General features: G+C 49.7%; 6 protein-coding genes across 7 annotated transcripts; 3 read left to right on the forward strand and 3 right to left on the reverse strand.

Moving 5' to 3' along the window:
• Positions 1–2,798: 2,798 nt before the first annotated feature.
• LOC100545164 (keratin, type II cytoskeletal 6A-like) lies at positions 2,799–6,722 on the forward strand. Its single transcript, XM_003205996.4, has 9 exons — positions 2,799–3,340; positions 3,619–3,833; positions 4,133–4,193; positions 4,302–4,397; positions 4,664–4,828; positions 5,530–5,655; positions 5,828–6,048; positions 6,189–6,223; positions 6,328–6,722. Exons 1-9 carry the CDS (start codon positions 2,858–2,860, stop codon positions 6,534–6,536), a joined length of 1,611 nt encoding a protein of 536 aa, XP_003206044.3. The 5' UTR covers positions 2,799–2,857; the 3' UTR covers positions 6,537–6,722.
• An 8,397-nt stretch (positions 6,723–15,119) lies between these two features.
• Positions 15,120–18,654, forward strand: LOC100545478 (keratin, type II cytoskeletal cochleal-like). Its single transcript, XM_019615019.3, has 9 exons — positions 15,120–15,548; positions 15,880–16,088; positions 16,495–16,555; positions 16,836–16,931; positions 17,143–17,307; positions 17,433–17,558; positions 17,675–17,895; positions 18,136–18,170; positions 18,251–18,654. Exons 1-9 carry the CDS (start codon positions 15,120–15,122, stop codon positions 18,397–18,399), a joined length of 1,491 nt encoding a protein of 496 aa, XP_019470564.1. The 3' UTR covers positions 18,400–18,654.
• A 3,973-nt stretch (positions 18,655–22,627) lies between these two features.
• On the reverse strand, positions 22,628–32,418 carry LOC100545322 (keratin, type II cytoskeletal cochleal). The gene is made up of 9 exons (XM_003205997.5): positions 31,915–32,418; positions 30,996–31,204; positions 28,563–28,623; positions 27,870–27,965; positions 26,982–27,146; positions 26,728–26,853; positions 25,308–25,528; positions 24,744–24,778; positions 22,628–23,908 (listed from the first exon to the last, which is right to left on the reverse strand). The coding sequence occupies exons 1-9, from the start codon at positions 32,305–32,307 to the stop codon at positions 23,736–23,738; spliced, it is 1,479 nt and encodes a 492-aa protein (XP_003206045.1). The 5' UTR covers positions 32,308–32,418; the 3' UTR covers positions 22,628–23,735.
• A 12,678-nt stretch (positions 32,419–45,096) lies between these two features.
• On the forward strand, positions 45,097–60,789 carry LOC100545632 (keratin, type II cytoskeletal 80). Of its 2 annotated transcripts, none has more exons than XM_085212460.1 (9): positions 45,097–45,821; positions 49,217–49,431; positions 54,597–54,657; positions 55,659–55,754; positions 57,783–57,947; positions 58,444–58,569; positions 58,666–58,886; positions 59,256–59,311; positions 59,399–60,789. In XM_085212460.1, exons 1-9 carry the CDS (start codon positions 45,507–45,509, stop codon positions 59,602–59,604), a joined length of 1,461 nt encoding a protein of 486 aa, XP_085068586.1. In that variant the 5' UTR covers positions 45,097–45,506; the 3' UTR covers positions 59,605–60,789. The 2 variants fall into 2 exon arrangements, with proteins under 2 accessions (XP_085068586.1, XP_010708839.1); XM_010710537.4 differs by having other exon boundaries at positions 59,402–60,789.
• Positions 60,790–80,050: 19,261 nt separating this feature from the next.
• BCDIN3D (BCDIN3 domain containing RNA methyltransferase) lies at positions 80,051–84,177 on the reverse strand. The gene is made up of 2 exons (XM_010710535.4): positions 83,966–84,177; positions 80,051–80,903 (listed from the first exon to the last, which is right to left on the reverse strand). The coding sequence occupies exons 1-2, from the start codon at positions 84,155–84,157 to the stop codon at positions 80,289–80,291; spliced, it is 807 nt and encodes a 268-aa protein (XP_010708837.1). The 5' UTR covers positions 84,158–84,177; the 3' UTR covers positions 80,051–80,288.
• A 2,951-nt stretch (positions 84,178–87,128) lies between these two features.
• On the reverse strand, positions 87,129–103,553 carry FAIM2 (Fas apoptotic inhibitory molecule 2). The gene is made up of 12 exons (XM_010710545.4): positions 103,354–103,553; positions 101,690–101,870; positions 99,023–99,126; positions 98,820–98,884; positions 98,100–98,153; positions 95,822–95,872; positions 95,345–95,384; positions 94,856–94,893; positions 93,513–93,600; positions 92,923–93,018; positions 91,122–91,175; positions 87,129–89,744 (listed from the first exon to the last, which is right to left on the reverse strand). The coding sequence occupies exons 1-12, from the start codon at positions 103,366–103,368 to the stop codon at positions 89,595–89,597; spliced, it is 936 nt and encodes a 311-aa protein (XP_010708847.3). The 5' UTR covers positions 103,369–103,553; the 3' UTR covers positions 87,129–89,594.
• Between the last annotated feature and the right edge of the window lie 7,279 nt (positions 103,554–110,832).

A 110,832-nucleotide genomic window follows, 5' to 3' on the forward strand; every position in this document is an offset into this window, starting at 1 on the left:
ATCCAAAAACCTGTCAGAAATAGCAAGTCTCCAACATCCACTGTTTCTTCTCGTTCCTAGAATGCATTGGAGACAAGATCTTGTTTTGAGGAGGTGGAGGAGAACCAGGGGAGGTGCAGCAGTTTTAGATGTGGTTCTGACACTAATCAGGAGAAATTAATTGAGAAATGAAAGCAGAGCATTATCAGGCTGAAAACTCCAAAGTAGTGACAGTTGCTGGAAAACAAGTGGGAAAGATACAGGATTTTCAAAAAAGTCCTCATTGCCTTTGTACATAAGGTCAGGAAATGGGTAGAGCCACGCTCTTGGGAAAATACTCAGAGTTGAACTGTTAGAGGAGAAAAGGCCCCTGAGTGGCAGAATATATTTAGGTTTTTCTTCAAAATCAGCTGTTTCCCATGCTTTTCTGGGATGCTCTGAACTCTTTCTGCTCCTCTCCACATCCCACAGGGAATCTCCCCTGCAGTGAGTTGCCAACAGAGTTACAGCTCTGTTGTATCTCCGTGCTCCTCCTCCTCCATCTCTCCCTGCTGAGGGCTCCTGGGATCCCCCATCCAGCATCCCAGCCAGTGCTGTGGGTTGCAACTCCCAGCCACCAGGACGCAGCAGTGCACATAGCCACGGGCACAGCAGCAGTTGCATCACACCTGGGTCATAGCACTGAGATTACGAAGCTCTTCAACGAGCATGGGAAAGGCTGAGGTCAGAATTCCTTTTCCCCGGGCACTGCTTTTTAGCAAGATAGCAAGAATGAAGCAAAGTTTCTCATCACACAACATGCAGCTGTCGTGCTGCAGAGCACGGTCTGCTCTCCGTGCACAAACACGGATATAGAGATGAACTGGGGATGCTGTCCTGCAGGACAGCCCTCATTAACACTGGCACAGCCCAGAGACTCAAATTTGCAATGTGTGGAGGAAACTGTGACTCCAAACACCCATCACTGAGTGCTGCCTGTGATGGAGTTCTGCCGAGAGTCGAGACCAGTGCCTTAGGATTGGGTACTGAAGCTCTTCTTTGAGTGATGAGCTGCCTTGAAATCTGCTGCATGCTGTAGCTCACAGGTGACAAAACACTGCCAGGACAGTTATTTTACCTTCCTTGCAGGGTGTGTGATGGAAATACTAGGAGAGCAAGGAGAGAACAGAGGTGGACAAAGGGGAGGAGAGGAAGGGGGAAAAGAGAAGGGAAAAAGCAAAGGAAAGGAGGGAAGTGGGGGGGAAAGAAGGAGAATAGAAGAGAAAGGAGATGAAAAGGAGGAAAAAGAAGGGGAAAAGAAGGGAGAAAAGGGGAAAAGAAGGGAGAAAAAGGGGAAAAAGGGGGAAGAAGGGAGAAAGAAGGGAAAGGGAGGGAAAGAAGGGGGAAAAGGGTGAAAAGAAGGAAAAGGAGAGAGAGAGGAAAAAGAGGAAAAAAGGGGAAAGGAAGGGAGAAAGAAGGAGAGAAGAGGGAAAAAGAAAGGGAAAAGGGAGAAAAAAGAAGGGGAAGTGGTAGAAAAAGAGAAAATGGGGAAAAATAAGAGGAAAAGGGAAAAAAAGAAGAGGAAAAGGGAGAAAAAGGGGAAATGGGGGAAGAAGAAGAGGAGAAGGGAAGAGTATGGCTGAAAAACAGAGATGATGGGCATCTGCAAATCATCCCTGGGGACATTCTGGCCAAAAGCACTTGGACTTATTTCTGGCTCTGGAAATTGCTGGGCAAAAAGAGCAGCCACCAGAAGTGGCCTTGGAACACCTCCAGGACAGGTTTCTGTGCACACAGTGCTACAGTGCAGGGCACAGAGGGCTAGACAGGACAGCGTGGACCGTTGAAAAAGTGCATTATTGGCATTTCCTGGGAACTCTGACGAATTGGAGTAGAGGGAGTTGGCTGAGAACAATGCTACAAAAGCAGATCCCCGGCACTGAATTTCCTGGTGACTAAGAGTTATCGAAAGGGGAAGAGAAGAGATGTGGGGAGGAGAGCCTGGGAACAGGCTGGGTAAGGGCACGGTCACCCATCAGTTAGGGAACAGCTCAACATCTGTGAGGTGAAGCCGTGCAGAATCGCCAGCTCAGGCTGTGCCGTCACTGCCAGCAGGAGCTCCCTCCCAGCTCACGCCGTAATATTTCATCATTCGATGTCAGTCTGAATCAGCATGATTTGCAAACTCATTTAACAGAAAGAAAAGGTCTGAAGGTATTGTTCACTAAGCAACTTCCATGTCCTGCCATTCTCCACGTGGTTTTCCAAAGCTGATGGTCCAAGACTTCCATCAGTGCCTATTGACACATTGGCTTTGTCCGCCACCTCTTTCTTCCTTTTTCCTACCATCCATCTCAAGTTAAATGCCACATTCAGGCATGAGAAGAAAAGCCCAGAACACCCAACAAGTTGAGACCCGAGGTGCTGATGCTGATGGCTTTACTCAGAATATCAGCAGCAGGAAAACACAGATCCACAATCAGAGATTTCCCACCCTTTGCAGAGAGCTGCAAAGTGAAAAAATGCGCTTTGACGCAAGGGAGGGACTGATTCACCCGTGAAATAGAGATGAGCGAGCGCTTGCCCAACACGGACAATGCACTGCAGAAAGGAGTGGGGAAGGGGTGGCTGTGAGCAGCCTTTGGTGTTTTTACAGATATTTCAACAGCCAGACCATGACTGTCCCAAAAAATGCAACAGCTGCAACTTTGCGGTTGATTGGCATCGCGGCGAGGCGTGCCGAGCCTGGTTAATCAGTCTGGTGAGCAGCACACCAAACCCACCCCCAGCTCGTAAGGGGATAAAAGGGCCAACCCCAGCCCAGGGAGCACAACCTCAACTCGCTGTACTCCTCCTCATCCTCACTGCTTTGCTCCTCCAATCACTCCCGTTGGCTGCAATGTCTCGTCAGTGCACCGTGAGGAACCAGGGCCGGACTGGCTTCAGTGCCACATCTGCCTTCATCCCAAGTGCCTGCAGCACCGGATTCGTCTCGCGCTCCATGGCTCAAGGCGGAAGCTGTGGCACTGCTGTGGGGTATGGAGGATTTGGAGGAGGTTTTGGGAGCAGAAGCCTCTACAGCGTCGGTGGATGCAACAGGATCTCTATGGCTGGAAGGGGCAGCGGATTCTATGGACCCGCAGGGTTTGGTGCTGGCACTGGGATCTCCTGTGGGTTTGGTGGTGCTTTTGGGTTTGGTGGGGGCATGGGTGGCCCTGGATTCCCCGCTGTCCCCACTGGAGGCATCCAGGAGGTCTCCGTCAACCAGAGCCTTCTGAAGCCCCTCAACCTGGCGATCGACCCCAGCATCCAGAGCATCCGTAAGGAGGAGAAGGAGCAGATCCAAACCCTCAACAACAAATTTGCCTCCTTCATAGACAAGGTGAGCCATGAGATTTCTTGGCTGTGCCATGCTGATTCTTCAGTGGAGAAGCACAAAGCAGGGCAAGCTGTATCAGCCGTGCTGCTTTTGATGCAAAGCCATTTCTATCAGCAGCAGCCAGGGAATAAAACCTGAGGGTTGTTTGGTTTGAGACCATTCATTCATCCCATACAGTGAGAGCAGCAGAGGGGAAATGTTGCTTTGGGATGTAGGGAAGCAGAGATAGGGAAAACCATCCAAAAGTCACTACTTCTAAAGTAGCTGCTTTCTCCTTCCAGGTCCGGTTCCTTGAGCAAGAAAACAAAGTCCTGGAGACCAAGTGGGCCCTTCTGCAAGAACAGGGGCACAAAACAGTCAGAAACAACGTTGAGCCCCTCTTTGAGGCTTACATCAACAACCTCAGGAGGCAGCTGAGCAACTTGCTGGCTGACAAGGAGAACCTGGGTGGGGAGCTGAGCAAAGTGCAGAGTCTGGCTGAGGACTTCAAGAGCAAGTAAGTCTTTGTTTGGGGTCTGCTTGGTGAGTAGGCTGGGCAGTGCTCCATTGCACCTGTGCAGTCCAACAAGGAAGAAAGGCCTTTTAAAATTATTCTTACTTTTCTGATATAAATGACCAGGGTTAAGTTTGCATATGTGACACACAACCCCATGGCTGAAACTCAGAGGCAGAAAGCTATAGGGCTAAGAGACCAAAGTACCAAGCTGTTCCTCTAAAGAAAGTTGAGCTAGGTCCTACAAACACTTACAAAACTTCTGCATAAGCCCATAGCAACCCTACATTTCCATCCCACAGATATGAAGAGGAGATCAACAAGCGCACAGCTGCTGAGAATGAGTTTGTGATTCTGAAGAAGGTGGGTGCATGCATGCTGCAACACCCGCTGCTGCACAGCTGCTGCAAGAAACACTGCAGCTTCTTCTCTGGAAACAGCTCCATTCCTGTGCTGTGCTTCTTCCCCTAGGAGGTGGATGCTACCCATATGACCAAGACAGAGCTGCAAGCCAGGCGGGATGCCCTCCTGGAGGAGATAGACTTCCTCAGAGCCCTCTACGAAACTGTAAGTACCTTCCCAGGACCTTCATGTCCTGCCCATTTTCTAACACCTTTGCTTCCTTTTCCCACCTCAGTAGCTCGGGATGGATTATTTTCCACCCTGTTGCACTACGTACCTCCACACTTATTCCATTTCACCTGCTGTATTAACTCTTCCCAGAAGATTCATGGAAAAAAAATCACTTTGCAAACACAGCTCTGTCCTCCATTGGGGCCTGGAACAAGAGATGTGCCCTATAGTGACTCACCCAACCCCCACTGCTTTGGCAGGAGCTGTCTCAGCTGCAGAGCCAGATCTCTGACACCTCCGTCATCCTGACCATGGACAACAACCGCAGGCTGGACATGGACAGCATCATTGCTGAGGTGAAGGCACAGTATGAGGACATTGCCAAGCGCAGCCGGGAGGAGGCTGAGTCCTGGTATCAGTCCAGGGTGAGTGTCCAAGATGGGTTCTGCAAAGGGTAAACCATGCTCCCTTCCCCAGCTCCTCAAGGGTAGGTTCTACTGGGACTTTTACAGCAGAGGATGCCTTTAGATTTAGTAAACCCAGAAAGCTCTAAGTGCTGGTTTGGGATTGAAAAGAGACACACACCTCTGAGCTGAAATACTACTTTATCTGTTAGTGACAAGACAAGGGGAATTGTGTTTAAGAAAAAAGGGGTAAAGTGAGGTGAGACGTGGAGAGGAAATTCTTTACTCAAAAGATGGTGAGACCTTAGCACTGCTGCCCTGAGATGTGTGGGTGCCCCATGACTGGAGTGCTCAAGTCCATGGATGGAGCCCTGGTCTGATGGAGGGGAGGGAGCAGCCCAGGGCAAGGGTGGAATTTGGGGGGCTCTAAGGATCCTTCCAACTCAAGCCATGCTATGATTACATGGTTCTATATGATCTTCAAGGAGCCTTCCAACCCAACCATTCAATGGTTCTATGATCTTTTAGGACCCCTTCAACTCAACCATCCTATGGTCTGATGACCTTGATAGACTCTTCCAACCCAAATGTCCCATGGTTCCATGATCTTGAAGGTCCCTTCCAACCCAAACATCCCATGGTTCCATGATATGATACCCACATGCTGCTTCACTCTACAATGCTAGATTCTGCCCTGACCTCTCTGTCCCTCTCCCTGGCAGTATGAAGAGCTGCAGGCTACCGCAGGAAGGCACGGTGATGACCTCCGCAGCACCAAGCAGGAGATCTCTGAGCTCAACCGCCACGTCCAGCGGCTGCGGGCTGAGATTGACAGCGTGAAGAAACAGGTACGGTCTAATGCAAAGACTCAATCCAGTCCAGCAAATAACTATAAATGCACCTCAATGTTCTGCTGGATCGTGAATGAATTAATTCAAAGCTTTCTGCACGTGACTGTAGAGTGAAACAAACTGCTCTATGTTCTAAATGGGGAATTCAGCCACTGTTTTTCCTTCCCAGTGTTCCAGCTTGCAGACAGCCATTGCAGACGCTGAGCAGCGCGGGGAACTGGCCCTGAAAGATGCCAGGGACAAACTGGCTGAGCTGGAGGCAGCCCTGCAGCAAGCAAAGGCAGACCTGGCCCGGCAGCTGCGTGAGTACCAGGAGCTGATGAACGTCAAGCTGGCCCTGGACATTGAGATTGCAACCTACAGGAAGCTGCTGGAGGGCGAGGAGTGCAGGTGGGTGAAATCAAGCTGTGCAGTTGCAAGATGTGCATCTTCCCCCAGCAATATTTTACAGATGTTCTGTTGGCTTTTCAAGCACATCTTGTTTGTGGTCTCCTCTTAAATGCGTACTGTCTTCTTTTGCTCAATTCCAGGCTCTCTGGAGAAGGTGCTGGTGCAGTGAATATCTGTAAGTACTTTCCAAAGACAGTTTTGTGACTTTTCCATCTGTCTGCCAGCTGCTCTGTCCAACTGTTTGTGGGTGCCCCTGATGAGTGTGTTCTTTTCTTGCAGCTGTGACCAGAACCGCTGTAGGATCGGGATATGGAAGTGGGAGCTGCCAGAGCTTCAGAGGCAGCAGTGGGGCCGGATCTGGGCTCTGTGCTGGAGGAATGGGCTTCAGCTCTGGGAGCGGACAAGGCATGGCTGGGTCATGTGTGGTCGGTGGAAGCAGCTCCAGCATGCAGTACATCAGCAGCTCTTCGACCAAGAGGTGCTACTGAAGTCCAACAGCTACCTGCCACTCTGTCCCTCATGTTGTGTGCAGTTCTCATCCCGTTACTTGCAAAAGGTTTGGAATTCCAAGTTGTCTGCCCTTATTTATGCAAATGCCTTGCTCCTGTTTGTTCTTAGATGCTCCGAAAGCCTCACGTCCCAGTGTTTGTCTAATAAAAGGCATATGAAATTCATTCCTTTGCATTCTCCTTTTAATTTCAATGACTTTACACAGCCATGGTGGCACTATCATCTCTTTAGCAGAAGGCGAACACAAGTCACACACATAACAGTTGTGACCTCTCCTTCTGTGGCCGTCACTTACATTCAACAGGAACAAGGACTGGGGATGCTCCATTCCCATTTGTGCAGCAAGATTTTTTGGCATCAGCCTCCAAGGGAAAGGGAAATTTCTAACTCTTGCCTCCATACATCAGAGAAAATGTTCCTCTATCCTAATTTATGTCATCCCTCTATCCTAATTTCTTTCGTGGCATCTCAGCAGTGTCATGCCAGCTTGATCACCCCCAAACCCCTGTAATTTTTCAGGTTTTTATGTGATGACTCATGCAGGGACATAATTCAGTTTTCCCAAGAAGTTCAGCCCAGGTGTTCTGTACAAGCAATAGCTGCAGGGATTAATAAAATGCTGTCATTGGTACCACCATAGTCAGAAACTGCAAAAACTCAAAAGCCCCAGACATCCTTTTAGGGAAAAGCCACGTCCAGCGTGATCCAGCTATGCTGGGTAAGCAAAGTGCTGGAGGCAAATGTGACTCACTGATCAACTCCTAGCCTAGAGAAAGTGATAAAAAACCCAGTTTCTCATTAATCCTCCACATCTGAGCACAACAGTGCTCTACCACAAGGAAATGGCCCATTCTCTAACACCCGCCATTCCATCTTGGCATCTCTGGACATGATTTTCACTGACACTTGCAGAACAGAATTTGGCTTGTTGGAGGCCATGCAAACGCTATCCAGCAGCAAAAAGGCACCTGACAGCTGCATTTCTACAGCCAGCATGCTTTTTAAACGTAGATACCTCAGCATCCAGCATTATGGCCACGCAAAGCACCGAGGCTTCTCCTGTAGCAAGCAGAAGGGCAGAAGTGCCTCCCAAAATATCCCCTTCATCACAAGAAGTCATGCTTGCAAAGAAGAGGAGCACACCATGACCTCCAGCTGCCCCTTGCCTCGACCACATGTTACTCCTGGGAGCAAAGCCAGGCTTCCCTTAGCAAAGGGAAGATGTTTTCAACATCTTCACCACTCCCCTTGTGACAGCTTCAGTTCCATCTGCTTTGAACTAAACAGGCACTGACACCAAGCTAAAAGCAAGCCTAAAGGGAACAATCAGAGGTACAGACATATATTTTCCCAGCAGACATCAGCACCCTGAAAAATACAGGCTGGGAAATCTGGGTAGTTTTATGAGCCTGGAGGTTGCCAACATGGTACACCAGAGAGTTGGGTGATTAATGGTCTGGAAATGTGCCAGCACTGAGAGCTGACACATTTCATGTGGCACTGAGCTACATGGGTTAGTGGGCATAGAGGTGATGGCTTGATGGTTGGACTTGATGATCTTAGTGGCCCTTTCCAGCCTTAATGATTCCATGATTTCACAACCCAGCCCTTTGCCCAAGCCCAGAACACAGAAGGATTTAAGGCAGGGATCACTCCAGAGCCAAAACCTGGAGATCTTTGTCCCTCTGCCATCTCATCCCTCTGCAGCCGCACTGAAGTCAGCCAGCCACAGGTCAGGACCACTGAGGGGTTTGGTGTCGTTTCCGCCCCTGTGCCCATTGCTCAAAGCATCTTCAGCTCCATCTCCATGTCCCACAGCAATGGGGGAAGTGTGGGATGGATCTGCAGTGGATTTGGCAGCAGGAGCCTTCCCAGCCCAAGGGGAAGCAATCAAGAGGATTTCCAAGAGCAGAGGAGAGGGCACTGCTCTGCCAGGTCAGGGTGCAGCCATAGTGTGAGTGATGGAGGGTTTGGAAAAGATGTGGCCCCAGAGGTATTCAAGGGATTGTGGTCAACGCAAACCTCCTGGTTCAGTATTTACTTGCAGATCAGCCCCAGTGCAGTGAGTGCATTGGGAGAAGAAGGATCAGATCAAAGCCCTCACCAGCAGATTTGCCTCCTTCATTAGCAAGGTGAGGCTCATCTCATTCATCCATCCTGGCATAGTTGTCATCATCTGTAGAGTGGGATCAGGACTGCTCTCCATGTCAGACATTCACTTCTGAATCCCTGATAAAGAATTCAGGATCTTAGTAAGTAGGGCTGGATAAGGAACATGCACTTTCTCCAGATTTCTTTGCAACCGAGCACTGCTCCTCCTATCCAAACTTCCCTACCAATGAGCCATCACTGATGCTGAAGGCCACGTGGGATGGTGCAGACAGTGCACAAGGCAAACACGTCAAGATCACGTAAGCAACAACACACAACAGAAGGAAAGAACCCCATCCAGTATTTTCTCCATTCTGTCTTCTTTCTGGAAGAGTTTAAGATGCAAGGCAACCCAGAACTGTGAGACCTCAGCAAGGACTAACCTGGCCTGGCATTCTTCAGCTGCTGCATAAATAGCAGCACTCTGCATGACATCTGCCTTTTTTTATTATTATTATTATTTCTACTGCTTTTTTTTAAACCAGGAGCACACTGACCACTTCTTACTGATGTGGGTTCCTTTCCAGGAGAGAAAATTTGCCAAAAAAACAAGAATTAATTTTAAGTGCGATCTTAAGTGCTCCTTTCTCTCTCTAAAATAATAGCAACCTTTGCTCCTGATGGTTGGGTTCCAGCACTGCTGGAAGCCAGGAGGTAATTTCCACCCCATGGAAAGTCTCTGAAGATTTCAGCTCAGCTCATTAACTCTTTAGGAGGAGCTGCTCCTTCTCATCCACTCTATGCACTTTGGAAAAACTTCTGACAAGCCTCAGAGTCTGCTACCATACCTCCAGGGGATGCAATGCGTAATGGATTTTAGTAAGTAAGGAGCTTAAATAGTTGGTGTGGAACCAGAAAAACAAGAGAGGAGAGTGAGGAGCGACTGAAAAGAAGGGCACAGCACTCTCTGCTCTGCCCTTCTGGGGAGGGAGATCATGGTCTGACACCTCTGCCACCTTCAGCAGCAGGATGGATGAAGGCATTTTAGGACAGGATACATCTCTTTCTCCATTAGCTTCAGCAGGAAGAACCAAATCCTCTGTTTCCAGGGAGCTGGATGGGGGTGAATCCTGGCTGTAAGCCCAACCCCACCAGTCAAACTGGAGGTAGTAACATCAGCAGGGTTAAAAACACAAGAAAATCATCCCTGATTCAGTGCCATTGTTCTTAGCTCCTCCCAGCCTTTGTATGGAAGAGAGAGAGAGGCAAAAAAGAGCTCAATTTGGATTCTTCTATTTGCACACATTAAACGATGCTTCTTTCTACAGCCCGGTGCCCTGCAAACATCAAATGATTGGTTCTGCTTCTCTCTTTCATGGTCACTATAAAAAAAGGAGGTTTCCAAATGCAGTTGTTATGGGGCCAAGGATTCCCTCCCATTCAAATTAGAAACATGGCCCAGAACCCAATGACAGATACGTGCTTAAAGGCAGCTCAAGTTGCTCTTCAGCAAAAGAGATGAGTGGGATATTACCAAATACCCCAAGCTCATGAATGTGGTTTAGAATGATCATTTGGGGATGGTTGTGCAGCAAAAGCCCATTTTTGGGGGAGAAAAGAGGGTGAAAGCTCTGATTCTCATTCCAGAGTTTCCAGCGCGGCCATCTTACGTGCACTGCCTACTTCTCCCTCCACCTTCCTTCCCCTTCAAGGCAGCCACGATGGCTTTGCCAACTCCACCTAAAGCAGGAGGAGTTTCAGCTCCTGCTCTGCTGGGATCCTCAGGAGCAGGAGGAGATCCACCACTGATTCTTGTGCCATGGAGCTGGTGGCAAAGGGTGCCCAGGGCTGTGTGTCAGCAGCATGAGCCTGGGTGGCAATGCAGAGATATGGCCATGGCTCCTCTGGCACGGGGTTGGGCTGTGGAGGCAGTGGCTTTGGCTATGGGGTCAGTGGACACCAGGGGGTCTGCACATCCATTGCCCAGATCCCCATCAAGCTCAAGCTCCCCATCAAGCCCCAAGAAGCTCAGGATGGAGATGGAACCAGTTTTGCTACCTGCAGAGAAGTTGGTTCTTTAAGCCTCATTTTTTACATCCCTCGAATCCTAAACTGAAGCAGAATTACCCCTGCTTTATCCCATCTCAGTAATGAGTGACTTAGGGCTTTTCACATGACAGCAGAGGCATTTTTCAGAACAGCCTTCTCACAAGGAGATGTCACTTGACAGATTTTGGCTGTCTGCTTTCTCCATTCACCCACTACTATCCTAAACAATACCGATTTCATCTCTGTTTGCCACTTCTGGGGCTGTAACTGTCCCCTTCTGTATCACTTGTAACAAATCTTTACGCTTTGAATTTCAGGCCCAACTGCTGGAGCAGCGTAACGAGGGGCTGGAGACCACATGGGGATTTCTGTGGGAGCAGAAGTGTTAAAACAGCAACACTGAGCTAACACTGGGAACTTCTATTGCCAACTGGAAGAGGCAGCAGGATGTTCTGGGAACGGAAAGAGCCAAGCTGGCAACAGAACTGAGCAATATGTAAGGTATCATGAAAGACTGATAAATACAAGAGAAAGGAAGTTTTTTGAAAATAAAAGCTCCAAAACTAGAACTGGAGTGGATCTGGTTCATTTTAAATTGGCAGAGCTGCACAAGATGCAATGCCACTAGCAATGTCCATCTGTATGATTTGTGTTGGCAGCTGTGTCCATGCTGGGCATTTGGAGATGAGGCAAGAGGAAGAGACCAAATTTGTGCCTAAGTTGAACAAAGAGGAGCAAAATTATGTTTTCTCTTCCCCTCACAGGCAAGGAGAGGAAAGGTGTGCAGGGAAGGAGTGTGTTCTGCTCCAAGAGCTGAGGGCATTTCAGACCTATTCAAACACTTCCTTGGTGTTTGGTAGGAACAGCAGTGAACATTGCTGGAGAGACAGTGGTGAGAATGCATCTCGCTCTCCAGAGACTCTAGAGGGACCTACAGGCCAAGTTGAGGGAAGATTTAATTAAAGGAGTTGAATCCCACCTTCAGTCAGTCGGTTGCAGCTCAACGTGACCCTTTGGGACATTCGTGTACCCCAGCTGGTCAAAGCCTTCTCTGCTCTGCCCAGCAATGTTCTTCTTGTGCCTAAGAGGATGAGAGAGGAAATCCATTTAATAACACAGTAAAACTCATGTCCTTGAAAGGTGCAGTGCTGGGAGCTGTAATCTCATTGCATGTGGCATTAAGCAGAATGCTCCTTCATTGCATAAACCCTTCTGATGTGCTTGGGGACATGGATAGTGTCTCCACGAGCAAAGCTGAGCTGGAAGCCAAGGTGGAATCCCTCACCCATAGTCAGCCTTCAGAGGAGCCCATAAGCAGAATGACGACTTCTTTTACTTTTCCTCCAACTATGCCTCCTGGGGAGGCCCACAGAGTTCAGCCCTTACAGCCCATCACTTAAGGTCAGAAAGATTTTTGTGTTCCGTGCATACATCAGACCAGTCCTCCACATTTCAAAGGCACTACTGTTGCATTGCATGGGCAAGATCCTAAGGAATCTGTTTCTACTTGATTGTAGAGTGCCATAGAAATGGACAATCGCTCACCTTGCTGCTGCCCCAAGGGAATCGCTCAGATCCAGGCTCCCACTGCAGGCAAATCGATATGATTTTTCAAATAACGTATGAAACCAAAGCCTGGAGGTGGGTGGCTGCACTGCTGTCATCCAAAGCTTCTGGACACTGCTAAAAGAAGCTGGGCTGACAGAGTCCTACAACAACAAGGGACATTCACAAAAGGATTTATGCCCCACTTTTGCTTCTTCAGATTTCCCAAGTTGGGCAGAAGATGTTCTTTAAAGGTCTGCTTGGTACATTCTCTGCTAACACCTTCACCAGCTGCTATGGTGTAAATGAGTCAGCTGTGACACCAGTGTTAAAGATCTCAGCCTTATAGCTTGAGACTGGGGGCTGCAACCCCAGCACCCCATAGCAGTTCTCATCACTGACATCTGGTATTTATTTTCATTGCGTTTTCTCTCTCCAGACTATGAGGAACTGAGAGAAGCTGCTGGCAAACACAGCTTGCGTAACATAAAAAACCAAAATTAGGGAGCTGAATTGGGTGATTCAGAGACAACTGGAGAGCACGAAAACACCAAAACCTAGGGAAGGATGACTCAAGGACCATAATGTGCCAATGGTAATTCCCAGGCCGTGGATTTCCAACTCCTCCACGAGAGAAAGGGAGCAATTAAGGTCGTTTTGATCATAGAATCATAGAACCATTTGAGCTGGAAGGGACCTTTAAAGGCCATCCAGCCCAACTCCCCTGCAATGAACAGGGACATCCACAGACTGATGAAATACACATCAGCTGCTTGACTCTTGCACTTGCTGATAATCCAAAGTAGAGAGCAAAACGCTCTGTGGGTGCTGGTCCAACCTGCAGGAGGTTTACATGGGGGAATCAGCAATGCATCCAAGCCCATCAGCTCCTTTTTCAGACACCACCTCTGTAAGTGTAACCACAGGAGGCACCGAGGGACAAGAGCACCATCAATCCAGATGCTGCTTGTACCACTGCTGTGAGTAGGAAAGAGCTCCAATATCAAAGGTGCATCCTCTATAACCTCCTGCAGATCAAAATACTCAAAAAAAAAAGAAAAAAAAGAAAAAAAAAAGGGCCACTACATGTCTCACCCCCCACACACTTCTTCCATTTTCACCACTCACCCAAGCATACTACTCCAATCCTGCTCAAGCCAATTGGCACTATTTGGTTTAACTGAGCTAGCTCAAAAGATCTTGGTGGGTTTTCTGGAGTCCAAGATCATGCTCTGCTGCTTTGCCCCATTGAACCAGAGGACCTGGAGGTTCATTCAGGGACCCCTCTCCTTTTGGGATAAGCACACTGCATGGCCACCCACCCCTTACAATCCTTCCCCTCAAATTTCTGTCCAAAAGTGCTGTACAGTTGCGCTCAGTGTTACTTGCCTCAATAACATGAGAAAGTGTTTCCCAAAATGAAGGAAAAAATGGCTTTTAGAGAATGTGGAAGGAAGAGATGCACTCACAGAGCCATGAAATGCAGCCAGAGCCCAGACTGGAGCAAGGTGACCTGGCACAGGAGGATGAAGGACACCGTGGAATCACCAAATTTGCTCCATCCTCTCATGCACCATCCCTGGAAAGTCTTTGAGGGCCCTGGAGCCGAGGAGTCCAGCGAGGCTACTAATTTGGGCTTGCAATCAACCACTGAACAAGGAAGGGGAAAAACGCAGTAAACAAAACCCAGCCATTAGCTTGGAACTTCCACCCTGCCCCTAGAAAGCATGCTGCCCTCCCACACGGCGACGCGGGCTCCAACGCTGTTCCCATCTCTCCAAGCCATGGACACACACAAGTGAATAGCAAAGTTGGGAGGAATGGAGCCCCAGTGCCTCACTCAATGTTGGAGGCAAAGGAGTGAGTCCCAGGCAATGAAGGAGACTTAGAGCTGAGGGACAAGGAGACAGCATTTTTTTTTCCTGAGGATTTGGCCAATTTGGAACAACCACAACAGTGACCATGTTCCAAATGCAGGTCTCTGTTTCAACTAATACCCCACAAAATAAGTTACGATGGAAAACACTCTCACCAGTAATATACAGAAAAAAAACCTTGACAAATAGACCTGGTCCCAATGACATTTGCCAGGCATTCAAAGATGTTGCCTTTCCATAGGCAAAGCCAACGCAAAGTTGTCATCTATCACTAACCTGCACACAGGGCTTTATTTGCTAGTTGTCAACGAACTCACTTTTATTACTGATGCTATTTATTGAACATCTGGTTGTGTTGTAGACTCATTCAGGTTGGAAAAGACCTCCAAGACCTCCCAGCCCAACCCCAACCCATACCACCATTCCCACTGACCATGTCCCCAAGTGCTACATCTCCATGGTTCTTGAACCACCCCAGGGATGGTGACCCCACCACCTCCGTGGGCAGTATTCACCAATGCATCACCACTCTTCCGGAGAAAAAATAATTCCTAATATCCAGCCACATTCTCCCTCAGAGCACTTACTCACAAGCTGAGGTAGCAGCAAAATGCAAAGCTAGGGAAGCTCACTTTGATGAGTGAGAACTTGACATCTTCATCCAACCTATAACAAGGCAAAACCTTTCACATTCCTGAAAACACGGAGCACCAGCACAAGCCATGATTTTCACTGTGATTACACAAGACTTCAATATGACCCCACTGACTTAACAGCAGTCCTCAATTGCGTTATGGGGCAAATCTGCTTTCTCCATTGGTGAGCACAATGCATGCTAAGCAGCTCCTGCTCTGCATCGTAAACATCTTGTGGAAGTTTCATCCAGCCTCGCCCCGTTTTCCACACAAATAAAAGGAAGAAGGTGCTGCACTGGAGGCAGAGGGAACTGCACTGGGGCCCCAGCACACCACCTGCACCCAGCCCTCCTCACCAGCAGCCATGTCCTGCTCCCATGGCACCAACGTTGTTCGCATTGGCAATTTCAGCTCATCCTCTCTCGCTCTTCCCAGGAATGGGCAAAGCTTTAGTAGAGTCTTGTCTCGCCAACGTGGGTTGGATTCCTTCAGCACCAGGAGCCTCAGCGGTGTAGCACCCTCCAGGCCCAGAATAGCTGTAGGAAGGTGTCCTCCTACAAGATGTGGGTATGTTTTTGGTGCTGCTGGAGCTGGATTTGGCTGCAGAGGTGCTGGCTTTGGTTATAGGGTTGGTGGATCCTCCGGGCTGCGCACCATCGTACCCATCACCGTCAATGAGAAACTGCTACAACCACTCCAACTGGAGCTCGACCCCAACGTGCAGACCGTGAAGTACCAAGAGAAGGAGCAGATTAAGACCCTCAACAACGAATTTGCTTCTTTCATTGAGAAGGTGAGCAAAGAAACCCTCCCCAGCTCCAGTCCCAAGGAGGTCTAGCACGGAAAGGGCGAGGAATCTGGGTAATACAGCTCTGTTTTAGACACTGAGGACAACTTTAGAATGTCAGTTGAGCACCAAGGTGTTCTTTTCTAGAAGTGTTATGAGTTTGATGCATTTCCACAGGGCTTACCCACAAAAAACCATGTGCACAAAAGAACAGTGGAGTAGGAAAACATTGCATTCAGGTGTACCAAGAGCTGCATTTTATGGCTGTTGCATGGACATCACCTCTCACAACCACTTAACCCTCATCTCATTTCCTATTTTGCTCTCTGGGATTCAGGTGCGATTACTGGAGCAGCAGAACGAGGTGCTGGAGACCAAGTGGAGCTTTCTGCAGGGTCAGAAACATTGCAGGAACACCATCGTGCCCATGTTGGAGGCTTGTATCAGGAACTTGAAGAAGCAGCTGGAAGCGCTGGGGTGCAACAGAACCCAGTTAGAAACACACCTGAAAGCAGCCCAAGAGGCTTTGGAAACCAACAAGAAAATGTAAGTGAGAACATTTTGATATTATAAATTGTCCTCAGAGAACAGGATCATAAAACCATGTCACAGTTTACAGAAGTGGACCAAACAGAGGACACATCTCTTCTAGATTCTCTCATTCTTTCCTAACTCAAGGAATTAACACTTACAGCAATTCCAAGTGTTCCTCTGTTCTCTGGTGCAGCAGTCAAATCGGAACAGTTCTGCTGCAAATTTGTAAGAACATCAAAACCTCTCTGAAAGCAAGCGTGTTTTCTCATGGGCTATGAAACAGAACAAAACATCCCTAAATATCATCTGGGGAAAAGGGGGAAAAAAATAGGAGGGATTCTTTCTTGAAGTAAGTCTGCAGAATCCCAAACAAAGATGTAATTGTGCTGAGCTTGAAGACTCCCATTTTCCCACGCAGGTATGAGGATGAACGCAGCCAACGGAGCTGCACTGAGAAGGAGTTGATTGCCCTGAAGAAGGTGAGCAAAGGCCATTTGAACCCTCCTGTTGTGTCCAGGTCTTTGGGGTGCATGCAGGCAGTGATTTCTTTCCCCCAAAGCATTGCACAGAACAAGTACCAGCAGGAGCTGGTGCTCAGGTGTGCTTGAACTCAGACCAGCAGTAGTTGTGCAAGTAGGAGCTGGCGTGCAGCCACGCTACCTGCACCCAGTCCCCCACCCCAAGGGCAGCCCTGAGTCGTCTCTCGCTAATCAGCTTCCACTAATCAGCTTCCTCCTTCTCTCTCCACTGCCATTTCAGGACGTGGACTGCTTTTTCATAAACAAAGCAGAGCTGGGGGCCAAGGTGGGAAGGATGGAAGGAGAGTTCGACTTCCTCAGGGTGCTCTATGAGGAGGTAAGCAGCTCCCTGTTGCTTCAGCCTCTGCATTTCTCAGGCAGATCTGGAAGGTCTATCCTGAAGGACAGGGGAAGAATGGTCCCCCCCTTATGGTGAACGGGGGGGACCAACAATCCATCCCTGCGTGGTCACTGCAAAGTGGGGAGCAAGTGTACGAATGGGGTTGGATGGGACAACAGCAGTGCCAGCATCTCATTGTCACCTCCAGGAGAGCCACCAGCTGCAGGCCCACATCTCAGACACGGCAGTGGTTGTGCAGATGGACAACAGCCGGGATCCTGATCTGGATGGCATTGTTGCCAATGTCAAGGCTCACTATGAGGACACCGCCTGCAGGAGCAGGGCAGAAACTGAAGCCTGGTGTAAAGGCAAGGTGAGAAAAGCAGCCAGAAGGAGGGTGTGGGTGCATCTTTCCTCTGAAAACCCAGAGTTGCTGTGATTTAACTCAAAGCACGTGCTTTTGGGGACGCACAACCCACGTCTTTGGGGCTTTTGCAGTTTGAGGAGCTGCGAGTTACTGCAGGCAGAAATGCTGATAGTCTGCAAGAGAAGAAAAGAGAGGCGGCTGACCTGACACGGGTGGTCAAGAAACTGAGTGGAGAAGTCAGGAGTGCCAAGGAGCAGGTGAGTACCACCAGGTCTGCTGGAACCATCAGGGCAGAGTGATGCTGAATTGTTGTTCCAAACATGTCACGTTTACAAATACCAAGAGACATTTAAGGCTGACCACATCTTTGTAGTGCTGCAAACTGGAAATGGCCGTGGCTGATGCTGAGCAGCACAAGGAAACATCCATCAAGGATGCAAAGAGCAAACTCACCAAGCTGGAGGCGGCTCTGCAGAAGGCGAAGCAGGACCTGGCCCGGCAGCTGTGGGAGTTCCAGGAGCTGATGAACGTCAAGCTGGCTCTGGACATCGAGATCACAACCTACAGAAAGCTGCTGGAGGGTGAGGAGAGCAGGTGGGTGGCAGATACCAACACAAGATCCTTCAGACCCATGTGCCAGAACAGGAAAACCAACGGGGCGGTGCTTTTCAGAGCTGCCCTGTGCTAAATCCACCTCACAGATCAGCTCTCCCCATCAGTCCCACCACACATCCACTGGCGCAAACAGAGGCTGTCCTGCTGCCTGCAAACATTTGAGGCTCACATGGCTCTGCATGTGAACACACGTAACCAAGTGCAACCTTCCCTCTACAGGCTCTGTGCAGAAGGAGACATCCCTGTCAACATCTGTAAGTTGGAGCATAAAACTTCTTCCAAGCTTGGGCATCTCCTGTCTTTTCTCCCAGCAATTCCCTACACTGAAACTCAGCTTTGTCTTCCACAGCTGTCTGCCATTCCCAAGGAGGTCTCGCCTACAGCCCAGAACCAAGCTTTGCTGGGTTGGCCAATGGAAGCTCATGCATTAGGAGAGGGAGCAACCACATGAAGGTTGTGTCCATGGGCAAGCCAACTGTGTAAAGAGCTGCAGATGAATGGCAAGGCTGGAAACGAAGCACAATGCACACCCTGCTGCCTACACACAGCAAGAGCCTGGCTGGTGCAGGAGCACATGTGCCCAGCTCCCCTACATTGCACACCTGTTTTCCATGCAGAGGGATACAAAAGGCAAAGAGGGGTATTTCTGTCAAAGAGATTTGCTGTTTCTGCTAGGGAATTCTAGGAGCAAACCCCAAATTCCCTTCACAATCCCCTTCTCATACGCAATTCACATAAGAGGCCCTTGGTGTAATTCCTTGCTCTTTCTGCTCATACAGACTGAAGGATGAGGATGAGGTGTAGGACAGAGCTGCTGCAACCCATGACCTTCTAATTAGGGCTTCATTCAGCCCTCTTGTGCTAGCAGCTCCCATATATAACCTATTGCTATAACCTAGTTATATCAGCTGTCCTGATTTACAGATACACCTCTGACATCAGCAGAACTCACCCAAAGTTGCCTAGTTTCCCTACACATACCAATTTCACATCCCAACGGGTGGATTTCAACGGCTGTTGCTGTTTGGAGGCAGTTTGCTTTTTATTTGCATTACCTGTTTGGAAACCAATCCTCGACTTTCCCTTTTACTTCAGGGTTTATAATGGTCCAGCTCATCTGATGCCATAAATACCATCTTAAATTAAGGATCTTGGGGCCTAAGCCCACTGTCAAAAGTGACAGGGGCTGATCCATCAATAAGCCTGGCCACAGGTCACAAAAGCCTCTGCTGTCGTGTTCAAGGGATCCAGACCCAGCCTTAAACACCTGGCATCAGCATCAATCACCTTTTCAATCTGCCAGTACCTATTAAACTGAGCTGCTAGTGTAAATGCATTTATACTATTTGAGGTCTGGGAAGGGGAGAGGATGCAGTGATTTATTTCTGATGACTTCACATTTTGTCTGCAATGCTTGTCAATGGCTTTTATCCCAGTTATAGTCTCGCATCTCCAATAAATCTACATAGCAATTCAGTTACCCAGTGGCTTCTTTTTGGGGAGAAGAAGGGTTGGTTTTGTCTTTGCTCCAGGATCTCAAATGTCAACACTTACAGGGGTCTGACAGGCAGGTCCAAGCCCCATGTCCCCTGACAAAGTCCTTCCATGTCCCTCAATCTAACAACATCCTGCATGCAAGGAGCTTACAAACCTCCCTCCAAAGCACCAAACCTCTCTCCGAGGCACAGCTCTCTTCTTGCATGCATGGAGCAGGAGCCAACTCCTGCGTGGGGTTACACATCTTTATTAAGGTAGGGTGGAGCTCCGAATAATTTTCCTCCCAGGAAAAAAAAGGAAACCAAAACAAAACACCATTTAGAGGGCACTGACTAAGCAAAGATGCTCTCGCAGTTTGCATAAAGCTAACTGAAACTTCTCATTACCACCATCAATGCCTAAATCCCCTGAGAACAGCACTGACTGCCCCAACTTGCCCAGGATCTCTTTGCATCCTGATGGCAGGAGCTGCTGGGTGTTTTGGGGCCAATTTGTCCTCTCTCTGCTCTGGTACCAGCTCTCAATCCGAGCATTCTCTTCCCCCAGTAGAGTCTGGGTAACCTCTTTTCCTCTTCACCAGATGGAAGGTTGGCTTTAGAATCTCATCAAGCCAATTAGGCTCCCCTGGTGCACCCCATCTTCCCAAGAGATGTGCTTCCACCTTGCTCTTCTGTGCCTGGTAGAGCTCAGACCCAGCCCAACCCATAATAAACACAAGGTGATAACCTCAGTCAAGCCAGAGCAGGATTTTGGCCTTTGTAGCTGCTAAAAAACTGATGGAAAACACACAAACAAATGCAACTTGAATGCAGGGGAGCTGCAGAAAGCCCCAGCACCCAAAGCTTTCCTCCCAGTCGTTGTTGCCACCAAGTCCTCGCTGCTCTTCTGCCACAGTTTCCCTATAGAGAAAAACAGAACTTACCTCCTTTGTAAACCCCTCTGCTGCCTGTGGACAGCATGCATCTCCAGAGCTCTCAGTCCTGTTGTTACAGCAACACACATCCACAGCCACATCCTGGTGTCTGCTGCTGGAGAGAGAGCACCAGAGGAGGGGAGAAACAGAAGGGCTGAGAGCAAGCAGAGCAGCAGAAACACTCCAAGGAGCACTGGCTTGGAGAATGAAATAAATTACATTATAAAGTATACTTAAATATTATAAATGCACATAAATGTTATGCATTTTATCCCACAGAAAGCAGGAGGAAGAGGCTGCAGAGCCCTGAGCTGCAGCAGATAGCCTGGATGTACACTTACACAGACACCAGCAAAGCTGGAAGAAGGAAAAAAACCATTTCACTGCTTTATATTCAGAAAGCAGCCAGATTTTATTGTATTCCAGTTAGTAGGGAAAAAGCAAACCCTACTGACCACGAAGTCAGCTGGAGGTCTTTAAGATGTGTAAGGCATTTGCATGGAGCATCCTGTCCAGCCATTAATGTGCTGGCATGGGGGCAGAGGCATTGATGTCTGATTTTAAGAGCAGCGAAGGGCTTTGAGGTGTACTGTGGGAGGCTGTAATTAATCACACAGCTGTGTGCAGAGAGATGGATGTCCTCCTGTGTTGTATCCCTGCCCCAATCACAACGACAGGGACAATAGGCTGGGAGGGGAAACTTGGTATCACCCTTCCCCAGGGGGTGAACAAAGAAGTGCCCCTCCGTGGATCAGAGGACTCACCCATCCAAGGAGAGATTCCCTCTGCAATTCTTTTGCTGCCCGTTGGGCTCCATCTTCCCCTTGACTCCTCTCTTTGCAGAACTCAACAGCCTGCAGTGCTCCATGTCCTCTGAGTCCCAGTTCACAGCTCCACCAGGACCCATAGCAGCTGCTGGGGCCGCCCCAGCACTTGCACCAGGCATGTTCCCAGCTCTCAGCTCCCAGGAACACCCTTAGCTCAGGTGGTGGAGGCCTGATGCACATTTCAGATGCTCATTATCCATCTTAATCACTGCTGCAAAACAAGAGGCCAAAAAAAAATCCTCCTCGGTGCTGCGGTGGGCGCTGGGTCACACCTGTCTCCTTTTGGAAATGCAAACAAACACCTCACCCACTGCAAAGCTGTTCCTGAATTACAGCTCCTGAATGCAACAGGAGGCTCAGGACACACCTGGCTTTGCACTAATTTAATAAGTAGAGGTTAAATTCCAACCAGACCCAAGGAATGAACCAAAAACACGAGGTGCATCCATCCCCATGGCCTCACAGAGACACGAAGCACTTGAAGGGTGCAGATCCCCATCTCCCCAGCAGTGAGCATTGTTCTGTGATGTGGGAGAGCTGCAGCCACACCTCCCACGTCCCTGTTCCCAGATCATCACTGCACACAACACAACAGCAGAGACAGAGCCTCCATTCCCAATTAGGCATCACAGAGCCATGCAAATGACAGCAAGCAGCTGCTTCCCCTGCCCAAAAACCATCTGGGCAAGGCCTTTCTTTGAGCCCTTTGTTTCCATTCACTCCAGGGGATTTCTTTTTGCATTTCACTCCCTCGGCTGTGACAAGAAAGAGGTGAGCTGGGTGTGCCAGGCTGATAGCACGGCTCTGCTGGGCACACGGGGAGCTGCCCTCCCTGCATTAGTGCCACGTGTGCTGTAAAACCACACACCCAGCCTGAGCTCTGCACTCATGCAGTGGGCTGGGATGACAGAGTAGGGTTTGCCACAGGCACAGCATCTCCCAGGCTTTAATGGTCTCATAGCCACCGTGGTGCTGCAGGAAACAGCTTTTCTCACTGACTACAGAATTTCTGCCTGGCCCCATTTCTATCCCATGGAATGACACCTTCAGCACTGGGGGCTCACCCCACATCTGCACACACTGCTCACCTGTGCTGCCCCAAAAGGAGCAGCAAGGATCTGTCCTTGTGCAGATTCATTTTGCTGAGCTTTGGCTGCTTGCAAGCAAAGCATTTCTCCCAGAGTTTGGCTCCTCTCTGCTCAGCATACGGTGCTCAGAGAGGGGTCGGTCCCAACTGGTTCCAGTTGTGCTGAGGGCTGGGCTGAGCCAAGTTGAGGGAACAAAACCAGTCCCATCACCCAAACCCAATGCAAAGCAGGGGAATAAATTCACCCATGGGTGAGACTGCAGGCAGCAACCCCAAATCCTCATCCCGACCACAGCGTGGCACTGCTCCAAGGGACACAGCCTGGAGGGAGGCGAGGACTGGGATGGTTCTCCAGGCTCTTAAGCAGCAACACACGAGGAACTCAGCTGGGACTGAAGAAGCACACAGCAGGGCAACTTTATTAACGGCCTCATGGCAAACTCCCAGACCACAAAGGTATAAAACATCAACCAGAGATACGCTGCTAGGACACGGCAGAGCACGCAATGCAACAATTCCATGCAGTTTCTTTGACTTGTTTATTCAAAAATTCTTCCTACCGCAGTAACAAACTATTTTCCCCGGCGTGTTTAGGTTGAAGACTCATTTTGGCAGGAACAAGGAGTTATTGTAATGAAGCATCAACAAAACACGCTTTTTTCCCAGTGGTAGGAGAGACCCCGGATATCACTAGTAATGCTCTGCAATATAGGGTAGTAAACAGAGGCACCCAAGGGTGGGGAGTGTTATCTCCCATTTCAGTGTGCTGCTTGTAATTTTAAGCAATTTCCATACCCTTTAGGCTTTGGGCTTCTGTTAAGAAGACAGAAAGGACGAGTTTGTGAGTTATTTTGTTATACAGAACCTATAAAGGAGATCTGTCTGCATTGCCTTCAGTAAGAAATTAGCTTCCATTAGACCAGCATTGTTCAATTCCATTTCTGAGCCAATTTCTAAAGAACATAAGGAGAAACCCAAAGCAGTTTCACCATTTTCTTCCTGGTATATTTTAAGAAAACAACCCCAGACTGAAATCTCAGTCAGGGCTGGCACTTTCTGAGCAGCCCAAGGGAATGAAGTCTTCCAAATCATATTCAGAGGGAGATAATCTGGTCTCTTCTGTAAAACCACAGCAGAAATGTGGAAAAGCTTGCCACAATGATTGTTTTGCCCTTCAAAGGGTGAAAGCCAGCCCTGAGCAGGGGTACCAAGCATACAAGTAACAAAAGCATTAACCTGCCCGCTTCCCTGGAGGAATTTCACCCTACAGGCTTGAACCTGCTCTCAGTGGGATGGCTCCCACTGAGTTCAACAGTACAGGGTCAAGCCTTAGGTGTGACGCAGCAGGGTCAGGTACTCTGGTATATCTTATTCCAATTCGTTCATCACTGCAGAAATTTTGCAGCCAATTTGTCCTACGAAAGGCAACCAAACTTCTCTTTCTGTGTTTTCCCTCCTCCCGTGTCGTGGGTACCGCTGGGTTCCGTTCCTGCCTTTACTTCCTGAAGCTTCTGGTGGATGAGGTCGTGGTGACGGTGTAGGATTTGCTGGAGCCTCCCGAGGAGAAGCCGAGCGCTCCGCTGCCCATCCCTGCTCCCAGGGCAAGGCCTCCACGGACCCCTCCTCCCAGGAATCCACTGGATCCACCACCGCTGGAGGTGACCATGGCTGCGGCGCAGAGAGAAGCAAAGCAACCATAAGCATTGGGGAACAGCAAAACCCAGCCTGGCCCCCTTCTCAGAAAGGGCATTTTTAAATCTCAGCAAACAGATGAGAGCTTCCTAAGACCACCTGCTAAACACAACGCCCAGGACACAAATATCTTGCTCCAGTTTGGCACAGAGCATGTACCAGCTGTGCGTGCAGGGGGAGTTGCACCCCCCTCCCCCATTCATCACTCAATGGCTCAGGGCCTCCTGCAGAATGGGGAACCCAGTACCATAAACACAGTATCAGAAATACATTCTGCTCATCTCGTGGTGCACCAGACATGCCCACAGCCATCAGCAGCAATAAGAAGGTGAATGGATGAAAAGCAGATTCACTGGTTAAGAGCAGTGTCTCCAAGACACCTGCTTATGTCCAGCACGCAGGTAAGGCAAGTGACCAGTGCTTCCCAAGGTGGAAAGACACCCTCCAACATCACCTTTCAGCTGGCTTCTAATGCAGGCTCTTATCTTTCTCTCAACTTTTCTTTTTAGTGCACTTTTCTCCGTACAAAAATGGGAGGAAGGGGACAGGGCAAGGGGGAGTCAATATTCCCCCATTTTAACACTCACACAGATTCATTCATTCATTCCCCCATTTGTACAGATGAGTTAGAACTGAAATCTGCCATGGAGCCAACAGCACTATCAACTTTTGTCCCGGGGGGCTACCATTTAAGAAGGGGTTAATTAAGGCAGGGCACTACAAGGCTCCAGCATGCAGACCCAGCTGATCCCATCTGCATTTCCCCTAGAAACTATAAGAGTAACTATTATAAATAATAAAATTAACTCACAGATGTTGACGCTGCCAACCCCATCGCCAGCCAACCTGTTGGAGCAGAAAAACACAAAGGCAAAAGGGAAGAGAACGGGTTAGACTCTGCATTACTCAGTGTTCCCCCAGGGCCTCAGTGCTGGGGATGAAGACAATGGCAGTGAGTTATTACTGCTGCTGTAAATAATTCAGACAAGATAAGTGTGCCATCCAGCGCTTTGTTCTGGCCCTACATTTACAAGCTCTGTTATCACCTGGAGGGGAGGTGCTGACAGAGCACAAAGAACTGTGGCTTAATTCTATGGGAATTTAAGCCACTTGGAAATCTTCTTCCACGTCCTCAAATGTACAACGGAAAGCAGCACTTATTTCCTTGTATGTTTTCATCAAACTATCCACTCTTCCCCAGATCTTGACAGTTTGGCTCTATGGCCAAAGCATATTCAGAACCAAAAATCAGTTTAAAATGCAAAGTTTTCTCTTCCGTGTTTCCTTCTAGAAATTGGAACTGGGCCCTCATGATGTCACCACGATACAAAGGGTTGGATCCTTCATGAATGTAAACTCCCCAGGCAGAACCCACCTGCTCTCCTCGCCCTCCAGCAGCTTCCTGTAGGTTGCAATCTCAATGTCCAGGGCCAGCTTGACGTTCATCAGCTCCTGGTACTCACGCAGCTGCCGGGCCATGTCCTGCTTTGCCTTTTGCAGAGCAGCTTCCAGTTCCTCCAGCTTTGTCCTGGCGTCTTTGATAGCCAACTCACCACGTTCCTCAGCTTCAGCAATGGCAGCTTCCAGCTTGGCACGCTGCAGTGACAAAGCAGAGCATCTTAGATCTCACCACCCATGGACTTCTGGCACAGGCCAGTCCATCTGTGGTTCTGCAGAGCTCAGAAAGCTCCTTCCAAAGCCATACAAACTCATGCCTACACATTTTTTGGGTCACCACAGGGAGATCAGCCTGTGAAGGAAGCTCACCTCATTCGAGGACATTGTATTCTGAACAGCAATTCATCAGACCCTACTTCTCAGCACCAATTACACTTTCAGAGGACTTTCAGTTGACCCTCAGTTTCTCTGACCACCCACACTGCACACAACAACCCTACAGTTAGGGTTAATGCAAGCTCTGGGTTTCCCTCTTTATGCCCCAGAGTTCATTCACAGCCAGTTGATCTCCAGCAAGCTTTGATGTGAGGCAAGCATGGGCTGCAGCAGACCTGCAATTAACAAACAATGCACATACCCCAAAAAGCATCTCTATGGGGGTACATCAAGCTGGCAGCCTAATGCACACCCACCAGTGTCCTTTGCACACCCAGAGAGCTTCGTGTTTGGCAGGAAGGGCTCACAGTGAACATATGTTTTATACTCTCATTCATTATTCAGGGAGCTGCACTGGGTCAGCTTTTTGCTGGTAAATGTATGTGGAAACATCCCTGCCCTGAAACCAAATAAACATGAATGGATGAATCACAATGGCTTATCTCCAGCCTGTGAACTGCTGGTTGTTCACAGCCAACCTTCAGCCCCAAAACGGTCTGAGCCATGCACTGTTCTGGCTCTCACCAGCTCTACTGATAAAGCGATAACCGCCTCTGGAGAAAGCAAACAGAACTCCCATACAGCTAAAAAATCCTTTTGTGTGCTCAAACATGGTGTTCCCTTCTGCACAAAAGGGAGTGGACAAAGATCCCAGCAGCAAAATGGCACAAGGAACGTGTGCAGCTGAGCACAGCTGAGCAGGTTGCTGCATTCAGCGCTGCCCTTTGGAAAGGGCTCTGCATCTCCCCATTTCTGCACTCCCAGGACTCTATAGCTCAGCTCCTTTTCAGCACCGTATTTGTGGTTTTTTTCTCCTCCTGCAGAACTGATGTCTTCCAGGATGATGGCTGCAGCTATCCCAAACTGCTTCTAACAGATGCTGCCTTAAGCTTTGTCTCCCGGTCCACCCGCTGCTGATAAACCCACTGCTCTGCAGCAAGAGAACAAGGGCAGCTCCTCACCTGGGCCTTTGCATTTTCAATCTCGCCCTGCAGCCTCTGGATCACACGGTTTATCTCTGTGATTTCATTCTTGGTGTTGCGCAGATCATCCCCGTGCTTCCCAGCAGTGACCTGCAGCGCTTCGAACTGCGACACAAGGAAGGATGGAGTCAGACCAGCAGCCCACCACAGGCTGAAACCTCTCCACACTCATCATATGTAGGAGAGACGGAATAATAGAAGCTGTTACTGCCCTTCTCTCTCCCAAAACTCACCTTGCTCTGGTACCAGGACTCAGCCTCTGCCCGGCTCCTGTTGGCAATATCCTCATACTGTGCTTTGACCTCTGCAATGATGCTGTCCAGGTCCAGGTTTCTGCTGTTATCCATGGACAGCACCACAGAGGTGTCAGAGATCTGGGCCTGCAGCTCACGAAGCTCCTGCCAGTCGCATTAAAAACAACACTATTAATCATTGATAAGGGCCTCTCTTTTAGAAGCCAATTACAGAGAGAATCTGAGAAGAAAAGGGAAGCAGATAGAAGTTCATTGAAACCATCACTAATTAAAAGGAAACCAACTGAGTCACATCAATTGTGCACAGCACAGCAGCAGAAAGGGAGCCACTTGTTATCACTCCCAGGTTAAGAGCAAGGTTAGCTGACTCCTCTCCTGAGATAAGACCTCGGCATGAAGTGCTGGCCTAAGAAACTTCAGCATCAGCTTCTCAGCAAAGGGCCAAATTCCACCATCTTACACAAGGGTGCAATGTGCCTGCTTGCATCACTTTCTTATCTTGTAAATGATGCCGAAGATAAATGAGTCTGGGACAAGGAGTTTTCCTTTCTCTCTTTCTCAGACAGCACACAAACACACACATCAGTGTTTCAGCACTGAGTATAATGCATTGCTTTCCTTGCTTTCACACTAACTGCATAAATAACTAAAGCATGTCCTAGCTGTGTTTGCAACAAAACCAACTCGCATCCCAGACAAGGAAAAACTACTGCGAGAGCTCACAGAACCTGTACTTCACTTGCAGCTCAGTTTTGCTTGCTTGGTCCCTCCACTACCTTTCTTATCTCTGGCAACAGCATTGTGATGCCCTCAGGCATCATTAGTGGTACTGCACTGCAGCACCCACAGGAAGCAGAAGGGCCTTACCGCTTCGTAGAGAGATCTCAGGAAGTTAATCTCATCCGTCAGCGCATCCACCTTGGCCTCCAGCTCCACTTTGTTCATGTAGGCAGCATCCACATCCTAAAAGAGTGACAATCCAGTGAGGTTGATGGAGTTTTGGTGACCAAGACCAGACTTTGCTGGCTTCAAAAGCAGCCGTGCACCCAGCAAGTTCCCCACATCACCTGCTCACCATCGTCAAACCCTCAACCCCCCCAGCATGCCCTAAAAGTTATCCAGGGGTGCGCTGAACTGCTGGTCCCTGTACGTTCTGCAGGGTTCATAGAATACCTTGAGTTGGAAGGGATCCATAAGGATCACCCATTTCAACTCAGTGATCCCAGGACTGTGCCTGCACCTATGTTTGCACAGCCAGTGACAGTTTGGACCACACAGACCATGGAAACTGGGCCTTATGGTCTCTCTGACTTTTTAGGTTTTAAGAGTCAAGGCAGGAAAAGATAACCTAAAGAAATATACAGCCATAACGTGTGAGATGCACAGGGGCTGCTTCTCCTTCCCTGTTCCTACAGCGATCCTGGTGCTCACATAGAAGCAGAAATGAGAGCTGAAGTTGGGTATCCGGGCAGAACAGCAGCAAAGGGATTGGAGGAGCAGGAGGGGGAGAAGGGCTGCACCCAGGTTTGATCAGACCCAGCTAATATTCAAGGTTCACACCTTCTTGAGCACCACAAACTCATTCTCTGCTGTCGTGCGCTTGTTGATCTCATCTTCATATCTGCCAGGAGAGAAGGAAGCAGTTAGAGCCTGGGTAAAAGGAAGCAATGTCTCAGTGAAAAGTTACCCAATTCTGCCCTCTCTCTCCCCATTTCTCCCTTTCTGAAGCACTTTGCCAGCCTGTGATTACCCAAGCAAGCCAGTCACAGGCAGAGGTTTGCTGCTGTGATCCACTGAGGATCTACATTTTTTGCATTGAAGGTGCCACGTTTGAAAGCTATTGTTTGGACAAACTGATGCCTGAAAGCTGCTCTGGTCCACACTGCCACCACCACTAAGCTGGGAAGCACTTCTCTCCCACTTTTTTTCCCATTGCACATAGGGAGTTTTCTGCTCCTTATCCCCACTCATGCACAGCCCAGTGCTGGCCTGCTGTGCTCTGCGTCCCGAGGCTCTCAGCTCCTTCCCTCAGCCACTGAGAGAACAAATAAATAAAAATGCAGAAGAGATGCAAACATTCAGCACATTTATCTGCACTGATCAAGGGGCTGTTAAAGCTCTGCTCACTCTGTACTTCCTTACTCCAGGCATCCAAGCACACTGTGCAGGTGCAAGTCACACCTAAGAGTTGAGTGCAATTATTCTGCACAGAGTGGCTCTGCTCTAAAGCCCCACAGGCTTCTAATAGTGGCCACATCCCTTCTTTAAGTGTCTGACTTGAGGTGCAATGACTTCAGTTCTCAGCAGACATAAATCATGCTGCATTGGCTTTATGGATTAGCCTCACAGATTTTCTACCACCTGCAAGCCTGGCTCTCAGAATCTGCTTTTCAGAGCTGTGTACAGCCAACCTGCTGACCCCAGACAGCAAGAACCTGCTGTGTGGATCCTGTAAGTCATCTCAAAACTAGAGCAGGAACCACTTTAACCAGCTGCTTTGGAACGGCTGCTGGCAAAGTTAGAGCTCTGTACTATTGGCACAGTCCTTGGATGGCTAGCACTGCAATTTGCCTTCCAAAGTTTGAGCTAGTTCAGTTTTAAGCCTTCAGGTAACACTCCTAGTGCTTTGCACTGGAAGCTTGCCCATCCATGCTGGTATAAGCAGGTGTTGTCCTTTTGGAGGTCATTGAACTGCATCCGTTGCTATTGCAGAGCACTGCACAACACGGGCGCTGCACCTGTGCTGCATATGCATAGCAGAAAGGAATCAGAGCCCGGCCTCTAGCAGAGGTAATCAGAGAGGTGTACAAACAAAATAAAATATAACACAGCACCAATTGCATTTTTTATAGAATGGTTTGTTGAGCTCTATTTGCAACAAATCATTCAGTGCTCTCCGTAACTCCCACGGAAAACCCAGCACAGCCCACACAGAGCCACGTGGGCAGCACTACCCAGAGCATTCCTGCCCTTGCTTACTTTGAACCACACCCTGAGTCAAGGCAGTGACCAAATAAGGGACCGAATTGCATCCCCTGGAGCCTGGTGCATATCAACCTCCTCCCCTACCTGAGATATTGGTGGGGAATGGCTGTGTATGAAAATGAGGCAACAGGCACATAAGGGGCTACTCATGTTTTAGGTATTTGATTCAGGAGATGAGATTTTCTTCATACGAATGAGGAGAAACAGGTCCTGAATTCCAGTTACCCAATCCAGCACCTCAGGCTCCTAATTCCTGCTTCCCTCCCCATATAGGGTTTTGCTCCCCAGCATGGACCCCTCAGTGGGAGGAATAAATAAGCACCTGTGCACCTTGTATTCGTGTGATATGCAGCTAAAATTAGGGCTACAGCTCCTCTGGGTGCAAACCAGTTCCCTGCTGCTGCCGTGCAGAGAAACACAGTGCAACTGTGAGTAACTGAGCAGAGCTGGGAGAACATCATTCCCATGCTCCTCCTTGGGAAGTGCTGGCTATTGACTTTCCCTAAACACACCCTGGGGATTATCAGATGTTTGCTGTCAGTTCCTGCTTGATCCAGTTTGCCAGCCCCCTCTTTTCTTTCCTTTCAGGCATTTCCCTGTAGGGCTGCACTGGGCACAAAGGCTACTTTCTTGATAGCACTCCTCACAAGCAAGTGATTCGGATAGAAAAACTGCTAAAAAATAATGCAAGTCATCTGCTCCATTGCCTCCCCATGGAACAAGAAGCAGTTTACCCACCTCCTGCAACCTGCAGAGCTCCTATGGGGCTCCTACAGACCCAGACAGTCCAACCCAAAGTAAGAATCGATCCCTGAGGAGGCTGCAAAGCAAAGCCATGGGGATGGAGCATGTGAGAGCAAGGTGCCAGGAGCACCACATCACCCAGGCAGCTTCCTTGGACAGACACCGAGCAAAAAAACAAATCGCCCTCCCTAGCAGAAAAGCTGGGGACACCTCTACCAATCTAACTGTTCAGCTATACCGTTAGACGGTTGGATTATACATTACTTGGCCTTGAAATCCTCAACAAGATCCTGCATGTTCCTCAGTTCACCCTCCAAACGCCCTTTGTCATTTAACAACCCGTCCAGCTGCCTCCTCAGGTTGCTGATGTACGCCTCAAACATGGGGACGATGTTACTCCGGGTGGTCTTCTGGTCCTGGAGCAGACTCCATTTGGTCTCCAGCATTTTGTTTTGTTGCTCCAGGAACCGGACCTGCCGAGAAACCAAGGAGTCATTTGTGAAAGGATGGGGAAGGGGGGGAATCTGACACTGCAGAGCTGGGATGCTGGGGGATGCGTGTGCTGTGGATGGTATCTGAAGGATGCACCGTGTGGATGAAAAGCACCTACATTCTTTAAAGGGTGATAAAGTCCAGAGGGAGCATGGCTGCTCTGGGGTTTGCCTTGCAGGATTGAGGCTTTGTTTGAATTAAAGATAAGGAGATTCTGCTTGCCTGACGTGTAAGAGAAACCACTCAGAGATCACAGTGTCAGCCAATTAAACCCAACTCCACAGCTGGATTCCTAACATTTTGAGGATGCCAGAGCTGGTTTACAATACAGGGTCCCCAGTCCATTGGTGGGAGATAACAGAGCTGCAGAGGTACAGGGCAGTGCAAACAAACACAGCAAGCCCTGACTTACATCAAAGGTCTGTTCTACCAGGTCAGCTCCTTTCCAAATAGCCCCCTCCCTCTGATTTGCTGGTGCGTGTGGGGCTGCAATGCCAGCTAAGTAAAGGGGGTGCAAAGCTGGCCTAAGCAGAGCAAAAACCTCTGCTGACAGCAGAGATTTAATAACAGTTATTAGACTGCAGGAAAATCATATCAGGTTGGTGAAACCCCAACCCCAATCACGAACCCCCACCCCGTTAAGTGAGTTTTGGGTCAGGGCTGCATTCAAGCCCAGCGCAGCCAGCCTCACCTTGTCAATGAAGGAGGCAAAGCGGTTGTTGAGGGTCTTGATCTGCTCCTTCTCCTCCTTGCGCACCCGCTGGATGTTGGGGTCGATCTCCAGGTTGAGGGGGGTCAGGAGGCTCTGGTTGACCGTGACCTCCTGGATGCCAGCCCCGGGGGCGATGGCCCCACCGAACCCCACGCCTCCATAGCCGTATCCAGAGCGAACGCTGTAGGAGCTGCTGCCTCCGAGGGAGATCCGCTTGTTGGCAGAGCCCAGGTTGTAGAGGCTGGAGCTGCCAAAGCCCCCTGCCTTGCCAAGGCCACTGCCTCCACGGACAGAGGAGACGGAGCTGACCCGTATCTGGCTGACCCCTGGGACGGCCACGGAGCGAGAGCTGAAGCTGACGGAGCGGGACATGGCTGCTGCGGGTCCTGCGGTATCCCCTGTCCTTAAACCTGAGGGTAGCTGTGCTGGGAGACCAGGGCAGGGAGCAAGTGAGCTCTCCTGTTTCGCTTCCCCTTTTATCCGTTAGGAGAGCTGGGCTTGGCTCGAGGGCAAAAGAGGGATCGTTTTACTGCCTGCAGATCTGGGTGTGCCTGGCAGCCCTCCCACCCTCCGTCAACCTGCTGAACCCGAAGGGAAGGGCCGGGGAAGGGGGACAGGACACACCTGGCGCCCGGTGCTGTGCTCACAGCTTTTGTTCCGCAGCTCCCCGTGTCCCTGCCACCAGCACAGCTGAGGGACGTGAAGCACTGGGCTCCTCCGTGCAGAGAAGAGGTGCAGCAGGACAGGGCTGATCCCCATTTCCTCGAAGCTTCTGTTCCTCCCTGCTTGCGTGAGGGGATGCTGGAGTGAGAAGAGGGGGAATATGCATTGATTTCTAACTCATTGCATTGCAGGCAGCCCCCTGTGCAGCAGCAGAGAGGAGATAAGGGGTCTCAACTCAGTTTCAGGTACAGCCAAGTTTGATAAGAACCAAAGCCAGCTCACACCGTACAGTGCCCTGCCAGCCTGCTCTGTGCAGAAGAACATGAGATGCCACAGCTGTCCCCGGACGCAGCATTTTTGCCATCCTTCCCCTGTTAGCTCTGAAACAAAGGTGTTTTTGGTGGGTTGCACCTTGCAGGTTTAAATACTCAACAACAATACTCTCCTTTTCAAGACTGAAAAGGAATCATAGAATCGTTTGGAAGGGATCCTTAAAGGCCATCTATTCCAAATCCATTGCAATGAACAGGGAACCTACAGCTCCATCAGGCTGCTCAGAGCCTGGTCGAGCCTGACTGGAGGAAGCAGGACAGATTCCTGCTTAAACTCCAGGGCTCCCACGCAGAAGTGGTAGAGACACAAGAAATGGTTTTACAGGCCTTCTGCATTTTTTAATCACTTTAAAGGGATACGCATCTTTACTACCAGGTCATAAATCCTCCAGTCGGGCCAGAATGTGTCACTCCTCAGATCTTCCTCTCATCAGGGCGCTGAGATAGCTCTGGCTCCATTTTCTGGCCACAGCCTTCTCCAAGTATGTGCTTCCTTCTTCATGGGGAGAATGCAAGCTGGCTGCATATCCCAGCTACCAAAAGGAAATTCTCTTTTCAGAATGAGAAATGGAGCCTGACAGAGACAGATGAGGTGAGATCCCTCCCTGCGCCGTGAGAGCTGCTTCAGCTTTCAGCAGCAAAAAATAAGATTCACTGAGTGCAAAGCAAGCTTCTACGTTCCACACAGCCAGCTCTGCCTTGACCTGATGGCTGATGCAGACAGAATAGGGTTCATTGCATCTGTATGCAGCCACCTGCAAGGCAGAAGTCTCCAGCTGTGTTACTTGGCTTCAGGTCCTTCCAAGCACACAGAGAGGCCGCTTTCCTGCAACTCCTCTGGATTGTTGTAAGAGGAAGAGAGTTGGAGCTCAGAGTGCCACTTAAAAGCCCTGCTTTGGCAGGAATAACCTGCAACAAAGCAAGCTCTAACTGTGCATTTTATGAGGTTGCTTTCCAGTCTCAGCTGCCCTGCATCAGCGGATGGGATTTTTGCACAAGGCAGCATGCAAACCAGAAAGCAATCCAGACAGGTAAAATACAACTCCTCTGCCAGATAAACTGTCATAAAGGCAAACCTGTTCCCAGCAACCTCCGAGGAAACAACTGGTAGGCAACCAGAGAACTGAACTTCACCCTGCTTTGTACTATTGAGGGCCAGACCCACAAAAAGCCATTTTTCTAATTTAATTAATTACCACCATGCAACACGACTGATTGTAGGTGAAGATGAGTCTGTAGAGGTGGCCTTCCCAAGTTTCCACACACTGTTCTGTATCATTTCCGACCCATGCAATGACCCCCATGGGATTGGGGTCTGGTGATACAGAAGACACCGTATGGAGTGGTTAAGTAACCTTTAGGGAACTGAGTGCTTGGACCCTGTGACCATTCTGCTCAGGGTCACAACAAGCCAACCCTTCCCACTCCAACCAACTCCCTGTTATGCACTGACGCTCACAGAACCAACAAGAGCCACAGGTGATGATAAACCCCTCCACAAAACCTACATCAAATACACCGAATTTTCAATTCCAGCCCTGAAAGCACAGGAGAACCCCATCAAATATGGCCACATCCTGATGGAAGAGGAAGAAATCTTTGCAGATGAGCAAAACCACTTTAAGAACGTGGGTCAGTTGTCTCCTCGCGCTCAGTTGGTATCCGTGGGCTATCTCTTGCTGTGTGTTTAGACTGCAATGTTTGCTTTGAAAGCTTTCTGGAGCTGGGAGTGCCCTTAGGTTTTGTGTTTGCACAGCACAGTCCCAGTTTGCGATTACTGCTCCAAAGTGCTTCAACAGTGAGTCATTCATAAGTGAGCTTGCATCCTGACGACGAGCAGTGTTTTGGTGGTCTGATAAGTGGGGGCAATCGTACAAGAGCACAACACAGCACCCATGGGACCATCAGAGAACGACACTGTCAGGCTGTTATTCGTTATACCAATGCCCAAACGCAATGCCAATGCTGGTGCTTGCAGCCGTAGAGCTGCCATGCTGGTGGTGATATCCCCATGCTGCGATCACCGCTCACTCTCCTCCAAAATCTGGCTCCTAGAGGAGCTCTTGCAATAAACATTTGCAGCTCCTCAGCTATTGCTACGAATACTGAGAGACCTCCAAAGGAAACCTGTGCAGCACCTGTGGTTTGGGAGCAGTAAGAGAACATCTACAGTGTGATGTATGAACACACAGACACAAGCCACGTCAAGACAAAGTGGTTAATTCACATGAAGGATTATTGAGTTGTACTTTCCGTGTCACTGGGGCAATAAAGCTCAAAGCAATGACACAGCTCAGCAGCACAGAATCTCAATGACAGGAAAGCAGCTTTTCCAGAAGGCTGCTGGTTCAAAGGATTCAACGTTCCAGAGGTTGGTACCTCGGTACAGCTCATCAGCCTCCTGCTGTAACCCGGGGCCCCACGCCTACCTCGAGGCTGTTTAATTCATGCCTTTAATTCTGCCACTGCCCATTTCTGAAGAATTGAAGCGGTTCCCTTGAGCTTCATACGATCTTCCTGTTTTTGTTAACTCACACCCATTTGGTCTTATGTTGATAAACTGAGCCCTCACACCTCTCAGAATCCAGAGGCTTTTTTGGAAACCTCGAATTCCTGCTGTGGCCTCTCTGTTCCAATGCTCATGGTGAGGTGCAGAGGCCACGTGCTCGTGCAATTTGCACTACGAACTCATGCAGTTTTACACATGGGAATTTTGCTCAGTGGCTCTAACAGCTCCGTGTCTCCACCAGCACTGGAAGCTGCTACAGTGGGGCTCACCTCTGCTACACTGCATCTCCCAGCTACACCTCTCCTTCTTGAAACAAAGCTGAGCAGACTTAGTGTTGACAGGGTCATCTTAAGACCAGCAGGAACAGAAAGATCACCTGCTTGCCCAGAGTGACAGCCAGCTGCCACAGAGCAGAGCCAACATCACATTAACAGCACAGCTTCCAAAAGCTGCTGCCTTCACTGCAGGAGCAGAACTTCTCTGTTCCTCCTTTTATCTGAAACACAGTGGCTCAAAGCCAGAGGCTTTTAGATTGCAGAATCATAGAATGATGGGATGGTTGGTTTGGAAGAGTCCATAAAGATCAGAGAAGCAGAGGATGGTTGGGTTGGAAGGGTCCTTCAAGATCACAGAAACATAAGATGGTTGGGTTGGAAGGGTCCTTCAAGATCAGAGAAGCAGAGGATGGTTGGGTTGGAAGGGTCCTTCAAGATCAGAGAAGCAGAGGATGGTTGGGTTGGAAGGGTCCTTCAAGATCAGAGAAGCAGAGGATGGTTGGGTTGGAAGGGTCCTTCAAGATCAGAGAGGCAGAGGATGGTTGGGTTGGAAGGGTCCTTCAAGATCAGAGAAGCAGAGGATGGTTGGGTTGGAAGGGTCCTTCAAGATCAGAGAAGCAGAGGATGGTTGGGTTGGAAGGGTCCTTCGAGATCAAAGCAGCACAGAATCACAGCATGGTTGGGGCAAGAGGGATGTCAAAGATCCTCCAGCTCCAGCTCCTGCCCTGGGCTGGTTTCATGGTCTCACCCCTCCATCAGCTATCCAGGGTTTCCTCCATGGCCTTGAGCAGCCCAAGGGCTGGGTCACCCCCAGCTTTCAGCCCATCCCCATAGCAGAGGCACTGTAGCCTCTGAGCATCCCTCACGTCCTCCTCTGGCCCCACTCCAACAGCTCTATGTCTTTCTCATGCTGGGGTCTCAGCATGATAACAGCACAAACCCACCCACCGCCATCTCCAGGATCACCTCAGACCACCATAAACAGCTGTTTCCCCTGCAGTCCTCCCCCCAGCTATTTCCCATCCGCTCAGCACAGTGACGCAGCTCCACACGGCGCAGCCCCGTGTACCTCCCGCCCCGATTGCACCCGGAGCACTGCAGCTGCTGCTATGGGAGCTGCGTTGCCATGAGCTCCAGGACAAACAAGCAAACCCAGCCCACGGGATCCGTCCTGGGGACACAGAGCAGTGCAACTCCGGCTCCCCGCACCTGACGCACGATGCAAGCATTTGAGCTATGGACTTTCTTCTCTCTCCAGCCTCCTTAACATGCACTTGAAGCTGTTTTTTTCCCCTCTCCCCCAAATTATGAGATCTTATGATTACAAGAAATCATGAAGGAGTAAGTATAAATATAGCTATAATTACGTATAATCGTAATTACACGGATAATTTTTTACATGAAAGTTGAGAGCCGCTCCCGCAGCTGAAGCCTGAAGGAAAACAAACAAACAAACCACTGCAGTTCTCCATCCTGGCAGTGCTAGGCTCAGCTTTTCTGGAGATGGCACACCTCAGGAGAGAATGGAAAACCCACATTTTGCCCCCAGAAAATCACATGTGAGCTATGAGCCTGGCCCATTGCATCTCTGGGTCTGTTCCATTTCCCAGTGGTAGAGCTGAGCTGAGCTCTGTGCATACACCCACAGCACACAGAGGGGCTGGGGTAGATCAGAGTCCATCTATCTCAGCCAGTAACACACGCTGAGCAGCACACAAACCCAGGGCAATTACAGCCATCCTCCCAGCCATACTCCTATAGCCATCAGCGCTTAGCCCTTCCCAAATTGCATCTTGCCCAGCACATTTATCTGCTGCTTATGACCTCTCTCCCCACTGCTGGTCCATTCCTTGGGTCAACCCATTCCTGCCACCACAGCCTGTGGCAACGAGATTGCACGTGGTGTGAGGTCTCCCCGTCTTCCTCTTTTAATTGACTCAATTGCAAAGCAAAGCACGCCATTCACAGCAGGCAACGCAGTGCAATGGCACTCTGCATTACTACGGGAATTGTGGGCCTGATTCATGTCTAGGTTAAAGGATAATGCCATCGTAACTGGAGCCAAGTGAATGGAGCGGGGATGGAGAGGATTGATCGTGCACAGTCATCAAGAAGAAATGCCCTTATCAAAATTCTGCTTCAGACACAGCTTGGGCAGAGCCAGTGGCACAACGCCAGCTGACACCAACCGATCCTCCACCTCCGGGTTCAGGAGGGATTAAGGACTCCCAAAATGACAGCCATCCTCATGCACCCTTGTTTGTACAGCCCTTGGCACAACATAATTAAGAACAACGACTGAGTGTCTTAATAGCTGCCACAAGACAAACAACCATCTGCACCCCTGTGGCTGCAAGGAACAAAGCAGCTCGGCAGCCTCTGGCCCCAATTATGAATTCCGAAACCTTTTGCAAAATCAAAGCTGTCCAAACAGACCTGTTGCCTAACGAACTCTCCTAAGGAAGAAAAATAACGAAGAGCAACACAAATCTGTGTGCAGTATTTTTCAGATAAGCTGTCCTGCAGGCAGGAAGTCCGTGGGAGAGGCAGAGCTGCACCACCTCCCTCCACTCCCTAAGCACATCGCTTATCACATCAGCACTTGCTTAAATCTTTGGGACACAAGACTGCAAAAACACCATCAGATCTGGGGCCAACTGTGCTGCTACAGAGGGCAGTTTGCAGCAGTTGGGTTTCCGGAGGGAGCTGCTCCTGGAGGAGCTCTGGGGACATCTCCCACGTGGAGCTGCAGCACTGCGCATAGCAGGAGCTTGCAGCCCAATTTTTGGAGCATCAGAGCAGTTTTGTGAAAGTCAGGCAGAGAAGCTGAAAGCAGTTGGCAAAGGTGGAGAGGGGGTCGGGTGGAAGGGAGGGGTAAGATCTCCCCACGGATGAGTCACAGTTGAAAGACAAAGGTAAATAACATTCAAATGATTAATTGGTTATGAGTGTTTTATTACGGCTGTAATCACGGAGATGAGACGATAACCTTTGCCTACAGAGGGGCCAGTTCAGCTCTCAGAGGGATATAAGTGCTTTTTCCTAGTATTGCACGCACAGAAATTCCTAGGATTTAGGCTTCCCATTTGCCATGCTGGGGAGGTATTTATATATATTTATCGCGTTTATCCCCCAGACAGCAAAACCCCTGCATAATGACACTCCAGCCTCCACTTTTAACCCAACACTCCCAAGTGGCAGCTTCCCAATGAACTCCAAAATGAAGGTGCACCCCCTCTCCCCCTCTTCCTCTGGTTCTTTTGCAGCTGGTGGTCATGTTTTCCAGTGAGAGCAAAGTGCAGGACCAGCAGCCTTGGACCCAACAGAGCCCAGCCCTGGTGCTGATGGCAGCAGAAGGTGGGGCAGGGCGTTGCACAGAGCCCTGTGCAACGTGTGTAATCAATGCATTCGGTGGTGACAATAGTAATTAGGATCAGAATTACCTCCGCATGCCCACGCTGTCTCACACGAGGTCTGTAGGAGGGGAGGGAATATCAGGATCAGCAGTGCTGTACAGATCCGGAGCTGCTGCTCGGAATGAGCTTCTCCAGACCCAAACCAACCTGGCAAACCCCAAACCAGCCTCAACCATCAGCACGATTGCCACCAGGGAGGAGAGCAGCTGAGCAGAAATGGGGCAAAAGGAAGAACTATTTTGCGTGTACTAGGAGTGAGATTGCTTCCTGTGATGCTGAAGATGCTTTGCTCCTGCAGACACATGGGCTGCATGGTCCCTCGGCTGCAGCAAAGGAGTTGAGCAGAATTTCAGCCAATATAAAGACACCTTAGGGGCTGTGCAAGGCAGAGTCAGGCTCCCAGCTTCCTGCGTTCACCAGGCATGAATCAGCCAGGTAGAATTTAACCTCAGGAATTAAACTCGGGGTGAATCAGATCAGGTACCAGATTTCACCAGGATTACAGGCTTCCTCCTAGGCTTAGCACCAACCCAGTCCTGACAAATGCCAACACGTGCAGACACACGGGGCTGCTGCACGTGCATCCTAAAGAATGTGTCCTCCCGAGGATGAGGCTGTGCTCACTTGGGTCTGTGCAGCACGCATGCTACAGACCTGCTGAGTTTGAGGATAGTGGGCGGCCCCTGACAGCATGCTGAAGTGCTAAGAGGAAAGCCCAGGGGCTAACCCAGCACCAAAGCCATGCCTGCAGCGACTGCCCCTTGCAGCAATGCAGCACTGAGCTGCAGCTGAGTGTGCTGTGCTGTGCAGCTCCCGTGCAGTGCAGCGTTGCACCACGCAGGGAGTGTGCAGCAGGACAAAGCGCCTCGAGGAAAGCTGTGGTGAGGCTGAACACCTGCTGTGCATTGCTTCCAGAAAGGTGTTGGTGGCATGAGGTGGGAAGTGAGAGACTGAGTTTGGCTGGCAAAAAGTAAAATGGAGCCTTTTTTCCTGATGGTTTGGGCATGGGGCCTCCGCCAAAGCACAAAAGCAGCTGCAAGTGAGGGGGCAAAGAGGCACTGGGGAGGGAATATAAGCAGCTCCCACTGTGATCTTTTGGGGACCTGGCAGCTGAGTGGCCCCAGACTGTGCTAACAGCCATGACACCATCCCCTTCTTCTGCCATGCTCTGATCCCAGATTGAGGCTCCCACCTGAGAACACAAGGAGCAGGAGCCACAGCCCTTGCAGAGAGACAAGGCGTCCCCAAAGCCATCCTGCCTCAGTGCCATCGGGGTATTTTGGCTTGCTTTGAATTTCTGAACTCAGTTCTGCAATGCTGATTTTAAGGGAGAAGCTGCAGCAGGCTGGGATTGTTCTGATCCCAGCCACTGATCCCCATTTTGGGGCAAAACAGCAGATTTCTGCAATTCCCAATGCAGATGCCCTCCTACCAGCTATCACCCTGATGCCTTAGGTGCCTTCTGTCTCCCAATAAAGATCTCTATGTATTTTAGCCTCAGAACCTAAATGCTGCAAAACAGGTACACGGCCTCATAAATATCCTCACAACCTGATTACCAGCTGAAGGCTCGGAGTACCAACTGAAACACAATACATCATCATTCACGCTGCAAACCATGTGAAAATGACACACAATGCAAAAACAAAATGCCTAATTAAAAGTGACACAAGAGCACAGAGCCAGATCGTAATCAGAGTGGTGGGTGCTGGGTGCTGCTTAAAAGGAACAAACTCACTTGGGCAAGTGTGGATTGAGAAACACTAAGCAGTAAATCCTTGCACTGTGTCTCTCATTCACGTTCTTTTTACAAGCAGGGACAAAGAAAAGAGAAACCATTTGGCAAATAACAGGACGGGGTAATATAGAGCCAGGCAACCTTCACCTCCCAGCACAGCTTACGAGTGGGCTGAAAGACACTGGGACGAGCTGGGGTGCACAGCCAAGGAGACAAGCAGGTTCACAGACTTCACCTGATAGCAAAAGCAGCGGTTTCTAAGATAAAACCAAACCCCTTTATGCTGGAGATGATAGGATGCAGCTGCTTGGGGGAGAGCCCCGGGCACAGACAGTATCACCCAACCACTGTGGGAAGGGAAGAGGCTGCAGCACCGGAGCAGAAATGAATGATGTCACCACCTCTTAATTAGTCCTATTTTTTTTTTTTTTTTTTTCAATACCTGAAATTTCCTGGAAGCTACGTGAGCAGCAGATGGGCTGGAAACCTTCCTGAGCGCGAAGCAAACTGGGGCACGTCCCATCCTGCCTTCCAAACCCTTCTGTAAATTCTTTGCAGGTGACGTCTCTTCTGGGGGAAGCGATTTAGGTGGCATTGAGAGCTTCTGCTCCTGCAATAAAGTCAGAAATCAGAGAGGAGATGAAAGGGGCAGCAGGGTGGAAGGAGGAAGGGGACGTGGACAGCTCTGGGCAGGCACAGAAAGGAGTGAAAGGAGATGGTTAAGAATGGAAATATAACACTGGACAGGTGGATAGAGGGGGAAGGATAGGAGCTGGGTAAGGCTGGAGAGCAGCCCCAGCCATTACCAAGCCTCATTATGGGGTGTAGTTCTCTCCCCAGCCTCAGTGCCTCATCCCAGTGTGTGTGACACAGCTGCAGCACTTCCCCTCAGCTTCATCTCCCAGGGAGATCAAAACCCACCACCACCAACCCAGCTCCACTGATGGCCTGCAGCCTCACATCCAGAGCCTGCTGCAGCCCCACATCTACCTCCAGAGCCTGCTGCAGCCTCCAAGCAGCTCAGATGGGACCCAGCAGCCAAATGTAACACAGGCAATTAGGGTCTCTCTCTCTTTTTTTTTTTTTTTTTTTTTTTCCCCCCTATCTTGGTGGACCAACCCCAGCTCTGCAACCAGGAACCGCAGCTGCTCTGCCCCATGGCCGCAGTATCAGCCATTCCCCTGCAATGTGTCACTGGGCTGAACACACACAGCTCCCACTGCAGACGCTCCTCGCGTGCCCGGCGTGGCCCAAACGTGTCCTGCTGACCCACTCATTACCTCCTCAGCCCCAAAGCCCTGTCCCTGCCTTGCTTAACCCTAATCACTCTGATTCCTCAAGGCAAGCGCTGATTCGCTGCTTAATCTTCATACGTTACCCATGCTTAATGAACAGCAATTACTTAGGGAGCTTTGATAAATGAGTTGCTCTTCTGTGCATATACTTATTGAGCCAGTAATCCTATAAGGTGCTTTTTCAAACAGCTGGGATAAATCTCCATGCACCAAGGGAACTCCAGGTTTGTCTGCACAGAGGTTTAAGCATCCCCAAGTGACTCTTCTGTGGTTTAAGTCACCCCATTCCACTCCCAAACCTCAACCTACCAAACAACCACACTGCAAACTCCAGGAATTCATTGCCTTGTTCCAGATGTCCCCACAATGGGAGATCCTCAGACTGCTCGGCATCTTTGGATGGTGATTCCTGCATGCCAACGGATCAGGACATGAGCAGGACCAGGAATACCACTATGGGAGCAGGAGGACAGAGCAGTTTGCCTGGAGGTGGCCGAAACTTTCATCACATCCTCCTGAGCTTTCTCCACTCTCCTCTCTTCTCCCATCCTTTTTCAGCTTGTTTTGCCATGCAGACAAGAAGGCTGGCGCCTAATCTCAAAGCTAGATTTTGGAGAGCAAGCCCGCTCCAAATTGAACCAAATACCTGGCCAAGGAGGAGCATCAAGAACATCAGCAGGAAGAGGAGAAACAGCCTGACTCAGCACTGCCTCTCCCATAGGGCAGGGAGGACAGCAAGGGGGAGAAGCATGCAGCAAGGCTTCGGCTGCCACCGTGCAAAGCATATCTCCATTCTCCATCCTTGGAAGGACAACACAGGGCAGCAGGTTTCTGCTTAAGAGCACCCAAAATACCAAAAAGCAAGCAGCAGCATCTGAGGATCGGGACAGGCTGTTGAGCATCGCCTTGGTTAGACCGAAATTAGGGTTCCCTGGGACCCGGCACTGCCTCCCCATAAAGGTGCAAGCTTGGGTCTCCATCTCACCCCATTGCCTAGAGGATGGGACAACAAGAGCTTGGGACCTAGAAAAGAGAGGTTAGAAAGCAAACATTTGCTGTAGAAGGTTATGGCAAACTCTACCCATCCTTCTGGAAGGAGGCAGAGCTTTAATGCTCATCTCAGAATGGAAAGGCCCCACTGCAGCCACTGAAGATAGCTTTCCACCTCACCTTCCCCAAGCAGTAAAGTCAGCTTTAATCCTAAACCATCTTCCTTCAGCATCCTTCAGCAGCTGAGCAACACCTGACAGAGGGGATAAGGGATACAGTGCATAACCCTATGCAGAAAGCTGGGCACTAAACAATGTATTACGATTAAATCTGGTCACAATGTTTTGTTTGGGTTCCTAACCCTTCCATTCTGCACTGGGTGAAGCCATTTCAACCAAAGTAGATACACTCTTAGGCTGGATCCAGTGTTACAAATGTCATTTCAAGGAAAAGATAATGGGGGAAAGAAAGAATTGATACGTGTAGAAGAAAGCAGTAGGAACTGATGCTCAGGGAGATGTGGCTGCTGATGCAATGAGCAGCAGTGCTTCCTCTGCAGCAGTCCTTCCTGGGATACTGCAAAACAGAAGCATGCTAGCATCCAGCCCAGCTCCTAGCCGCTATTAGATGAAACCAAATGGAACTATCTCCTTCCCTTGGAGTGATCATTCCTAGGAGCCAGCACAACGGCGCTCAGCAGCAGATGAAACAAAGAACCTGCCAGGTGACCCTGTGGCCTGATGCTAATCAGGAACATCGATGTGCCTGCAACCGCAAAGCCACAAGCAGTCCGTGATGAGGCAGATATCTCACCTCACCTTGCAAGAGCCACAAGCTTTGTCACCTCCCAGCCATAAACATCCTTCTAATCCTTAAAATCCTCAAGATTAAGCTGGGAAGTTTTGACAAGGATCCACAAGTGAGGGACTCGATACTCAAATGGATCACCCAAGGAAGCGTCAGATGGACGTGCCACCAGGCAAAGGACGTTTTGTCCTTGGCCAAATACTAAAACTGTGCTTGAAGAAAGGTTAAATCCTACTGGAATGGGTCAGCTTCGTTATGAAGTCTTCTACAAGACCGAAACTACACCCCCATCAGACACGGTTCTTGTTGGAGCAAGTCCGTGACAGACCCAAGCTTTCTCCTACTTCACTCGGTGGGGAAATTCCCAGCTCGCCTTCCAACCAGACCATAAAGCAGCAGCTTTCCCACAGAATGGAAATTCCACCTTTCGGCCAGAGAAGACCAAGACCATCCCCTTTTCTGAAAGCACCACCATGTTAATAAAGCAAAGGAAGCAGAAGTAGGCGTTCTGTCCTCGTTTTTCACACGAGAAAAACTGCGTTAAAGCTGAAAAACACTTTCAGGAGAGCAGTGTCCAATGCTGGTTTATTCCTAGGTCCAAACAAGTAGTTAAGGGCGTGCCACCTTGGCAGGCTAGAATTTATTAAAAGAAAGTGGTTTTTGGTGTCTCCTGAGTTTGCTTTTAAAGGGCTTTTGGGACACGCAGGTGTCAGAGGGGCACGGGCACTTCTGGGATCCAATCTGGATCCCTGAATGCCTGCGTTTCTGTCAGACCAAATAACCTCAACTCTCTAAGGGGTCCCAAAAGCAGACCCACCATCTCCAAATGCTCAGAGCATCAGAAGTTTCTCTCTGGTCAACCATGAGCACCTCTAACCCAACGATCTCAAAAAGCATTCTTCAAACACCCCCCCCCCCCCCATAGCAAATTTAGAACCTTCCTTTATGATTTCCTCAGCTCCTTCATTCTGTTAGAAAAAAAAAAAAAAGCCACAATTCCTTTGGCTGGAAACCCAAGAGGGCTGAGCCCAGGCTCCATGACCCAGGTGCATGCCTGCAGCCCTACTCAGCACTGCACTCCCTGCCTGCTGCAGCCGAGCTCCTTTGCTTGCTTTCTTCACCATTTAAGGACGAGGAAAGCAGCTGCTCAGGGCCCATCGAATTACCTGGGAGTGATTTGTTTTTGCTGTGAATGCCTATGCCTTCACCACACAAACAAGCTCCTGAAGAAAGGAGGGTACAGAGAGAGGGAGGAAAAAAAAAAAAAAAAAAGAGAAGCCAACAGGTTGATCTGGATTACATCAACGGTTACACCCTCCTCCGTTTAATGAACATAGGAGAACAGGTGCTTGTAATTTATTAGCCAACCCACGAGCTGAGGAGACAGGAATTAGCTGCCCAAGCTGCTCAGCGTGCCACTGCTCTCCTTCCCTTTGAGGCAGCAGCAGCAGCAAGAAAACTTCACTTTTTCTTTTTTTTTTTTTTTTTTTCTTTTTTCTTTCTCTACCTCCCTTCTCCTCCCCTACAGCAGAGCCACGAGCTGAGCATGACTAACCCCTGCAAAGCCTTCAGCAGTGGCTCCCTCTGCTCCTGGGAGGCATCAGGAGGGATGAGCCAAGGCAGAGCAGGCAGCACGTCCCCGGAGAGCCTGGGCCGCTGCAGTCCCAGCAGTGTGAGCAGCCCCAGCTGTGGGGCCCTTCATGGAGATGGTGGGTACCAGAGTTCCTCTTACCTCTCCATTGATGGCAGGCTCCTGGCTCCTGTGCATCTTGACATCGACACCGACTTTCATGCTGTGCGGGAGCAGGAGAAGGAGGACATCAAGCTGCTCAACAACCAGTTTGTGACCCTGATTGAGAAGGTATGGGGAGCTGCTGTGGTGTGGGGATGGGGATGCTGGTGGTGGGGAAATGGATGCAGACACTGCCATGAGGCTCATGAAGGCCTTCAGTGAACCACCGCCAGGCTCCAAATGTGAGACTTAATTACCCAATTAGATATTTCTTCAGTGCTATCTCTTAGCACGAGGGCTACTATCACCTCTAGGTGAAGCTGGGCCATGGCTGTGGTCAGCAGCCCGTGCCTCTCCTGTGCTGGTCAACCTAGGCAGCACAGCAGGGACAGGGACCTTCCTGCCTGGGCAGCAGGGACACGGATGGAGCAGGCCCTGGTCCTGCAATGGACATACGGCCATGGGCAGTAACGCTGACGACAGTGGCTGCTCAAATTCCTCACTGGCTGCAGAGAGACAGCTGGAAAATCATCTTTGTAGCTGCATGGTGGGCAAGGGATACCCCCCACCCACCTCCCTCCTCTGCGGTTTGCACTACGAGGGGTTGCATGCTCAGCCAAGAAAGTGTCGCTTTCATCTCTTAAAAGAGCCATGAGAAGGCAGAAGATTTTTCTCAAAGGAAAACAACTCATCCAGCTAAGGCAGGTTTCTGCAAAGCCCTGGTGCTCTGTAAACAGATGGTAATCTCCTAGGATTGCTTCACTGTAGTCTACAATACCGGCACTCAATGCCAAGCTACTACAGCTTGGGATTATTATTATTTTTTTTTTTCAGTACTATTTTCTTTAAGTCAATCTCTAAAAGGACCTGACCTCATGCTGGAAAGGAGGGCAGGGGTCCACCTCCCCCAGTATCCATCCCAACGAAGAGCTGTGCACCCACCACACCTCCACGTGCCAACAGTGTACAGCAGTGCTGGGGGCTGACCCTGCGCAGAGAAACATAGCAGCCTCTGCAGCTCTGCTTTCCTAAGCACTGATCTTGGCCTGGATTTGGAGAACAAGTGGTTTGGAAATCACCTGGAGAATGATGTGTTGCATGTGCTACTGCCCTGGTCCTTCAACCACCCAGAACACGAGGTTGAGGGGTGTGTGTGTGTACTGAGCCCTGCTCAGAAACCAGACCTTGAGTGAGAGGATGGGGGCAGGGGAGATGAGAGACGACCACACAGTAACAGAATGTACGTGAGCCTGACCACAGGCACCAGCCTGTTCCACACAAATGAAGATGGAAGCAGTGACAGCCTCTAGATTTCCTGATAAACTCAACCTGGTGACCTGCTGATAAGTGTGTGCATTACAGGGCCTGATGGACAGAAGATACAAATAACCCTCCTTAGTTAAGTGGCTTTGACTTCAGCACCTGCAGCTTCTGCAGTTAGCTTTGAAGGCTGCAGCTTCAAGTGGTACGTAAGTGGGAAATTTCAGCCACCTGCCTCAGGCCTTCATTCCAGAAGAAAGTTAATGACACTTCCTCGTCGCAGAGAACTTGTCTTTTTAATCAGGAATTCAGATGGTCTGAAGCCCAAGTTGCTAATTCCTCGGATAATTGACAACAATAACTGCAGGAGTTCGCTGCTGATGGGTTTCCAGCAGGCTGTTCCAGATCTGCTACTATTGCCTTTTCATCTGATCCAGATTTGTGCAAGTGGGAGACAGTCAACAGCCAAGTGATGGAATCCCTGCCTGAAGCTCTGCCTTCACCCTGAGCAGCTCAGATGCAGAAGCCTCCAAGGTCCAAGCTTTGGTCACTTCTGTGTTTATTCTTCCAGGAAATGAGGCTTGATTTGAGTGATTCTGCTACAAAGCTCTCGTTTCGTGACTTTGCAAAGGATTTCTGCTGAAGAGGGATGCCGTGTAAGATGGCAGGATGAAAGCAGCTCAGCCTGGTGGATGGGTATGGTTTGGGAACGGGGTAAAAACTAGAGATTTAGGTAGAGAAAAAAGAGCAACAAACCATCAGAAGCGAGGTCAGGAACAAAGACTTCGTTTGAGGGTCAGGGAGAGACTTGGATCAGCAGCCAGTGCAAAGACTGACTATCCTAGCAGTGAATGAGAAAGCTGCCATAAAATGAGAGGCTGTTCTCTACATCCAACCCCACAGTTTGATCCCAGCCCCGCTGACCACAGTCCCGTTGTGCAATCCTGAAGATGCCTCAGATGGAGAGAACAAATGGCCCAATTGGTTACTGGTAGCCCCAGTGGCCACTTCCTCATGCCACTGAGCTGCCTGGCCTCACGCATGCGCACACACAGCACGATGCTGTTTTTGTGCCAGGACAATGCAGCCAGTCAACAAACTCCACTGCCAACTTGATATCTATGGACACGTGTTATGCTGTAAGGAAGGAGTAGGTCTCCAACAGCAAGACTTGGAAGACTTTAACACACACACACCCCCAACTATAAGCATCTGAGCACTGCTGCTTTACCTGGCTGCCCTCTGCTCAGATGAGAAGCTGGGAATGATGCTGTCTCTCCCCTCCATATTTGTGCAGTGCTCAAACCTGAGCATTCTGTCTCACTGATTCACTGCTGTTTTCCTGGCCAAAACTGAAGTCCAAGGAAGAAATCGAGGCCTGATAGCCCTTGTATCCCATTTCTCACTATATAGTGTATAGGTGATGCTGCATCTTCCTCGTAGCACAGATGAACTCATGTCAGCATTGAATCATCTCCAGGACAGAGTTAAGGCAATTGACAGCTTGGAGCTCACAGCCAAAATGTGACGGAGGGAGTTTGGTTTCCCTCACAGAGCAACGAGGAGGGGTGATGATTAAATAATTAATTAACATTAGTCAAGAGCTTTGAATGTGAAAACTGTTGAACGCTCAGCATTATTCTTCAGAATGGAGAGCATCAGGAAAGAAGAGTGTCAGATTTGGATCGTGGGTGGATGAGAACGCATCGTATACTCTCTTAGCAGATAGGGACTCTGAGACCTCACACGGAGCCTAATTATTTCAGTTATTCTGTAGAGCTCCCATAGTTCTCATCTACACTGCTTTGCAATACAAACCAAGACTCTGATTCATTGCTCAGGATTCACCGTGGTGCAATCCTGCAGATTAGAGGGGAGTGATTTGTGCCACTCTGAGGCAGTAAATCAGAATTCAGTTCACCCCAGGCATCTGGGCATGAGTCTTGGTGGGTTTTTGGCCTTTATTTCAATATGGTTGGAGGCAAAGGGGACCAGCATAGATCAGTTTTTATTTTTTCAGTGACTTGAGATGCTTTTTCACTTTCACATGAATGTGATCTGTTAAGAAATTAAGCAGCATGAAATGCATAAAACCTCTGTAGCCCCTATATTCATCCTCTGCCCTGGATCTTCAGAGGATTTCTTGCTCTTACCTGGAGATTTCAGCTAAGCCCAGCAACATTTCAGTGCTGCAGAGGTCTCCAAACCGGAGGCATTTTGCTGTGCTGTCAGAATTACTGAGGTCTCTGCAATCTCTTTATCAGGTCCAATGCTTGGAGCAACAGAACAAGATCCTGACGACACGGTGGAACTTCCTGAAGGATCAAGACAATTCCCACTCCGAATCAGACATGAAGGCCATCTACGATCAGTACATGAGCAAAATGAATCAAGAGATGCAGGCACTCAACTACGAGCAAGAAAATCTCGAGTCGGAGTTGACAGAGGTCCTGAGCACCATGGATAACTTCCGAAGCAAGTAGGTGTCCGATGTGGCTCCATGTATGAGGGGGGAATGTTTGCAAGATGCTGGTTAAGCTGTGGGACAAGGAGCAGTGTGGCACTGATTGAAAGCTATTCCCAGAGAAAAAGAGGACAGCATATTTGAGAAGAACCATATTTGGTTTCCTACCCTCTACCTAACTAGAGATGAAAGTAACCTATAGAAAGTATGGGGGCATCTGAGGTCAGAGCACAGGAAACAATGCTACCAGGAATGATAGCCAATAAAACAAAGAATTAGTTTTTCTCCACACTGTTATCACAAACCAAAGCTTTCTCCCCAGACCAATCTACGGATTTGGGCCCCTTAGCATTAACAAACTGCCTCTCTTTTCCTCCTCCCCCCTCCAGAAATTAAAGCAAAGTTCTGTTTTCACCAAAAGGTTAAATTCTAACCTAACCCTAACCTAAACATCTGGATAGAACTTATTGAGGCAGATGATAGTTTGAGAGGACTGGCTGCAGAGGGCTTATTGCTGCTTTTGTCAACAGCTTTGAGATCCTCAGATAACATCTGAGATGCACCACGGCTCATTTAAGAAAACAATGCTTTCCTTATTATCGGTGTTATTTGCATACCACACAGATGAATCCACAATTAGATACTTTCCCTTCCAGTTACACCCATTTGCCTATACAGGATCTCTGGCACTTTCATGCTAATTTGCAGTGAGGAGGACCCACCTGTGGGCACTGTCAAAACAGAACAACAAAGCTAAGGGCCACCCCTCTGCTGGCATTGACAGACATCTGAAATAACAGCCCACACCTCTTCCTGATGCACGATGTGATGTGTGAATAATGGCAGCACCCTTCTCCAGAGAGCTTAGCCCAAGGATCTCAGTGATCTTTGCAGGCTCTGCAGATCAGGGGAAAGACTGATACCTCCATAAAGGTATTCAGAAGCATTGAGGCATGGGGGGGGAAAGAATTGCAAAATATCTTCAGTTCAACCCATTGTTATGGATATTGTTGGAAGTGAAAGGGGTAAAGTCAAGGTCCAGTTATTTTCAGAGCCTGAATTCGAGGGTAACTGTCAAATACTTGAAAAAAAAAAAAACACAAAATGTATTGAGGTATGGACAGATAGAACAGGGCAGCAGTTAAATTTACTCAAACTGATGGCAGAGCAGGGCATGGAGTTAGGAGTTTGGTTCCTGACCTTATGCTGAAAGCGTTTATGCTCAGCCTCCTTCTAGAACTGGTGCACTGCAAATCCCTAAATTCCTCGTGGTGAGTGTGCCTGCTTTGAGATGTTGGTTTCACTTAAAGACCTGGAATCACTTGCTTTGCTGACAGACAGCAGCCCTAGACTTGGATCAAAGACCTTATAGGGATTGTACCATTTACTTCCTATCCTAAAAGGTTTTAAGACCTCCATACCTCTCTGGAGCTCCTGCTCCTCCTTGCACATCCCCAGGAAGCAATGGCTCTGTACTGACAGAAGACAACTCTTGGCTTATTCCATAAGTCAGGAAAATAGGCGGGCTTGTGGAGAGACATCAGATCAGCCACATCCATCTGCTCTCCCAGTTTGTACTTCTATTTGTACTCAAATTAACTTACTAATTGCCCACATCTGGGACTTAATATTGTTATTTCTCAACCTGATTTCTTAAGGGTAGAGGATACACAGCAAACAGGCTGTGTATTTCCCCCAGTGTTCAATCTTGAGCAGTTTAAGCCTAGTTGGACAGAGGAGCAGAAGAGGCAGAGATGCTACGGTGCTAGAAATTCAGAAATCATAAATGCTTTGAGGAACAGGGCCCACATCCCACCCAGCACACGGGATAAAAACACAGCATGCAAACACAGTATTATCAGGCAGCAGAAATCCAGGTGGATTTCTGCCACAGCAAAAGCCCACCGTGCTGCCTTCAGCCATTGGTGATCCGTGGGGAGAGCACTGCTACTTCTGCTGAGCTTCCCAGGGCAATGCTCCAGCCCCATGCTAACCCACACCAGCTCTGTTGAGTCCTGCAAGTCAAGAAGACCGCCTCTGCCCCATTGTTTTTTTCTCTGGAGTAAATGGGCTGCTTAATCCATGCAAATTTTGGAGGTTTCCAGCTCCCGTAGAGGTTTATTTTCCCAGGGGAAATATTTTGGGAGAAGCAAAAGGCAGGAATTCCACTACCAGTTTTAAATGGGTATCCACTTGTCCTTGCTGTGGCACCTCCATAGAGCACTGTGCGCTCAGTGGCTCAGTGGCAAGCAAGCTGCTGCCCAACAGCTCATGTGTAAAATCTGCCTGTTAGCATCCTCAGAAAGACTCCAATTTGTCTTTTTCTCCCTCTGTTCAGGGACAGCTTTGCAAAAAATACACAGGAGACTTAGCTAGCTGGGATGCTTCCACTTCTTCCAAACTCCTTTGGTTGCCATTGAGCAGTGCTGCTATCTGTTGTCATGGTTTCAAAGGCAGAAGAGGATGGAGAGGGGACAAGGGAGAGGGTTAAAATCTGACACAGGGTCTCAAATGCTGCTTCTTTAGGAAATCATGCCAAAACTGAAACGTGCTCAGGTGGGGGTGACTGCCCAGAGTTTGCTTCAGCTCCCCATGTGCAATTTGCACATGCAAAAATCCATTTGAATGAGAAGGCACAGAATTTTTGCATGTGCTGAGCAACTCTGGGGTGGGACTGGAGAAATACTGCAGGAAAATACAGAGTTAACAACATTCAGGGGGGCCAGATCTAAAAGCCAGAGTTTGTGATAACCAGGTTTTCCCCCTGAACAATGTCAGTCAGCACTCCTCCACCTTCCATCTTTACAGCTGGCTTTCAGCTGCTCCCTACCCCATTTCCTTGCTCTGCAGGAGACACACTGATGTAGCCCCATGCTGCTGGGCTCAGATCCATCCCACCACTGTATCTTTACCCTAAGATAGCCTTGAAGGTACATCCAGAGAGGCATGTAGCCTGCCTGAGATTCAGCTCAACTCTGATTTTGTTCTACTGACTCCAGAAGGAGCCCAAGGCGACCAGACGCCCATCTCAAGTGCTGTTAAAGCGAGATAGGATGGATTTATACCTTTATGCATGATTGCTCGAGGATTACCTTGAAGGAGATAAATGCTGTGATGTGTTTGTAGAAGGCTCCATCTCCATGTGAGTCACCTCCTGGCTGCCAGGTCCCTCTGGAGCCATGCGGTGAGCGCGTCGGGCTGGCTTGGCCTGCTCCCCTTTCAGTCAGGAGCGTTGTTTGCTCCACACGGGAGATTATGTCAGCGCCTGGCAATGCGTTGAAGCTGCTTTGGCAGGCTGGGACAGACTGGGATTGGGCTGAGATGCAATGAGGATGAAGGAAGAGTGGCAGGCTGTAATTAAGCTCGGTACATAGTTACTGGCAACACAGCTAACATTCCAGCTATAGAGCAGAAAAACCAGACAGGTAAATCTTGCTAGCTGCCTAGCCTTATAAGAACAGGCAAAGAGAGGGTGAGTTTAACGCCATGGGGTACCTAAGGGGAACCTCAGAAGTGCCCAGCTGTAGGACCTGTGACAGTCAGATCCTTCTGTGCCCTTTGTCCCCTCTGTGGAGAAAGCAACAGTTCAAGGGAGATGTTTCTGATATTAAGGATCAGCTCCTGGACAGGATGTATCCCTTTTGCCCTGCAAAGCAATCTCCTGGCTGCATTTCCAATGCTTGTTCCTCCTTCTGCCCCCAGGCTCAGCCCCTCTTTCTGGTAAGGAAGCAGCAGAGAAGGCTCACTTCTAACTGGAGCGATGCACACCTGACCGCCAAAGAACAGAATCAAGCATAGAATCATAGAATGGTTTGGGTTGGAAGGGACTCCAAGCCTCCCCCAGCCCCACTCCCTGCCCTGGGCTGCTCCCACCTCTCCATCAGCTGCCCAGGGACCCATCCATGGCACTGAGCCCCTTCAGGGATGGGGCACCTACCCTTCTCCGGGCAGCACTGCCAGGGCTTCACTCTCTTTTGAGTAAAGAATTTCCCCCCCTATATCCTATCTCATCCTCCCTTGTCCCATCTCTGTCTGCCCATGGAATGGCTGCCATTCCTGATTTCATTATCATCTCTCTGTTAGGAGATGCCATTTCACCTGATTCCTAAATGTCTCAGCCTTCCCCATACCAATTTGATGACATCTATAAGCAGCACTCAAAGATTTAATTCCCAGCCTGGAAACGCTCTGAGCACATCTGGGTAAGAGGAGCTGGAGGTGTCACAGAAGAGCAGGGAAGCTAAGGCTTCTCTAAGAGAACCACCTCCTCCATTTCAGCAGAACCAGCATTCCTATAGTGCACCCTGCACCCATCACACAAAATTCCTGGTATCTGGACAGCCAGTCAACCAAGCTGCTGGTCACAGATCTAGCCCAAAAGAGACTCTGTGTCCCAAAGGGCTGGTATTCCCTAAACTACCCTCCTGGCTCTGTTCTCCTTTAGGAAACATGCTTGCCCTTGGACCAAATCTTTGCTGTCCTAGTCCTTATCAGACCTGTTTCTAAACACCTCCAGGGTTGGTTCCTTTGCTGGATATTAGCACTCCACCCTGTCCCATCTGGTTTTTGTTACCTTTTGCTCTGTGGGCAATGTTTTCAATGAAATGCTTTGCCACGTCCTCTGTTCCTTCATAAAGTGTGCTTAAGATTTAAGTTAGGCCATAATGCAGTCTATTTCCTTGGTTTGTTTGTTTTCTTGATTTTACACAATCCAAAGCTTCCTCCTTTGAGAAGCTTTTCAGACACTGGAAATGCTGAGGATATCTGAAAGAGAAAAAAAGAGTTGGGGTGAGAATCTGGGCTTCACTGAGAACAATTCCCCAAGAACAATCCACCATACCTCAATTCACAGTGCCTGCTCTCTCTCTGTGGTGAATGTGAGGTATCCTGAGGTTGCTCAGCCCTCAAATTAAATTAGTGTTAAAGCTACCTGCTCTGTACTCTGGGGTTTTTCAGGCTGAAGGTGCTAATGGTGTTAGCTGGCAGGTGGGAGCTTGTTGCCCTCTCTCTTGTCCAGATGTTCACACCTAAGATATCTCACACCTTCTGAAGGAGGTGGGACGAGATGGTAAAAGCAGAAAGCCTATATGCCAATGCTTTTTTGGGGGCCAGCAAGACAACCTGAAGCATCTGACTGGCTTGTGCAATTTCTGACTGCTTTTTTCCCCCCCTCTCTTTAGATACGAGGATGAGATTCGCCTCTGCAGCGGCATGGAATACACCTTCATGGAGCTCAAGAAGGTGAGTGACAAGAGGAGCTTTGCATCTGTATGGTCTGTACATCAGCCCTGCAGTCACAGAACAGCCTGAGAGAGGCAGTGTGGTCCAGGATCAGCCAGGAGAGTCCAGAGCTGCCCAGAAGCACGAGAGCCCTCGTATCACAGAGGTTTTGTAGGGTAGTAAGGCCTTGAGAAAGACAGCAGCGTGGTGAACAAGGTCACCATTTCAACAGGGAGAGTATAAGAGAATCTGGGCCACTTGTGGTTATAGAAAAGCCCCATGGCTGATGGCAGGAGCACAGGGGTCAGGCAGAGCCACACGGCACCTCAGAACCCTGCAAGGCAATGCCTCTCCTCCTCCTTTGTGCATTCCCTCTGAATGACAGCACAGGTTGGGAAAGGCTGGAAATTGATAAATGTGTTTGCTTTTGTTTCCACAAAACATTGCACGGCCACACCCTGCACAAACATCCCGTCCCAGGAGGAGCTGCATTTGAATATCAGCTCAAATGGAAGGCTTTGTGCACGGTCTTTATATTAAAAAAAAAATAATAATCCAAGGTGTAGGAATGCAGGATATTATTAGGCAGAGGAAATGTTCTCCACAAATGATCATTACGGCTAATTGCATGTTTTCCCTGACGCAGCCATCAGCCAGTAGGGGCAGTTCTGGTGACTTCTGTGGACAGCATCAGTTTTCAATAACCCCTGCTTTCTGTGGTGAACAAAAGATGAGTGGGTATGGACCAGCCCTGCCTGTTTCCTTCTCCACCCTTCCATTGCAGACTTCCACCTAAGCTCTCACCTAAGGGGAAAAAAAAAAAAGAAAAAGCCAAAACAACCACAGAAACAAAGAGTTCAGAGCTAAATCACATAGGAGCTTCTGTGCTCGTAGAGCAGCTCTGTGAGTGCCAGGCACTACACAGCAGGCAGAATGCTTGCTGAAGATGATGGGGCAGCAGCAAGGACTTCTCCAGTTATTCATTAATACACTCCAACTGTTTGTTAATACACCTTTTGCAGGATTTAGATGCCAGTACCTTGCACAGAACGGAGCTAGAGGTGAAACTCAGCGGGCTCCAAGAGCTGATGGACCTGAAGAAAACCATCTATGAGCAGGTAGAAATACAGCTGGGAGGGTGGCCTTGGCACACAGGCAAGACCAAACAAAGAAAGGCTTTTTTTTTTTTTTTTTTTTTTTTTTGCAGACAGCTCCAATACAGAGAGGGCTTTGTTCCCAATTTGCACCAAACTGAGAGAGATTACTTCACCAAGGGGAGGAAGGATACTGCATCTAAATAAGCCCATAGGGTGCAGCATGCCTGCATCTCCTCAAACACAGCAATGTGATTTCAGCCACTTACTCAGAGCCTGTAAAATGCTACCAAGCAGGCTTGGCAGTGTTTGGGGAATACTAACGATTTGTCAGAATTCTACCAATACAAACAATGAGAATGCTTGGCAGAGGAGTGCTACTGCCTTTTGTGGAGAAACTGAGGCAGGGAGGAGCAGAATGACCTGCCCACTAACAGAACTGTGCTAGAACACATCTAAGCATGAGGCCTGAATTTCTCTAAAATGATCACTCCTGGTGCAAAGCAGTTTTCAGGAGCAGAGGCATATCAGATCCTACACAGAATGCCAGTATGCTTCCATCTTCCAGGTCTGATTTCTTCTAGGTCCTACGTTGCTGTTCTTAGCAGCAGTCTGCACTATTTCTTAACACATCCTCCATGCAAAGAAATCACCTCCCACCTCTCCCACCCTCTCCTCCAAAGCTGGTTTTCACTCATTTCCTCACCTGCACCAATTGCTCTGACTGCCATCAATGCATGGGCATGCATACCCAGCAGAGGGGCAAATGCAGGGGGAACTGTGGGACAGATTTGCTCACAGCATGCCAGTATGAATCAGAAAACCACCCCAGCTTTGGTCCTCTTTATCTTCTCTCCCCTTTTCTTTTTAGCAGAGTACTTGCAACACACAAGTTTTCTCACATAGCTATTGCCATGCTCAAACATTAACAAGGAAGCACAAGGATTTAATAACAGCTAGGAACAAGTGCCCTGATAATCCCATTCTCTTTAGATCAGTGGGGTACCTTTTCCTCATGAGTCACCACATCAGGCTCTTTATTTCCCAGTCAGGGGAAGGGAAGGCAAACAAGGCATACAGGTGTTTCTCTAAGAGATTAGAGGCAGCTGTACAAAAGGGAACAACAAAAAACACTGAGATGAAAGCAAAGATGGGGAGAGATGTATGCTGCTCCCATTCACACTGGTGCAAATCAGAAGAAACTGCAGAGAAACTGATAGAAGTGAACCTTTGCTGGAGCAGTCTGAGGTTGGGGGAGCTGCCAAGTGAACGTGTACAGTATCTGCTTGGTGCAATGCATCAGGTCCTGTCTTGTCAGGATACAAACTACCCAGCAGAGCAGTTTACTGGCATAGATGAAGGGTCTTTTTTAGGTTCACTGCATTCATCATTGTCTGACTCCTTTTGTGACCGAGTCAGCTATCAAGAATAAATACTCGAGTCAGTGATAGTGCAGCTTGTGCATGCCTGTTTCTCACCCCCCAGGGCTGGTTTGAGTTTCTCCAGCATACAGAAGCAGCTCTGCCGACCATGGATGTGTTTAGAGAAGGGTCTTCATTCTCCCTTATCTTCCTAGACACAAAGCAGACTGTAACAACAGAAGTGGCAGCCCCTACCTGTGTAGATACTGAAGCAGAGCTGAGTAAAGGCATCTTTATGGAAGCACTAGCTGCAGAACCACTAACAACACCCTGTTTCTTGGTTTCTTGCCCTGCACAGATATGCCCACCATCTGAACATCAATAGATACTGAAGCATCACCTGCAACTCACCTGCTTTTGATGAAGTGCAAAAACACCATTTTGTTGGACAAGTAACATATGTTACCCAGAGGTCCTAAATCCATACTATAGCCTGAGCCTGAGTTTATGGGGGGAAAAAATACCAGATTCAGAATTTAAGAGAATAAAAACCTACAAAGTCTACCCATCCACACACTGCATATCAGGAAGACGCTTTGCCTGGCTCAGGACATCAGATGTGCCAGAGTTCAGCTCTCTTGTGGCAAGTAGCTTTGTTCAACACTTGATATCTCTATTCTCTGCTATTCAGGAACTCGAGGAGCTGCTGACAGAAATTAAGGACATTTCTGTTGTACTGGGAATTGACAACACGTGCAAGCTTGACCTGAGCAGGATTGTGGAAGAAGTGAGGTCTCAGTATGAAGCCCTGGCTCTTCGGAGCTGGGAGGAGGCTGAAGCACTTACCAGGAGGAAGGTATGTCCCCTTATCTGATTGGTATGGGGAGAGGAGGGAGAGAAGAGGGAAAAAGAAACTACAAGACTCAGCAAGATGTGGAGAGACAAACTACACCTGGGAATGGAAGGAGGGACAGGGTGCTAACCTAGATCAGTCCCTTCTAACTCATGTGTGTAAATCAGGAGTTTCACAGCCTGAGGCTCTCCACACTGCCAACTGAGGAAGGCAAGATCATTGTCTAGTGGTAACTTGGCCCACTTAGGATGCAAATTATTTTCCTCTGGTACCTCCTCCAAACAGAGCAAGCAAGAATGTGGTGAAACCAATGGACAGTGTGTTCCATGCCTACAGTACAGCTAGAAGACGCTATAAGAACGAGTCCTAAACCCTTCCACATACCAGCTATTTCTTCCCCTATTTAGGCATTTCTCCCCAGGGGCAGTGGGAAACTTACTAGATTCCTTTGCTACAGCAAAGGAGCAAGAGATAACATGTGCTTCCATCTACCCTGCAGCTGAATGAAGGGAACACCCAATCAGCCACCTATGGGGGTCACCTCCTTGACAGCCGACGGGAGATTGCAGACCTGAACATCCAAATCCAGAAGCTGAGGTCCTGCATCGTGTCCCAAAAAAGCCAGGTGCGTCCTGGGATGGGTGACAAAGCTCTGACAGGCAGATCTGAAACTACAACACATCTAACACTTCTGTTACTTTCTCTCCTTTCGTAACACCAGTGCCTGTACTTAGAGGAGAATATCAAAGAAGCAGGAGAGCATGGTGAGACGGCCCTCAAGGATGCCAAAGCCAAACTGGTCAAGCTAGAAGAAGCCCTACAGAAGAGCAAGGAGGATATGGCTCACCTGGTGAAAGAGTATCAGGAGCTGATGAACATCAAGCTCGCCCTGGATTTGGAGATCCTCACTTACAGGAAGCTGGTGGAAGGAGAGGAAAGCAGGTGAGGTGGGCCTCTCTGCACCTGAGCAGTGGGAGGGATGCACACAAACACCTAGGGAGAAAGCAGACACCCCATGCTTTGAGTCTGGTATTGAAGGATTGATTAAAGAAAGAGCAAATCCCAGAAGTCCCCATACAGCTCAGCCCTGTCTCTTGCTCTGAACTTTGCCTTAAAGCCTTCAGACTGAAAAGCACCAGCACTTCTCTACACTGCTTTGTCCAGGTGCTGTTGAGTCAGCCTTCCAACCCAACCAAGCACTTAACTCTGCCCATGCAGCCCAGCTCTCATGAGCCAAACTCCAGCCCTCCATACCTTTCTGGAACTGCAGATATTAACACACATCTTCACGTTCTCTCCTTATGTTCACAGCATGGAGTCACCGATACCCACAGTCATCAGCACCGTCCACTCCAGACCAAAGCACCGTAAGTGGTTTTATTCACACAAAATGGTGAAATGAAGCATAAATAAAACATTTCTAAGCTCACCCCTTCTTATCTTTCCCCACCCAGCAGTTTCTGCCAGCACCTTAAGGAACTCCAAGCTGTTTGCCAGGGGAACAGGCAGTGCCAATGGTGAGATGAAGCTGAACGGAGGCTGCACAAAATCTCTGCTCTCCAGAAGCCACAGTGACAACCTGGCAGCACCTGAAGCAGATCCCTATAGCTGCAGTGCCCGGTCAAAGCTCAGCTCCCTGCTCACTGAAGAATGCTCCTAGGAGAAATGGAGCCCTGCAGCACAAACCAGACCCAATGGCACCTGGAGGCAAATGGGGCCAGAGCACTTTCTCCCGAACTCAAGCCAATGTCCAAGGGCTGAAGGATGGGAATCCACTCCATGCTGTCCCTTTTATCTTCACAGCATCCCAGTTAACATCTCTGTTACCAGTTACAAGCAAAAATCAACCCAAGGTTTTAGAACCTCTCCTGTATGGAACCATACTGACATCTTCCTCTCTAGGTCTGTTTCCAGAGAGGATCTGCATTCATAACCGTTGAGATCTATCTATAGGAGCTTGCCAGGAGGGGAAAGTATTATTACACAAGCTCTTAACACAGTAGCCATCAGCCCAGCCACTTTACCAGTATTACAAAACCGTTCTTTCTGATCTGTCTCTGTTCTGTGCATGTCCAAGAGGTGCTCACTGATGTGGCTTTCAATGGAAGGCAGCTCCAAGCCTTCTAAGTAGAGCTGGGGGAGATGTGGGCTAATCAACCTGAGCCAGATGAATTTGTGACATCCATATTTGCATGTCTGCTGACGAACATGCTGGCTCTATTTTGGAATCCTTGCCTACTTCAGAGCATTTAACCAATTTTACTGCCTTTTGGGTGGCCCCTCATTCTTTCCCATGCCACTAAAGCTAAAACTCCTTCAGCTTTTATTTTGATAAGCCACCTCTTTCTAACAGAGAGCATCTCTGCCTATTGCCCCTAAAGGCACTCCAGACTTCACATGTAATGGTGCTAGGTCCTAGAAATGGGATAGTCTCTGGTTCCCATCTAACTAAAACAAGCAGGACTTGTCTTTGTATTTATTGCACTTCTGTAGTGGCTTTTATCTTACCTGGCTGACTCCAGCTGATGCACACCAGCTACGTTGCACCAAAGCTCCTGGGGCCAACTCTATAGCTGCAGTCCTGGCCTCAGTACAGGCACTGCTGTACACACTGACACAGGCAGAGCCCTGCAGTATTTTCCTTCATGAGGCCAGGCTCTGACCTCAATCACTGCCATGTAGCCCCACCTGAGTTCACAGGAGCTGTTATCAGTCTCATGGTGCATCTCCATTGAGTGCATCGCAGCATTTCCATGTTTCTGTAGGGTAGACAATGACTGTAGCATCTATGTAACCAGAACACCTGCTCTCCAGAGTTATAATAAAGTACAGAGTGACACATGGACAGCATTGCATTCATGGTTTTCTCTGCGTTTCTTACCACAACCCACCTGAAATGGCAATTCCTTCCTCAGCTGCCAGGGTTGAGAACTCCAGTTAATCCCTCACAGGCAAACAAAGCTGAAATCGCTCCCCAGACACTTTGCTTGGTCCAGATCCTCAGGGAGAAGAGCACGGGGCTGGAGGGGCAAATACGAAGCCACAGTTTTGGGGAGCTCCCTACTGGGCACACAGCATTTTCAGGAGATGATGCATTTCTGCAAGGGGAACCAAGCTGCTCCCCTGACCCTGCCCTGAGCTTCCCCTTGCTCAGTTCCCCCTGCATCTCTGCAAAGAAGAACCTTTGCACAGCTGGGACCCAGGTCTACACCAGGGAACCACACTTCCATGCAGCCCCTCACTTCAGAGGTGCTCTTTCAGAGCACAGTGGTTTTCTGCTGCCCCTTGCTCAAGAACATATACAGCTGAGGGAGATGAGGCCCTGGCACTGCTGCTCAGAAAAGTTGTGGATGCCTCATCCCTGGAGGTGCTCAAGGCCATGGATGGGGACCTGAGCAGCTGGTAGAGGGGAGAGACACACCAACAGCAAAAGGGTTGGAACTGCATGATCTGTAAGGTCGCTTACAACCCAGGCATTCTATGATTCTATGGCTCTCATGGGAGGTCAACAACACACAACCCCCAGAGGAGCGAGAGGACCTGAGATGGGCAGCCTCTCTGCTCTGCCCTTTGCTCCCTAACAAAAGAAATGCTCTGCTTCCAGGTCAGCATATCGGAGGAAGGGAGGATGCTCCAGGCTTTCAGCTAGAGCTCCCAGTTGTTACACCAGCTGATGGCACAGGCGAGGGCTCTTAATTTCTCAGGCTGGTAGGGGTGGGGAAAGGGGAGAGCCATGCGTAGGGTGAGCTTGCCAGCTCAGGTGGAGATGGAACTTGAGCACAGAGCTTCCCCTGGAGGCAGAACCCAGCACAGACCATCCAGGAGAAGGAACAATGCTGGGTTTGTGCAAGGGCGTGCGACAGCAAAAGTGCACAGAGCCCAGGAGAGGAATGAATGAGGGCTCTGAGCAGCCCAGGGCTCTGGGAAGGCAGGGTGGGGCTGAGGCACGGGGAGCATGGCTGGAAGGAGACAGAGCTGGCGTTGTTCAGGGTGAAACCTGAACAGAAGGGAGCTCAGCACTCTCAGTGCAGGAGAACTGGAGGATGGGGTGTTTGGGACCACGCTCACAGCAAGGCTGGGGAGGGCAGGAGCTCAGCAGCAGCTCAGTCGTGTACAGGGAGTGTTTGTAGCTGCTTTCTCTCCCTTTCATGTTTCTGGGTGGTGGATTTTTATTTTTATTTTATTTTTTAATTTGGTCCTTTTTTTTTTTTTTTTTTCCTGTTTCTGAGCTCTCCACTGCCGAGGAGATTGAGAAAGAACCCTATGGCCAGAGCATCAGGCTAAAAGCAGGACTACTGGGTAGAAAAGGGGCAGCTGTTAGGACAACCCCAGCTTACCATCTCACAGTCTCACTTACTTCACTGCTGCGTGCCTCAGTTTCCCCCTGAGGATGGGAAAAGTGATATCAAGCTACAGAGCACTGAGGCAACGATTTTAGGCAGCAGGATAATTCCTGTACTTATTGACAGGAGCTGAGCTATGCCCAAGGTGGCCCCATACCTTTGGGACACCCCTATCTGTGCATCTACCAGTCCTACTCCTCCACCATACTATCCCTTAAGTGCTGATTTTATCTAAAGGACCAGTCCCTTCCTCAGGGCTAATTCCTGTTACAGCAGAGAAATGGCCTGCACCCCAACAGCAGCTGTTAAATTCCATGGGGAAGTTCTGTAGTTTTTTTTCCCAGTGAAGGACAACACAACTCTTGAATGCTACAGGAATACAGGGCAGTACCATCAACTCAGGATCTCACAATTCCCTTTGGGGTGGCAGCAGACAGACCTAGAAGGAGAATAAAGCTGAGCTAGCACAGCAGTCAGTGCTGTGGCCACCAGATTTAGCTGCTGTAGAAAAAAAAGGCAAGCTCAACCTCATTAGTTGGCCAGCTGTATGCACAATCCAAAGCACAGCTGCATCCAGGTAAAGCCACATCACTTCAGCAGCAAGAGGTTTCCCAAAGATGATCTCAAACTCTCTCTGGGGCCAAAGATCGAAGTGCCTACTCCAGCATAGGGAAAGGAGACATCAGATGTCCAGGACATGGCCCAGTTGTGAGACAAAACCCAGGGGCAAAACCCAGGGATTGATAAAGTTTGATAAAGCCGTGTGCTGAAAGCAGGAGCAGAGCCAGTACTGGTGGTGCACACTCTGGCAGGGAGGATCAGCAGGTAAATATCTGCATCTGCACAACAGCAACTGGGACAGAGTCCAGGAGACAAGCTGGAGCAGACAGAGGGAAGCAACAAGGCTCCTCTGCTGTTTTCCAGCCGGGCAGTGCCTGAGCCCCAGACCACATCTAAGGGTACTGCATGCCTGAGCCACTGCCTCCTGGGCTGGGGAGCACCCAAGTGTGAGCTCCAGGCTCCCTCTCCTGGGCAGGTGATACCATTGCAAGAGCTTCCGAAGGACTCTGAGGCTTCCAAGCACTGCAACAGCCAAACAACCCTCTCCTTTTTTTCCTTCCAGCAAGCCCAGCCTCCCAGGAGAAGGAAAACAGCTCTCAGGTTGCAAGAAACAGTACAAAGCGTGGTCAACATCTCTCCCTGGACACTGTGGGGGTATCACTGTGGTTATGAAGGGAAATTGAGCCACTGAGGTCTGCCACGGGGCTAAAGCTTGCCAGTAATCACTAAAATAACTTTTTATAATTTTTTTTAAAACTTTTATAATGGGACGTGCAACCTTCAGCCCATCTGCTCTGCAGGAACCAGGCTCCCACCTGTAGCTGGACAGCTGTCTGTCTTCTCACACGTTTCTACCCCCTCCAGATTCAGCCACGTTCCTTCAGGAGAAGCAAAGAGAGCTTTATGAGGCTCCAATTAAACATATCACAGACCTGGACCCAATGCAGGACACTAAGCAGCCAGGCTCAGAGGTGCAAGGAAATTTAGATGAGGGAAATCAGTGCAAGTGAGGTTCATGCTTCGTACCAGAGGGATGGCAAAAACTTTCACACGTTCCATGATATTAAAAGTGTGGGAATTGAGATGGAAACATGTTCCTGGGGTGGAAAAGAGATGTCCCCAGAGCTCTACAGACTTTCCACTGCACCTTGTTCCCTGTCCTGCTGCAGTAGGTCCCCCCACTGCACCTACCCCTAAGCACCCTCCAATCTTCAGCCCACTTTAATCTGCCCGTCCCACTTCACCCATAACTGCTCCTCCTGATTCCAGCTCACATCTGGAGCAACTCCAAGACACAGGGTGCAAGATAAGGGGAGAAAGACAGATCCCCCAGGCTCACCTCCCAACCTGCCACTGGCACAGTCATTGCCAGGGCTGGAAGTGGCTCAGCCCAAGAACCCAGCCGCTGGGAAACAGAACTCCCTCAATCCTGTGCAAAGAGAAGAGCTGTGATAGATATTTCTTCCTATATTATCTTGGACTGTGCCTCAGTTTCTCCCACGCATCTTTGTCTGCAGTCTAAGACAGGATCAGGCCTTTTTGTGGTTTCTTTTTGGGGAGGGGGGCTGTGCTATAGTTTAGCTTTCCTAACCAGACACTCCCGCAGGCAATTAAACAAGCAGCAAAGAGGTTTAACCAGCAGAGAAGCAATGATTTGTACCACTACTACCATCTTCCCAGATACCCGAGCTTGATGAAATACCCAACTCTGACCACAGGCACCATTTTGTGCCCATCCATCACCTCTCAGCTCTTGGGGGCACACAAAACCAGCAGCACCCGCTGAGGGAAGCAGCCTTTTTGCAAGCCCCAGGAATCAGCCACGTTTGGCTGCAAAGCAAATGCCATAATTGTCTCCAGGGTATCTGGAGAAGGAAAGGGAGAGCAGGGGAGGATGGAGGAAAACACGCCTGACCCCATCAGCCCATCCACACCTCCCCACGTGTCTCTTCACAGGGAGGAGCACCGCCGGCATAGGCTTTTTTGACCATATAAGGCCAAGTTCTTCTCTCCTTGGCCAATCCAGGAGGAAGGCAAACACCTGAACCATGCCCAGTTTGCCAAGGCCCAACCTTCCCTCCCACGCCCTGCCTCCTCAGGCAGGCATGCCAAGCTCTACCTGCAGCAGGGCAAGGAGACAGAATTCGCATAGTCTTGCTCCAAACTGGCACAAGATAGGGAAATTCTGCCCTGTATGAATCTACCATTGGGCACAGAGCATAGCTGGGGCTTTCCTCTCTTGCAGCCCTTTAGACTCCTTGTGAATGAGCTCAGTTTGAGTGCTGCAAGGGAGGGCTGCCCCAACACAGTTGTTGCATCTCACAAATCCCACCTTTCTTCCAACTATTTCCAGTCATTCACTGTCCCAGACATGTGAAAAAACCTCTTGTTCTGTACTGCAGCCAGCCTGGCTGCTTTGTTTCCACCTCCACCTGTGCTTCACTTGCACAGGGCAGCCCTAGGGTCTCTACCTCCCAAATAGTGCCTGGGAGACAGCAGTGCCTGTGCAGACCTGCTAAAGGAGCTGCAGCTTTGGGATGCCCTCAGCCTACCTTTGGGTTAGGGGAACAGGAGCTGGAGGGAGCCATTTCCCAGTCACTGGTGGGATTCCCAGCACTGCCAGAACTGGTGTGATGGGGCTGACAGCCTATTAGCACAGTGGCTCCCAGGCCTGGCATGGCAGCTCACCCTGAGAGGAGAAATGAAGGACAAAATTGGACTACCACTTACAGATTAGTGACGAAATTAAGAACATTCAAAAACCCCATCAAGACCCAAAGCTGCTACCAGCTGGTAGGGATGCAGGAGAGATCCTGAGCTGCCAGCCCTCAGTCCATTTCCAGGCCCCACTGCTCTGCTGCAGCCACGCACGTGCCAACTCTTCCCCGGCTCTGCATGCCAGCACCCTGACCAAACGAGCCCAGGAATTTCAGAGAAACCAGCATTCTCTTGTTGTGCTGCCAAGATTCGGTGCCTGCCTGCCAACAATCCTGGTTAGAGCGGGACAGATTCCAGGAGAGTTGTGTCAGCTCACTGCCCTTGGGCTTATGGGGTGGGAGTGCCAATAGGTCCCACGCCTCCACCTCCAGGCATACCAGGGACTCACAGCAGCTGCTGCTTCAACGCACTCCCCACCCAAATACCTGCGTTTCCACAAGGCTGTCACGGGTCTGAAAGAAGCCTTACCTGAAACAAAATGGAAATTGGGTTGGCCTTTTGGTGTTTGCCCATATATAATCCTGCACAGCCCTCCAGGAGGACAGAGCACTGATGTGGGGGCAGAGAGGATGGGGATCAGTACATGGAGGAGGACGACGTTTTGTTCCATGGAAGGCATGAATCCAAACGATGGTGCTGCTCATTTCCCAGCACCTCCTGACCTATTCTCCCCACTGCACACACAGCATTCACGTCACAGAGCAACAACATCACCTGCTGGCAGTGGGAGTCTGTGGGAACCTAGAGCATGAAAGCAAAAGGGCAATGGGAGAAGCAGAACCTCTGCTTAAAGCTGGGGACGCAAACAAGGCACCTCCAGGCAGGCAGGAGTGTGTGAACTGTGGTCTATGGCTGTGCTAACCTCCAACAGGTCTCAGTAGAGAGTGGGATGCTCCTCTTTCCAGCATGGGAGGTTATCTCTGAGACCTGGAAAGGTGAGCTTGTCCAGACCAGAGCCACGATGCCACAGGCAGATGTTGTGTGAGCTAGTGGCTGAGCAACCTAGGGAAAATAGAAAGAAGGTCACATCAGCGATTGAGATTGAGACTTTACAGCTCAGACCAAGTCATGTTTGTACCACGATTCACATGCTGCAAGCACAGATGGTAGCCAGTCCTTTAAGACAGCTTTCAGCCAAAGAGCCCTGCTGCAAACTTGCTCTGATGGCTCAGCTGGGCAAGCAGGCACTACCAACAGGAAGACCAGCTCACGTGGGACTTTGCAGACATCAGCAACCAGAGCTTGTGTCTGGGCTTCAGTTTTGAATCTACTTGGAAGGTCATGCATAGACTCAGCCAGTGCCCCTTCTCTACTAACTTTAAGCATTCAAACACCTCATACCCCTCATAGTCCTCATTAGAAACACTCAAGCACTCATGGGGACATTTCAGCAGCACAAGGAGCCACACAAACAGCACACATTTACCCTGGGTCAATGCTGGCAGTTTGGGCCCTGACCACCCAGCTGTGCTCCCTCCCAGCCTGACAGATGTCTGCAATGCACAGATACACCAGGCAGCCTCCAATCCTGATGCAGCAGATTGAGCTGAGAGACATGGAAGGGCCCGGGTGAGCTGGGGCAGTGCCCAGTGCGTAGGGCAGGGTAACAGAAAGTATTTGAGATTGCACATTGGCCGAGATGAGTCACACAGCAGGATGGGCAGTCCGGAGCTGCCTGCTCAATTCTCCACCCCTACCTGCACATTACCCTGGGAAGAAGCAAACCGTGGGAACTGGGATATCACAGCAGGCCAAGCAAGTACAAAAAACATGGCTGTTGCTGAGAAGAGATTAAAACTGTCCATCTCTGCAAAGCAGTGACTTAGCGAGAGGAGCAAAACCCCAGAGCTCAGCAGGTCTAGGTGCTGGAGATTGGCTGCTCAGCCTGGCACCATCCCCGTGGCAATCGGCCAGGTATTCATAACATAATGGGAACAGTGCTCACCCATTCCTGCCAGGGCCTGTGTGTGTTTGTGAGATTTCATAGACACACCCTTCAATTCAAGGCTTTGGAAAAAAAAAGCTCAGCACCTGGGGAGGAGAAAAGGAGGGGGGAGGAAAGAAAGGAGAAGGAACCACTTCAGAGCTGAGGAATCCCAGCTGTGACTCACCGGGAGCACTGACGCAGGAAGCAAACAGGGTTGGGAACGCCGGGAGGGGGTCAGGATTTATGGGGCCAGGCAGCCCCTCTTGCATGGAGGGTCCCCCTGCTGGGCTTGCTCAGGATCCAGCCTCCTCCTGCAAAGGTGACACTGGGCTGGAGTTTTGCTCATGAGAATGCACCCAGATCATTTTTCAGCATTGCCAAACCTGTCTGCACGCTGCCTGGCTCCTCGTTGCCCACACGTCCAGATTACTCTCACTAACAGCACTGGAATTGACACCAAAAGTGCAACAAACCTCCTCATTTCAAATATTCCCACCCTGGTGGTGTTCCAGTGCAACACCAGGACCCTTCCCAGCCAGTAGCTTCAGCCCCCCAGCAAACGTGTGCCTCTTTGAGCTGCCCAACATGCAGGGAAGGGGTTCACACCTCAAGGGAATAGAGAGCACCTGGGTTCTGGTTTCCAGCTCTTTCAGCGTACCCAAAGGTATCCAATGTGATCTACCCACGTACAGGGTAAGTGCAGCAGGGCTAAATGACACCACAAGCAACACAAAACAAATCATAGAACACCACGGGTTGGAAGGGAACAAGGGAATGACTGAATCCTACCCCTGGCCCTATGGAGCATAAACCAAACGCCACATCTGAGAGCAGTGTCCCAGTATTCTATGGGCTCCGTCAGCTTGGGGCTGCGCCCACTATGCTGGTGAGCCTGTTCCATTCCCACCAGGAGCTTTCTGCATACATAACAGAGGTGAGAAACACAAGACAAGAAGCAAGGTCACATCAGATCGGTCCAGAACCACTCTGGATTTATGCCTCCCTTGTCTCATTGGCCTCAAGGAGTCAATCCACTATTTCCTTAGCACTTTACTAGCTAGAAACCTGCCTGGCTCCACTGAAGCCAGTGTCACCAGTTCACCTGCTCAGTGCCAGCTCTCCCAACAGGTGACATCAAGTCCCAGGTTGTTTTTGGCATCAGGGGAACATGGTGGAACCATTGCTCTCCTGCTCAAACTCACCATCTGGTAGTGAAGATTTATAAACTAGACGAGGGAGAACCAATGCAAAACATCTTTTTCTTTTAGAACTGTGGACTGCAATGTGCTAAAAAACTCTGAAATTCACTCATTTAGCCTTGGATTTGCTTTGAAACCTGAAACTTTGGGGCAGGCAGCATGTTCTCCCCTCTCAACAAGCCAGACCACAGCTGGCTATTCAGCCTTCATGTCAGAGCTTTCTCCATCTAATTCTGAGCCCACCAGGTGCTGTACAGTCCCGTTTCTGATGAAGCAGAAACCTCCATCCATGCCCCCCTGGCAGCTTCCCAGACAGCCAGCTCACGCTCACAACAAACACCCATGGGACATGTTCTGACCTGAGCACTGAAGTCAGTTCTCCCTGGAGGATTCGCCCACATTTGTATCTGGAGCTTGCTCTGCAGATTATACAACACGTATTATTTAGGGCAGCAATGCCAAGAGGACCTGGAGAAGAAGCCTCCACTTTAGAAGGTCCTGAGGGACCCCAGTGGGAGCAAGGAAGAGGACTCAGTGGTTGGGAGGACTGAAGCTTCACAGAAAAACCAGAACCATGACTTTCAAACTTGTTCAGTGCTTCTCAGTCTTTGTTGAGACCTTAAGTAGAGTAAGAAGTAACTCAAGACAGTGGCTCCGAATGCATAAACCAAGCCTTGACTGCAGCAGAGCCCCAGCCTGCTGTGCTGGGGTTCACAACTGGAACTGCCTCTTGGCTGCATCTCCACTCAGTTTGGGGAAGGGTCAGCATTTCAATCTCCCCTACCTCCAGTGGGCTGACCCATTCCAATTCCATTGCCACTCCAGTCTGGGAAGACCCCATTTCTTTACCATGGCAGTCTGGCTGTGCCTGTCCATCCAGGTCCTCCAGCTGCACAAGGAAGAGGTAGTGTCAGCATGGAAGCATCATGGATCTTCCCAAGCTTTATAAAACCATGCTGAAGTCACAGCTCCATTCTGAAGTCAATTTACAGCAGGTAACGGACAGCACTAACAGGACTGAGTTATTGGGATCAGCCTGAAACCTTATTGAAGGTTATTATGTTGTGGATGCCCCATCCCTTGAGGTGTTCAAAGCCAGGCTGGATGTGGCTCTGGGCAGCCTGGTCTGGTGGTTGGCGACCCTGCACATAGCAGAGGGGTTGAAATTAAATGATCATTACGGTCCTTTTCAACCCAGGCCATTCTGTGATTCCATTCTATGATGCTTCTGTTCAACAAGCAGCAGAACTGGCAGATTAAGTAGAACTTCAGCCTGATTATTCTCATCACTTTGCTCCTGATTTATATGCAGCTAATAACAGGCACTGACATCTATCCCTTCTCTGCCAGCTTAATCCCAAGAGGAACAAGGAGAAATCTCAGTGAGCCTCGACTACAGCAGCACAGCAGGCCTGGCTCCCTGCAGAGCTCACGGGAGCTGGAATAGGCCTTCTGAGAGCTGCTTTTGTACCAACTTCTCTACCATTTACTGAGCTTTTTGCAAACCATCCCAGCCATGCAAGGAATGGGGTGGGGATGTTTTGACACAGTCTTGGATCATTTACAGATCCCACCCAGCTGTGTCTGTGCTCACCTAATGCTCTCGCTGTCCTCTTGTTTCTCAGGAACATCTAGTAGAGAGCAATTCAGATAAGCATAATGCTTCACAGAAGCTGCTATAGAAACACTGATTTCCACTGCAAAACCTGCTTACCAATTGCTGCTTGGAAGGGAGGGAGGACATAAAGCCCATAGGGGTCTTCTCTCTTTACCACTTTGGAGTTTAAAAGCTGAATCCCACCACTTGTCTGCATGGGCTGCAGTGATAAGCAATACCAACGCCTCACTGGAAGGCCAAGGAAAGATGTGGTCTGGCAGCAAGGGAAAGGGAATACTTGGGGCAGTCCTGGCCTTAAGCAGAGGGGGGTAGGTCCTACTTAGGTAGATTAAAGAAGGACAGAAAGGTCCCAAGTCAGCCTAGAGTGAACCTCCCTTAGCAGCATTAAGCGTCCTTCACACTTCCAGCTGCTAAACTGAAGTGAGAGAAACGTTTCCCCTTACCAAAAAGCAACCCTAGCAGATGCAGAATGCATGCCATCTAACCAGAGGTATTAGTAGATACTCCATAGGTTAACCCTAACCTAGAGTACAGCTCTACTAAAGCAGTTGTTCATCTTCCTGTGGCAGCTCAGATCCAACTCCCATTACTCCCTCGAGTTGGCTGCAAATGGTCAGGACCAAGACTGACAACATCCCTTACTCTTCTGTTAAATCCTACCCTGTAAGATATAAAAAAAAAAAGCAAGATCCTTATGTATCCACAGTGAACAGCTGCTTTCTGCAGAGCAGAACAGACGTGTCTAGTGCATATGTACATGACTGCCCCCGTTCTCAGTGTTTATCATCCAAGAAGCCTTGCAGAATCACATTTGTTTAGATTTGTTTAGTCTGGGGTGAGATCCAAATCCAGTTTCAGATGTGGATCTGCGTTTCACAACTGGCCTTTATTCCTCTCGTGCACAATACCAACCTGCACCGAGAAACCTGCAACCTTCAGTGGAGCCTTACAGCCAGAGCTCACTTGCTGAGAGCTGGAGAGGTGTCTGCAGCCCCACAGAGCAGTGTTTCCTTCGGTTCTCAGACACTGGGGAGTTTCCCTGACTTCACAGGACTGTACTGGTACACATCAGTAGCCAAATACTCTAGATAACCACATAAAGCAGGAACAGAAAGGCCGAGAGTGACTTTGGCACAACTAAAAGAGTGGTGACAGGCATAGGTAGGGATGCTTAAGAATAAGGAGCCCCCCCATCCTCCACACAAACGTACACACTCATGTTCCCCATCCATGCAAACACTGCTCTGAAACCAGGAGAGCAGTCATGGCAGGCAGACAGCCCCTGGGCTGGGGAACCTCGGGAGACAGACACAGCTCAGGCTTCTCTTTCCACCTGGCTGGGAAAGGACAATCCCAGGCTGGGCCGCCCAGCCCTGCAGGGCTCTGTCAGCATTGTTTGCAGCGGGGTGCAGGCTGCCTGCCCCACCTGGCGCTCCCCTTTGTGCATTTGCTGAGCTCTGATCTGACGGCGTCCATCGCCCTGGGGAGGGAACTGCTCACAAACAGAGCAGGAACTGCTCACAAACAGGGCAGACGGCTCCAACCTACTTTCGCTGGGTTTTGCACAGCAGGCAAACATCAGAGACTTCAAAGCTCCCACATCAGCAAATTCTCTGGCAAGCATCTTGGCAAAGAAATGCCAGAGGGAGGGAAGTGAGGGGATTCTCTCCTGTGGGGCTGCTCAGCCTGTGGACTACATTCAGGAACAGCTCATCTGCTGCTCCTTTCCTTTCCCCAACCCCCCAGGCACAGATCAACCTGCTGCTGCCATCTCCTCTGCCCCCATCCCTGTTTTGCCATCGTGCAACCACAGTGCAGGTGCCTCTACCCCACAGCAGGTGCACATGCAAAGCAGTTCCTGTGCTGGGGGAAAAGGAGCCATTCTCCTGACGTATCACACAGCCAGTCTGTATTTCTGCTATATGACATCCATAGACATATCACAGGGAATTAGGATGAGCTTCTCCCTTTGGTCTCCCTCTACAAGAGCTGAACTTGAGCATCTCTGTTCTGTGGTCTGCAAGCCCACCTTTGTATGACATTACACTGAGGCTCCAAGAGCAGCTGCTGGGCTCAGCACTCACCTACCCTGGGCTCAGCAGTCAGAGCAGGGAATGGTAACCAGGTTCTGCCCCAACCAGTTGCTCTGCTGGAGACAACTGTGACTCTCACCAACCCACTCCTATGGGATAACAGCAGGCCCTCTGTTATCCCCCCCACGTACACTCTGGTATGCAGCTTCTTCTCTCCTCCCTATCTCTACACACACACACCCACGCAAACACAGCATTAACAGCTTTACTCCTGGCTTTACAGCATTTACACACTCAATAAAGCATTCTTTTTGCCTTGCAGTTGTGCCAGCTCTTTGTAAATCCTCAGCACTCTTCCTTTTGAAGCTGGAAGAGAACCAGGCCACCTCTACCAACTCTCTTCACAGCAGCTTTCAGCTCGCAACTCCTTAAAAAGACTTTCCTCCCTTTCCCCAAACCTCTGCCCTTCTGAGTCACGCTCTGTGCAATGCCTGAAGTCAGCACTTCACACGAACCAGCTGAAGCTGGTCTTTGGAAAAATGCAGACACATCCATGCAGAGCGCAGGGCAGCGACCAGCCAGGACCTGCAGCCCTGGCAAAGAGCAGAGCGGGTTCGCTGGTGACAACACCAGCTAGAAATGCAGATCAAGAGAGAACATGGAGCAGCAGAGCAGCTTTCCTCCCCACCTCCCCCCCGAGGCAAAGATCAGTGTTTGGGACACCAACTGCTCACCTGGGAAAATGGCTGCGGGGAGAGAAAAGCCTGACACAGGCTGCTCTTCCTTTGCGTTGTTCCTCAACCCAGAGCTCAGATAAATGGGTCCTCTGGCCTTACAGAGCCTGGGTTGGGAACCCCCCTCCCAAATCTGTTTTACACTGAAGGCCAAAGGGGACCAAGCCACCAGCCCTCCTAATGTCAGCATCGATAGCATAACGCTCAGGAGCACAGATCTCCCCATGCAGAGGTGCCCCGGGAGCACCCAACCCCATTCCCAAGTATCCTCTGCATTTTCTCTCCTTTCCTCCCTCCTATCTCACCACCTCTGTGAGCTCCTTGCTTCCTTCCACTGAGCCACAGCCCTTCGGACAGCATCTTTCCCCACTCGAAGCCAAATGCTTTATTTTTGCACATTTCCACGTTTGGCTCTCACCATGAAGGCAAGGCTTACCCTGAGCACCATGCAGAGCATTACAGAAGCAGCCACACCATTTTGGAAAGTCCCACAGAAAGTCCTGAGAAGCAGGGCTTGCTCCAGGTGAGGTAGGAAAGGGGTTTTCACAGCTCAGTGTGACTGCCCTGATCCAAAGACAAGGTCAGCCACAGAGGTGATCTGCAATGGGATCAGAAGTTATCGAGGGCAAACAAAAAAAAGCACATCTCTTCTTAGGTATTTGTTCTGTTTAACAATTGCTGGTATTTGAGGAAAAAACTAAGCAGCACCTTCTTAAGCAATGGTCAAGAAAAAGGCAGAGTTAAAATTCAATCTGAGTCAGTAAGGAATGCACTGCAGGCCCCGCTCTAGGGGCTGGAAGGCAATAAATAATTCAGCTTCTGCCCTACTTGGCCACCCTGGACAAGAGGAGTCAACACTGGGAATGTCCAGAACACAGCAAATCAGTCCCAGGAGACTGAAGAGCCCTGGATAATAGCCACCACCACACACATTCCTGAAAAGCTCTGGCTACTTTCACATGGTGCCCTGCTAATCCACTTGCTTCCATGCACCAGCAATGATTAGGCTCCATTGCAATGCAGCAGGAGGGGACTGAGGTTCTCTATGCAGGGCTGGGGGTTGATGGACTCCAGACCCCACACGGAGGGTCCAGCTCTCCTGCACCTCTGTATGCACATTTAAGATGATGTATCTATCAGAAGGGTTTATGGAAGCCCTCCCTCTCCTATATGCTTTCCTCAAGGAGGGTAAGGGAATTCTCAGCGTGCAACCAAGGATCCCTTCCTTTGCACCTTTGCACTCGCAGAAAGGCCACTTCATTTTCCCACCACCATCTCCCATGCCTGAAATGGGGATCTTTGAGGAGGTAAAGGAGATTAAAGGGACACAGAAAGAGTCGGGCAGCCTTCAAGGGCCAGCCAGGAGAGGAGCCGCCCTGCTTCTCCCTTTTGATCTCTGCATGAGCACCACGGAGCTGCCCTTGGCTTTTGATGTGTCACCCTGCAGATTGTTCTCTCGCAGCAGGGCAGGCCTGTTGCAGCATGACTGCTCCTGGATTTCAGCTGCTAGGGGAACAAAACTGTACTTCAGCAGCTTGTACACATTTCGGAGCCGTCAGAGTCTGGGCTGACCCCAGGGGTGGAGGGGAACTGAGAAGGCAAGGAGGGACACCACCCTCAAATTCAGCTCTAACTAAATCCCTGTCAGTCATACGGAAGGTGCAGAAACTGCTACTGCAACAATAAAATAGAATGACTTAATCTGGCATCACAAAGCACTTCACAGAAGGAAACAGGCCAGGGGATCTGCAGTGCCATGCCCAGTCTTTGGCCCACTGTACATGACTTAGATGAAGGGAGTTTAATCAATTGCACTTTATTTAAAGTGCATTCTGCCATGGAAGGACAAATAAAACTCCTTCCTTACCCCTCATTTCAGAGAAGTACAGAGAGCTTTGCTGCTCTGAAAACATCGTCCCTCAAAACAAAACTGTGCCATGTTAAAGGCCCACGGATTTAGTGGCTTTGTTGCAAGTGAGAACAAAAATCCAAGCAGCTGATAATATGCATTTTGTAAGCCTGATCTACAACTGACCCAACTTGGATTCTCTGGTCAGCTCAGGTCTGCACATCACTTTGTATTCACTGAGCTCAAGGGCTTAGCTTAACACGCCAGGTTATCCCTCCCTGTGAAATAAAGAGCATGAGGTGAGGAGTCTGATGAAAGCAGCAGCTTGCCCCAGTCCCACAGGCAGCTGGGGACAAGGCTCAGAAAGGAACCCACATTTCCCACCCTACAATCAAGTTCTTTGAGACCTGAGCACCTACCGGTCTTGCCAAAGGGTTACAAGCATATCCTGAGCCCAGATCACGACTCCAGCTTTTTTCTCCAAACTGGAGACTCCTTTGGATTCCAAGTCCAGCGGTTGACCCAAGTGTAAGGTAAAAAGGACACTCCTACACCAACTAAACACAAAAAACTCAGGTGTCAGCTGATGATATTTGGTGGCAAGGCTTCTGCCTGTAATGCTACAAGAGATCAGTGTGCAAAGGCCTGTGGGAAACCAAACCTGCCCACATTAACACAAGCAAACCTAATGAAAAAGTTGAGGTGCCAGGAGTGAAACCCTAAATACTAAAAAAAGCAAGCCCAGTGGCAGACCAGACTGCCCACACACCATTCATCTACCTATATACTACTCCATTGGGTCCAGAGAGACTGCACCAAAGCCTTGGAGACTCCAGGAGTCCATTCTCACTTAGTCATCAAACCTAAGGATACAAAGCTACGCCGCATCCGTTTCCATAACCAAGAGGACACAGGGAAGTCAGCAGGCAGTCTTTTTGTTTCCCTCTGGCTTGCTCTGACATACCAAGTGCTCTCATTTGCAACTTGGCCAAACAGGACAGCATTCAGCACAAGTCTAGAGTGAAGGCAAGGGAAGCCCCCTCTCCCCCCACCCCAGCACTGAGGAAGGGGATTCAGGTTCTTCACACCACCAGCTAACCTGACAAACCAGAACTTTGCAAGAGGACTGGCTCACACCTGGTAGAGAACAGGCATCACGTGTTTGATGTGTAGCTGTTCTTCTTTCAGGTCCCCAGCATGCCAGGAACAGACGCCCATACTTCACAGGGCTGACACCTCTCGCTTTTCTCCTTTAATTCACAGGCTGCAAAGTTTCAGGAAGAACAAGAACAAACGTGCCCTCAGCTGAGCAAAGGAAATCCGAAAATCTGCAGCTTCTAACATACAAGCTTGTAGTGGCAAGCTGCCGGGTTTCCAGCTAGAGGAAGCTGCTTATGGTAGCAGACACAGTGCTGCCAACTCTCAGTTCCTAAGCTTGATTCCTCCACTCCTGAGCTGCTCATACATTCTGGGGAACGTAGAGTGAGACCATAAATTCTGCTGCCATTTAGAAAGGCCAGCGAACAGCGTTTGCAAGGCTGTCAGTTTGTATGTGTGCAGGAATGGAAGCAGACAGCAGGGAGACAGGAGTTTACAGCACTCGTTTGATCTGGCAGCTGTTAATGTTAAACTGATAAAGTGGCCGCTGTTGCACCACGTTTGCACACTACGTTCTTCCCCACTCAGTGCATTCCTTGCTCTCATCCAGCACAAGACCCTAAGAGACAGAGAACTGCTCCTTAGCATAAGAGTTAAAATTAAAAAAATAATTAAAATAATAGAAAGAAAAAAAAAAAAAAAAAAAGGGATTTCTCATCAACTTAATTTAATTTACTTCCTACAAAGGCTGGAAGCCACAGCAGAATCACCCAGAAATTGGAACTCAACCCCAACTTTAATAGTGACTTGCTCAGCTTTAGCTATTTGGTCTAGATTTTTCTACCCAAGGAAGGAGGATAATTACACACAACTTGCTACACAGCAGTGGTGCGAGACTTAATTAGTCAGAACACTTTGAAGGTACAGCACCTAATTAATATCTGAAGTGGCTGCAGTGATCATTATGTACAATGGCATAGCTCACAGCTGATGATACAGCTCAGCTCATCAGGACTTTTTCATCCTCAAAAGTGCTGCACAAACATCCAGCCCATATTCCACATCAGAAATCTCCACGATGGTGGGTGGATACCAAACTCCTTTCATGGATGGAAAAACTGAGGCAAGGTCTGATGGGGCCCAGCAACAAACCACAGAGCCTGAGAACTTAACAAGGCACTCGCATGGGAACTCCCAGTTTGGTGCTGGGTAGAACAGGGCAGCACCTTGCTGTGAATTTTGTAGGCTCCTGCAGACAACTGTGGAGCCATGGGGTTGGAGGGAGCAAGCAGGATCTCCTTACTACCCTTCCAACACGCAGAAGGAAAACATGGCACAAAATGAGCGGACCAGGATGGCAAAGAAGGTCAGCACAGGCAGCAGAGTAGTGTGAGCACGCTCCCATTTCCTTTGTTTTAGCAACAGCCCCGTCCCTGTATTGCAGAGATGAGCACAGAAGCTTCTGCACCGGCTTTGCCATCCCTCATCATTACACAGGTATCCTCAAACAAGCAGGGACATCTCTCTGCTTCCCCAGCTGCACGAAGAACAATTACCACCCAGCTCTGCACAGTGAGAGGGAGCACAAGTGTCAGTCTTAACCCCCACTTTTGCTTTCCTTATGTCCTGCCTCCAGGAGGCCTGTGAATACCTCTTAACCACGTTGCAAAATGCAAAGAGCACAGAGTTTATAAAAGAAATGTTCTCCTGAGCCTTACATAAGCACAGCAGCTGAGATCCACAGGCTTTCTTCTGTTGCTGTGTCATGGAGCTGGGCTCCCAGCTGTCTCATCTCATGACACCTTCCTGGAGAACAAAAGCAGCGAGCTGAAAAGAAAGGAGATTATTATTATTTTAACACTGTCTACTAAAGGGCTGACTTCATTCCATTCTACCTGGTATCTCAAGAACCACACAGGGATTTATGTTGACATTAATTTAAGCTGTGTTTGTGGCAATATCCAAAGGAAGAGAAACAAAACACGCTGCTGTGCCAAAATCAGAGTAGTTTTGGAGCTGAGCCATTTCTGAGTGGGACATATTGATATTAGCAATTTAGAAGTCCAGACTTGAGACAGATAAGAAGTCACTGTACTGTTACATACACACTGGGCTGGTTTGCAGGTCTGCACACAGCCAGCACATAAAGGCTGCAAAAAAAAAAGAAATGAGGAAATAAGAAAACAGAGTCTTTCAACAACGAGCAGACCAAAGGAATCACCCAGGCAGATACTATCAGTGCAGAAAGAACATAAAACAGGCTCTCTTTGAAGAGGAATGTCATTCCAGGTGGGTGCAGGGAAGGTCTCCTGTAATTCTTTGGGTTGTTTACCTTCCTAGCAACAATTTATTAAGCTTTTCAGACAGCTGTGCAAATTCCCACGCAGAACTGAAAGGCAGAAAACCCTGCTCACCCCTTTACAACAGACGTTTTCAAATATTTCAAAGAGAACAGCAAGGAATGTTGACACAAGCCAAAGCTGTAGGCTGCACGATACTCCAGTGCCACCAGCTGCACAGTGCAGGGAACAGCAGTGGCTCAGCCACCACCCCTGAGTCACTGCAGCTCACCCATAGATTGCAGCCAACGTCATAGGTGCTTCATTACCAAAGAGATAAGTGGGATTCATATATAACCTGAAGGAGAGAGAGAGAGATTGGGCACTTGGGCGAACCTTTAAGAAAACGCAGGATGAATTTTTGATGTGCTCTCCCACAAGGACAGGGGAAACAGCCCTGATTTTCAAGCCTTCTGTAACAAAACTAAGAGCTATCACTGGACTGACACCTTGGTTTGCAGCTGAGAAAGCAGACTGAGAGCTCTTCTTTCTGTGGCCCCTCTCAGTTCCTTCAAACACATCCACCCGCTTAACCACTCTTTTTTTCCCACTCTCACATCTCCATGGGTCCCAGCAGCTCCTCAACCAGAAGTCCAGGGCAGCCCAGCAGAGCACACACACCCCCTTCACTCTTTAATCTGGGCTCATTACAAAGGAAAATAAAACATTCTCATCTCCTGTCACTGCCTCAGCAAACAACCAGGAAGTTCCAGCCACAACATCATCTGAAACAGAGGGCTCGTGCACAAGAACTGCTAGACAAGAGCACCTCCTGGAGGAGATTCCCTTTGGGCACACACCTGGGCTTCCCTCACTGCACAGTAAAGGAGCTGCAGAACTCAGAACTTTGGAGGAGTCATCGCTTATCTATTTCAGTGTGTCACAGCCTACTCATACAAGCTGTTTGAACAGCACCCTGCAAGCATGACTCCTGCTGACTAGAAAAGCAAGCAAAACCACTAATCAGATATGAACTAAAGCCAGTAGGGAGATTAAGCAAAGTAAAGTTAACTTAAGACATTTTACCCTTGTTTTTCCTTTTTTCTTCCCAGATCTTACTGAACTATAAGAAACAACCCAGATATTGTGATATTTTAACCTTACTCACAGACAGCATTCATGCTTCAGGATTACCAAAGTGGTATTTAGACCTAAGAATACAATGAAAATGTATACTCAGCTACCAGAGCCTACGAAAACTGTGTGAAAAAATAGATTTAAAAGGAAAAAAAAAAAAACCCTACAAAAGCCAAAATGTTTACTGATAAAATTAAATTACTTTTATTTTACAAAGAGCTCTCACTTTGTTATACTCTTCAATGAATACATGCTCTTCAAGGAAATCCTTCACTCCAAAGAAAGTTCACACCACTGAGCCTCCAAACCAGGCAAATCCCATCTGTAAAGGTGCACAGGACACAGTGTGACCAAGATACCAACCAGACACATTCTGCAATGATCCAACTTACTCATTCATGGCTGGTAAAGCAGGCTGTGTGTTTTCCTTAAGCCTTCTATCTAGAAAACACAACAAGAAGCAGAACAAACTGCGTCACATGAGTCAGTAGAAATGGATTTGCCTCCTCTTTCCTCCAAAAGCTGTGTGGGGAAAAAAAAAAAAAAAAAGGCAAGTTCTCCCTTCTTCCAGGGAACATTCTTGGTAAGAAATCACGATATATATAGCAGCTTGGATTTCAACAGCACTTTCTAGGAACAGCAACCTCAGAACCCACAAGATAGGTCAGAACTGCCACCACATTTTGCAGATGTGAAGAGGAAAAAGAACAGACATAACAATGCACAGATATTAGTTGCCCCAAACTCCCTAGGAAGGTCAAGATCTGAACCCGATAGGGATGTAGGAATCCTGTATGTGACTCTGTATCTTGCCTACAAACTCAGGAGCACAAGAGCCCCTTTGTCAGTCACTGCTGCTGTTCTGAAGGCTCCCTGCCGTCGTGATTTGAGCCATTTGATTTAAAAAGCAAGAGGCTTCTGTCCCAGCTGGTGCTCCCAAAGCAGCACACCAGCTCCATGGTGCAGTCCCTTGTTAAGATCTGTGTGATCCTCTCTGCCATATCCCCATTGATGGCAAGAGATCGGAAGTGATCGAAGTCGTTCCTGCCCAGCTTCCGCAGGCGGCGGGCAGCTGCTCTGTAGCACTTCCAGGGCTGGGGTTCAATCAGCAAGTACCTGCACTGAGAGGACAGGAAGGCCAGGAACTCCACCAGGCCTCTGTCCCCGTGGTTCAAGTGGATCCACATGGTCACAGACATGCAAAAGCTGATGTCAAAGGTAGAACGGCCAAAACGGCTCAGGTAGGAGGTGAGAAACGGCTCTCTGGAGCTGGAGTCCATGATGTCCAAGTTGGCAAAGGATATGGAGTTAGGGAAGGGGCTGCTCTGCTGAGCCCTCTCGATGAGCACCGGATCAATGTCGCAGCACAGAAGGTGCAGATCCTTCCCATCTGCAGGCTGCTCTGGGCTTCCTTTGCCCTCCTGAAGGCCGAGCAGATGCCGGTACAGAGCCACGCTCAGCTCCTGCAGAAAGGAAAACAACAGGAGTTCACAGGGCCCGCACTGCTTCCTTAGCACAACACCAAGCACACGGGATCCCACTTTCAGCAGCAAGGTCCAAGCACCACCTCAGAGCTTTCTCTCGATGCAGTTCAGAACAATGAGCTCACTGACATCTTCCCTTCTAAACTGAAAAGCACTGCAGCAGCCCTGACTACCAGAGAGGCAGTCAGAAACAGTTCTAAACCCACATCACCCTCAGGTGGTGTCTGCAGGAAGAAAATCTGAGTAAGATGAATGGGTTTTACTAACAAGAATCGTGCTGAAGTTCCCCAATCATTGTCAAGGTGAAGATTTCACTGGCTTCCCCAGGTGACCTCAGAACTTCCTAGCACGATCTAGGCTACTTACATTTGAAGTAACACATTTCCTCCTCTTCTGCTAAAGGAAAAAACATTTCCTGACCATCACACCACAGTATAACAGAGTTAAGGAGAGCTGAGCTTTCTTTGAATTTCCTTTTGCAGAGCGCACCACTCGGCGGCAACCAAATTTATTTCTCATTAGAGGAGATCTGATGGAGCTCCTGAATGACAGCAAGGGAAACTGTAACAGCACCGAGCTCACACAGGCAGGCAGGCAGTGTCCTCTAGTGGTGCAAGTTTGCATTTCAAAAGAACCACACAACATTTTTACCTCACCTATTCTACAAGTTCAGCTGAAACAGGACCTGGAATCGTCCTTTGACAGCGCAGACTTTTAAGGCAACTAACAGGAGGCTGGGGAAAGGAGCCACAGAAACAACAGCACTTACATCCTCAGCCAGAATGACTTTTCATCCTGAATAATTATTTTTAAGTTAACACAGAGATAAAGCTTTCATCTGGAAAAAAAATAACAATTATATTAAGCCTTGCACTAATACGCATCTCAATTACAACACAACAAAGCTGCATGACAAGGAAAAGCCAGGAGAATAAAAGCAGTACAAGGAACAGAAAGACAACAGACACCCAGAAGAAGGGAAATTCTGTGAGATTTGCCAGTTTGATTGCAAAAATCTTCAAGAATGTGTGAGCAGATGTTAATTTGAAGTCCTGCCTGAGCAATAACTGAGGTGCTACTGCTAAACTCATACCAAATAATGGTTTCTAGTTTCAGACTTGGCCGGTTCCCTGCCTCTTTGGTGCTGAGAACACCCAGCAACCCAGGGTTCTCCATGTCCAGCACTTGGTGGGAAGGAGGACAGACTGAGCACAGCCTCCAAACCACTTCTCAGCCTCAGTATTTAGGCATAGGCAGCTCCACCTTTACCTTCACCGTTCTCTCGCAGGAGATTTGAGGAGGTGGCTTCCCGCACTGCAACGATCTGTGACCCCCACCCAAGTGCTCTCTGCCTCAGTCACACAGGCTCACACCCACCCCAGGCTGATGCCCTACACCCCCCAGCCCTCCCAGGCTGTTTCATTGCCCACCAGTTCCCTGGGTTACTGTTCCTACCGCCTTCTCCGCTGCCCCCACCACCCCTCTCCACTACACCCCTCTGTTTGCTCAGTCTGCTCCATTCCTCCCCAGAATTCCACAGCAGTGCCTCCTCCATTCCTTCCTCCCACACCCCCAATTGCAGATTACTCCAGTCTCCCCAGTCTGTCCCACTGTACCCCAGGCTCCAGCCTCCCCTAATCTCCTCCGTTTCTGTACTACCATGAGTCACTGCTTTCCCAGACCCCTTAACTTCCCCCACTGTCCCCCAGCACCTGAGAGCACTGTCCCCCTTAAACTTTTCCACTGCTCCCAATGCCCCAGATCACTATCTCCCCCCGAATCTTTGTCACGACACCCCAATATCCCAGACAACTGTCTCCCTCCTAATTTTTCACTCAGCCACCCTGTGTCTTAGTCCACTGTTCTAATCTTCCCCTCTATCCTCCTATACCCCAGAACACCACCTTCCTGTTCATCTTCTCCACTGCCCCAGCACTCCATGCCAATCTCCCCATTATCCCAGACCATTACCCATCTTAATATTTCTTCACAGTCCCCCAATAGTCAGCACCCCATACCACTCTCACCCCTAATTTTTCCCACTGACCCTTAATGCTCCAGATCTCTGCTTCCCCCTAATCTTTTCCCCTGCTCCCCATATTCAAGACCTCAGTCTCCCCTCTATTTTCTCCTACTGCCCCCCAGTACTCCAGGCCACTGTCTCCCAACCTTTCACGCTGTTCCCCCCCAAGCCTTCCCACTGTTCCCTATACCAGAGGCCACTGTCTTCCCACAAATCTCCCGCCATCCCCCAATGCTCCAGATCACTGACCCCCCCCCCCAATCTTTCTCCCCTTCTCCCATATTCTAGACCATTGCCTTTCCATTAGTGTTTCCTACTACCCCCCAGGGCTCCCAAACCAATCTTCCCCACTGTCTTCCAGTGCCCCAGCCCACTCTCACCCCTGCTCCTTAAACATCCCACATCACTGTCTCCCCTTACACTTCCCCATTGCCTCCCATAACCTAGACCGCTTTCCCCCAATCTTTTCCACTGCCCTCCAGTACCCCAGCCCACTGCCTCCCCTCTAATTTTTCACTTTCCCTCAATGCCCTAGATCACTTCTTCCCCCAGTCTTTCTCCCTGATCCTCATACTCAAGACCACTGTCTCCCCCTATTATTTCCTACTGCCCTCCAGTACTCCAGGCCACTCTCACCCAATCTTTCCCACTGTTCCCCCCAAGCTTTCCCACTGCTCTCTGCATCACAGACCACCACCTCTAACCCAATCCTTCCCTCTGCCTTCCAATACCCCAGATAATTATCACCCCTAATTTATCCCACTGCTCCATAATGCCCCAGATCGCTGCCTCCCCCAATCTTTCTCCCCACCCCCCATACTCTACACCACCATCTTCCTGTAAATCTTTCCCACTGCCGCCGAATATCCCGATACCAATCTCCCCATTGCCCACCCTCTCCCCTCAGTCTCTCCCGTAACCCCCACGTCTGGTTGTCCGTCCCTCCATCCGCCCCCCACCTTTCCTCCCTTCCCTCAGGAGGCCCCACCAGGCCCACTCCGCCCCGAGGCGCCCTTACCCCGGAATTGCAGCCCACGTCGAGCCCCAGCAGCGGGCGGGCGTCCGAGGGGAACAGCTGCCGCAGGAGTCCTTCGGGTAACAGGCGGAGGCGGCCCTCGGGCGGGTGGAAGCGGGAGTAATTGGGGAAGTTCCCGTAAGGAGCGGCGCCGGGCTCCGAAGCGGGACCCTCCTCGTTCGTGGGCGCCGCCATTTTGCCCCGTTGTTGTGCGGTCGCCGGGCGGGAACAGAGGAAGAGGGGAAAGGTTCCGGAAGAGAAAGGTTCCGGGAGGAAGATGTGCGCATGCGCACAGCGTTTTGGGGTTGGAGGTTTGCTGTGTGACAGTGGGGGTGACAGAAAGATAGAATCATAGAATCACGAAGGTTGGAAAACACCTCCCAGATCATCCAGACCAAGCCCAGCCCAACTCACCATACCCACTGACCATGTCCCCATGTGCCACCTCTCCACTGTTTCTGAGCACCTTCAGGGATGGTGACCAGATTTTACCCAGAAAAGAGTACATCTGTATAAGCCATGTGCTGCAGCTCCTCCAAGACAGTCTTGTGGGAGACAGAGTAAGAAGGTTTACTGAAGTCTAGGCAGCCCACATAGCCTTGCTCTCATCCACCAGCCGGTTGCCTGGTCATAGGAGACCAGGTTGATCAAGAATGACTTGCCTTTTGTGAACCCATTGTTGCCTGAGCCTGATCCCCCAGTTGTCCTTGCATGCCATCTCATCGCAGTCAAGATGATCTGCTCCATGACCTTCCTTCTGTAGTTCCCCAAATCCTCCTTCTGACGCTTCTTGTAGATGGGCGTCACATTTTCATGTCTCCTTTTGTGTGAGACCTCCCCAGTTCACCAGGACTGTTGATAAATGGTGGATAGGAGACCAGCAGCCACCTCTGCTAGCTCCCTCAGTACCCTCAGGTGGATCCCATCCAACCCCATGGATGTGTGACACTTCAGGTGGAGCAGCAGGTCACTACCTGCTTCCTCCTGAATCATGGGGGACTTATTCTGCTCCCCGTCCCTGATAGGATCACAAGCAGGGACAAGAGGACATCGCCATCCTCCTGTAGTCCACCAAGGAAAAAAACACTCCTGCTACCTGCACAGCCACAGCAATCCTACTCTAGTCTTTCCAAATCCATTTGAGTGAAAAGTGGAATTCCTAGAGATTTTACCTAGAAGACCACTTCCCAGGCCCTGTCACATCAGAGCAGGCTGAAGAGGTGCTCAAGAAAAATGACAATGTGGCAATTAGGAACATGGTTTTTTTGGGCATGGTGGTGTCGATTCAGTGATTGGACTGGATGACCTTAGTGGTCTTTTCCAACCTTAATGATTCAGTGATTCTATGAGTGGGCATGGTGGGGATGGGTTGATGGTTGAACTTGATGGTCTTAAAAGTCTTTTCCAACCTTAACGATTCTGTGATTTGATAGGCAAGCAGCCAGTGGGAGGTTTTACAGTAGGAAAAATAAAGGCCTTGGTAAAAAGGAGTGAAGAAGACCCCCATCTGCATCACAGGGAAGGTTTGAGGGGCAAGCTGACAGGGAATATAGGATTCATTTTAGGCAGTGATGTTGTTTTTTATCACAGCACGAAGAGCAGAGGGCGCCAGGAACTCAAGAATCTGGGTGCACACCAGAGCCAGGGTTCAGCCCTGGCTTCGTTTTGCATTGGGAAAAACAAGCAGGGTTGGCAAAGAGTCCCACTATCCTGAACACAGCTCGAGGATGGAAGGGAAGGAAGATGGGAAGGGGAGCAAAAATAAATATTTCACTCTTCTCCTGGGAGAGAAATTTGTATTTATATACTTCAGGTCTCCTCTGACTCTCTCTGTCTGCATTTAGACCCCTGCCTCATTTGCTATAGGCATAGGAAACAGCTCAATGCCTTCCTCTTCCAATATCCTTCAAAATGGGGTCCATCTCCCCATCTCCTTGCTTAGAATCAGAGAAACATTAATGTTGGAAAAGACCTCCCAGAGCATCCAGTCCAACTCCATCCCACCCCACCATGCCCACTGACCACATTCCCATGTGCCACCTCTCCACGATTCCTGAGCCCCTTTAGGGGTGGTGATCCCACCACGTCCCTTGGCAGCCTGGGCCGATGCATCACCACGCTTTCGAAGAAGAAATTATTTCTAATATCCAACTTGCTACTCCCCTAGCACAAATTGAGGCCATTCCCTCTGGTCCTATCACTGTTACCTAGGAGAAGAGTATCCTTCTCTCCCACATCCACCTTGGATTGGTCCTACAGTGTTTTAGGCCAAATCACTGTTTGCCCTGTTGCTCAGTCCAGTGTTGAAATTTGGCTGAATCATCAGCCTTTTATTTCGTTTACGTTAATGACAGGAGCAGACAGTGATACCTCATACAAATGCTCACAGCCACCTCGCTCTTTCTATGCTTTGCTTCAATTATTTTTCCACAATCACTATCCCACAGCAGAGCTTAAGTTACCCAGAACAACAATGCAACATCTTTTCTTGCTGCCAAAAAAGTGAGTGTGTGGGCAGGAAAGCCCTTCTCGGCCCTATCTCACTGTTTAGCCACATTTCTTAGGAAAGAAAATCTCACACCTGCCTTTTGGGCATGGCTCCTTCTGAGGAGCAGAGATCTGTTGCAACAAGATGCTGTGGTTGGCATTGCTCTGCTCTGACAGCCACACTAATCAGCCCTCTGTGCTGATGGAGAGAGATAGGAGTTTTCTCCACCCACCGTAGGCATTAATTTTCATCAGGTGAATTGCTCTCTGGAGGCTTTTATTTTTCCCACTGGCTCCAGAGAAGGTTTTGAGCGTCAGGTCACTCTCCAGAGGCAGTGGGAAATGCTCTCTGAGCATTTGCTTGCAGCACTTGCTTGCCTCTGCTTTGTTGGTTTGGAATCCTACATCAGCTTAACCCAAGTCTAAGGGAGTCTGCTCACACCCAAGGAGTCCTCTGGCTCTCAGTTCTCAGATACTTCATGCATGGTGGCTGTGCTAAAGCCATGAGCACTTTATTGCTTCACATAGGATGCATTCTTTGGCATAAGCAGAGAAAGAACAGTCAGGTCTGCACTAAAACTTTGAACTATGCCACGTCACGCCACAGTCCTGTTTACGTTTTCCATTCCAGCTGTGCAACCAAACCATCCTTCAATATGGCCTCACAACAGAACAACGCTAACAGTTTTGCAACAGTTTATTAGCAACGTTTGGAGAAAATACAAAATCCTATTTCTGAAATTGTAAGAATGGGCGGACAAGAGGAGCACGGGGATACAGAGCCAGGGGCCAGGCAGTGCAGACCTCAGATAAGGAACATCCACGTGGCAAAAGAGAAGCAGCCCAGCACCTCTGCTGTGCAACAGGGTGAGGAACCAAGGAGGAACCCAACGATGGCCGTTCCTCACCCCTAACATTGTGATGTTCAGCCCTGTGGGGACTTCAGCCTTCAAGTGATCTCTGTCTGGCTTGGGTGGGCAGCAAGCTGTGGGGACAGCACGGAGAAGAACCAGGACACATGCAAGAAGGGAGCCCTGCAGAGGGACATACAAGCCATCCCTGCTCAGGTGGCTCCGAGATGGAGCAGGTGCCATGCAAGATTTTCCCACGTGGGAGCAGAAAGCCAGGAGAGAGCAGCAGCAGAGTTACTCCACATCAGAAGGAAAAAGAGCAAGAAATCCAGAGTGGGCTGCAGGTTTTTGTTCTCCTCCCCAGGTCTGATTGCAAGAATTCCCAGGGCTGCAGAGCTCCTGGATTGTCCTCTTCCAGAGGAATTTAGGACTGTTGTTGAGTCAGAACTCTTCACATAATGCTCCTTCCTGAAAAGCTGGAAAGCAGAAATGCCCACAGGCCTTCTGCTATGAGCAAAGGAAGCTGCACAGCCTGTCTGCTAAGGAGTTGCAGAAGTGCCTGCGTGGGTCTGAGTGAGAAAAATCCCTCTCTGAACTTCTATTTCATGTACTTTTAGGGTGCCTCCCATGCTGCCTTTTCTCCCAATTCCTCCTGCCCAGCAGCTCACGGCCCTTATTTGGTCTCTGTGATGTGCTGCAGAAAACATGGACTCGTGGACTTCACGCTATCCTTGTAGCATTCCTTATCCCCAAACCAAACCAAGGTTGTTTTTTCTTGAAGGGAGAGATGAGAAACATCGGTTCTGCTCCTGCATTACCAGCAAGCTGAGTACAGCTGCTGAGGGGTTGAAGCATTATTTTTTATTGACTCTTGTACAGTAACTTTCCTTTTCCTCTGCCCAGCTCAGGGCACGGAACACGTGCAGTGGGAGGATGCAACATGTGAGGGGTAACAGCTGGGGCAGCAGAAGCAGAGGAATGTGCAGCACAGAGCATTCTGGCAGAGCCTTTCTCTAAGACGTGGGGATTGCTAGAGGCAGCCCAGTGACGCACTTGCACCAGCATTCCAGGGAGATTGAAGATACGGGTTCTATCAGCAAGAGGGATCGCTTTCTAAATAAGAGCAAAAGGCCCCTTATCTCCACATGGAGCTTTACGATTAGAAATTAGCCAGCCAAGCCCCAAACAAGGGAACGTGAGCAAGGGGAAGATGGAAATTTACCTGTGTGCGCTCTGCTATCCCTGTCTGGAGATGGCAGGCATCTCTTTGTAGCCAACACCAACGTTACTCTTTCAAGCAACGGGTGTTCACCCTCTGTCTTTGGGTAACAACCACTTAGGACCATGGATCTCAAGCAACCAAGACACTTTCACGAAGGCATCAGACCCTTGGGATGGATCACAGCACTTCAGCCACTCACATCCCATGTCAGGAGAGCTCTGACACTCAGCCTCTCTCTCTGCCATTCCCTGCTAACAACTTACCCATGGGATCCCAACCTACCCATGTGAAAACACTGACATCTCGACCTCCCTGGGTTGGGAGATGAGCCCACACCAGTGGTCCTACTGTCTGGGAAAGAAAAAAATGCAGCCCACAGCCAGCTGCAAAGGATACAGAATTCCCCCTGCAGTGCCATTTGGGATGTCCCCAAAGAACAACAGGTCCCCTTGAGCCTGGCGGGCTGACTGTGGGACATCTACATTATGTGATCCCCTGCTCAGCCTTTCTAAGTGTTCGAGCATTTCTCTGCAGAGGCAGTGGGGCTCTGAATGAATGCAGGTGACAAGTGTGGGGATGTTGGGGGGAAAGGGGGCATTCCCCAGCTTTTTTTTTTCTTTTTTTCTCCTTTATTCAGCTGTTTTTCTTGCCAGCATCCTAGCAAAGTTCCCTTCCTCTCCTGCTTCAACACCACTTTCCTTTTGCAGAGCTGTTCCCAGCACTTCAACATCCAATGATGTCCAGGCAGCTCTGACAGCCTCTGGGGAAGAGAAAACCTCAGCCTCGTGCCTCCCGGTCTCTGGTTTGGTTTGAGCTCAGTAGGAGTGGAGGGAGCAGGAGAGACATCACACTTAAGCCCTGCTTTGCTGTCTGGGTCACAAAGGCTTAACAGCATATATACAAGCTGCATAAAGAAACCCAGGAGCTTTGCTCAGCTGATAGAATGGAGCCTGCTAGTGGGCCAGAAAGGATGGGTTGTTTTGCTGTCGTTTTTTAAACCCTCTTTTCCTTTTAAGATTGCTTTTAAACATTTGCATCTAGCTAAAGAAGAGAAGATACTGCCCTGCTGTGCTCACTCCTGGCTGGAGCCAAAGAACTGGAGTAAGAAGGAGAAGATGTAGATGATGTCCAGGTAGATATTGAGGGCTCCGAAGATGTATTCCTCTGGGCTCAGTGAGTATCGGCGATTCCCCATCAGCATCTGTGTGTCAAAGGCCAGGAACTGTGGGAAAAGAGGAAACTCAGTGACAATCATGAGTAGATTTTGCATAGGGAGGCAAAAAGAGCTTTTCTAGGAGCTCTTCAGCAGCTTCACTGAACCCACAAGAGTGCTGCCATTTTTATGGGCCGTATCTGCCCTTTAGAAGCTCAAAACAATGCACTGTGTTGCAACTTTCTCCTTCCTTCTTTTCACTGTCAGCAGTCAAACCCTGACCCTTACTCCAGGCTTGCTTCCTTCGTACCTAATCCTAAAGCTCTCCTTCACTTCTCCCACACCAGAGGCATCCCCAAGGTCTGCTCAGGAGTGCTGCACCTCCCAAGCTGCAATCTGAATGAATGGTCAGTTGGCATCCTTGCCCTCCCACCCATCACTACACCCTAAATCTCCCAGGGCACGGGCCGGCTGAGCTGACGAGCCTGGCACAACTTCTGACTGAAGTTTATAGGGTGATTATAAGATGTTTAGCTTCCTCGTATTTCGCAGAAGAGTCTTTAATCGTGAATCACAGAAGAAATACCCGAGCTCACTTGAAATGACTTTATTAGCTAATAAATTAAATTGCTCAACTGCTTTTATTCACAGCATGCCCAATGGGCACCGCCTTGAGCCCCAAGGCAGCCCTCTTCCTGACCCCCACCTCAAGGTAGAGCCGAGCATCTTCCCAGACAATTCCCACACCCAGATGCAAGCAGGGCACTGCCAGGACATGCTCAGGGAGAGGGCAGCAAGGGAGCAGCCCAAGGAATGAATGGAGCCTGTTCATCTTCAGAGGAACTGCCCCATTTCAGGGCTTTTGCTGCCTGCAGTGGAGCTTCCCAATGCCCCTTGATCCCAACCCATGGCCTCTGACTGGAGCTCTGTTTATGAGTGAATGTCATAACCAGACCTTGATCCACTCCAACCCAATCAGCCCTGCCTTGGCCTTCTGCACTTTTGTAGCCTCATTTCACCCCCAGGTTCCCCTCGAGCCCCACACTGGGCCCCTGCTGCTGTGCCAAAGTCTCTCCTCCCACTCCCAATTGCCTTTTGACCTGTCCTTACAATACTTTCTGCTGTTCACACCTACTATTGCACTTGCAGCATGGGTTTGCCCATCACACCATGCTCTGCAACAGCACCATCACGTACACCAACACCTTCCCAGGTCAAAGCTGAAGTCACCGTGCTAATTGCTATTTGTGAGCCATTTGAGGATGTAAAGCTCTCTACAATCTTTTGATTCACTCTTTTCCCTTCCCTAAGCACCTTTCCAGGCAAAAAACAAACAAACAAAAAAAAAAACCCCAAAAACAAAACAAAACAACCAATTATTCCATGTTTACTTGCTTATATTTCCTGCCAGCACACTCCCAGCCCTGTGCCCAGCACCACACTTACCATAGTAAAGATGATGGCACCAAGCAGAGCGTAGATCGCATGGAGCCAGGGGACCTGGAGAAACAAACCCACCAATCAGTGCCTGTGAGAGAACTGGTTAATTGGGACCTGGCACAGACATGAAGGGTATGAGTTAAGGAAAGTGCTCTAATAGCCCTGGAACTCGCACCACGTTCAGACCAAATGCCATGCTTGTTTTAGCAAAGAGCAAGTCCCTGTGTCTCAGTTTCCTGCCACACTCTGCCTTTATGTCCATTTGGCTCACAAGTTTCCAAGGCCACGTGTTGTGTTTCTACAGATGCTTCAACTCAGTGCCAGCAGACACTTCTTAGAACAGCTCTGGTGGAAACACATCCTGCAGCAGCCCCAGGAGGTGTTTGCTTATCCAGACGAGCTGATCCCACGGGAAGAAACTCCAATTGCTTCCCAGAGCCAGATTGAGTTTTGTATGTCAATGAAAGTGGAATGATGTTTGTCTGTTGGAATCACAGCAGGAGATTCAATGGGCTGGAGACCCAGTCTGCTGTGCATGGTAACCCAGTGCACTGCTATTCCACGATAGGTTGCCCACATGGATGGCTGATTCAACCCAGAGATTGCAGCCTGCCCAAGACAGACAAGATCATTACCTGCTGCCTCCAGCTATGCTTATCTTGACAGACTACAAGATAAAGAGCAGTTGTCTCGGCGGTGTAATGGCAGTGGATTGGCACCGCAAGCTGCTTTACCCTCATGTTGCAGAAGAAAGGAGGTTGATCTGAAGCCAACAAAATGCCAACTTCCTTGTTTTGGAAACACCAGCCTGCTTTCCATCATCAGGTTAAATCCAAGCCTGACGCTAATGGAGCTTCTCCTGTAGGTCTGACTCTTAAAGCATGACCCAGAAACACGTGTAGGGTTTGGAGGGCACTTGAAGGTTGCTGTGAGCAAAGCCAGGTGCTGCTGTCACAGCACCAGGAGGCGTTCCATGTGATTAATGGTGGTACAGAGCACCTTCCTGCTTTCATCAGAACCTTTCAGAATCTGTCAGGCTTTTGCCTGAGTGACAGTTCACCTAATGAAGCACTCTTGGATGAGGACCAGATGCTCCGTGCTGCCACGCCAAGCTGTTTGCAAGGTGTGGTCCCAGCCAACACCGAGTTCATGCCAGGAGCAGGGATGCAGAGAGCCATGTGGAAGGCTGGAGGGAGGGCTGGACCCATGCAAGAGGGACTGGAGGCAAGTGGAGGAGCAGTGAGGTGGTCCCTTGTGGTCTGGACCACCCTCCAGAGGGGCTTCTTTCTATAGGAGAGATGCAAGCTTCACGACAAAATGTAAGACTCTGTCCCATGCTGTGTGGCTACAGCCAGGCCTGGCCAGACAGCCTCCCAGCTGCACGCATCCAGAGTCTAAGTTCTTCCTAAATTTGGGCTAGGAGCCCACTTGGTTTGGGGCAGTCCAACACAAACATGCTCACCACCCTGATTTTAGTGAAGGGGAAACTGAGGCACAAGCAGGTGGTGCCATCTGCCATGGGGTCACTGTGCAGCTCCAGGAACAGAAGCAAACTTCCTCCAGCCCCAGGCCAGTGCTGTCCCACAACCTGATATCTGATTGTACAAGCAGGCGGCAGCCATGTGGGGTTTTTTGTTTTTTGAGGGTTTTTTTTGGTTTGTTTTTACTTCTGTTGGTGTTCGTGTGCATTTTCAGAGTAGAGTGGGACACCTCTCTGAAACCAAGCCCCAGGACTTGATGCTGAGCAGCTCCCAGCCTTGCAGCAGAAATGGGGGAACTGGAAAGAGAAACGTGTCTCTTTACTCACATATTTGTAGGGCAGAATCACAGCCAGGATGATGCCACCGAAGAAGAGCACCATGAGCATCACAAAGAGGATGCCCTGGTAGGAGGTGAAGTCAAACTGCAGAGGCAAAGAGAAGCATTACAAGGGCAGGTACTGGAGCAGGTGGCATAGAGGGGATCCAAACCCCATGTCTGTAGGGAGGGACCCCCCAGCACTACTCCCATTTTGCTACTGGAGGCGATTGCTTCATCTGCACCTCAGGTCCTACAGCCCAGCACCCACCTGACTGTGTGGCAGAGCCAAACACTCGCCATATCCCTCTTGTTTCTGTGGAGAAGAACCCAGTACCTATCACATCCCAAACATCCGAAAGCCCTTCCTGTATATTTGTGCTAGTGCCTTCCAGCATCCCAACCTAACCCTAAAAACCAAATCAAAACAAAAAACACAACAAGCTTACTCCATACATTAGCATCTTCTGACCCCCTCTATACCCCTGACCCATCCCTCACCCCAACATCTGCCATAACCTTCATTTTGCACCCCAGCATCCCTCAGATTTCTCCTATAGACCTGCCCCCACCCTCCACTCCTCACCCAGAGGGACTTACCTTAGTCTGGAAGCTGAAGATGGTGACAGACAGACACACCAGGGCAGTGATCCCCAGGCACAGAAGAACTGACTTGGTGTCATAATAACTGCAAAATTAACAGCAAAACCAATTTTCTGGTGGGGTTTCCACAGGTATGGGTGGAAGGAGAGCTGGAGAAAGGCAGCAGCCCAATGGGAGTGCATCGGGAAAACACATAGGCAACACAAATCTCAGGGGCACAGCCTGCACCAACCATACCAACACTCCTCAGGGCCAAAAGGAGAGATAGAAAACACTGTGAAGGACCCAGATGGGTTTTTCCTCCTGCTTTAAATAGAAAGGGTGAGGGTAGGCAGGAGGGGGCATATCTGTGCCTCCTGAGAGCTCAGGAGCAGCTAAGATGGGTCTGAGTATAAAAATCTCTCTGTGCATGGACAGATGGAGAAGGGGAGGATTCAAACTAGGAGGCAATAAAAATAGAGTGACAAACGTCACCGCAGCACAATGAGAAGTCAGAAAGCTGCAAAAGCCACTGTCACGTGCTTGCAACAAGGGGTTGAGCACTGATAATCTGCAGGGTGGGATCTGAACAGCTAGAAAGACTACAAGGTGGTGTATATATATATATATATTTGTATGTATATATGTATGTATGTATGTGTCATAAAGAATGTGTATTTTTGTTTGATGCTGCCTTGGTTCCAGCACTATGCTCAGCCCTAAGAGCTGACATTCCTGCCCCCTCCCTTCAGTTTCATTACAGGGCACTATCTCTGGTATTCTCCCCTGTTTTCTGGTATTTTCCCTCAGCTGCTGAAACCATCGATTTCTTTGTCTGCTGCACACATCCATCAACGCCCACTGCCTCATCACCAGGGCCCCATGTGAACCAGAGCTGATCTGAGCAGAGCGTACCAGCAAAAACAAGCAAGAGGGAGCACAAAACAAAATTGTTGGGAAAAAAACAAAAACAAAAACAAAAAAACACTTTCCTTGTGTCACTCCAGCCTAATCTGCTCATTGCAAGGGGAGAGATCAACCTATAGCTGCACCCTACAGCCCAGCTGTGCAGGCAGGGGGGCTCTCCAGTGCTCTCCTATAGGGTTTAGCACAGCCAGGAATTACCCTGTGCTGCCCCAGCAGTGGAGAAGAAGCGTTAGCACCTCTTCATAGAGAGTTTCCTTGGGGGGGGAAAAAAAAAAAAAAAAAAGGGGGGTATCTTGATGTTTTCAGAGGGAAAGTTTCTGCTTCAGGTTTCTGCTGGGGCAGATGTGCAGGGCTCTGGTGGCCCTTGTGGTTCAGAAGGGAGGAAAGGTCACACATGGGATCAGGACAGCTGAAGGACAGTGTGCTCAACCCACCTGGAAAGCATCCCGGTGAGATAAGCCATGGAGAGGGTCTGGGAGGAGAGAGAACAGCATTATTCTTGTGTTCACATCCCAAGAAGACATTGAGCAGATAGAGCACCTGAACTGCAGCAACAGTGATAACCACAAGGGCATTGCAACCTCAAACAGATGCCCAAGAGAAGCAATTTTTGCATAGTTTCAAACATATCAGTGATGAATGTCCGTGGGAATGGGTTAAAATGAATGAGAGCAATCCCACCTTCCCCCCTCCTGCACAGGACTATCCCACTCCTGTGACCGTGCAGCCTCCGCACGCATTTGGCTTTTAACAGAGGCTCCCTTCTTATCACATTCTAGTTCAATTACAGCTCCTCAGCCCGAGTGCAGGGCAATCAGAAGATGGAATTCCTGCGGGAATTCAGAGCAGGGCCTTTTCTCTCCTGCCTGGAGCCGTTGTGAAGCTCGCGGTGGTCAGAGCAGACACCATTCAGATGTACTTACAAAGATGCTCAGCAGAATCAGGTTCCATGGGAAATACCTCCTGCAAGCGAAGAAACGGGATGGTCAGCGGCATGCAATCAGATGTGCCATGTAATTAATGTAATTAATAGCCTATAAGTAAGTGGCAGGGTGGAACAGAGGAGGATGCTCATCCCAGTGGGGGTGGGGGATGGATTTGTGTGTTCCAGAGCCAGAAGGGCATTAATGCTCTTCTGATATCCCAGCAGAGCAACTAGGGGGTCAAAAAGCAGATGGTTCCCAGCAGTATTTAACAATGAACATGTAGAGCAATACAGCAGCTCACCTGGGGCTGCAACTCATCTCTCTCCCCCCCCCCAGCAGCAACACGAAACTGCACCAGGCCTGGAAACACAGCCCCGTCCCATCTCTGCAATGCTGTTGGTCATGTTTGAAGCAAGATAACATTCATCCTTCACTTCATTGCATTGTTCTAAATCCAGGAAGAAGACGTTTTACCTGGGCCCAGAGCAACAAGCAAGAATCAGGTAGGTCACAAAGAAAACAGCACTGCAAAGAGAAAAAGAGCAGATCAAAGGGTGAAAACACAAGCACTGTGTGCTGATGCAAGAGAGGAGCTTCCAGGTGACAAGTTGTAATGCTTCACTGCACTTCTCAAATGCAGCACAGTGCCAAAGCTGAGGCTGGGGCTCAGCATTAAGTGCCTTTTGCTGAAGCTCTTTCCTGCCCCAAGCTTCCTGCTTTACACCCATCCCTGAGGTGGGACAGGGCACCCACCCTTGAAAAAACCCTGAAGGATGGTTTAGAGCAGAGTCAATGGAGCACCCAAAGGTGTTTGTTGTGGACACCTCCCCGCTGCTCGTGGGGCTTGGATGGACGCAGCCAGGTTGTGCCCCTCGTTTCCATCACCTGCTCTGCTCGGTGGGACCAGGTCACCATAGGGACGTTTCTGCAGCCCTTCCCCCCAGCCCTATGAATTCTGCTTTAAGCAGCTCGCTTAAGGACAGCGGGATGCTCTGTGCTGGAGAAGGGACGTGACCTCCACCCTTCAGCAAAGCAGCAATCCCTGGCAGAGGGATGGTCCCTGTGCCCCGCTGTCATGCTGCAGTGTTTTTCCACCAGGCTGATGGGGTCCGGCGCAGTGGGAACCTGCTCACCTGCTTTCACCCTCGTGCCTGGGGGAAAGCAGCTTCCAAGCATGCCGATGGCAGCACGATAGCCACTCACCTTCGGTCTAATAAATGAACGTGACGGCAAAGGCCACGGGCCATGATAAATGCACCAGAGATAAACCTGAGCTGAGCTCTCCTGCAGGGAAACCAGGAAAGTGCTCACATTGGGAGCAGAGAGCAAGCTTTGCTGCTGTCCATCTGCTTTGCACCCCCCTGCACTCATCATCTGCTCCTGCATTATTCCTTCAGCAGTGAGAATACACCCTGGGGCATCCATTTGTACTGTGGAGGTGCAGATATACGGGTGATGCCTGTGCACGAAGGAGAGCCAACCAGGACAAGGACCTGGAAATGTGGGGAGTGGGGGAGAAAGGTGGGCTTCTGAAGGGGGCAGCCAAAATGAAATCTCTCCACCTGTCCCCAGATGCATTTGCTCCTCCTGAAGGCCAGAAGGCAGATGCCCACTGCTGAGAAGGCTGCAGGTGTGCCAAAGGGAAAGCCAAGCCCAAGTTCTGCTCAGGTCTTGTCTCTCTGCAAGACAGCACAGCTCTCCAACCTCTCAGTGGGTCAGGAAGGAGCAAATTCTCCTCTAAGGTCAATGCTGGTGCCAGTTTCCTCCTATTATTGCTATTTTGGAGCTGTTTTCTAAGTTATATAAGCAGGCGTCTCATCTCCAGGCCTGGACACATTTTGTGATTTGGGTGTAACTAATTAAAGACAGGTTCACAGAACGTCATTCATGGGCAATTGCATCGCATTCTCTGTCTGCTTAATTAACAGCACTCACACACGCAGCATCCAGAAAACAGCACCACAGCGAATGTATTAACGCATGGGGTGCAGCCAGACTCCTTCCTCTCTGACCTTTGAGACCAGGCTTGCTTAACGAATGGAGCCCCAAATTTTGAGCACCGAAAGCTGCTTTGCGATGGCAACATCAGCATGATTGCCACCTCCCTGCCCTCCTCTCAGTACACACTCAGGCAGGGCCAGGAGACCACGATGTCTCCAGATGCCCAGATTAACACTGCCTGCATCCTTCCCCATCTCTTGGATATCCAGACATGGGACGTAAACCCAGGCACCCTCCTTGCTTTCAATGAGAGGATCCAAAAATTGGTTGGACTGGATGATCTTAACCATCATCTTTCCCAACCTTAATGATTCCATGAAAATTAAGCCTCGAAGGCACCTGCTGCATTCTTTCAGCTCTCCAACTGGTTTTCCACAGTGTTTACCTGGGAGCTCCCTAGTTCTACTGGATTTGCTCTGCAAGCAATACTCACGTATTTACTTTGATGCTGGTTTGTAGGGCAGCAAGCCCTCTTTTTGGAAGAATTAGGAGGTATGCAGTCTTTCTCATGACTTAGGCTCATTTAGGTGAGGTTTCTCATTTCTATTTTCACCTACCCATGACCTTCCCTGTCTCCCCCTGCACACACATTAAAGCAATTACAGAACCATAGGGGGTGGGAGGGACCTCCGGGGATCAGCAAGTCCTTATACACAAAACACAGGAGTGTTTGCAAAGCATCTCCACACCACCATAGCCACATCCAGAGCTGTTTGGCACATGCACAGCCATAGAGAGGACAGATACTCACTAGGAAGCCCAGTACCAACCAGAGTGCATCTGGACGTACCCCTTGACTGGCTCACTGCAAAACAGAAAGGAACACTGAGCAGAGAGCATTGAAATGCCAATCACTTCACAGCTTACTGCTGAATTAAACCTGGGAATGCTCACGGGGTGACACAACAGGAGCTGTGCACAAAAACACAGCGGGCTCTACCCAGAGTGAGCAACCAGAAAGCAATCCAAGCTGTCACAGCAAGGAGACAGCCCTGCTGCTATCAGTGACCCCAGGCTTGTGGTGTTGCTGAGATGTGATGGAGGAGGTCATCTCCTCAGGCTGACAGTGATCCATTATTCATTCCACGGGCAACGTGAGCTGCAATGCCCAGGATGCTCAGTCACCCGAGCTGGAGAGCTGTGGGGCGTCTGCTTCTGCAGGAGCGTAGGATGGAGTCTGATAGTGCTGATAACTCCAAGGGAGGAATGATACAGGGACAGAGCAGCAGCAGCTGCTGCTGAATGTGAAGATAAGAATCCCCATCTCTGCTGGAGGTGGCACCCAAAGGGGCAATACATCATTCAGGGGGTATCCAGAAGGGACAGCCACCCAGCAGAAGGACCTCGTGGGGGCCCTTAGTCTTAGAGTACATGGAATAAGCGTTCACATATCTACATAAAAAATAACCCAGAGAAACAGGTGGTACAGATCACAGACAGGAAAAAACATCACTGCAACACAGAGACCTACCAGAAGGTGAAGAAAGCGACAATGACGAGAGTCACCAGGAGCTGGACCATCAGGATGGCATAAACCTGCAATGAGAGGCACCCATGGGAGACCCACTGCATGGTCCTATGGGGCCACAGCCACTGCAGCCAGGTCCCAAAGAGCAAAGCAGGGTTCATGACCCTGCAGGAAGCTTAGCAGAGGGACACAGCTCCAGCTCTTACCTTCCTGATGAACACTCTGCGCACGTTCCGGTCATCCCAGCTGAAGGATGTGAGCATCTCTGTGTCTCCAGGGTATGCCCCGCTGCCATAGCTGGGGCTCGTGCCTGAAGGGAAGGCAGAGATCAGCCCCATCCAGCTTTAATGATGTGCTCTTGGTGTCTGACTTCAGCTCAGGAGGACCCAAAGTGTACGAACCATAATGAAGAATTGTGCATCGTGCAAGGATCATCTCCAAGGATGAGAAATGGGATGACCCTTCCACAAACCCCAACTCAACAAGAACCCCAGGGTTATCTACAGGAATAGCACATCTCTAAAGGTAATTAGAGGGCTCATGCTGTATCCTCATTCACCTTTTGCTGAATATTAAAATATTCCCAAGAGGAGCTGTGACTCAGCACCTCCATCATTCCCATCTGGAGCTCCAGTGCAGGAGGATTCCCTCTCAGCTCTGTAATTGTCTAAGCTCAGGTTGTGACTGCATCAGTTCTTATGCCAACAGCACGTTCTCCCTTCTGATGAAATGAGAGCAGCTCATTTCAGCTCCATCCTTACATTCAATTTCTATCCACAGAGTCAGAATGATTTAGCAGCAAGAAGGAAAAAACCGCAGCGCAACCTCTGCTGAGCATCTTCCCCAAAATCCCCACACCTCTGCACTGCAAGGGGCTCCATGAAGCACCCTATTGCTGCTGGAGTTTCTTCCACTCAAGAAAAACAAATCACATATAGCAAACCCACTGCAGCCTTCACACATCATCTCTCCATGCTACTTCTCTTCCAAAAACCCCCATCTGTGTTACTAACCATCTGCAAGCTGGCTTTCCTATGGGAACAGAGCTGATGACATGATGTGTGCTATATGTTCCCATCTCTGCCTGTTTGGCAGATGCCTCTGCTCCTCCTCAGAGCTTCACAGCTCGTTGATACTCAGCTCCTTTGGGCAGGTGGAGGGGAGACCCACGAAGACACAGAGGAGCACTGCAGCAAAGCCCAATTCAGAGCCCCAGCCCTGAATTTCTTCTCTTTTACTGGCCAAAGGCTGCCTGCTCTTATTGCAGAAGCCTCATCTCCAGATGCCCCCCGGCAGCAAATAAATCCCTCGTGCTCTTTTGGTGCTTAATGAACCCCTTGTGCCTTTTGCCCCAGAAGAAACATGCTTCTCCGTGCATCCTATTTCTGCACGGTCTGTTATCACAGAGCACCTGAGGTCTGTGTCCCCGGGGCACCGCTGTGCCTCCTGCGTCACAGCAATCACAGCATCCAGCACCACATCGCACCTCAATGCCTCCGAGGAATGGAGGGCTTTCCTCCTGCCCCGAAGCATCCCCAGCAGCAGCCACCTCCCACCCATGGCCCTGTTTGAGTCACAGTGTCCCCATCGTGGGACTCCAGACAGCAGCCCCAGAGCCACGTGTCACTGCTTTGTAGCCTCATGTGAGCCATTAAGCAGAGCCTTATTGCATCCCCCCCTCTGAGACCCACAGCATGGGAACAGGGAGAGAACGTGAAATCAGAGAGAAACAGTGGCAGGGATGAGTGCAGGGTGCACAGGGAACAGCTGCAGAGGGAAAACCCAGCCAGGATTGTCAGGATGGAGCAAGGGATGATGCAGCATCAAAATGAGTCCTCTGGGAGCCCCAAAATGCTGGCACCCCAACCCATTTGGGCTTCACTCATCCTAATCCGTCACAACAGCAGGAAGACCCAGATGGTGGTTACAGCAAGCTGGGAGGTTATCTATCCTCTCTTTCTCACCCCTAAAGGCAGACAAGAATGGAAAAAGACTGAAACCTCCAGGCCATGCAGGCACACACATCTCAGCTTAGCTTGCTCTGCCCCCTAACCATACAGTTCTCCACCCCTACAGCTGTGACCATCCCTGCTGGCTGGAATGGGCCAAAGAAAAGCAGAGGAAAAGGATGGAGTGCATTTAAGGACCCCTTAAATGCAGTCTCTTTGGTGCTCCTTGCAACTCCAGCCATGCTGATGGAGCGGTTGCCCCCCAGCCTCACTTGCTCCCACTCTGCAGCCAGCAGCCACCTCCTGCACCTCCAGCTCATAGCCACAGGCAGACTTTGTCTGCTTGTCACAACCCCTGCAGAGGGGAAGAAAAGCTGTTTGTTCACCCAGGGCTGCCCTCACCGCCCTGCAGACCAACGCTGGAGCAATGCAGTCCTGGATTGCAGTGGCGTTTCCACCTCCGCTGGCTCTGAGCACTTCCCCGCAGCCACGGGGCATCACTGATGTCACAGTTTTGCACATTCAGCTGCTTCTCTGACAGAAGGAGATGGAAGGGGTAGGGGGAGGATGAAGCTGCATCACACCAGGATAGCCCCAGCCCTGGGAGGTGGTATTGCCCGGTGCAGCAAACTGGGATTTCCTCATCCCTATATTGGAGAGGAGCAGAGCACTGGGAGGAAGGCAGTGTGTTTGAGGCATTGGGCAAGCCAGATTCTTTTCCCCACCAATTCAAGCATTTTTATATCTTTAATATATTTTTATATAGTGAATACAGAAATATTTGATGTTTTCCTACATTTTCTATAGCTGACCCTATGAGCATCCCTAGTACAGATGGCACCAGCTCCCCCCCATCCCTGGCTCCTCTCCCCTCTACAAGCCTGGGGAGAAACTCTGCACCACCCTCCCAACGTGGGTACTCACTGGGGTCAACGTAAGCCCAGCTGGGGTGCAATGGAACAGATGGAGGAGGAGGGTAAGTACCCATCTTCACCCCCTCTCCCGCTGTTGCCTCCTCATAGGTTGGAGGGGCCAGGGGAGCCGTGGCATTGTCCTTCTTCTCCCCCTGCCCCTCGGGGTTGGGGGGTTTGTTGTTCACTGAGAGCTGCACAGGAAGGGGAAAAAAAAAAAAAAGAAAAGAAAAAAAAAAAAAGAAAAAAAGAAAAAAAAACAAGATTAGGCTACAAAATGGCACAGAAATTACCTTTCAGTGTGAAATCAGAAGGGCAGAAGTGGAGGTCTGGGGCTCCCAGGTTGCAGAGAAGGGTCACCCAGCAGCCCCCCAGAGGAGTACATCCTCTGACTGAGAGAGAAATGGGAGGACACAACATGACAAAGGGTATGAAAAGCTGCAGATAAACTGGGGCTGAGGGTGCACAGCTGTGCCTCAGCTCAGACATAACACAGGAAAGCATCCAGGTCTTTTTTTGCTTTTTAGCCCACTCCTTTCTGAGCTCTCTCTCTCTCAGAAAAAAAACTTTCAGTTTCTAGACAAGAAACACCCTCAGCTCTTCCATTTTCACTGGTACCCCCACTTTGGGCAGTTTCTCCCATCCCCAGCAAAGTGCTGTGATTTAGGCCTCCAGCATTACCTCTGCCTGCACCAAAGATGCACCTTTGCTCACCCAAAGATACGCAATCTGAAGATGCACCAAACAGATTTGGGAACCTGCATAGCCAGAATAGGAAATCCCAGCAAACAGCCAACCTCAGATCACCTGAGAACAGCATCCATTTAACATTCCAGCAATATTTCTGTTGTCTCAGAATGAGCCATGAACCTGGAAGCTGGCATCCTGTTCCTGCTGCCAATGTAGGTGCTAGCTCAGCATCAGGAACCCCACGGGCCTCAAAGATGTGGGGCTGAAAGCCCCAAGAAAGAAGCAGAACAGTGAACTGGTACCAAGAAAGACTGCACAGTTCCTGCAAAAAGGTCTTTAATTAAAGGTGCAGCAAACCCTTAGAAATAAGGCTAGATGCCACACTTGGACACAGACACATCTGCTTTGGGATGAGAGCCTCTGCTCTGCCCGCTATGGTGGCCAAGACCATGCAGACCTCCCCAAAATGCCCGAGGAGAAATGCAGGGCCAGCATCACATCCAGGCAGCTTCCAGCATCGTTGCCATGGCAATGGTGCACTGTGCTGGCAGAGGATGCACACCAACCCCCTCCCCCCCCAGGATCAGAGCACCGGTGAACCCCAAAACACAGAGCTCCCTGCATCAGGAGGTGCAGTGCCAAGTGCTAAGGGGAGTGATGGGAAAGCATGAGCACCCCGATATCCAGGATGGGGTGGCAAGAAACGGCCACAGATGGGCTGAGCTCTGCATCCAACACCACGAGAAACAGCCACCAGCCCCACAATGACTGCTCCATCCCCTTCCTCCACCAAAACACCACTGTCACAGGGACCACCGTACCCCCAAACCGGGCTTTGCTCAGACACCCAGCTCCCCCCCCCGCAGCAGTTTCTTTATCCCTTAAACCCTCTCCATCCAATCCATTCCCCCCACCCCCACCTCCCGAACCATGCAATAATTACGCATGCATGACGACTCACCAGCCCAGCGTTGACCTCCCACCTACCTTGCCCTGGGTCATGGCACCTCACTACGGTGCTGCCAGACCCAGAGGGAAGGGACAGAGCCCCGCACTGAGCCCCTTCTGCTCCCTCTCCAAGTGATTTGGGGCTGCCTGCAGCCGCTGCAGCTCACACTGATGCCTTCACCTTCTAGCAATATCCACGGAGCAATGGGAGCTGGAGAGAGGACCGTACCATTCCCAGCCTGCAGCACAGGGGGAAGCTGGGAAAGAAACAGCTCAAAATGAGGGCAAGCAGCCCTCTGGCAGCGATGGGGGGATGCACACCAGGGAGGATGCGTGCGGAGGCAGCAGTTGGGTGGGAAGCAGCTGCCTCAGAGATGCTGAGCTCGGGGCAGGTATTGCAGAGGAGAGGGAGATGCAAAGGATGCTGTGTTGCTGCAGCATCACTGCTGTGTGCCAGCCCCCAGCTACGGGCTGAGGAATAACAGCCAATGGGCCCTGCTGTATCCAGGTATGGGGCAGCAGTGGGGCAGAGGAACGCCAGAGTTGATCTCTCCATCACAAGAGCAGCAGGAAGGAATGCTGCACAGCCCTGGGTCCCTCTCTGGCCCTTCCTAGGCTTTGCACAGAGCAGGGCAGAGAGGCAGAGGCTCGTTTCCCCCCCTTGCATTGCCCTCTCCGGGGGGCTGGAGGCGTCCTGTGTGTGTGCATCAGCCCCACGCAGCCCCCACCACTGAAAAACATTATTTCTATATCCCATCCATGAAGGAAGGAGCTAAATGGGGTGTCTGGCTCCCAGCCCAGCAAAGGGCACTGAGAGAGAGAGATTTCCTTTCCTTGGAAGGGGTGGATGGAAGGGTTAAAAGAAAAGCGTGAGCTGGAAGTGAAGGAATGCAGCCCAGCAATGTACAGCTGGCACCCATACAGACCAGCCTGAGCTATTCAATCAGATTACCGCAAAGACTGCAAAAACTTGTCAAGATCATTCAGAATCAATTAAGTGCCGTTAACCACAAGCTCCTCAAGGGCTTTCTTTCTGCTCGGGGTTGAGCAGAGGCATAGAATTGGGCAGGTCCAAAGCTAGGGATGGAAACCTGAGCCAGAGGGGTCAGGTTTGTGCTGTTGCAGCTGAGCATGAGGAAGTGGTGATGCTCAGCTCAGTGACATCACCCTCAGTCTCCATCCAAGATTTGGGGACAGAACCTCCAGGTGACACATGGTGAGAAAGCAGATGCTTGTTTTCTTAATGGACCCCAGAGGAGTTCACCAGCTTCAGCCCCCAGCTCAGCCAGATTCCTCCATGGGATAACATGGGGCCCTACACACTCCATCCCAACCTGAGAATGCTTCGAAGAGCCACAGCACTGAGGCTGGAGGAAGAAAAGCTCTCAGCAAAAAAAAAAAAAAAAAAAAAAAAAAAAAAAAAAAAAAAAAAAAAAAAAAAAAAAAAAAAAAAAAAGAAACAACAAATGTCATTGCCCACCACAACAGCCTCGCTCTAAATAAAAAGCAGCAGGGAATGGAACCACCCCCCCTCCATAGCCCATTGTCTAAAAGGGCCGTTCCAACCCCAAAGCTCAGTCTTCCCTCATTGCACAGCCCCAGAACCAATCTGACACCAGCAAGAGTTGTTGTCACTGGGCTCTGAAATCCATTGTGCCTTATTCCAGCCATGAAATGAGCTGGGGGAGCCTACAACAAGGCTTCAAGAGAGGCCATTTCTGCCACAAAATAGCAGAGAAATCTTCCCAGAGCAAAAGCAAATCCCTTCAGTCCTCATGGAAAGCGTCCTCCTCCTCCAGAATGAGCTGCTCCCAACGTGATTCCTTGCTTTCCGAGTTGGAAGGGCTCAAACACAGCAAAGTCCCACCATGAAGGTTATTTTCTCTAAATAATTGCCATTCCTCTCACAAATTCATCAGGAGGATAAGTGCAAGAAAGACCCACAGGTGTCGAGCACAGCATCCCTGCAACCTCTCAGCATCCTGCTGCAGCTCCCCACCAAGTGCTGGTCCAGCACTGAGCCACACGAGGCAGCTGCTTTCCTGCACACACGCAGCTTTCAGGCTCTATAATAACAACACAAAAATATATCTGTCAAGGTCACACCCCACCAAATCCACAAGGGATTCTGCAGGGATTATAACAACATTGCTGAACGCTCAACTGTGTCAAAAACAGCGTGAAGAAAACCAGATGGGATAATTATGGGATCTGCTGCATCACCACACATGATGGCACACCCAGGAGCAAGTGTGTTTTCTCCTATTCCCATCAGGGAAAAAGCCCCCACTGGCAACAAACGCTCTGACATTGCTTTCAAAAAGAGCCAGAAAAACAAGAATTTACTCGAGGCTTTCAGGCTGCTGAATTATCCGTGGATTATTAATGCTAAATCCTGCCACTGGGTTTGGTTCCTGGGTGGGAGACTAACAGGCACGTATGGAAAGTAATCTGAAAGGATAATAGAAAAAAAACCTCACATGTGCTTGAGGGTCTTTGCCCCATCATTGTCAGCACTCAGGCAGAACTCCCTGCTGACCACTGACCCCATGTGAGCGATCCCAGAGCTTCACTTCCACAAGAGGCAAACTGGGTCCTAAGAGTCAAACACCAACCTCTCCTTGGCAGCTCAGACCTTCATCTCTTCTACAAAGCCCTTCAGGTGAAATAGCCCTCCTCCTTCCCCAGGCTCAAAGAGCAGAGAAAACTTTCCTTTACTACACCATTTAGGGAGCTGAACAAACCAAAGCTATTTGGGATAGGATGCTCTCCCCACTGGCTTTTGCAGAGAACACAACTCTGCAACCCAAGCTTTGATACCCAACAGCTCTCCACCATCCCCATTATACCATCAGTTCTTTGTTGCCTGTAGGGAAATCCCTACAAAAGCCCTGCTGATCACAGCAGCCAGATGAGAATTAGGCCCTCCTTTTAATTAGAGCAGGCTTTCAATGAGTTGTTGGGCAGCACCTGGGGGTCATCACCTGATTGACTCCCACTGCTGCTTGCAATTGTTTGCCCATGCCATGGGTTTGAGGCAGTGCTGGGACTGGTGTGCCCCGTTCTTCTTAACGCCGTGATTGTTGCATTCACTGAACTACAGAAAACGGCGATGAGATTAAAAAATAAACAGAAATGAGATCTGTGATACCCACAAACCACGTCAGTGAGAGTAACAACTGCATACACCAGCCAACAAGATAGATAAACACCAGGACAGGGCACTCCCTGGGATTACGTTGTTCAGCCGTTCAGGAGTTCACTTCACTCATCATCCCCAGAAGAACATGTTCTTACCACCATCATCTGCATCAAATATTTTAAAAGAAAGCAATTGCACAAATACGCCCGTGCTGGGAGTGGGGGAAGAGAACAGGTTTGGGTGATGCATGGAGTGACGCCCTCATGCTGTGTGCAGTATCTTCTTTAGAACACGAGGCATGCACTATATATAACATAATCCGGGGATGTGCACACAGATTTTTGTAATTCTTCAGAGCCCGTGGAATAAATGGTCCGTGGCACTGATGTGATGCAGCAGCCTGACAGCCAGGATGCAAACAATTAGCAGGGAGAAGAGATGAAGAGAAGAGAGGTTTGGGCAACTTTGCTGCATCCCAGAGTTCTGAAATTGGCCACAAAGCCACATTTGTTGGTGCCATCCTGGGAGGAGTCTTTGCACTGGGAGCTCAGCCTTGGTTGGAAGCTGAGGAGTTTCCCATCTTGAATTACATCATGGGAATAGCTCATAACACGTTCATGCTCCAGGCCCACAACATTGGCCTCTTTGCCTATATTCTGAGCAAGCATCTTTGCATTTCCCCATGGCTGCAGAGATCCCAGTGAGCCACTTCCCCTTTTTCCTTCTCCTCCCAAAAGCACATCTTTCCCATCACGTTCCTGCACGTGTCATGCTGTGCTGGGAGATGGGTCCCTGCCTTGCTTCTCCTCAAAGTCATCCCTCTCTCTGTTCACTATCATCCTCTGCATCCTATGGGCTGTGACCAGGGCTCCCGTGTTCTGCAGTGCCCTTAAGCAGGAGATTTGCAGTCCTGGTGTGTGCTCTTTGCATGGGATTTTCACCATCACTGCTGTATGACAATGACCCCCCAGTGAGCCCTGGCTCCTCCCAGGTTTGCATTGCAGCCAATTTATAATCTCCATTGAACCAACAAAAAGAAACACAGCTCCTTGGGCAGCTCCATCCCACCCAGAGAGAGCAATGCTCCCCACATGCCAAGCTTGTCCAGCACAGTCCTGGAGGAGCTGCCAATACTTCTCTCCGATTTGCACGCTACGTGGATCTGCAAGGACCCAGCACTCCAGATCCCACCCGTGCAGGTGTAAGTGCAGAAGAAAGTCCCTTCAATTGCCCACCTATTTAAAACAAAAGGAAGGACAGTAGTAACGAAACCTACTCCAAATTCTTTCTACCACAGGGTTGTAATTCACCCTGCTCAATCTTTGCACCGCACCCAAAAACCCTCAGAGGAATCGAGTAAGTAACCACAAATAAAAATATCCCAAGATGAGCCTTTATTCTCAGAAGTGGAAGAGAGCCAGAGGCCTTACGAAACCAGCTCTGTGGTTCCCATCTTATTGCTTTTTTGGCATGGATGTTGGTATCTGCATAGCACCATAAATCAGGGAGAGAAAGAGGCACAGGAGGGAAAGGAGGGACGAAGGGTGATGGGCAGACAGGCAGATAAAGAGGATGGGAGAGGAAAGAAATACAGCACTCTCCTTTGCAAAATTAAACATAATTTGTTGCATTTTTTCCAGTCAGTGTGTGCTTTTTGTGAAATCGGAAGATTTAGGATGAGATTGGGGTCTGCCCGAGGAGTGGTGGTCACAAACAGGGAGGCTGTGCAAAACCCAGCCTTGGTGGAAAGCACCAACGGCCAACAATGAGCAGCACTGAGATCTTTTCTCAGGTGGCATCAGATACGCCTCAGTGTTCTGCTCCTACCTCTGCCTTTACCACCTCTTTAGATACAGCATAAATCTCCATTTGGCATGCAAGAAATTCCCTGAAGCTATGCAGACACCATAAAAAACACAGAAGGATTACTTTATATGAAGGTGCCCTTCACCAAAGCTGCTCTCATTTTGGGAGATTCATGAAGAGAACCCCTGGGGAACTCACACAGCACCCTAACCCTCTTTCAGGTGCTTTGGCAGAACAGATGAATGGTTTCTGTCCAGTCATAGCCCTAGCAGAGATAATTTCAGGCAGGTGGGTCCTCATGGCCCTTGACCAAAGCCAAACACCCCACACGACTGCTCTTTCCAGCATGACTTGGGGCCAACCATCCTGTTCACTGCTGCACTGCTGGTTTCCCAAGACCATATGAGGTGGGAAGCCACATTATTTGTTAATTGTTCAGCAAGTTCTGCTATAAAAAAAGTTCTGCTAAAAGCTTTGGGTAGCAAGCTACAAGAAACTCCTGGGTGGAGGACATGCCTGCTGCTGTTGAGACTGTTGAGCATGGATCTCTGTGCTCTACTAAAACAGAGGCAGAAGCAGCTTCAAACGTATCCCTGGGTTCTAAATGACTTCTCAGATTCATAGAAGAGAGGAATCGTTAAGGTTGGAAGAGACCTCCAAGACCACCCAGTCAAATCCCAACCCATCCCACCATGCCCACTGACCATGTCTCTGTGTCACATCTCCACAGTTCTTGAGCCCTTCCAGGAACAGTGCCTCCATCACTCCTCTGGGCTGCCTGTGCCAATGCATCACCACTCTTTCAGAGAATAAATTGTTCCTAATATCCAACCTGCATCTCCCCTAGCACAACTTGAGGCTGTTCCCTCTCATCCTAATGGCTGGGAGGGATGTGATGCAATCTGACATCACATCTGGCTTTATCCCCCTAGCTACTGCACTGGAACCTGAACGTGATACCTCTTTTCACCAATGGGCACAGCATGCATCAGCAGAGCGGCCCCTGAGGAGAGATACTGAGATTGTAGCCTCTTCCTAAAGGTTATCCTTGCAGATTCACCCCTGCTTCTCTCCCAGCAAAGAGACTGCAGGCAAAATGTCCTGCAGCACAGGCAGGAAGTCAATACATGAATTGGTGCCCGCAACACTGATGGTGAGATAACATCGGTGCTGCAACAACCTCTATAATATCTTACAGCATCTCACATCCATGGGGCTGCAGAAAACGGGACAGGAGGTGATGGAGGAGGGACGTCACTTCTAGAACCACCAGGGCAACCCCTGGCAGTATCTAGACTTGCACTTAGAATCGTAGTAACAATAATCCAGGATAACCATCTAAAGACATCTGAATTCAAGGCTTTCAGCCTTGTGATGAAGCTTAGGAAGTGTGCAGTAGATGAACGGACAGTGAGGTGGGCTGAGAGCTGGCGGCCAGCAGAGCTCAGAGGGCTGCAACCAGCCGTGCTGCCTGGCAGGAGGCTGTACCTAGTGCTGCTCCCCAGTGATGAGTGCCGCGTTCGGTCTCGTTCAGCATCTTCATCAGTGACCTGGATGAAGGATAGAGTCCACCCTCAGCATGCTCAGTGATGGCACAAAGCTGGGAGGAGTGGCTGAGCCAGCAGAAGGCCGTGCTGCCATTCAGTGAGCTGGACAGGTGGAGAGTTGGGTGGAGAGGAAGCTGACGAGGTTCAACGTGGGGAACACCTGGGGAGGAAGAACACACACTTCAGTCGTGGGTCAGGGGCTGAGCTGCTGGAAAGGAGCTCTGTGGAGGTGTCCTGGTGGCCGACAGTTAGACCACAAGCCAGCAGTGTGCTCTCACGGCCAGGAAGGGCAGTGGTGTCCCAGCTGACCAGCGATTGACCAACACTTGACCAACAGTTGGCCAGAGGTTGTCTGTGAGCCAGCAGTGTGCCCTGGTGCCCAAGGTGGCCAATGGTTCCCTGGGGTGCTCTGGCCAGCAGATTGAGGGAGATGATCTTCCCCCTCTGCTCTGCCCTGGGGAGGCCACGTCTGGAATGCTGTGTCCAGTTCCGGGCTTCCCAGTTCAAAGCAACCAAGGATCTTCTAGGGAGAGTCTAGCGGATGGCCACAAAGGTTAGGGGCCTGGAGAATCTCCCATTCAGAGGCAGGCTGGGAATGTTCAGCCTGGCTGAAGGGAGATTGCAGAGTCCTACACCTGGGGAGGAAGAACCATGTGCATCAGTGCAGGCTGGGAGCTGAGCTGTTGGAAAGGAGCTCTACAGAAAAGAACCTGAGGGTCCTTGTGGCCAACAGGGTGACCACCAGCCAGCAGCGTGTTTTGGTGGCCAAGAAAGCCAATGGTTCCCTAAGGGGAAATGCTTTCCTGTGCAACCTGCTGTATGGAGCCTTCTTTAGCATTAGGGTTGGATTCGATGACCTCCAGAGATCCCTCCCAACCCCTGTGATTCCACGATTCTGTGAGTCAATCTTGTTCACTTCTCCTTCGTGGACTTTTGATTTATATCCAAATGAGGAAAGCAATGCAAGAGTCTGATATTGGATGCCCCGTGTCTGATGTCAAATCTATGTCCTCCACTTATACC

The sequence above is a fragment of the Meleagris gallopavo genome, chromosome 31 (genome assembly GCF_905368555.1).
Source record: "Meleagris gallopavo chromosome 31, MGAL_WU_HG_1.1, whole genome shotgun sequence".
NCBI classification, from domain to species: domain Eukaryota; kingdom Metazoa; phylum Chordata; class Aves; order Galliformes; family Phasianidae; genus Meleagris; species Meleagris gallopavo.

Coding starts and splice junctions, on each gene's coding strand:
- LOC100545164 (XM_003205996.4), top strand. CDS start 2,858: ATGTCTCGTCAGTGCACCGTGAGGAACCAGGGCCGGACTGGCTTCAGT. Junction 4,398..4,663: donor TCAGAGCCCTCTACGAAACT/GTAAGTACCTTC, acceptor CTGCTTTGGCAG/GAGCTGTCTCAGCTGCAGAG. Junction 6,049..6,188: donor CTGGAGGGCGAGGAGTGCAG/GTGGGTGAAATC, acceptor GCTCAATTCCAG/GCTCTCTGGAGAAGGTGCTG.
- LOC100545478 (XM_019615019.3), top strand. CDS start 15,120: ATGTCCTGCTCCCATGGCACCAACGTTGTTCGCATTGGCAATTTCAGC. Junction 16,556..16,835: donor AGTTGATTGCCCTGAAGAAG/GTGAGCAAAGGC, acceptor CTGCCATTTCAG/GACGTGGACTGCTTTTTCAT. Junction 16,932..17,142: donor TCAGGGTGCTCTATGAGGAG/GTAAGCAGCTCC, acceptor TGTCACCTCCAG/GAGAGCCACCAGCTGCAGGC.
- LOC100545322 (XM_003205997.5), bottom strand. CDS start 32,307: ATGTCCCGCTCCGTCAGCTTCAGCTCTCGCTCCGTGGCCGTCCCAGGG. Junction 28,624..30,995: donor GTTGAGGATTTCAAGGCCAA/GTAATGTATAAT, acceptor CTCTCCTGGCAG/ATATGAAGATGAGATCAACA. Junction 27,147..27,869: donor TGAGATCTCTCTACGAAGCG/GTAAGGCCCTTC, acceptor TGCGACTGGCAG/GAGCTTCGTGAGCTGCAGGC.
- LOC100545632 (XM_085212460.1), top strand. CDS start 45,507: ATGACTAACCCCTGCAAAGCCTTCAGCAGTGGCTCCCTCTGCTCCTGG. Junction 49,432..54,596: donor ATGGATAACTTCCGAAGCAA/GTAGGTGTCCGA, acceptor CCCTCTCTTTAG/ATACGAGGATGAGATTCGCC. Junction 58,887..59,255: donor GTGGAAGGAGAGGAAAGCAG/GTGAGGTGGGCC, acceptor TTATGTTCACAG/CATGGAGTCACCGATACCCA.
- BCDIN3D (XM_010710535.4), bottom strand. CDS start 84,157: ATGGCGGCGCCCACGAACGAGGAGGGTCCCGCTTCGGAGCCCGGCGCC. Junction 80,904..83,965: donor ACGTGGGCTGCAATTCCGGG/GTAAGGGCGCCT, acceptor TCCTTTCTGCAG/GAGCTGAGCGTGGCTCTGTA.
- FAIM2 (XM_010710545.4), bottom strand. Junction 98,154..98,819: donor GTCGCTTTCTTCACCTTCTG/GTAGGTCTCTGT, acceptor TCTGTTTTGCAG/TGAGCCAGTCAAGGGGTACG. Junction 93,601..94,855: donor CTCACCGGGATGCTTTCCAG/GTGGGTTGAGCA, acceptor TTAATTTTGCAG/TTATTATGACACCAAGTCAG.